The 144,179-nt window shown below is 42.0% G+C and overlaps 1 protein-coding gene across 1 annotated transcript; it reads left to right on the top strand.

The window, feature by feature from the left end:
- Positions 1-13,964: 13,964 nt before the first annotated feature.
- Positions 13,965-114,250, top strand: FHL5 (four and a half LIM domains 5). The gene is made up of 6 exons (XM_082251971.1): positions 13,965-14,227; positions 76,641-76,812; positions 82,921-83,095; positions 90,831-91,000; positions 108,138-108,324; positions 113,798-114,250. Exons 2-6 carry the CDS (start codon positions 76,654-76,656, stop codon positions 113,947-113,949), a joined length of 843 nt encoding a protein of 280 aa, XP_082108097.1. The 5' UTR covers positions 13,965-14,227; positions 76,641-76,653; the 3' UTR covers positions 113,950-114,250.
- Positions 114,251-144,179: the final 29,929 nt, after the last annotated feature.

Raw genomic sequence — 144,179 nt, forward strand, 5'->3', positions numbered from 1 at the left:
GAGGAGGAGATGGAACCATGTTCACAGCAGGGTGGCACCCAGGCCAGCTCATGGCCATCACTGGTGCGTGGCTGGGGGGATACAGAGGACACGGACGATACACCTCCCACAGAGGACAGCCTTTCGTCGCCTCTGGGCAGCCTGGCACACATGAGCGATTACATGCTGCAGTGTCTCCACAACGACCGCCGAGTTGCCCACGTTCTAACTTGTGCTGATTACTGGGTGGCCACGCTGCTGGATCCCCGTTACAAGGACAACGTACCGTCCTTAATTCACTCACTGGAGCGCGATCGCAAGATGCGCGAGTACAAGCGCACGCTGGTAGACGCCATGCTGCTGGCATTCCCATCTGACAGCGGGGCCACAGTGGAAGCACAAGGCAGAGGAGGAGGAGGAGGAGGTCGCCAACGCAACCAGGGCACCGCCAGCACCTCAGAAGGCAGGGTTAGCATGGCCGAAATGTGGAAAAGCTTTGTCAGCACGCCACAACAAACAGCAGCACCAGCAGCTCAGATGGAACGTCTTAGCAGGAGGCAGCATTTTACCAACATGGTGGAGCAGTATGTGTGCACACGCCTACATGTAGTGAATGACGGGTCTGCCCCCTTCAACTTCTGGGTCTCCAAATTGGGCACATGGCCTGAGCTTGCCCTTTACGCCTTGGAGGTGCTGGCGTGCCCTGCAGCCAGTGTATTATCTGAACGGGTATTTAGCACGGCTGGGGGCGTTATAACAGACAAGCGCAGCCGCCTGTCCAGAGACAATGTGGACAAGCTCACGTTCATTAAAATGAACCAGGCATGGATCCCACGGGACTTTTCTGTACCTTATGCAGAATAGCAATGGATACCGACCTTACCCACCCATTGTTCCATTTTTGCTCTTTCTCACTCTTTTGGGGTGTACCCTCATTTAAAATTTTTGAAAAGAAGCAGTGTTGGCTACCTCGTCCTCCTCCTCAGGGCCAGATTAATGTAGGGGCTATTGGAGCTGCAGCTCCAGGCCCCTACCTTTTATATAGGCCCCGGGTTGGCCATATTCACTGTTACCGCTCTTCTGTCACTTGTAAACACAGAAGTCTGGCTTCTATGCTCGCTTCCCCAGGCAGCACCCTCAGAACCTCCCCACACAGCGTGAAGGCCGGACAAGGAGGGACAGTTGGCGATGCATGGATGTGTTTATGGGCTTCAGAGACAGCATCCCATGTTGAATTAGGCATGCATGGCTGCACCCTTCCTCCTCTGGGTGCATGGCAAGGCACGGCCCTTAAGGCCCTTCAAAATCCTCAGCACCAAGCCCATGATGCTGTTAATCCGGCCCTGGTCCTCCTCCACCGCCGCTTCCACCTACACCGCCCATAGGTGTGCGCAGCCTATTGCATTAAGGTGTGCACCCCAAAGTTGAAATACACATGCATGTGTTTGCCAGCAGGGAGAGTAATGTATCGGGGCCATGTACCTGTAGGCAAGGAGAAATAGAGCAGAGCAGGTCCCAGGGAGATCTTTCCCATCTCCTCACTGGCAATGCTATGTGCCCTAGGTGATTAGGGTGTGCCCAGGCACACCCAGCACACCCTGTGCGCACGCCTATGTCACCGCCACATCCACCACCACCTCAACCTCCCTCCTACTCCATATGGGCCTCGTCCTTCAGAGATGAAGAAGAACATTGTTTTATTTTTCTGTTTTTTTTTGTTGTTTTAAGTTATTTCCCTATCCACATTTGTTTGCAGAGCACTTGCCATGCTCTTAATTATGTTTTGCTGCCATTTGCAGCACTCTAGCCCTTTCCTTTGGTGTTTTAGAGCCATTTTAGTGCCTTAAAGTTCGGGTCCCCATTGACTTCAATGGGGTTCGGTGTCCGGGAAAAGTTCGGTAAAAGTCCGGGACACGGACCCGGACTTTTTTTTAAAGTTCGGCCGAACCCGTCGAACACGGACATCTAGGTGTCCGCTCAACCCTAGTCGCTAGCTTTAATGGCTTGGGTGTTGAAAGCCAGCTGCTGAAGGATAAACGTCTGAATCAGTGATTCCTACACTCTTAATGGCTAGAAAATCTACCTCTAGGAATATTTACCATCGCAATTGGAAGGCATACATTGTGTGGTGTGAGTCTCTTTGGGTTCACCCTCGCTCCATATTGGTGGATCTCGGCTTTCCTCCAACAGGGGGTTGAGCAGCGCCTGGCATTGAGTACCATCAAGGGCCAGGTTTCAGCCATGCCAGTTCTCTTTCAACGTCCATTGGCCACTCATTCCTTGGTGCGTACCTTTATCCAGGAAGTTCGACACTTGTCCCCTCCAGTGTGGTCTCCATTGCCGCCGTGGGATCTCAATTTGGTGTTGTCAGTTCTCCAGAAGCCGCCTTTTGAAAATATTCGGAGGTTCCCCTGCTTACATTGTCCCAGAAAGTGGCCTATTTGGTGGCTATTACTTCTGCGAGCAGGATGCCGGAGCTGACAGTGCTGTCTTGTTGTTCGCCTTACCTGGTGGTTCACAGGGATGAGGTGGTTCTTCGTCCATGTCTGTCGTTCCTTCCAAAGGTCATCTCTGACTTTCATTTGAATAAAGACATTGCGTTGCCTTCTCTGTGTCCCAGGCCTCAGCATCCTTTGAAAATTGCCTTGCATTCCCTGGATGTGGTTCAGGCAATCAGGGTTTACCTGGCAGCTACGGTGTCTTTTAGGAAGTCAGACTCATGAATTTTTCCTCAAGGATGGACCTCGCAAAGGGTTGGCTCTTTCTGTTGCGCCCATTTCCAGATGGATCAGACAGACAATGATTCAGGCTTATTCCATTAAGGGTCAGGTTTCTCCTTTCCCTGTTAAGGCGCACTCTCCTCGGGCTCTTAGTGCCTCCTGGGCCTTCCGTCAACAGGCACCAGTGAAACAGATTTGCAAGGCAGCTACCTAGTTGTCTGTGCACACGTTCACAAAGTTTTATAAGGTAGATATGTTGGCATATGGGGATGCTTTGGCTGCAAAGTTTTGCAGGCTGCTACTTTGAGGATTTGGTCCTCTTTGAGAGTGTTTTTAATTTTTTCAGCTGAAATCCAGTTGTTTTATGGTTGAGCGCCATGCTACCTAGTTGGCTGTATTTAGCCTTAGGAAGTATTTCTTCTTGCTGTTCCCATCCCTAATGTTTGACACTGCTTTGGGACGTCCCATGTAGTCAAGATGATGAGAAACTGTGTCCCTCAATGAACAAAAGGGAAAATTGGATTTTTGACTTAAAATCCATTTCTCTGATGTTCATTGATGGACACAGCACCCACCCCTCTATGGAGTTGGGTTTTTTCTTCTGACACTGCTTGTAACAAAACTGAGTACCTATAGCAGAGGGTGGGAGTATACCCCCCTGGGACTGCCCCGTAGGCATAGTCAAGTTCTTTTCTGCCTAGTGTTCTACTTCTGTAGGGGGCAATATAACCCACATAGTCAAGAAGATAAGGACCTGTGTCCGTCAATGAACATCAAGATTTTACGGAAAGTCAAACATCCCATTTTTCCTCTTTGTTTTCTTTACATTTTAAGTAAATCTATGCAATATTATTCTTAAAAAGACTAATCAGCACGAGGAATCTGACCTGCTTCTGTCCCATCTGCTTCTGGCTCTGGTGCTTGGAAAACTGTGTTGCTCTGCAAATTTTATCTTCTCCCTCCTCACTGGATGGCATTGTAGCAGGCACATTTCCTGTCTGCAGACACCTAGTCCCCACAAGACCCCCACTGTCTTTGACCATTTTTGACATGTCTTTAGGGCTTAAGAGGATTTTAATCACAGCTGCTGTGTTCTATGTGGTGCACACAACTTCTATATAGCCAGTTTCATCTGAGTGAGAAAGAGTTACTGCAGACCCTGTACCCTCTGCACACCATGAATCCTACCTAGTACTTAGGAATTGCAGCTAACGCTGTATGTTGTGTTACTTTCCATTTGTGAATGTAGTGTTGAAGATTCGTATGTAGAACAGGCTTGCTGTGTTCCTTTTTGTATTGGGTGATAATGTGCACCATAATATACAGTACAAACAAAGGTGTTGCGTTACTCAAAATTGAATAAATAATGCAAAAAAAAAAAAAAAAAAGTTGTTGCGTAATAATGTCAAAACAAATACCAAAATCGTCACAATAATAAGGCCACTTTCACACTTGTGCGACCTAAAAGACATGTGATTTTGACTGGACTTGAAGCAATGCCTGTGTAATATTGGGGTCTATGGACCTCAAAATGCATTAAAGTCAGACGAAAGTAGTGCAGGGACTACTTTGCAGTCCTAAGTCGCAGGACAAGTTGCACAAGTGTGAAAGGGGCCTTAGTCCCAAAAAACATATAATCCAAGTGATGAGTCAATAAATAGTTCCAAAGATATCATCCATCCCATGAAACTTATTTCAAATCTGTACTCCACCACCAGAAGAAATGTCCGCTCACCTAATATGCAGGTCTTCAAAGCATTATAATTGGACATAGATCACTCCAGCCATCGGATTTCCCCAAGTAAATCTTAGGACCAGACTGTAAGGTGGCAGGTTCACTTTAAATCCTCCTATATGGTGACAGCAGGTTCCCTTTAAATCCGTGGCAATTGACTCACTAACTAATCCATATAGGTGGCAGGTTCACTTAAAATTCTCCTATATGGTGACAGCAGGTTCCCTTTAAATCATTGGCAACGGACTCACCAACTACTCCATACAGCAGTAAAAAAACTCATTCACAATTAGAAATTGAATAACCAGCATTGATGTAAACGCACTTCAGGGTTTTTGCCCCGGACCGGAAGTGATGTCACTTGGCTCCACCCTACGTTTTACACCACCAACCCACGTCACTTTCAGTCCGGGGCCGAACATCAATGTTTACATCAATGCTGTTGATTCAGTTTCTAAATGTGAGTGAGTTTTTGTACTGCTATATGGATTGTTTTTTATCAAAAAATGTTACACGATTGGAAGCTTACTCTTGGTTCCCTTAGGTGAGTCCATTGCCGTGGATTTAAAGGGAACCTGCTGTCACCATATAGGAGGATTTAAAGAAACCCTGCCATCTTACAGTCTGGTCCTAAGTTTATCTTGGGGGAATCCAGTGGATGGAGTTATCTATGTCCAATTATAACGCTTTTAAGACCTGTATTTCAGGTGAGCAGCCATTTCTTCTTTCATTTGAGGTGGAGCATGGATTTAAAATAAGTTTCTAGGGATGGATGATCATTTTTGTGACATCACTTTGTTTATAGTTTATTGGTCTTATTATTGTGATGATTTCTTTTGACTTTTATTATTACACAATTTTTTTTTTGCATTTATTACTCAATATTGAGTAGCACAATACTATTTTTTGTACTGCAATTTGGTTGTAAAGTGGAAGCACATGTAGGTGTTATGCACCAACTCTTACAGCTATTCATCGTTTTTGTATGCACAAATTTGTTAGCGCACAGAGAATTTATATAAATATTTTCATATTTTGACCGGAATGTTCTGGTGGAGGGGTAATACATAGTTAGAACAGTGGCTCCTCCTTAGCTGTCAGTTTTTTTCGTTCAGCCCTGCTGGGTTGGAGGAAGAGAAACTTAAACTAGCATGTACTAGGCTTTATGCTAGGGTCTGTGCAGTGTGACCTGAGCAGAAACACACTGTCTTGTACTGTTCACATTTGGGTAAAACTGTGTGCATCAGTTTAGATAAGCATCATATCTGCTGATTTTCAATTGTTGAGTGGGTCTTTCTGTAGTGATAGTCTGGCCCCACCTGACTCCTCCTAAAGGCCAGTGTAGAGCATGATGACAAGACCAAGGATAGTCATGTGAATTTTTTTTTTCTTTTCCATTTTAAGGTAGTAAATGTTAAGACAAAGAGAAAAAGCTGCACAGCAGGCTAAAAGGAATAGTACAAAGCTATAGATTGCTGCAGACTTGGGTTTTGGTTTAAGGCTGTGTTGTGCTGTAGTTTTAGACCAGGGGTCTCCAAAATTTCTAAACAAAGGGCCAGACTTTTAGGAGGGGGGGGGCGGCAAATGTGGCCAGCAGAGTAGACATTTTCCTGGCATCAGTAGGAGTAAACATTACCACACTTGGTATTAGGGGGAGGAATAGTGCCCTATCCTTGATATCATTGGGAGGAATAGTGCTCAACTGTTGGTATCATTGGGAGGAATAGTGCCCCATTGTTGGTATCATTGGGAGGAATAGTGCCCTATCATTAGTATCATTGGGAAGAATAGTGCCCAATTGTTGGCATCATTGGGAGGAATAGTGCCCCATTGTTGGTGTCAGTTGGCAGAATGGTGTTTTCATATCAGTGGGAGGACTAGTGCCCCAAAGGCTGGATAAAGGCAAGCAAAGGGCTGCAGTTTGGAGACTACTGTTGTAGACCAATTTTCAGATGGTGAACTTCTGTGCCACATTATCAAATCCTGTGAAGACTACATTTCAAACTTTGGAAACATATTCTATAAAACTTACATGCATGTTGTTTAGGAAACCAGGGTGGTTCCCACAGTCATTTTGGGGTTCTTCAGATAACCGAATGTATACTATTTGATTTATTAGGCTATAGTCAGAGCCAAGTCTTTTGGGGGTTCCTTATTAAAATAACACCAGACATATGTCAATGGTCTAAACCCATATTCTTGGAGAGTTGGATATTTTCCTTTCGCTCTAATTTACCCATGTGGTGTTCTGGAATTTAGGCAGACCTTTAAATAAAATACCCCCACCCCCTTACAAAATGGATACAAAAAATAAAGCTTTCATAAAAAAGAAAAAAAACACGGCCCTGGTTCCCATGTCATTTCTGGAGGCATGGTTGACATCACTATGCCTCATCATTCCTGTAACGAGGTTCTCCAGCACATAAGAGGCTACCAGCAAAGTAGGACCTGTTAAAAAAACAGCCTAAGTCTATTTAATACATTACACCAGCGTTTCTCAACCTTTTCAATACAGAGGAATCCTTGAAATAAATTACCTCCTTATAGATAGCTAAAAGGAACAATGGTGTCAGTGGGAACTTATCTGAGAGGCAGAAATTGCCCATTTCTCAAGGAACTACTGACAACCTCAGGAGGAACCCTAGGGTTTCTTGGAACCTTGGTTGAGAAACCCTTCATTAGACCAATAGCAAAGGCTTCTCGTCCCAATTGATTAAAGATGACTGGAAATTGACACCTCAACTCTATACAGCATTACCACAGACAAATGTTCTGTATCGCAAAAGTCCTTGTAGATAATCTGGATCTAGCTGCTGACATTATAACATTCTTACCCATGCATTCGCCAGTGACAACCCACAACCTCCCATATTTCCATCATAAATAAATATTTTCCATAAATGAACAATACTGTTTTCTTTTCCAAACTTACTATGCATTTTTATGTTTACAACCTTGGAAAAACAAAAGCATTTTTGATGTCTTAAAGATTTCAATGAAATTTATGAAGAAAAGCTTTGTAGTTAAAAATGATTATATACGTGTTGTTTTGGGCAGGCTGTTAGATGGAAATAATTTTACCGTATAAATAACAAAGTCATTCTAAATAAAAATATTTTTATTAATAAAATTGGCCTCCTAAAATAGATATCAAACTGATGACTTTATTTTCTTCTGAGCGACTTTTGTGTCCTTTCACCCTCTAGTGGCCTTAAGAATTCTCCAATGTTCATGAACTAATTAGAGCTCTTCACTTGATCTTTATTTATCTTGAAAGCATTCATGGGAAATTATACATACTGCAGACAGTCATAGTAATCTTAGAAGAAAATGTATTGTACGCCTGGTCTTGTGGAGTTCAGCTTCTTTCTTGGGGCAATGACTGCGCTCTAGCTGCTTCCTCTTTGTTGATGTTCATGTCTGCCAACATGGCAACAAGAATGACATTCTGTTCCTACCATTCTGTTTATAAGCTCCGTAACAGGTGCAGAGTGCCGACCTTCCATCCCACACAAGACACCAGGGTATAATGGCACTGCATAATTATCCATATACACTGTACAATTATAGGCTTATTTTTCTCATATCAGTGGGAGGGTGTTAGAGTTATTCAAAAACAGAATAAACACATCATGTAGAAAGTGAGATGTAGAACTAAGAAAAAGGAGAAAGAAAAATGACAGTAACTCATAGCAACCAGCAGTTATCCTGTACTGTTCTAATGCTATTAACTGACAGGTGGTAACTGTGGATTGCTGCATACCACTCTTGTTTCTGCTTATGTTTTAAATAATCCTGGTAGATTAAAGATATTCAACAACATTTGGGGCCTGCAGAATAAACCTTATAATGTACCTAAACTCTCTGGTATCTGAAGGTTAGGTACATTATAAGGTCAAACACATGAACTCTTACTTGCCTATTTTAAATGGATGAGCAACAGAATGCCACATTAACTACATTCTACTTCTAAGGCTCCATGCACACTGGGCATAAAAAATGCCAGTTCCTTTGGCAGAATAAAACGTGTTTTTGTACATAGTTTAGATAAGATTAGGAGAGTTTAGCATTTTTTCTGCCAGAAAGCTCCAATAAGAAACGCAAACCAGAGGGGTTTTTTTCCTGCCTCTAAACGTTGGGCTCAAATAATGCCTCTAATCATCCCAATGTGTATGGACACATAGGATAACATTGAGCTGCTTCTACAGGCAAAACACAAAACTCCTGTAGTAGTAGCGATTTTAAACCCAGTGTACATGGAGCCTAAGGATTCATGTGGACAGGTATTGCAGGCATCAGCATTTGACATGAAAATGCTGGGATTTGATCTTTGCCTGCAGTTCAAACTCAGCTGTAGACATGCATGAATAGAAATGCAACACAACGCAGGTCAAGCAGAGCCTCTAAACTGCTGTGTGTACTGCTTTATAAAAGTCAATATGATTTTACAGACCTGTGCTTGACATTCATTCCATAACAACATCCATTGGCATGAGCTCCAATGCTCACATAACTGGTGAGGGTAGGTATGTGGTTTCTTGCAGTTGCCAGAGCCCTCTGATCACCTGGACATGCATATGTAGCTACTCAGATGCTGTAAATAACGTCTGATGCACAGTCTGCAATAGGAAAAGTGTCAATACTGATACTTTCATGCACTGGAATTGACCTAAGTAGTTAGTGCACAGCAGTTGAGTCTCTATGTACAAGCCACTGGAGGCTTACAAAGGAATAAAAGCTGGCAAACAATAGTGTCTGATTATTTTGTGCAACACCTCCAGTTTTGTTTTCTCCTTCTCCAAGTTTTTAGAATTAGTTGCCATTTAGTGTGTACTGTATTGTATTATACTTGTGTGGGGAGCTAAAACATTTTATACAAAAGAATACTTTACATCAAAGGTGTCAAACTCAATTTTATCACGAGCCGCATCAGCATTATGGTTGCCCTTAAAAGGCCAGTTGTATCTGTGTAACAGATGATGCACATGTGTGGAAGAGACATCATCATGCTGGCCAATCAAGATGGCTGAAGACCAGCACCCATAAGAAGCAGGGGGGAAGATGCTGTGGCCAAGCGAGGGACCCCTCAAATGTCAGACTGTTGAAAATAACTGTAGCACCCTCCTAGACAGGTGCTAGGTAAAAGCATCTATTTTGCTCCTGCTGCTTATCAGGGGAGCTGATCTGTTAGTTTTGCCTGTCACATGTTTCCAGGTGTGATTCACTGGGTCTGAGGGAGTGTCCCCACTGTGGCCAATGAGGGAGTTTGTTGGACAGTGGAGGAAACCCAGACAATGACACATCCTGTTTCATGGCAGTCCCAGTGGGATGGCATGTGACAATGCATCCTGGGATTGGCCATAAATAGGGCGGGAGCATGTGACAAGGCATCTTTTGGCAGGAGCAAAGTCCCAGGAGGAGGTGGACGGCTGTCTCTCCTCCTGCAGAGTGAGGAAGGTGGTCCAGGCAGTCGGCCTAGGGACCAGGAGTGGAGCTGAGCTGCAGAGGATCCAGTGTGCTGACCAGTGGAGCAGTTGGGCAGAGGACTTTGGGAAAAACGGTATCATGAGTACCAAGGGATCTGCCTAGGGGTCTGCCTAAGAGAGGGGACCACTCAAGAGAAGCCAGGAGATCAAGGAGCCAGCTGACTCAGAGTGATACAGAAAGGGGGTGCCGTGTATTGAACCCTGAAAATTAGGAACAAAGGGGGTGCTAGGAAGGGCCCTGAAGTTGTTCAGCAGTACAGATTACTTCAGCAATACAGTTGAGCTGCTTCAGAGTACAGATTACTTCAGAGTACAGATTACCTAGTTAGTGACAGACTGAAACCAGCGGCCTAGCCGTGACTAGCTCAATTTCAGTGTTACCCAGCGTTACTCAAGTCGTCCCTGCCTATTGTGCATAGTTCTGTTCAGTTGGAGTATCCCACTCATCCCTTCTCCTATCCAAGTTCCTAATAAAACACTTGGAAAATGCCAGATTGTTCTACTGTTGCTAATAGTAACCCAGGGGGATCCGTAACCAGCAGCTCCCTTTGGGAATAGTGCTACATAACATAAGAGTTGGCAAAGGAGAAGTGCTCACTAACACAGATTTAGCCAGATTTGTGAACAATATTTGAGAGAAATAGGCCTTTTGTATACATAGAAAAAGTCTTAGATCTTTGAGTTCAGCTCATGAAAAATGGGAGCAAAAATAAAAGTATTGCGTTTATCATTTTGTTCAGTGTTTATATACAGTATCTCACAAAAGTGATTACACCGCTCACATTTTTGTAAATATTTTATTATATCTTTTCATGTGGCAACACAGAAGAAACTATCATGTCCTGTGGTTTGATGAGATCAAGATAAACTTATTTGATTCAGATGGTGTCAAGCATGTATGGCGGCAACCAGGTGAGGAATACAAAGACAAGTGTGTCTTGCTTACAGTCAAGCATGGTGGTGGGAGTGTCATGGTCTGGGGCTGGATGAGTGCTGCCAGCACTGGGGAGCTACAATTCATTGAGGGAACCATGAATGCCAACATGTACTGTGATATACTGAAGCAGAGCATGATCCCCTCCTTTCAGAGACTGGGGCGCAGGCCAGTATTCTAACATAATAATGACCCCAAACACACCTCCAAGACAACCACTGCTTTGCTAAAGAAGTTGAGGGTAAAGATAATGGACTGGCCAAGCATGTCTCCAGACCTAAACCCTATTGAGCATCTGTGGGGGCATCCTCAAATGGAAGGTGGAGGAGCGCAAGGTCTCTAAAATCCACCAGCTCCTTGATATCATCATGGAGGAGTGGAAGGGGACTCCAGTGGCAACCTGTGGAGCTTTGGTAAACTCCATACCTAAGAGGGTTAAGGCAGTGCTGGAAAAAGAAATGGTGGCCACACAAAATATTGACACTTTGGGCCCAGTTTAGACAATTTCACTTAGGGGTGTACTCACTTTTGTTGCCAGTGGTTTAGACATTAATGGCTGTGTGTTGAGTGATTTTGAGGGGACAGCAAATTTACACTGTTATACAAGCTGTACACTCACTACTTTACATTGTAGCAAAGTGTCATTTCTACAGTGTTGTCACATGAAAAGATATAATAAAATATTTACAAAAATGTGAGGGTGTACTCACTTTTGTGAGATACTGTGTGTGTATATATATATATATATATATATATATATAAATCATTTTTTTTGTGATTTTCTCACACTTACATATGCAATCTGTTGTTTTAGCAGTAAACATATCAGGTTTGTTTGACTGGACATTTCCTAAACAAATGCCATTGGAAATGTTTACACATGCTGTCCTCTAATACAGGGTTCCCCAACCTCTGGGCCCCAGACCAGTGACGGTCCATGGCCTGTTGATAGGAGGGCCACAGCAAGAGGTGAGTGGCGACTGGACTGTCAGGGACCGCGGCCATGACATTTAGCAGCCTCTCTCTATTCTCCCAGGTCCCAGGTCTAGGATGATATTGGTGGCTGGGCAGGAGATCTGGGAGAATAGGCACAGGCTGCTAACAACCTTTGCCCTGCCGAAGGTACGACTGCAGGGGAGGCAGAGATTGGAAGGGGCAATGTTTTGTTAAAGAGGAAAGAGGGGACCATGACTGCAAGGAGGACTGTGATGGGGGGAGGACCTGACTGCAAGGAGGACCGTGATGGGGACCACGAAACCCTACCCCCTCCCATCCCTGGAAAAATTGGCAACACCAAAAGCTGTCCCTGGTGCCAAAAAAGCTGCTCTAATACTACAGGAAATAGGTACTATTGCTGTATTGAATCAATCAGCATTGTATATATTTTTAGCTGTTTCCATTGTTTTAGGGGAGTTCATGTCAAACAAAGCCAAAGGCAATCAACAATAGCCTGACCTTTTGACATATTTGACCTATAGCATGTATGATACAATAGTGCCATCTAGAGTTTAAATTGGGGAATGCTTTCCCTCAAATATGGTACAGTAGGTAGATAGAAAGAGCCCCACCAATATAGAAATGGTTAAACGTTCTAAACAAAAGGCCATCAGAATAAGCTGAAAGTAGGGCTCCACAGCAACAAGCAAGGTCTGTGCAGGAGGGCATCATAACCACAAGGCGACCAAAGGGGGAACTTCATTGGGGGATAACAGTCACCCAATAAAAGAGACTGATTTCTGCAATCGCTCAAATAGCCCGGTGCCCTGGTTGCCTACAGAGATTGGGAAGCTGCTTAACCCTAAGCTAAGTGACTTTTAGCGTATTTCTGTTGTACACAGACCATTGGTCATGCTCATACATCGGGAAGTTAGGTAACGTGTACATGTGTTGTATGTACATCTGTAATATCTCGTAAGTCTTGTATTGTTTTCCATAAATGTATGTAGTTTGTATGTACAGCATGCTTATTTAGGAAAAACACATAATACACTTTGGTTTTACAGCAAAGTAACCTTAAAACACACAAAGCAAAACAGGGCTTCACTGATTATATCCTTTATTTAAAGCGCAACTCCACTTTTGTTGAGAAAAAAACATTCCCCTCTGGGTCATGTCTGTACATTGCAGGGATTTTAACAAACTTTGTAGCAGATTTCTACCTTTTGTTACTCTGAAGAAATCATTGTTTGCTCCTCTGTGCCTCTGTGCTGAGTGGGTCAAATGGGAGTGGTTTCATAATTACCTATCAGCTGTGGCAGCTGCAGAGCTCTAATGAGGAAAGCTGCTGGGCCTGCATCCCTTTAGATGTGTTCTATTGGGAGTATCTCACCAAAAATGAAATTTTTGTTGCAGGGGATGCCAGAAATCTGACTTGTATCTTAGTGCAGGCTTTTGGGAAACTTGGTGAGCCAATCACACAAGCAGGAAATGATGTTTCTGGGGTGTGGTCAGTACACATTCTGTGTACAGTACAGCTCCAGGTAACCATATTGCATTGCATTTTCAGAAAATTACAACAGCTGCAGATTAAAAAGGAAAGGTCATTTTTAATAACATTCAATTACAATATGATTTGTGTCCCAATTGTACACGCTATATTGTTTTTTCTTTATTTGCTATTTTTTTCCCCCACGAAAGTGGAGTTACCCATTAAGTGTTTTTACAAGATCTGCATAAGCCAAACTTTTTTTTTTTTTTTTTTTGGTTTTAAAAATACTATGTATCTGAGTGCACAAAACACAATTTAAATTTTTAGTATAGGTATTTGAGTTTTAGTTCTGCTCAGAATTTTAAAGTACCCTTACATCTGAAAGTTACCGCATGTCATATTTTGATTTGTGGTTGCATTCGTATGCATCAGGGAATAGCAATTTGCTTGACAACTTCTTATTTGTTTCATTTCATTCATGTTTCATTAAGCTGTAAAGTATAAGAACATTTAAAATAAAGCATTTCTATTTAAATGTACTAAAAGCTAAGAGTGTAAGGATAGCGGCCCTGAGTCATATGTGTGTTTTGCTTTGCATCCATTGCACCATCAGATACACATTCCAGTGGTTACTATGACCACTGACATTCCATCAAGTTAGCCCTTTGGGTCCTGGCCGTGGTTAAAAGGAAATGGGCTGAACTTTACATTCTTCATTAAATCTATGTTACTTTCTATCATTTGCAAGTTTAGGAGCTCTACATAAACATCCTTTATTGCTGTGTGAAAAGACAGACATTTGGAGAAGCTTTAAGAAACCAAGTCTGCGCAAGAGCCAAAATCTGACAAGAATTGAATTACAGAACCTCTGCTCACAGACTTCAGTATGTGTCTGGGAAACGTCCCTACAAGCTTTCAGCAGCTCAGCTGAGAGGAAGGACAGATGTGAGTATCTATCTTTAAAAGGCTACTTGTTTATATGGAAAGAATGGATTGGGATACTGTACCTCTAGACTGGTTTCCAATATCTAAATACATTCAGTGTTCTTTGACAGCGTAATCTTCTAAAATATCATCCTGTGAATTAGGGGTATGAAAATTGGTGGAGTTTGCTGTATACTTGTTTAATGATCATACCTATGGGGTTGTCCGAAAACTTTTTTTTTTTTTTATGGTTAATATCATAGTATTTCTTTTGTAATGTAAAAACGTATATTAGTAAAAATTAGTAGTTATTAAATGAATATTATTTTTATAGACTTATAGACCACAAACACGTTCTTTTTTATGACTTCTTTTTACTTTTTTATTACATGTTTTTATATCACTTCCTTCTCTATTTAAAATGCATCTAGCTATGACTTTCAGAACTTGTTCAGACCAGCAAACCTGCTGACTGCATGGGACTGACTGTTGGGAGGAAGAGTGTCAATGCACCAATCCTGGTGCATCACGCGCCAAGATTGTTTTTCTTTTTAGCTTTTTTATTTATTTATGTATTTTGTTTGTTAGGACTTTATGCGATGCGGGAAGGCTGCGAATCCGCAGCCTGTTCCCGCATCGCAAACGCACCCCCGGCAGTTCACACTGCCATATGCGATACGCTGGGGGTGTCAATGTAATCTTAACGACACCCCCAGTTTGATCGCATATCGCAGTGCGATCTTGCAGTTCGCACAGGATCGGATCGGCTGCAAAAAAGGGCCCTGTGCGTGTTTGCTGCGCGTGCGGTGCGAATTTAGCCATACAAAGTGTATGGCTAAACTCGCACCGCACAGCCGATCGCATGTAATGAAGGAGCAGTGCGCTCCGACATTACATGCGAACGCCGCAGCCGCATGAGTGTGAACCGGCTCTAATTCAGTTTTATCTGGGATGAAAAGACCCCTGAGACCATGGTATCAGTGGAGAAGAGGAATGGGGAATCAGTTAGGAGGGAGAGAAGTGTAGAAGAGGAAAGAAGTATAGTATGAGAGGAGATTTTCTTGTGGCGTGATATGTTAGAACAGCCTTTTTCAACTAGGGTGCCTTGAGGTTTCTTCAGGGGTGCCCTGGCAAAATGCCCAGAAAATGCCCAAAAATTGTATACAGGCTGGCGTGTGGATGAAGGCTGCCTTTTTAATTACACTAAGTCATATGTTTTCATTGTGCACTATTACAACATTTTAGCTGCCGGCATCCTAACGGCCAGTGATGTCATCAGTTGATAAGAGGATGTTAGTCGCCTGCATAGCATTCTTGTCTGACCCTACCCTGCCCCTCTCCATCAGCACTGGTGTCACATTAGCTGAGATATGGAGAAAAACTGAGGGAGAAGAGAAACATTGGAATACTAGTCAGAACCAGTTTGAAAAAGTGTATTTGCTTTAGAAGAATAAATCACCTCTAACGTTGAGTGTCCTACTTGGACTTGGGGATGTTGCTGCATTATGTAAAACAATTAGAATCGTTTTTACATTTTAGAATTGGGTGCCTCCAGACTATCCATAATTTTAAAGAGTGCTTTCAGACTGTCCATAATTTTAAAGGGTGCTTTCAGACTCTTCATATTTTAAAGGGTGCCTCGAGATTTTCCATCATGTTTAACCACTTAAGCCCCGGAGGATTTTCCTGCTAAACGACCAGGGGGTATTTTGCGATTCGGCACTGCGTGACTTTAACAGACAATTGCGCGGTCGTGCGACACTGTATCTAAACGAATTTGGCGTCCTTTTTTTCCCACAAACAGAGCTTTCTTTTGGTGGTATTTGATCACCCGTGCGATTTTTCCTTTTTGCGCTATAAACAAAAAAAGAGCGTACATTTTGCAAAAATAACAATATTTTTCACATTTTTTTATATGAAATTCCCCCAAAAAAAATGTAAAAATCAAAATTTCTTAAAATTTTCGGCCAATTTGTTTTATGCTACCTATGTTTGGTAAAAAAAATCGCAAAAAGCGTATTTTGATTGGTTTGCGCAAAAGTTATCGCGTTTACTAACAAAGGGAAAGATTTCTGTCATTTTTGGTGTTTTTTTTTTTAACGTGTAATGGCGGCGATCTGCGTTTTTTTTTGCGGTACTGCGACATTGCGGCGGACAGATTGGACCCTTGACTGACATTTTTGACACTTTTGGGGTTACCAGTGACATTTCTACAGTAATCAGTGCTATATATATGCACTGTTACTGTAAAAATACACTGGCAGGGAAGGGGTTAACTTTATTTGGGAGGGAGGGGCTGTGTGTGTCCCTAGGGGCGTGCTTTCTACTGTGATTGGCTGTGGCTTGAGCTGTAAGGACACTGATCAACAGATCTACATAGTAGATCCATGTGATCAGTGTTTTTACAGCGAGGAGAATGACAGGTCGCTTGTTTACACAAGCTGCCTGACATTCTCCCTCTCCCCCGCCGATCGCCGAGTGACCGGCGGACATCGGGTCCGCTGGTCACACGCGCGGGGGGGCCCGTGACCGCGCGGGAGCGGGAGCGCGCCTCCGCGGGCGCGCGCTCGCTCCCCAGAGCCTCACAGGCGAGCGACGTAGACCTACGTCACTCTGCCTGTGAGGGGCTGACTGCCGCAGTAAATATACTGTGAGCAGTCGGCAAGCGGTTAAAGGGTGCCTTGACTGAAAAAAGGTTGAGAAACACTGTGTTAGAAGCATAGAGCCATCAGGATCTATCCCCTTCTTTGTTCTGTTTTACTTTATGTGTCATGTTGGAATGAGAGAATATAAAGAATTGATGTTGAAATGAGGATTTGAATGTGATTTTAGATTTATATGTGGAAAAACACTGAACTTTTGTAAAATTTCAGTTCTTTTCACTGGGCGTTGGAAAGAAGTAATGCATGCAGTACTTTTTTCAACACAGTGGTGTGATATGGCTGCACAGAAAACAATGTAAATTGCCTTGTCTTGGTTGTGGGACTGCACTGGGCAAAGTTGCCCAGCACAGACCATAGAAAATGGCACGAACAGGAGCTTAAACTTACATACAAGATCCTATTTGGTCTTAGGTTTTTCATTTCTTTCTTTTGATCAAGACTGTGGTTAAAGATTTAAACTGCTGTGGCTTTCAGCTTAGAGTTATCAGCACAATGGTTTTCTTTATTAGATTCATTAAAGTGGAACTTTAGTCAGAAAATGAAGTCCTGTTAGATCACTTCAGGCTGTCCCCTTTTGCAGGTATTACTATGTAAAATATTAAACTTAAGTGCCCATACTGTGGAAAATCCAGTAATACACGGTATCACCCTGCTCTGCACATGCTCAGTGGCTCTCAATTTAGGCATTTTTAGGCACAGCTGAGTTTATAGAGGCGATCTGCTGACAGCCCTAAAGCAAATTAAACCCTCCTATCCTTTACAGCCAAAGAAGCTGCTTCTGATTGATCTTCAACTGCCATGGTGCTGCACATGTGATCTGTGCACACCAGCCGTTTGATGGTTTGACAGTTTGGTTGAGAACACAAGCAAATGTGACAGTTAGCAATCCCTGCGTAACAGTTTTTTTGAAACCGTTAAATCAATGAGTTTAGTTCCTCTTTATGATTTACTGCTGTTCAGGGGCTCTGGGTTTCAGCAACATGGCAGCCTCCAGCAAGTAAAAACAGGAGCAATGCTGGAGGTAATTTAAAGCACACACCAATTTTGGTAGCATAATTATTAATGTGGAATGTATGTTCCTTGCTAAAGAGCATTATTTTTTTATCAAATTGTTGTCAGTAAAGTTCCACTTTAAATTATGATTTTATTTATCTAGATAATATTTATCTGTATTTATTTCTAGTATTAATACAGTACTTAGGTCATTGACATTGCTCTGTAGATACACAGATCATGAGAAAACTCATATTCTGACCTGCCTACCATACTCATTTGCACACTAGGGGCAATTTGGGGAAAAGCCAAGTACCCTAAAAGTATGTTTTTGGGTTGAAGAATGAAAACCAAAATGCCAAGTAGGCAGGGGGACATACAAGTCCATGCAGATTTTTTTCCCAGGTGGGATTCGGAGACTAAGTTTAGGTGTTGCATTGTAACAAGAAAGGTTAACTGTAAGGATATGTTAAGTTTAGGAGACAGGTTAAGGTTTAAAGTTAGGATAAGTGGTAAGTTTAAAGCATCCTTGTCAGCAACAATTTATTTAAGTGACCAGAGATATAATGTGCAAGCACATAAAGACTGATAGGAAGGAGGAAGGTGCCCTCAAATATACCAAGAACTTGCACATTACAATAGTGTGATTTTCAGAGGTTCCCAGATTCCTACCTATTTATGGAAATACATCACTGAACTTTAAAGCTCCAGCCATTTTTTTTAACAAAGGGGGAGAAGGTTACGTTTTGTCACTAGTTGGTTTTAAAGTTTAGAACTGGTTTATCCTTGAGCTAAAGGTTTTAAGAGGCTGAACTTGTTTGGTGCAATTACACTTTTTGTAGCCCCCTTCCCCTGCCAGTCTTATGCTTACCCACCCCCAGTCCAGCAAGATATCACAGCCTCTTTTTACATAACACTGGTGGTTCTGCACATGCGCTCAGTACTCCTATTAGAGAATCTTTGCAACAGCAACTGGAAAATCTGTCAGATCATAGCCATTCTTATGTGCAAAAGTGACTATGCTGTTAGGTGACAGGGTCAGTTTTTCTTTTTATCACTTTATGAACAACAATAACTTATTTTAAAAGAACAGTCATGTTTTATATAATTATGTGGACAGTCAGGTTAGCACTGTTTAGAAATAATAGACACTCTATACTACATTTCCTGGTAAAGCAAGGTAAGCTATGTACTGTAGAGGGTGAAGCATTACTGAAAGAGTAACAACTTTCGTGCAAAACAAATATTGCAAGCCATATTGGGGTCAATTCACAAAGAGTTAAATAACAGCCAATAAAAAATGTGGTAAAATAACGATTGGGTAAATCAGTTTTGAAAATTCAAATCACTAAGAATTTTTCGTTAAATCTGCCCCCACCCCACAAGGGCCTCATCCCCACAACCCTGGCTGGTGGTTGTGGGGGTCTGCGGGCAGTGGGCTTATTGGAATCTGGAAGCCCCCCGCTCGCTTGTCCCCCCATTCCTGCATGCTCGGATAAGGCTTTGGTTTAAATGGGGGGGGGGGGGATACCACACTGTTTTTTTGTTTTTTTTTTTAATTTGGCATAGCTTTTCTCTTACAATCCATACCAGACCCGATTGGAAGGGGACGGGGGACGGGGGGGGGGGGGCCTCACGCTGTTTTTTTTTTTCATAATTTTTAATTGTCGGCATGTTTTTTTTACATTCAGCTGTCAGCGGGAAACCCACTGCCAGCTGATGAGTCATCTGTTGTTAAGGATGTGGCAGCCAGCTTCCAGGCCCACTATTTAGCAACCAGCTATTTGTCAAAATAAAGTGCGGGGGTCCCCCTGACCCCTACACTGTTTTTTGACAAATACTGCATGTGATACCGCCAGCAAAATCCTGGTGGTAAAATCACGTTATTTTACTCTCTAGTCCATTTATGACTTGGACTTAAGAGCTTTTTAAACGATATTTACTAGCACATTTTTCATTTTGTGGTAAATAATGCATAATCGTTTTTTTTTTGATGAATTGGACTTAATATACAGCATGCAATAATTTATGCAAATTAGTCACGTGACCACGTTATCATATGCGGTAAAGGATAGTGAATTGACCCCATTGTAATTTATTGTAATAAAAAATTACCTATTCTTTTCAATCAGCAGTCACTGTAATTTTCTGTAAAATGCAATTTGATGTGGCAACCTGAAGACGGTCTGTACACAGTTGGTATACGACACAACCCCAGAGATGTAATTTCCTGCTTGTGTGATTGGCTTACTGATTTTCCCAGAAGTCTGCATTAAGATACAAGTCAGATTTTAGGCATCCCCTGTAAAAAGGAATTTCAGTTGTAGTGAGATGCTCCTAGAAGGTTAATCACTTCTAAAGGATTGCCAACCCTACTACTCTCCTCGTTAGAGCCCTGCATGTGGATCAGTTGATCAAAAATGAAAAAGTCACTCCCATTTAGATTCAGTCCTGCACAAGACATGATCTAACAAAGAGCTTTTCCTTTAGAGCAGAAACAAGTAGAAATCCTAGGTCACTCTATTGACAGCCTGTATACTATACAGTACATAATTGCATAGTTACATAGTTTGTGAGGTTGAAAAAAGACACCAGTCCATCCAGTTCAACCTATGATGTGTGTGTGTGTTTGCTGTTAACCATACATTGTATACCCCTGTATGTTGTGGTCTTTAAGGTGCCCATCTAATAGTTTTTTGAACATATCAATGCTCCCTGCTTATACGACTGCTTGTGGAAGCAAATTCCACATCCTTACTGCTCTGACAGTGAAGAACCCCTTACGTATTTTAAGGATAAACCGTTTTTCCTCTAGTTTTAGTGAGTGGCCACGTGTCTTATTGTATTTCCTTTCTCTAAAAAGTTTGTTCCTTATGCTAGGGTCGCCAGTAAAGTATTTGTACATTGATATCATATTCTCCCCCCCCCCACCCAGAGAGAATAAGTTCAGTGCTTGTAGTCTTTCCTCATAGCCGATGCCCTCCATTCCCCTAATTATTTTTGTTGCCCTTCTCTGAACTCTCTCCAGTTCCAGCACATCCTTCCTGAGGACCGGTGCCCAGAACTGGACAGCATACTTTAGATGTGGCCGGACCAGAGTCTTGTAGAGAGGGAGAATAATCTCTTTATTTCTGGAGTGAATCCCCTTTTTTATACATGCCAGTATTCTGTTGGCTTTGCTTGCAGCGGCTTGGCACTGCATGCCACTGCCAAGCCTGTTGTCCACTAGTACTCCCAGGTCTTTTTCCATCTTAGATTCACCCAGAGGTTTCCCCCCTAGTGAGTAGCTTGCTTTTGTGTTTCTGACACCCAAATGCATTACTTTACATTTTTCAACATTAAACCTCATCTGCCATGTAGTTGCCCACCCCATTATTTTGTTCAGGTCCGCTTGTAAGGTTTCCACATCCTGTATAAAAGATATTGGCATGCTTAGTTTAGTATCATCCACAAATACTGAGATTGTGCTAGTTATCCCCTCCTCTAGATCATTTATGAATAAATTAAACAGGATTGGTCCCAGGACAGAACCTTGGGGGACCCCACTTTCCACACCTGCCCAATCCGAGTACTCCCTATTAATCACCACCCTCTGGACTCTCCCCTGGAGCCAGTTCTCTATCCAGGTACTCACGCTATGGTCCATACCTACATTCCTTAGTTTGTATAGTTTGTACAGTAAGCGTTTGTGGGGAACGGTGTCAAAGGCCTTTGCAAAGTCCAGATACACCACATCCACAGGCTTACCTTTATCTAGGTGGCAGCTCACTTCATTGTAGAAGGTTAATAGATTGGTTTGGCAAGAATGATTTTTCATGAATCCATGCTGATTACTACTAATAATACCGTTTTCATTACTAAAGTCTGGTATGTGGTCCCTTAACATCCCCTCCAAAATCTTGCAGACTACTGATGTTAGGCTGACTGGCCTATAGTTACCCAGGATATTTAAATATTGGTACCACGTTGGCTTTTTTCCAATCAGCTGGCAACATACCCATCTGTAGGCTATCCTTAAAGATCAGGAATAATGGTCTGGCAATCACCTGGCTGAGCTCTTTAAGAACCCTCGGGTGCAAGCCATCCGGTCCCGGTGATTTATTTATGTTAAGTTTCTCTAGTTAAGTTCTAAGTCTATCTTCTGTTAGCCATGGCGGTATTTCCTGAGGTGTGTTGTTTAGTTTAGCATTACAAGCTGGGTTAGTGTAGCCCCCCGATTCTTTTGTGAAGACTGAAGAGAAGAAATTATTTAACACTTTCGCCTTCTCTCTGTCCTCTGTGGCCAGATTTCCTTTGTCGTCTTTTATGGGGCCAATGTGTTCTGGCCTCGCTTTCTTACTGTTTATATACTTAAATAATTTCTTGGGGTTCTTTTTACTAACTTCCGTTATATGTAAAGGGAAAAGAAATAGGGCTCAAAGATTGAGGGGGACTTTGCAATAAGGGTGCTGGTAGAACAAATATAATGGTACAATTAGAATATCAAAAAATATTAATTTTATTAGGGAAAACAAATCATTAAAAATTAGCGTACTGTATTCAAACAGATACACAGCATCAATAAAAAACATATACCATTTCAGACCATGTTCTTATATACAGTTTAAATACCATAAAGTGTACAACAATTTCTACAAAAGGGTAAACCGTGTAGGGATTTATCCTGTACCGCAGAATATTGATGTTTTGTGCGGAGATGTGGAGATATCCACACGTTCAACCCGACATGTTTCACGGCCAGTAGCCGCTTCCTCAGGGGTATTATTTTACGCACATAGAGAGGGAAATATTTGTTACACACAAATTTTATGGTAAGAACACTGAAGTGGAAAAAAGAGAAAAAACAACATTGGGTAAGTATAAATATTCAAAGAATTTCTCATAATGTTAATGGTGTAGATATTAATACATTACACTGCAACATAACATTTAATGTTTTACAAGTATGTCCTGCTGAGATAAATTGATCAAATATGGAAAAAAAATAGTGTATATCACACCTGTCTAGTATATGGTCAGTCACCAGAGTGGTATCATGTCAGGACCGCAAGGTAGAGGGGAGGACCCCCCCGGGGCGGATACGGGAGCGTAGCCAAAGAGGAGGGCAACACTGCTGGGGTAAGGACTTATATGTCTAGAATTGAAGAAAAATGTGTAAAGAAACAGATATTGATCCTATATGGTATATAAGGTTCCATATATTAATTTGTACAAATATCTAAATATGGAACTTTAATCATAATCTTACCCAAACTGCTCCCAAGAAATTGAATATGGGCAGGGGCGGGCAAAGATATGGTAACAACCATACGTATAGAGGGTAAAACAGGCAGGTTCTTATATTTTGCCACCTGGAAATAAATAGGACGGGTAATGTCACATAGTAAAATAGTTCTATAAAATAGAACACACACCATGTGCTCCACCCATCATGCAGTGGTTGTAAACATAGTGAAAAAGTAGTCCAGACTAAGTGCTTGGTGGAACCCTTAATATGATATGTAATCACATGAAATATCAATATGGAATCATCTAGTAACGTATATAAAAAAAATTGTGATGAAGTATTCGAAAGTAGGGATCCATCAAGCACATAGTATGAAAAAGAGGGGAAAAAATGTGACCGTGAAGGTATCCAAGAAAGTATGAAAGAGCAAGGAAACAAGTAGACCTGGTAAGATGAATAAGTAGACCAAACATCACAGAGAGTGGTGTCTTGGTCCAAATGGTTTGAAATCAATCGTAGGATTACCTGCAATGATGTGTCGACGAGGCGTCCCGACCCTGCAATGCAAGGAGAGACGCCCGCGTCGCCGCCTAAATGGGGAAAGCTCCACCCAGATGACGTATAATGCGAGCGTGTCGCCGAGTCACCTGGGCTGGCGCCGGGAAGTGCGTGCGTGCGCGTCAATCGCGCCTGCGCACTGGCCAGCGGTCCAAACGTCATTGCCGCGCGACTGCAGGATACATGGAAACAACAACGCCATGTCAGCAAGTCGGGGCGTGACGGAGACAGCCGGCGCATCACTCCAAAAACATAGGGATGATGCCCGACGTCACGTACCCGCCATAGGGGGAGGCACCCAAAGCGATCCTAAAGACATGAATAGCTAGCTTCTGGTGACAGGGACCAAAAACAAAGAAAAAATTCCCAAGACGATCCAATATCTCAGGGGACAATAATGTGTACAAATCAATATTATTCACATTAAGTAAAATTCCGGATGTCAGACACAACACATTTTTGAATATATACATACATAGTATACAAGAATAATTGCATGTACCACTGTATACAGAAATAAATTAATAAGCAATGAGGAATACATCTCACTGAAAAAGAACCAAAAGTTTTATCCAGGCATAATATACCTTGGAAAATAAAACCCTAGGTATAAAGTTTTATGGATCTTTATAACATGGCTGTTTTTGGTCCCTGTCACCAGAAGCTAGCTATTCATGTCTTTAGGATCGCTTTGGGTGCCTCCCCCTATGGCGGGTACGTGACGTCGGGCATCATCCCTATGTTTTTGGAGTGATGCGCCGGCTGTCTCCGTCACGCCCCGACTTGCTGACATGGCGTTGTTGTTTCCATGTATCCTGCAGTCGCGCGGCAATGACGTTTGGACCGCTGGCCAGTGCGCAGGTGCGATTGACGCGCACGCACGCACTTCCCGGCGCCAGCCCAGGTGACTCGGCGACACGCTCGCATTATACGTCATCTGGGTGGAGCTTTCCCCATTTAGGCGGCGACGCGGGCGTCTCTCCTTGCATTGCAGGGTCGGGACGCCTCGTTGACACATCATTGCAGGTAATCCTACGATTGATTTCAAACCATTTGGACCAAGACACCACTCTCTGTGATGTTTGGTCTACTTATTCATCTTACCAGGTCTACTTGTTTCCTTGCTCTTTCATACTTTCTTGGATACCTTCACGGTCACATTTTTTCCCCTCTTTTTCATACTATGTGCTTGATGGATCCCTACTTTCGAATACTTCATCACAATTTTTTTTTATATACGTTACTAGATGATTCCATATTGATATTTCATGTGATTACATATCATATTAAGGGTTCCACCAAGCACTTAGTCTGGACTACTTTTTCACTATGTTTACAACCACTGCATGATGGGTGGAGCACATGGTGTGTGTTCTATTTTATAGAACTATTTTACTATGTGACATTACCCGTCCTATTTATTTCCAGGTGGCAAAATATAAGAACCTGCCTGTTTTACCCTCTATACGTATGGTTGTTACCATATCTTTGCCCGCCCCTGCCCATATTCAATTTCTTGGGAGCAGTTTGGGTAAGATTATGATTAAAGTTCCATATTTAGATATTTGTACAAATTAATATATGGAACCTTATATACCATATAGGATCCATACCAATATCTGTTTCTTTACACATTTTTCTTCAATTCTAGACATATAAGTCCTTACCCCAGCAGTGTTGCCCTCCTCTTTGGCTACGCTCCCGTATCCGCCCCGGGGGGGTCCTCCCCTCTACCTTGCGGTCCTGACATGATACCACTCTGGTGACTGACCATATACTAGACAGGTGTGATATACACTATTTTTTTTCCATATTTGATCAATTTATCTCAGCAGGACATACTTGTAAAACATTAAATGTTATGTTACAGTGTAATGTATTAATATTTACACCATTAACATTATGAGAAATTCTTTGAATATTTATACTTACCCAATGTTGTTTTTTCTCTTTTTTCCACTTCAGTGTTCTTACCATAAAATTTGTGTGTAACAAATATTTCCCTCTCTATGTGCGTAAAATAATACCCCTGAGGAAGCGGCTACTGGCCGTGAAACATGTCGGGTTGAACGTGTGGATATCTCCACATCTCCGCACAAAACATCAATATTCTGCGGTACAGGATAAATCCCTACACGGTTTACCCTTTTGTAGAAATTGTTGTACACTTTATGGTATTTAAACTGTATATAAGAACATGGTCTGAAATGGTATATGTTTTTTATTGATGCTGTGTATCTGTTTGAATACAGTACGCTAATTTTTAATGATTTGTTTTCCCTAATAAAATTAATATTTTTTGATATTCTAATTGTACCATTATATTTGTTCTACCAGCACCCTTATTGCAAAGTCCCCCTCAATCTTTGAGCCCTATTTCTTTTCCCTTTACATATTCAACCGGGACGTGGTGCTTTGACTATTTATACAATCTATGAGTCTGTCTCCCTTTGCTTGTAACTTCCGTTATATGTATCTCGTGTTCTATTTTAGCTGCCTTGATTTCGCCTTTACATTTCTTATTACACTCTTTATAAAGCTTGAATGCTGCCAATGACCCCTCAGCCTTTTTTTGAAGACCTTTTCTTTAGTATTAATATGCATTTTTATGTTGGAGTTTAGCCTCCCTGGGTTTAATTTTGCTCTTTTAAATTTATTTCCCTTTAGAATGCACTGGCCAATCCCTTTGTTTAGTATGCTCTTGAGGCACTCCCATTTTTCCTCCGTGTTCTTTGTTCCCAGGGTTCTATCCCATTTGATATTTTCTAGCAAAGAGCGCAGTTTTGGGAAATTGGCTCTTTTGAAATTCAGTGCCCTTATATTAACCTTGTGTTTCCTATTACTATAATTAATACTGAAACTAATTGACCTATGGTCACTGTTTCCTAAGTTGCCCCATATTTCTATATCCGTGAGCAGGTCTGTATTGTTGGTAATCAGTAGGTCTAGTACCGCATTATTTCTTGTCGGTGCGTTCACCATCTGACCCATAAAATTGTCCTGCAAAACATTTAGGAACTGCTGAGCCTTGGCTGAATGCCCGGTTCCTTCTGCCCAGTCTATATCTGGATAATTAAAGTCCCCCATTATAATGACATTTTCCATCCTTGCTGCCAATCCTATCTGTAAAAGGAGGTCCGCCTCCCCCTCCTCCCTCCGGTTGGGGGGCCTATAGCATACGCCCAATATTACCTTCCTTATAGTGCCTTCCCTATGATATAGATATATGATATAGATGCCTACATCATCTTAGTTGGTCGATGTTTATGTAACACACCAAAAAATGTTTTATATTTCTTTTGTTTTATTACTTTTTGCACCTTTCTACTTCTAATATATAATTGTAAAATGACAATAAAAATATTGAAAACAAAAATCCATGCAATGTACATAGGTCACCCAACAAAGACATTTTTTTTTTTTTCCCCCAACAAGAGTGAAGTTACTCTTTAAATTTTGAAAACGGACAAATATGAAATAAAAACCTTTAATATGGTATTCCTTTAGGCTGGGTTCACACCTATGCGTTGTTTTATTATGTGGTAAAAAGCATTTTTTACTGTGTGTTACCACAATGCAAGTGCTGTACATGGTGGTTCTCTGCATTACAAAAATGGGGAATTGACTTTTTTCTTGTTGCATTGGCATCCTACTCAAAATGGGCTGTCCTTATGCAATGCATATTATTATGCAAAATAAGATGAGTTTATGGTGCAAACACTGCCAGTAGCCTCAAAAGTGGTAAGAGCTAAACACAGTTCATATCCAAGTCCATATGATAACAACTTGCTTGGCCCCAGAGCAGCTCCTCAGCAGATTGAAGGTTATCTGTAATAGAATAAAATCAACACCAGAGGGTGCTTCTAAGTGTAGCAAGTGTTTATTATAAAAAAAACAGTAGTATATGCACTCACATTTAGTAAGATGAAAGAAGGAATATCTTAAAACTGCTAGAAAATATCAAATGGGATAGAACCCTGGGAACAAAGAACACGGAGGAAAAATGGGAGTGCTTCAAGAGCATACTTAACAAGGGGGTGGGCCAGTGCATTCCACAGGGAAATAAATTTAAAAGAGCAAAACTAAACCCTGGGTGGCTAAACTCCAACATAAAAATGTATATTAGAGCTAAAGAAAAGGCCTTCAAAAAATACAAGACTGAGGGGTCATTGGCAGCATTTAAGCACTACAAAGAGTGTAATAAGAAATGTAAAGACGAAATCAGGGCGGCTAAAATAGAACACGAGAGACATATAGCGGAGGAGAGTAAAAAGAACCCCAAGAAGTTCTTTAAGTATATAAACAGTAGGAAAGCGAGGCCAGAGCACATTGGCCCCATAAAAGATGATAAAGGAAAAATAAAAAAGGGGGGGTTATATACCAGCGCTATGGAGTTTCAGTACAAAATCAATTTTTTGTGGTGTAAGCTGCCTCCAACCTACCTCTGAGGTAGTAGAGTTAGAAAAATGCAAGAAATGTTGGACCCGGCGCTACCACTTTAAATAGTATTGTGCAAATATGTGCTGTAAAAGTGCATGTGTTGCGATCAACAAAGTGAAAAGTGCTACGTGCCGTTTAAAACCAACAATAGGTATTAACCTGGGCTGTGCTCATTGTGCCATATTTAAAATGTCATATACCATACATTTATACAAAGTGCCAAGTGCTGATAAAACCAAGTGCCACGTGTTGTGATCCGTGCTAAAACAATATGTGGCGCCGGCGGATGTTCCACCAAGAAAAGCACCGCTGCTTACCGCACTCTTAAGCCTTTGACTCGACACTTCTTGGTCACTACAACAAAGAATAAACCTCCATTGTGTAGCATTTGTTTGTATAAAGCGAAAATATTTAGCATCCACTCACAGTTTGGGGAGTTCACGATCAGCTTGAATGGTGTTCGCCGGGTCGCTTCCGCGTTCCACTGGCTCAAACACCATTTGACACCATTCAAGCTGATCGTGAACTCCCCAAACTGTGAGTGGATGCTAAATATTTTCGCTTTATACAAACAAATGCTACGCAATGGAGGTTTATTCTTTGTTGTAGTGACCAAGAAGTGTCGAGTCAAAGGCTTAAGAGTGCGGTAAGCAGCGGTGCTTTTCTTGGTGGAACATCCGCCGGCGCCACATATTGTTTTAGCACGGATCACAACACGTGGCACTTGGTTTTATCAGCACTTGGCACTTTGTATAAATGTATGGTATATGACATTTTAAATATGGCACAATGAGCACAGCCCAGGTTAATACCTATTGTTGGTTTTAAACGGCACGTAGCACTTTTCACTTTGTTGATCGCAACACATGCACTGTTACAGCACATATTTGCACAATACTATTTAAAGTGGTAGCGCCGGGTCCAACATAAAGGAAAAATGGCCACAGAGGACAGAGAAAAGGCGGAAGTGTTAAATAATTTCTTTTCTTCAGTCTTCACAAAGGAATCGGGGGGCTACACGAACCCCGCTTGTGAGGCCGAACTAAATAATACACCTCAGGAAGTGCCACCATGGCTAACAGAGGATAGACTTAGAGCTAAACTAGAGAAACTTAACATAAATAAATCCCCGGGACCGGATGGCTTGCACCCAAGGGTTCTTAATGAGCTCAGCCAGGTGATTGCCAGACCATTATTCTTGATCTTTAAGGATAGTTTACAGACGGGTATGGTGCCAGTTGATTGGAAAAAAGCCAACGTGGTACCAATATTTAAAAAGGGGCCGAGATATATCCCGGGTAACTATAGGCCGGTCAGCCTAACATCAGTAGTCTGCAAAATTTTGGAGGGGATGATAAGGGACCACATACAAGACTTTAGTAATGAAAACGGTATTATAAGTAGTAATCAGCATGGATTCATGAAAAGTCGTTCATGCCAAACCAATCTATTAACCTTCTATGATGAAGTGAGCTGCCACTTAGATAAAGGTAAGCCTGTGGATGTGCTGTATCTGGGCTTTGCAAAGGCCTTTGACACCGTTCCCCACAAACGCTTACTGTACAAACTAAGGAAGATAGGTATGGACCATAAGGTGAGTACCTGGATAGAGAACTGGCTCCAGGGGAGAGTACAGAGGGTGGTGATTAATGGGGAGTACTCGGATTGGGTGGGTGTGGAAAGTGGGGTCCCCCAGGGTTCTGTCCTGGGACCAATCCTGTTTAATTTATTCATAAATGATCTAGAGGAGGGGATATCTAGTACAATCTCAGTATTTGCAGATGATACTAAATTAGGCATGCCAATATCTTCTATGCAGGATGTGGAAATCTTGCAAGCAGACCTGAACAAAATAACGGGGTGGGCAACTACATGGCAGATGAGATTTAATGTAGAAAAATGTAAAGTAATGCACTTGGGGGCCAGAAACCAGAAAGCAAGCTACTCACTAGGGGGGGAACCTCTGGGGGAGTCTAGGATGGAAAAAGACTTGGGGATACTGGTAGACAACAGGCTTGGCAGTGGCATGCAATGCCAAGCCGCCGCAAGCAAAGCCAACAGAATACTGGGTTGTATAAAAAAGGGGATTCACTCCAGAAATAAAGAGATTATTCTTCCACTCTACAAGACTCTGGTCCGGCCACATCTGGAGTATGCTGTCCAGTTCTGGGCACCGGTCCTCAGGAAGGATGTGCTGGAACTGGAGAAAGTCCAGAGAAGGGCAACAAAAATAATTAGGGGAATGGAGGACATCAGCTATGAGGAAAGACTACAAGCACTGAACCTATTCTCTCTGGAGAAGAGACGATTGAGGGGGGATATGATATCAATGTACAAATACTGTACTGGCGACCCTAGCATAAGGAACAAACTATTCAGAGAAAGGAGATACAATAAGACACGTGGCCACTCACTAAAACTTGAGGAAAGGCGGTTTATCCTTAAAGTGCGTAAGGGGTTCTTCACTGTAAGAGCGGTAAGGATGTGGAATTATCTTCCACAAGCAGTCGTATCAGCGGGGAGCATTGATAGTTTCAAAAAACTATTGGATGGACACCTTAAAGACCACAACATACAGGGGTATACAATGTACAGGTAAAAGCAAACACACACACACATCATAGGTTGAACTGGATGGACTTGTGTCTTTTTTCAGCCTCACTAACTATGTAACTATGTAACTATGTAAAACTAAAGGAAGTCATCTCAGGGACCCAGGCCAAACTGCAGCTATCCAGGGAGATATAGAGAGAAGCTGCCTGCAGCATATAAAGCTACAACAACACCAGAGCCAGTTTGACAGCATTTGGAATATTCCAGGATGACATCAGATGCTAGGAGCGTGGCTACGGATTTCAAGGCAGTAATTTCTCTTTCTCTTCCCTGTATTGCTGTGGTAGGGCCTGGCTCCCTCAAATGACTTTCCTTGGTTTTTAGATTTCCTTTATTTCATCTTACTATATGTGAGTGTATTTTTCACTGTTTTTAATAATAAACACTAACTTGCTACACTTGGAAGTGCTCTCTGGTGCATATTAATACGCAAAATGCCAACATAGCAGAAGCTTGTGGAAAAAAAACACTAAATACAGTTTAAAAAAATACCAAAATCAATTTTTTTATAGTTCATTTCAATAATCTGCTACAGAGCAACATTAAGAGTGGGAGAGGGAATCAAGCAATGAAGACAGTCAGCCTAGCTTTGAAAATATATTTACAGGCTGGAAAAGCACAGTGATGAGCTTGTCAGGGTGCTGCTGCTCCTTCATTATGCAATTGGCAGGTTGAAGGACGCCATTACTTAGACTAAAGGAGGAAGCTATTTTCTCCCATAATCACTCTTTACATTGATGATCACTATCACCAACATTTCCATGAAATAAGGTTATTGAACTATTTACATGGATGATGTAGGACAGATCCTTTGGATGCAATTTATTATCAAATGGCTAAATGCTCATGTGTTTTGGCCGGAAATCACAGCTATGATTAAGATCTCATTGGCCGAAAAATGTCAACTTCTTTGTTATTTCTGTATTTTTTCCCTGTTTGGTAATACATTGCATCCAAAGGATCTGCATCCGAGTGCCAACTTTTTCTATGGTATTTGCATCCATGATGGCCTGCAGGAGCCAAATCTGTGCACCTGTGCTCTCATCTAAATTGGGTGGAGGGGGTTGAACACTTCCATTTGGTTTGTTGCCTATATTAGAGGCCCTGAGGTTATATGATTTCTACTTGGAGTTCTGCAAGTTATTATATCTTAGTTTACTTTAGCTTCAACTGTCTTTTTTTTTCCTGCCAAAGAGATAATCCAATTATGTAAACTGCAACCTGGTCTTATTCCTGTTGTTTTATAGCATTCCTGGAGTGAGATTGTGTTCCAGGGGAAAACATGGTAGGAGATTAGCAGGTATTTAGACCTGTTTACTTGCCATAAAACAGATTTTCAATCAAACACAATTCTGCTATGTTACAGTGATCTTTGTAGGATGCACATATTATATAAAATAGGTTTTCATCCTTTGGATGATAGTGTGGTTTTATGTAGGACCCCTTCTGCTGCTGCTATTTTGATGCTGCATGTTCTTCATATGATCTTGTCATCCTCCTCATACACAGAGGCAAATTTAATTCTTAAGCATGTAACAGTAGTAGTTAATAACATGCAAGATACATTTCATTACTTCTCAATTGGAGTTTGCTAGGATCACACTGTAAAAACATCTACTTATAGCTTAGCATTTGGCTCTGAAAGCAGAGAGATGATCTGTGTCAATTTCATTTACTTGTGATGTGTCACAGTCTATTTTATACCTAGGAGTTCCTTTATGTACTGCAGTGACTGAACAGGAAAATATGACAGGGAATGATGCACTGAGCTCCGCAGTTCTGCACATCCTACCTGTGATAACAGCTGCACTACAGATGTGTCAAGCTTGCCACTGAATATTTGCCATGGCTTACGGGGAAGCATATTCATAGACTGAACCAGGCATACTTTCCCAGCAGTTTCTTATATGTCTTGCTACAGTAGGTCTCAGAATGCATGGAATGTTCCCACCATATTTATTTTTCAGTGAGCAGTCTATGACTGATGCCAACATTTTAACATATTGTCAGGGGAGCAGGTTTAGAGTATAGCAGCTTATGCGGTACTGTGCAGTGGAAACATGCCGCGCTATAGTTACCATAAAAAGATCAGAAAATACTGCATGCATTAAAAAAAAATATGATTTTAAGAATACTTTAGGATATTTGTAGGTAGATTTTTCCCATATCATTTTTTTTCTGCTAGAAATCTAATTAGCAATTACACCATCCCAAACGAGTCATAATCTGGTATTTTCTGCCATAGTTCGTTTTTTTGCCACGGTGTTTGGTGTGTGGCTTGCAATGCCGAGAAAGGTTTTATAATAATAAACATTCCCTAAACCCTAACCTGAAAAAATAAAAATAATAATTAACAAGTAACATTAATTTTCCCCACAACTCTTAACCAAACCCTAAAACCTAAAGCACTACTTGGTTGGTTTAAAAAAGAAATATAAATAATTTTTGTCAAGTTTATACATAGGACAGTGAGGCAGAGACTGAAATAAAGACCCGATAGATCAGGGGTCTTCAAACTATGGCCCTCCAGTTGTTCAGGAACTACAATTCCCATCATGCCTAGTCATGTCTGTGAATGTCAGAGTTTTCCAATGCCTCATGGGATGTGTATTTCTGCAACAGCTGGAGCGCCATAGTTTGAGGATCCCTGTGATGAAGGTTCCAACCCTTCCCCAATTTCCTGAAAAATGAAGAGATTTTTCTAGGTAGAAAGTGAGTGGAATTCCTCCCATTAGGAGTGAATGGAGGTTCTAAACTCTTCCCATTTTTTTCTAAATTTGGGCTTGTGTTGGGTTTTAACTCTTGACCTGATATTTAGACTTAAACCTCATCACAACTTGTTTCTTTAGAATCTATTATATTTTTTAGTATTTTATAGTATATTTTTTTTATTAATATTATTATTATAATTAGTATTAGTAGCAATCATTTTGTATTATTTTTCCTATGAGTAGGGGTACACCATGAAGTGAGGTCCTTGTGAGGACATGTACTTTAAAGTGCAATAGACCTAATGCATGCTGGAAGACAGAGTGTGGCTGCATGCTATGCACTGTTTGGTCATGGAAGGTAGGAGTTGGAGTGAGTCCATTGGCAGCCTAAAATAGCACCTGGAGCCATGTTTACAAGTATGCTTTAGCAATAGTGATGGCCGCCTGCTTGAAGTTAAAAAAACAAACCAAGTACTAAAAAAAAATAATAATCTATAGCAGTGATGGCGAACCTTGGCACCCCAGATGTTTTGGAACTACATTGCCCATGATGCTCATGCACTCTGCAGTGTGGTTGATCATCATGAGATATGTAGTTCCAAAACATCTGGGGCGCCAAGGTTTGCCATCATTGATTTATAGTAACAGTATACAGTATATTCTACTGTATCTATATATTTAGTAACCATGACTCTCACACTTTTAAAGATAATTGTTTCTACTCTAGCCAAACTTTCTACTTTTGACATTATAGAGCCAAACTTAATGCTCAACCCTCTAACCCAGCGCTCAAAGGTCCCCTTACTGTATTTTTTTAATTTACTCTCATTGCTTACTGTATTTTATTCAATTTACTCTCATCACTTTTTCCCTAAGTCATCAGAACATTCATGTGACACGCATGGTCCTTTTGCATTTTGGATCTTCTCCTGGTGGTGGGTATTATTCAACTAAAAATAAATCTAGTGGGGGGACAGCCCAGAAAGGAGGTGAGAATTATAGCCAAATCTGCTGTAAAAAAAAACCAAAAAAAAACACTCGCTGGGGCTCTTTTTCAAGAGTTGGGGTTTTAGGGATGTCCACCTGAATGTTAACATGATGTGTTATATCCTACCTTTATTTTACTGCTAACTGGTTTATTTAGGACAACAAGCAACCAATCTGAAATCTAGTTGGTTACTACACTTTGCACAATCTCCAGGTTTTTTGTACTGCCTTGCTGAATAAATCTAGTATATGTATGAAGAGTTTTACAATCTGTGCTTTATAACAGCAACATTCCACCTACAGATATTAAGCCAACATTTGGCAACAGAACAAAGTAAAAGCATGAATAACCCAACAGGCTTAGATTTTTTTCTTTCTGATTTTTAACAAAAAGGTTAATATCTCAAACGTTGCGCATGTTGTTAACTCTGTGTCTCTGGCTGAGTTCATATTTGCTCTATCACGTTAGGTTAATTTTGATAGAAACGGGAGTTTGTGCCCTCTGAGCACCACCAAGTTATACATGTTCTTTATAGAGCCTTTAGCACCAGAGGTTTCCGTATTTTCAGCAGAAGGAAGAACATCATAATTACTTACCACCACTGTGCATTTCATATTACTGAACCTATAAAAATAGTGTTCTCTTGTATTAGCAGAGGTGCTTTAAAAATTTGCTGATAACAGTCTCATCTTGTTTAGTAAAAAGAAAAAAAAAGAAAAATCTAACCTTTAGTATTCTGTTCCTAAAAGCTGTTCAGGCATGCAACAGAAGGGAAATATAAAATAAAGGGTGCAGCGCCAACTAAATGAGCAAAGTCCTGATACGGCAATATACATAAAGTCCACACATTGAAGATGGCAAAGCTGTTAAAGGAGATCCCTGCACCAACTGTTGTGAAAAAGTGCACACGTCACCACTGTGGAAAGAGGGGCAATCCTGCTTACCAAATGATGTTGACCCTCAAGTTATAGAGAGGTCAATAACTGCATATATGAAGATGTGAGTATATAACGAAGCGCATAAAGCGATACCAGACGACATGACGTAAGCATGCCACACGCCATGGCCATCTTTAATCTATGTTGACATGCTTGTATTGTTTTTTATCAAATGTGAGTGCAATTTCGATATAAATAAATTAGCTATCTTAGCCTTTTTAGGCCTACTACTAGCATTTTATATCCTTGAGGTAAAAGGCTTATGGTCCCATACATCGCTTCCGGAGTGGAAGCTTACATTGTTATTAGTGCAGAGTGTACCTGGTCCTGGGAACTGCAGTGGAGGACTTAGTGTGTGCCCGGCTTAACTGCTGATCCATCGAGTCCTGGTTTCATGTATGCATTTATTGACCTCTCTATAATTTGAGGGTCAACATAATTTGGTAAGCAGGATTGCCCATCTTTCCACAGTAGTGACCTGCGTACAGTTAGTGCAGAGATCTCCTTTAACATCTTTGCCATCTTCAATGTTTGGACTTTATGTATATTGCAGTATCAGGCTCATTTAGTTGGCACTGCACCCTTTGTTTTATATTTGTATTGTGGGTGTACGATCAAGCATGTTGGTGATGGCTGCCAACTCTATTCTTCAACCAAGCGCAGATATATTTTGTTTTTTATTTTGTTAATAGAATGGAAATACAAGGATGGGTATAGACAAAAACCTAGTTTTAGGATCAGCATTGCTGTTTTACCAAACTCAGTGCAAAACACCTGAGGCATGTCCTATTTTGATGATTTACGCTATTCTCAGGCAGGCCAAGTGCAGGTATACACTGTCATAGCACTGTTGGTAGGGTACAGTGAATGCTACAAATGGGGTGAGGGCTGTTCTGGTCCTGTTTATGCTACACACATACAGGCAAGTGGTGCTTCCTTTGAACATTGCTTGTAAATACTGGCCTATGATTGGGCTGTGTGGGATTTTTCTAAGAGATAACGAGTTCTTTTATGCTGAAAGTGCTCATTATAATGTAGAACAATTTTCCTATTTGTTTGAACAGAGAAAGGTGGAATTTATATTTCGATGTATTAGTGCAGCCAACATCCATTGCTGTGTTGGCAGCAGGTACTGGCAGCATTGTGGCTAATAAGCAGATATAACACCACCCATGATCTTCTATGAAACATCTGCCCACCTACAGCCATTTTTTGTTTTGAATCCTTTTAAGCTGCACAGTAAATTTTAGTGTGGACATTTGTAACACTGATATGACCAAAATATTGCAGTATTTATAAAAAGTGGTGAGTTTAGGCTGTGTTCAGTAGCACCAAATTACAAATAAATAATAAGAATAAAAAAGTTCAGTCCAAAAACATGAATATCACACAAGTAATAAGCTGGAGAGTATTTTATTTTTTTTAAACTGAAGTTAGAGGAAATACCAAATATTGCATATAAATATTACCGTATGTACTCTTCTCTTTAACCTCCCTGGCGGTATGATTCTGTCAGGAATTCTGTTCCAAAAGCGGTACAATTCTTTTCATGGAAATTTGGCGTTATGTATTATAGGCCTACAATTCTTAGTAATTACTGACTTAAACCTGACCAAAACAAGACTCTAGTAGACATCCCAGATGTGATAAATTTGAAACACAAACAAGTGAATTATAATTGAATCAATAATATTATTTTATTATTTAATATATAATATATATAATAAAATTGTATTATTGATTAGATTATAATTCATGCGCTATATATTATATATATATGTGTGTATATAGATATATATATATATATATATATATATATATACGTGTGTGTTATAATCGAATCAATAATATATGTGTGTGTGTGTGTATATATAGGTATATATATATATATATATATATATATATATATATATATATATATATGCATATATATATATATGCATATATATAATATAAAATGTGTTATGTGTTTTGTGCAACGTTTTTTTTTTTTTTTTTTTTTTTTTTTTTTGAATTTCCCTCCCTAGTTCCGCTCCCATGCAGCATTGCTGCTGCAGGGAACGGAACTAGGAAGTCCTCCTACCGACAGACGAGCGGCGGAGATCTCGCTGGCGGTCACAGCAATGAGAGCTCATCGCTGGATCGCCAGGATAAGTAAGAGAAGCTCCGCTGCGCTGTCTGCAAAGCTCTGCCCATTGACCCCGAGCGTGACTCGGGGATACCGCTAATAGCAGAAAATTCCTACCCCGAGTCACGCTCGGGTTTACCGCTAAGGCGGTTAACCAGCAGGAAAATCTTTAAGCCCACAATGCACCGCTCAAATTTTTATTAATGCCTACCAAATCAGCTAAAATTCAAGTCATAGGTGGCCCTGTTGGCACACCCCCAGCTGGATTCTTCACTTAACTTTTGTTGAAGAAGCCAGGGGGAAAATTGTGGGCTGAACAGTGACTGTCTCTAATCAGATGCGGGTCCATGTTTGGGTATTCTGACAGTCTCAGGTGTCGTGTATCAGAACACAATGTAAATCTATAAAGTGATGTAGCACTACCCAGTCATAAATAATACTATTTAAAATAACCATGAATCTAATATTAAAAAGATGTTATACAGTGCATAATAATGCAAACGCGTATATATATATATATATATATATATAGTAAAACCTTGGATTGGGAGCATAATTCGTTCCGGAAACATGTTTGTAATCCAAAGCACTCTTATATCAAAGCAAATTTCCCCATAAGAAATAATGGAAACTCAGATGATTCGTTCCACCACCATTTATTCATAAGTCCTTCAATTTATAGTCCATATAAAAAGATTATAGCAATGTGATGGTTTTGTAACCTAAACATGGCCATCCATAAATAGCAGCCTCCACATAGAAGCAAAATCCAGCAGGAGCTACAGAGTATAAAAGAGAAGAGAGGCACCTCTAAGTGTAGCAATATGGTTACATTTAATGAAGGTTCAACATTTAGCAACTCAGATAGTTGATGATTAAAAGAGGCACATCTAAGTATGCAGGCATCCGGGGTAAAGCTGCCCACATAGACCATCCTCTGCATCACTTGCTCTCACCGTTGTCAGCCTGGAATCATGACCGGGAAGACTACCCTGCAGTAGAGCGATCTGAAAGCGAGGCTTGAAGCGCTTGTGGAGCGCAGTGTGGAAGGGATGATGTCAATAGTGGTGCAGAGGATGGTCTATGTGGAGAGCCTTACCCCGGATGCCTGCATACTTACATTTGCCTGTTTTAATCATCAACCATGTGAGTTGTTAAATGTTGTACCTTCATTAAATGTAACCATATTGCTACACTTAGAGGCGCCTCTCTACTCTTTTATAGTCAGTTGTGACATGACGCTACTTGTATATCAAGACATCGCTTGTTTATCAAGTCAAAATTTATTATAAAATTTTGCTTGTCTTGCAAAACTCTCCCAAACCAAGTTACTATCAATCCAAGGTTTTACTGTGTATATACCCAAAGTATCTCACAAAAGTGAGTATATGAGTGTATGACAGTATGAGAGATACAATCAGTGCTACCCTTCACTATCCAAAACAGTTTTTTTTTTAACTGCTTGCCTACTGGGCACTGTTACCCCCTTTCTGCCCAAGCCAATTTTCAGCTTTTAGCAATGTTGCACTGTTGTCATGCAACACTGTACCCAAACATAATTTTTACTATTTTTTTCACACAAATAGAACTTTCTTTTTGTGGCATTTATTCACCATTGGGTTTTTTTTTATTTTTTGCTGAATAAATAAATAAAGATCGAAAAAAAACAAAAAACTTTTTTATATTTTTTTTATAAAATAAAATTCTACAAACAGGTACTTTTTCTCCTTCACTGATGTGCGCTGATGGGGCTGCACTGATAGGCAGCACTGACGAGCACTGATGGGCACTAATGAGGCGGTACTGATGAGATGGCACTGGTGGGCATTTATGGGCACTGATAGGCTGCACTGATGGGTACTGATGAGGCGGCACTGGGGGCACTGATGAGGAGGCACTGATAGACACTAATAGGTAGCACCGATGGGCATTGGTAGGTGGCACTAATGGGTGACTCCGATGAGGAGGCACTATTGGGCAGCACTGATGGGCACAGATTGACAGCAATGGTGGGCACTCTTGGGACTGCACTGATAATCAGGACACTGATAATCAGTGCCCTGATTATCAGTGTACATGTCCCTTTTAGAGAAGCCGGTTATCGGCTCTCTTCTCTTCTCCTCATGCTGTCAGCATGATGAAAGGAGTGCCAATAACCGACTTCTATTTACATCCATGATCAACTGTCATTGGACACTGCTGATAAAGAGCCTCTGATTGGCTGTTTCCCTCAATCTGTAATCAGCAGTGTCACACAGCAGTGTCAGCAGTGACACTGTGATCACAGAGCACGGCGAGGGCATTGTAGGCACGATCATGGGAGGCCGTCAAATGACTGCCTCCCAGAACTAGCCGGCCGCGCTGTAGCTGTCATTCGGCTATAGCATGGTCCGCAAGTGGTTAAACAAGATGGCACTTGTATAGTGTATAAAATAACTGACATAAAACACCAGTTTAAAAGCTTTAAAAAAATAAAACCATTATAGATTCCCTCTAAAATTATTTTCTAGGATACAGATACTTATTTTTTTTGTGAGCTAGGGATAGGTAGCAGGTACAAAGTCCCTGGGTTGAGCACACTTTCAGGCACATATACCAGTCCAGTGATGTAGTGACAAACAGTGCTGTGTTTATTGGTGCCATTTACAATTCTATTTACAGGTGCTGGACAGTGTTCCACAAGATTAACAGGACAAACAAACTCCAAAACAAAATCCTTGCCATGTCCCAGCACTAACTACACAAATACACATCCTAACTAACAGGCTGAGCAAGCTGAATGCTTGTCAGTCTCCACATTTGCAGTTTTACAACTTTCACAAACCTTTTGGCTCTCACAGACACAGAGATGTATAGTAACTAAGTAGAACTACTTCACTACTGTACTTAAGTACCGAAAGGCGGTATCTGTACTTTCCTGGAGTAGAATTTTTTTCTCCTACTTCCACTTTTACTTCACTACATTTTTTCAATGATTTCAATACTTCTACTCCGATATTTTTTTTTTGTGCTGCATAGTTACTCGTTACACTTGTACTTTTACTCAAGTATGGGTTTCGAGTACTTTATACAACTCTGCACAGACACGACTAGTGTTCAGCGAACACGGACTGTATTATTCGTGTTCGTACCGAATAATTGGATTTTTGTTACCCGAACATGGACCCGAAAACTTTACTGTATGTTCGGGTTTAAAATCCGTGTTCGGTCATTTTATTTCCGGGTTTGTATGTATTGGCGCGCTTTTAATGGCAGGCTTTCAACAGCCAATCAACAAGCGTTTAACTGGTGTGCCTTAAGCCATCCCAGCCATGCCTACAAATGTATTAGTAGCTGTGATTGGCCATCTGAAGCATGTGACCAAGTCTTTATAAGTTTGAGACCGAGCGCCGCTGCGTCATTCTGCTGTAGTACAGGGACAGAGCACACATCATACGTGCTGGCTGCTGATTAGGGACAGACAGGCAAAAATCATATTGTGTCCGAAAAGAATTCAGGGACAGGTCGGAGTGCAGTAGGCAGGGCGAGATATTAGGGCATTTTAGGGTGAGGCTGGAGATAGGCAGGGTCAGTGTTCTACAATCGATTTTGCTGTGTGGGTGGGGTTTGCAGTGCCGGCAGTGACCAAACTTATCGATCCTTTTAGGGCCAGGCTGGAGATAGGCAGGGTCAGTGTTCTACAATCGATTTTGCTGTGTGGGGGGTTTGCAGTGCCGGCAGTGACCGATCTTATCGATCATTTTAGGGAGAGGCTGGAGATAGGCAGGGTCAGTGGTCCACATCGATTTTGCTGTGTGTGGGGTGGTGTGAACACAATCTTTTTGCCCGCTGAGGAGGAGGGAGAAAAAAGTATTTTTTATCAGTCAGTTGTGTGCAGCGTTTTTCCTTCAGTGCTGCTGTGCTGACTGTGATAATACACTGCTGTGTTCACATGTGCTATTATTGAGTGATTTCAAAAGTTATACACTTTTTTCTATTCCACTATTCAATATACACCCTTGGGTTAAAAAAATTAAATTGTGGCATAGTCTGTACTAATCTATTTAAAAATTACAAACTTAAAAGGGGAATTTTCTTTTTTTTTTCCCTCCATAGCCTGCAGCAGAGCTGACTGATATTAGACACTGCTGTTCACATGTGCTATTGATAAATCACCAATTTTATATCATATTTTCTATTCCGCTATTCAATCTACACCCTTGGGGTAAAAACAATTAAATTGCGGGATAGTCTGTATCGGTACGTGTGAGATACACCTTTCCAATTTTTGGGGCGCATCTCATACCGCCGAGGATTGCAGGGTGCTTCAGTGTGCCTCCTGCCTGTTCCAAACTCCTCCTACTCCTCATCCTGCCTTTGGGGGTACAAAAAATAGTAATTTGGGCCTAGTCTGGGTCTCTACGTGTGAGATACATACACCTTTTGATATCATATTTTCTATTCCGCTATTCAATCTACACCTTTAGGGTAAAAACAATTAAATTGCGGGATAGTCTATATCGGTACGTGTGAGATACACCTTTCCAATTTTTGGGGTGCATCTCATACCGCCGAGGATTGCAGGGTGCTTCAGTGTGCCTCCTGCCTGTTCCGAACTCCTCCTACTCCTCATCCTGCCTTTGGGGGTACAAAAAATAGTAATTTGGGCCTAGTCTGGGTCTCTACGTGTGAGATACATACACCTTTTGATATCATATTTTCTATTCCGCTATTCAATCTACACCTTTAGGGTAAAAACAATTAAATTGCGGGATAGTCTGTATCGGTACGTGTGAGATACACCTTTCCAATTTTTGGGGCGCATCTCATACCGCCGAGGATTGCAGGGTGCTTCAGTGTGCCTCCTGCCTGTTCCAAACTCCTCCTACTCCTCATCCTGCCTTTGGGGGTACAAAAAATAGTAATTTGGGCCTAGTCTGGGTCTCTACGTGTGAGATACATACACCTTTTGATATCATATTTTCTATTCCGCTATTCAATCTACACCTTTAGGGTAAAAACAATTAAATTGCGGGATAGTCTATATCGGTACGTGTGAGATACACCTTTCCAATTTTTGGGGTGCATCTCATACCGCCGAGGATTGCAGGGTGCTTCAGTGTGCCTCCTGCCTGTTCCGAACTCCTCCTACTCCTCATCCTGCCTTTGGGGGTACAAAAAATAGTAATTTGGGCCTAGTCTGGGTCTCTACGTGTGAGATACATACACCTTTTGATATCATATTTTCTATTCCGCTATTCAATCTACACCCTTGGGGTAAAAAAAATTAAATTGCGGGATAGTCTGTATCGGTACGTGTGAGATACACCTTTTCAATTTTTGGGGTGCATCTCATACTGCCGAGAATTGCAGGCTGCTTCAGTGTGCCTCCTGCCTGTTCCGAACTCCTCCTACTCCTCATCCTGCCTTTGGGGGTACAAAAATAGTAATTTGGGCCTAGTCTGGTTCTGTACGTATGAGATACATAAACCTTTTGATATCATATTTTCTATTCCGCTATTCAATCTACACCTTTGGGGTAAAAACAATTAAATTGCGGGATAGTCTGTATCAGTACGTGTGAGATACACCTTTCCAATTTTTGGGGCGCATCTCATACCGCCGAGGATTGCAGGGTGCTTCAGTGTGCCTCCTGCCTGTTCCTAACTCCACCTACTACTCAACCTGCCTTTGGGGGTACAAAAAATAGTAATTTGGGCCTAGTCTGGGTCTCTACGTGTGAGATACATACACCTTTTGATATCATATTTTCTATTCCGCTATTCAATCTACACCTTTGGGGTAAAAACAATTAAATTGCGGGATAGTCTGTATCGGTACGTGTGAGATACACCTTTTCAATTTTTGGGGCGCATCTCATACTGCCGAGGATTGCAGGGTGCTTCAGTGTGCCTCCTGCCTGTTCCGAACTCTCCTACTCCTCATCCTGCCTTTGGGGGTACAAAAAATAGTAATCGGGGCCTAGTCTGTGTTTGTACGTGTCAGATACACCACCGTTTTGTAAAATGTTTCCTATTCCGCTATTCAATATACACCCTGTTTGAGTGTAAAAAATTAAGTTACGGCATAGTCTGTATCGGTACATGTGAGATGCACCTTTTTAAATTTGTTTGGCGCATCTCCTTCCATCGCCGAGGATTGCAGTGCGCTTCAGTTTGCCTCCTGTTCCGAACTCCTCCTACTCCTCTTCCTCATCCTGCCTTTAGGGTACAAAAAATAGTAATCAGGGCCTAGTCTGTGTTTGTACGTGTGAGATACACCGGTTTATAAAAATTTTCCTATTCCGCTATTCAATATACACCCTGTTTGAGTGTAAAAAATTAAATTACGGCATAGTCTGTATCGGTACATGTGAGATACACCTTTTTAAATTTGTTTGGCGCATCTCCTTCCACTGCCGAGGATTGCAGGGCGCTTCAGTTTGCCTCCTGTTCCCAACTCCTCCTACTCCTCTTCCTCATCCTGCCTTTAGGGTACAAAAAATTGTAATTGGGGCCTAGTCCGTGTTTGTACGTGTGAGATACACCGTATTATAAAATTTTTCCTATTCCGCTATTCAATATACACCCTTTTGGAGTGTAAAAAATTAAATTACGGCATAGTCTGTATCGGTACGTGTGAGATACACCTTTTAAATTTGTTTGGCGCATCTCCTTCCACCGCCAAGGATTGCAAGGCGCTTCAGTTTGCCTCCTGTTCCGAACTCCTCCTACTCCTCTTCCTCATCCTCCCTTTAGGGTACAAAAAATTTTAATCAGGGCCTAGTCTGTGTTTGTACGTGTGAGATACACCGTTTTTTATCCTTTTTTCTATTCCGCTATTCAATATACACCCTTTTGGGGTAAAAAAAAATAAATTGCGGCATAGTTTGCATATTTGACTGTGAGATACACCCGTGCGATACTGTTGTTGTTTTTTTCCGCTATTCAATAAACACCTTTCTAGGGCAAGATCATAAATTACAGAAATATGAGGAGACCGTCAAATAGGGGCCGTGGTGCTGCTTGTAGAGCTCCTGTTGAAAGGAGAGGACGTGGTCGATCTGTGCCAGCTACACGCACAAGTGAAACACCTTCCTCAAGTGTGAGTAGGCGACAGAACCTGCAGCAGTATTTGGTAGGGCATAATGCACCTCTAGACGTGATGAGGCCAGAAGAAGTACAGGCGATAGTAGATTGGGTTGCTGACAGTGCCTCCAGTTCCTTCACATTGTCTCCCACCCAGTCTACTGCAGAAAGGTCAGAGTTGGCACCTGCAGCCAATGTCCAACCGTCTTTCACCTCACCCCCTTGCAAATCAGGCAAGCAGTCTGAGCCCCAAATCATACAGCAGTCTCTTCTTCTTTTTGAGGACTCTGTCAGCAGGGTTTCCCAGGGCCATCCACCTAGCCCTGCCCCAGAAGTGGAAGAGATTGAGTGCAGCGATGCCCAACCACTTATTTCTCAAGATGAGTACATGGAAGGACCATCGCAACACGTCTCCGATGATGACGAAACGCAGGTGCCAACTGCTGCGGCATTCAGAATTGTGGAGACCGACAAGGAGGGCAGGGGTGAAGACTGGGTGGAAGATGATGTGGAGGACGATGAGGTCCTCGACCCCACATGGAATGAAGGTCATGCAGGTGACCTGAGTAGTTTGGAGGAAGAGGCGGTGGTCGCACAGAGCCACCAGCACAGCAGAAGAGGGAGCAGGGTGCAGAAGCGGAGTGGCCGTGCCCTAGACACATTACGCCTGCTACTGCCCAACGCAGCAAGGGAACGAGCACACCAAAGCCAGCTCAAAGGAGTTTTCTAGCGTGGAAGTTCTTCAGAAAATGTGCTGATGACAGGACACGAGTGGTTTGCACCCTGTGCATTTAGAGCCTGAAGCGAGGCATAAACCTTCTCAACCTGAGCACAACCTGCATGATCAGGCATCTAAGTGCAAAGCACGAGCTGCAGTGGAGTAGACACCTTCAAAACCAAGAAAGGTCTCTGGCTCCTCCTGCTTCCTCTTCTGCTGCAGTCTCGGCCTCTCCATCCACATCTGTAGTGATACCGGCACCTGCCACCCCGCAAACAGACGATCTGTCAGCAACACCACCACCTGGGTCACCAACCATCTCCACATTGTCCCGTGGAAGCGTTCAGCTTTCCATCTCCCAAACACTTGAGAGGAAGAGGAAGTACCCCCCTACCCACCCGCGATCCCTGGCCCTGAATGCCAGCATTTCAAAATTCTTGGCCTTTGAAATGCTGTCATTCCATCTGGTGGAGACGCACAGTTTTAAAAACCTTATGTCGGTGGCTGTCCCACAGTATGTCGTGCCCAGCTGCCACTACTTTTCCAGGCAAGCCATCCCTTCCCTGCACAACCAAGTGGGGGAAAAAATCAGGTGTGCACTGCGCAACGCCATCTGTGCCAAGGTCCACCTAACTACCGATACGTGGACCAGTAAGCATGGTCAGGGGCGTTATATCTCCCTAACGGCACACTGGGTAAATGCAGTGGCGGCTGGGCCTGAGGCGGATAGCAATTTGGCGCATGTCCTTCCACCACCGAGGATTGCAGGGCGCTTCAGTTTGCCTCCTGTTCCTAACTCCTCCTACTCCGCTTCCTCATCCTCTACCGCCTCTTCATCCGGTCAGCGTAACACCTTCACCACCAACTTCAGCACGGCCAGGGGTAAACGACAGCAGGCAGTTTTAAAACTTGCCTGTTTGGGGGAAAAAACCACACACCGCGCAGGAGTTTTGGAGGAGCATGGAACAGCAGACAAATAAGTGGTTGCTGCCAGCGAGCCTCAAGCCCGGCCTGGTGGTGTGCGATAACGGGTGAAATCTCATAGCAGCTCTGGGCCTAGCCGGTTTGACGCACATCCCTTGCCTGGCGCATGTGCTGAATTTGGTGGTGCAGAGGTTCCTTAAAAATTACCCCGATATGTCAGAGCTGCTGCAGAAAGTGCGGGCCGTCTGTGCGCACTTTCGGCGTTCTCACCCTGCTGCTGCTCGCCTGTCAGCGCTGCAGCGTAACTTCGGCCTTCCCGCTCACCGCCTCATATGTGACGTGCCCACAAGATGGAACACCACCTTGCACATGCTGGAAAGACTGTGCGAGCAGCAGCAGTCCACAGTGGAGTTTCAGCTGCAGCACGCACGCGTGAGTCGCTCTGCCGAACACCACCACTTCACCACCAATAACTGGGCCTCCATGCGACAGCCTGTGTGCCTTGTTGCGCTGTTTTGAGTACTCCACCAACATGGCCAGTCCCGATGACGCCGTTGTCAGCTTAACTATCCCACTTCTATGCCTCCTTCAAAAAACGATTCGGGCGATGATGGAAGAGGATGTGGCACAGGATGTGGAGGAGGAGGATGAAGAGGTAACATTTCCAAGGCTTTCAGGGCAGTCATTCGCAAGGGGCTCCGAGGGCGGGTTCCTGCACACACAAATGCCAGGGACACAATTGTCCATCAGGGGCACAGTTCTGGAGGAGGAGGAGATGGAGGAGGAGATGGAACCATGTTCACAGCAGGGTGGCACCCAGGCCAGCTCATGGCCATCACTGGTGCGTGGCTGGGGGGATACAGAGGACACAGACGATACACCTCCCACAGAGGACAGCCTTTCGTTGCCTCTGGGCAGCCTGGCACACATGAGCGATTACATGCTGCAGTGTCTCCACAACGACCGCCGAGTTGCCCACATTCTAACTTGTGCTGATTACTGGGTGGCCACGCTGCTGGATCCCCGTTACAAGGACAACGTACCGTCCTTAATTCACTCACTGGAGCGCGATCGCAAGATGCGCGAGTACAAGCGCGCGCTGGTAGACGCGATGCTGCTGGCATTCCCACCTGACAGCGGGGCCACAGTGGAAGCACAAGGCCAAGGCAGAGGAGGAGGAGGAGGAGGAGGAAGAGGTCGCCAACGCAACCAGGGCACCGCCAGCACCTCAGAAGGCAGGGTTAGCATGGCCGAAATGTGGAAAAGCTTTGTCAGCACGCCACAACAAACAGCAGCACCAGCAGCTCATATGGAACGTCTTAGCAGGAGGCAGCATTTCACCAACATGGTGGAGCAGTATGTGTGCACACACCTACATGTAGTGAATGACGGGTCTGCCCCCTTCAACTTCTGGGTCTCCAAATTGGGCACATGGCCTGAGCTTGCCCTTTACGCCTTGGAGGTGCTGGCGTGCCCTGCAGCCAGTGTATTATCTGAACGTGTATTTAGCACGGCTGGGGGCGTTATCACAGACAAGTGCAGCCGCCTGTCCAGAGACAATGTGGACAAGCTCATGTTCATTAAAATGAACCAGGCATGGATCCCACAGGACTTTTCCGTACCTTTTGCAGAATAGAGATGGATACCGACCTTACCCAGCCATTGTTCTATTTTTGCTCTTTCTCACTCTTTTGGGGTGTACCCTCATTTAAAATGACTGAAGAAAAGCAGTGTTGGCTACCTCATCCTCCTCCACCGCCGCTTCCACCTACACCGCCCATAGGTGTGCGCAGCCTATTGCATTAGGGTGTGCACCCCAAAGTTTAAATACACATGCATGTGTTTGCCTACATGTACATGGCCCCGGTACATTACTCTCCCTGCTGGCAAAGTGAAATAGAAGTGTGTGGCACTTCTCTTATGGCAGAGCAGGTCTGAGGGAGATCTTTCCCATCTCCTCACTGGCAAACAGAGCGATAATGCTAATGTGCCCTAGGTGATTAGGGTGTGCTCAGGCACACCCGGCACACCCTGTGCGCACGCCTATGACACCGCCACATCCACCACCACCTCAACCTCCCTCCTACTCCATATGGGCCTCGTCCTTCACAGATGAAGAACATTGTTTTATTTTTATTTTTTTTTTTGTTGTTTTAAGTTATTTCCCTATCATTTGTTTGCAGAGCACTCGCCATGCTCTTAACTACGTTTTGCTGTCATTTGCAGCACTCTAGCCCTTTCCATTGGTGTTTTAGAGCCATTTTAGTGCCTGAAAGTTCGGGTCCCCATTGACTTCAATGGGGTTCGGTGTCTGGGTAAAGTTCGGAAAAAGTCCGGGACACGGACCCGGACTTTTTTTTCAAGTTCGGCCGAACCCGCCGAACACGGACATCCAGGTGTCCGCTCAACTCTAGACACGACTTGTCTGTTCTACAGGCTCAAGAGCACTGACTGTGTGACACAGGTGAGTCTAAACTGACATAAGGAAGAGATGCTAAACCTGAACTGGACACAGAATCAGAGTGTACGAGAAGAGCCTGGGAGATGTGCAAACCCTGATATATATATATATATATATATATATATATATATATATATATATATATATATGCACACACACACACACACACATTCTCGCACACTGTATATACTGTATATCTTCTATTAGATAACAGATTCAGTTTCACATAAAGTAAGTTGTTGCTGGTCCTTCAAGACTGATCATTTTTCTTAGCACTGCAGGAAGTCTGGTGAAAAGTTTTGCATGTTCATTTTGCTGGCTTATCTAAAAATAGACTTTAGAAAACATGACAAAGCTGGAAAAAGAAAAGGGAATGCAAAGGATAAGTAGTCCCTGGGGGTTTGTGGTTTCTGTAGCCAATTTTTTTTTTTTTTACTTTACTGATTTATACAATAAAATGTAACTGTGCCTTAACTTTTTATAAAATATAATTGTATAATTTTTATATATACTGTCTTAAAGGGTGTCATTATGTGACATTTGGCAATATGTACAAAAGCTGAAATCATGATAAGGAAAAACTTTAGTATGCAGTAAGATTACATTCACTCTTTAGAACATTATCATTCATTTTGTTGACTTCCTAAATGCTATTGCTAAAATAGTGCTGGAGCACTTGTTTTCCCATTGCACTTTTCCATACACTGCAGGAATTTGAACATCTTCATCATTCTTTTTTTTTTTTTTTTGATTGTAGCCTTGCATTTGAGTTTTAATTTTTTATATTATAATTTAAATCAGATATACCGGTATATGTTTTTAGACGGAAGTTTGTCAACTCTGTTATCTACCTATAATGCGATCCATACTTTTTCCATTAAATAATTATGGGTGGGTACATATTGCAATATCTAACTTTTTATTTCTGCCAGTGACTCCATTGAAGAACTCCCTCCTCACATTTTATTCCAGTGACACCTGGACAAGATATGTGGGAAGTGTTACCAGCACAGAAAAGTACAGAGGGCAGAAAAGACCTGACAGAAGTTGTAAATTTACCTACTAAAAGAAAGTGTTATTATTGCTTTGCCCATACCATGGAGAAGATATCCCATAATTTATTTTTGGTTTGTCCTATTGTCAGGAGACAGTAAGGTCTCGTTCACACTTGCTCAAAATACTGATGCTTATCAAAAGCTCCTATAGTGTACGTTAATAGGTGAGGTTGATAACGGTTTAATGAGCATTAAAAACACTCCCCTAAATGCCCTATGCATGCTTGCAGCGCGGTTTGACAAGCACTTTTAGCTTGTAAAAACCGCACCACAAATGCCTACAATAGCTGGTTGCTAAGGTGTAGGCTGGGAAGACAACCACTGTGTCCTTAACAACTGATGAGTCATCAGCTGTCAGTGGGCTTCTCCACTGACAGCTAAATGTAAAAACAAGCACTGCCAGAAATATAAAAAATTGGTGAAAAAAACGGCATGCGGTCCTCCCCTCCCAATCCATACCAGGCCTTTCAGGTATGGATTTTTAATTGTTTTTTGTGGGAAATGTTTGAGAATGAACTACTGTTCTCTTATTTGTAATTTCTCACACGTACAATAAACCATCTTCAAGACACTAAACAACTTTCCACCATGCCCATGTTTCATTACAGAGTAAATGAGAAGCACCCTTGTTTGCAATGCTTCCAGTACATTGTCCTTTGGCTTTTTATTTTCTAACTTTTTTCTTTTTTTTTATAGAATACTAAGGTTTTATTGAGGGATATGGTACATTGACAGAAATAGAAACATTTGGCTTCAGTTACATAGGCAGAATATATCCAGTAATAATTAGAAATGTCAATTAGCAGTCTTATTGATCAGCGACAACATCGCTCGAGGAAAAACTATTGTACATTAGCAAAACATTGGTTACCATTAAAATAAAAAAATATAAGCTAATGAGCAAGAAAGAATGTAACAACTGTACATTACAAACGTGTTTATTGTCAACACGTTTTCCAATAATTAGCAGGAAACAAAAGAAAAAAAAGAAAGAAGGCGTCTGAGGTAGGAGGGGTTGATCAACATGGTATCTAAAATTTCTTTCTAAATTACTTGTTTTCAGAAAAATAGTATACAACTTGTAACACTTTAAGCGCCCATTCAGACTGGCGTGACACGACTTGCTGGGGTGACCTGTGAAGTCGCGGTGCACAATGTGCACCACGACCTCAACGCGACTTGCAGGGACTTCATATAATTGAAGTCAATGCAAGTCGCCTCCAAGTCGCCCCAAAGTAGTACAGGACCCTTTTTCTAAGTCAGAGCGACTTTTGTCGCTCCTATTAGAACGGGTCCTGTACTATGGCGAGCGACCGACCGCGACTTGTCAGGCGACCAAGTCGCCTGACAAGTCGCGCTAGTGTGAATGGTCTCTAATACATTTTATGTTTACATTGTATATTTATTCTTGTGTATAACACGGTTCATCATCAAGGTTATTAGCTTTATTGAGATATATATGTGGTAGACTTTGGTTTACAGGTTATAGAGTATTCATGGCAAGTTAAACGGTCTTTTGGATAGAAAGGGGAAGGCTTAGAACCCCCATTGGGTTTTACCACTATCCAGAACTCTGTAAAAGAGGTTTAAGATCACTTCTCTTCTGTCACAGGGATGAGAGGGAAAATCTGAAACAAGACAAGGGTAGCTGACAAAGGCTCCAGCCTTACCCTACTCTAATGAACAATAAATCATTTCTTTAATTGTTGCTGTTGGGAAATGTGAGGAAGAATCTCTGTAATGGAGCGATAGATAAGCACTAAAACCTGGACAGATTCTAATCCCCCACTCAATTCAAAACTAAAAAAAAATAGCTCTGGTTGGACAAATACTTTAGGAAGTCCTCTAGTGTTAAACCCCACCCCTTTTTAAACATAACTGCAGTGCCGCTGTGAGTTAGTCACTGCTCTATGGCATATATCCAACGTGCTGTATTATGCTTTGGAAATAAGATACAAGAAAGTGGAGTCCTCTATCAGCTGTTCTGACTGCCAGTATAATACAGAAAATATTGGAGACTGGAAAGCATAAGGGAAAGAAGATCCATGTACAGGTCTGCACTTTTATATCTCATATCCTGTATGTATTATTATTACTTACAGGGGACCAATGTATTTTTAAGTACTTATTACTAGATGGGATTCTGTATTCTTTTGTAGAGTGTTTGCATTCATTAACCAGTAACAGAAATGGAACCTTCTAAATACAGTGCTGTCTTTATATAGAAACACTTCTGTTTCTCACGTAGTAACATTGATTGCCAAATGTTCTTATCAGTGAACAGAGCAAGTTGTTCTTTTATTCAAGAGAACAGAATGTATAATAGCACTAAAATTAAGATTTATTTACTACGCTGTGTTATTCTGGTAATTAGAATTTTGGTTTTAAAGTAAGAAAGTCTGTGTGCGTGCATATGTATTTTCTTTATAATGTCTGCTAATTTATAATTTTTAGTCCCCCAAGGCTAGATTTACGCATCCTTCCCTACTAGGCCAACTGTCTTGTGTTTCTTCTGTCCTACCACAATTCACTGGCTAGCCTTTGTATCACACCAGCTAGATCACGCAAGGCTTAGAAATATAGTTTTCTCACTTTACATCAATAGGTCTAGAATCGTTGACTGGAACTCAACTGTCACCCTGCTAAGCTAATGGTTTGGTTCCTGGTGTGCACACTCAGAGTAATTTGTAAACCCACAGTCCCTCTTTTCTCAAACTCTGCAGGGACAAAAGCAACAAGGGTCCAGACAAATTGCAGTAGCAAGCAAAGCAGTTTTCTAGAGACTCTTATTGCATAGAAAAATGTGATATTGTCATCCAAATATTTGGTGTGTGAGTACCCGCCTGCCCTTAGCTATCCAGATATTTGTTCCTGATCAGGAGCAAGCCTGACTGTATATATAAATATTCATATATATATATTGTATATATACACTATATTGTCAAAAGTATTTGGGCGCCTGCCTTTACACGCACATGAACTTTAATGGCATCCCAGGGTTCAATATTGAGCTGGCACACCCTTTGCAGCTATAACAGCTTTAACTCTTCTGGGAAGGCTGTCCACAAGGTTTAGGAGTGTGTCTATGGGAATGTTTGACCATTCTTCCAGAAGCGCATTTGTGAGGTCAGGCACTGATGTTATAGAAGAAGGAATGGCTCGCAGTCTCTGCTCTAATTCATCCCAAAGGTGTTCTATCGGATTGAGCTCAGGACTCTGTGGAGGCCAGTCAAGTTCCTCCACTCAAACTCAATCATGCATATCTTTGGGTGGGCCAACTGAATATTGAACGTTATGAACTAAGACCGGGATGCCAATAAAGTTCATGTGCATGTAAAGGCAGACGTCCCAATACTTTTGGCAATATAATATAATATAATATTATATATATACATATATATACACATACATATATATAGACAAATATGTATGATTTCTGTTAGGGTCTGGGAAGATAATAGAAGAATTTTTAAAGTTCTCATTAGATAAAAAGATCAGAAAGGACAGTGGGTTGCCCATAGCAATCATATAAGGTCTGCTATTTTTTTTCTATAGTGCGGTGGATGAATAGCACCTGGAGACTCCGTCGCTGCTATCCACAACACAAACACTGTCTGACTTATTTCTTATGTAAGGAGGACCCATGTTCTATTTAATACAGCGTTCTGACAATACAACCATAATAAAAATAAAAAACACGTGTCACAATTTCCCTCTAGCTGAAAACAGCACGGATCCTATCACTGAGAAAGGACAAGGCATGTATATTTTATAAGTCAGCTAACTAAAGAAAGTATGTCATAGCTTTCACAAGGCTTGAAGTTAGATTGCAGTAGTCAGGGCTGAATGTAGCATTAGGCTTAAAAGGGAACAAAGCTTATACGAAACCTGTATTCCTGCATAACATGCATGGTACATCAGCTTTTTTCCTTTTAAAGTATCAGAAAATAATGATTGTCATTATATATTTTGTAAAATTGCTGTACAATACTTTTGTGAGAGTTGAAACTTTAGGAATCTGGTGCATGCCGCTGCAGTTGTACTGCTCTCTTTACTGTGTCTGGCAGAGAACTGTAAGCACACCAGTCCTAATTAACAAAGTTGCTGCTAGTTTAGAAGAGTGGTGAATATGTCTGCGTCACTCTATTTTAATTACCACTCAGAGTGTACATTTTTTATGTTTTTTTTTTTTTTTTTTTTTTTGTTTTTTTTTATTTGAAAAGGCTATTTGTATGATATGTGAAAGTGTGTAAGTCAGCGCTGCTCAAAGTGCCAAAAGATCATTCAATGCATATTATAATAAATAGACATTCTAATAAATAACATATAAGTGATAAAAAGGTATCAAAAGTGCTAAGTGCAAACTGTGCTCAAACCTATGGTGCAAAATATAAATAAATATATGTCCTCCAATGTCAGTGTATACAGTTCAAATAGCAATAATAAATGTCCTCCAATTTCAGTGTATACAGTTCATAAGGTAATAGTGCTACAAGGTGCTCCAGTGCTCCACTCCATACAAAGTGCTGGTGCTCCCCCTAAGTGTCCCTACTCACCGGAACGCTGTGTATATCAGGCCTTGTACACTGTTGCTGTGCCCTTCAAATGTGTCCTCCAAGTCTGGTAATCCAAATGCTGGTCCTATGCCTATGCCTGTAGGAGGCTGCTGGAATATGCTGTTGGCCATATATCCCCTAGGTGATAAAAGGAAATAAGGCTTGCCATGGTGAAATACCTTACAAAAGTTTATTAGGTCAAAAAGAAATACACTTACAGTATAAATGAGTGAATAGCGCTTTACGGTCCGGTGATTGCTGCTCCTACAACGTGCGTTCCACCGACCAGAAATTACAGGAAGCGACGCCATACGCTCTCTGCCTCGCTAGACGCGTTTCACCCTTCCCCTGGACGTTATCAATAGCTGGTATCTAGAGCGTACCATTGACTTAAATACCACAATACTCCTCCCACTACACCCTCCACTCTTACCGGAAGTGCATGGATATTTACTATATTGTATGGGCCCTTATCTAACCAATCTACAACCTTTATTTTATCATATATTTAGTCTCTTACTATTAGAATTACTGAGCCATTTAAAACACCTTTGTATACAGTAGTTATATGCTTTCCTCATACAATATAGATAATTAAAAACCAGTGACCCCTAGTGGGCATATGCTAAATCTCAACCTCCTATAAGATTGCATATTATACTAAAAAATATATATAGTAAAAAAAATAATAATAAAGGAATATATATATATAGTAATACCAAATTTCTTCATATTCCTTAGAAAATCATAAACTATTAGTATTTTAAATCTGCCCCAATATATATATATATATATATATATATATATATAAATATTTGAAAACATACATCCATATATTTTAAGCACTTGCAGACTGCCGCACGGCTATTTACTGCGGCAGTCAGCCCCCTAAAGGCAAAGTGACAACCACGAGCCTGTAGGGGGCGAGCGCGCCACCGGCAGTGCGCTCCCACCCCCGCTTGTTTCCTGCCTAGCCAGCGCGTGTGACCGGCGGCTAGATGTTATGGTTCATTTGTTGGATAAAATCCTCTAGTGTATTAACAGGCCCTTCCCATACTATAAAAATGTCATCAATATAGCGTTTTAAATCTTTTAGATGTGGATGCTAAAAATGAACTCTGACTCTAATTTGTTCATAAAGATGTAAAGGGAGAGCTGCGCTAAATTGATGGAAAACCAGAGTCACCCAGTATGAACAAAATAAGGTAAACCCACAATAACAGATGGTACTATGTCAAATAAATTCTCCTGCAACACAGACACATGTATGTCACAAATTGTCAGCAGGCATAAATACAGATGTGAGAAATAGTCCATCAAAAAAGTCCATAAGGTTGAATAGGTGTCCAGTGAAAAGGATGAAACCACACACCGCTTTCAACGTGTCTAATTCCACAGGTGCCACATGCAAAGAGCTCAAGATCTGCTTACCAGAGCTCATAGGATTATGAGCATAACACACATGTCCACAATTGGGCCAACCAAAATCGACCGTGTGTAGCGTAATACCACTATTCTTGGGCGGATGACCCCGAGCTGAAATAGGAGCCTCTCGGTGTTCCACGTTCCAAAAAAAGAAGGGTACGATAGCGTAGTACGTCCACACAAGTTTATTAAACATAGGTTAAAAGAAACACTTACATTGTATATAAGAACAAGCGCTTGTAATAGTCTAATGCCGCCCGACTTCCGGGTCGCGTCGTGGTGACGTCAGCACGCCTTCCCTACGCCGTTTCGTGACACCTCACGTCTTCCAGGGGATGCGGGCGGCGCGCTGACGCACCACTTAAATAACAAACAACAGACCACCTCCTCCGCTGTCACACGGGACGGAAGCCGCCATCTTAACTAATGGAATGCCACTACCTAAGAGGTTTAACACCAAGGCAGGCAAAAGAAAAAACACATAATCTCAAAAACAAAGCCACCGGAAGGAGCTAGGTCCGTATCAATATGCCATTTTAGACAGAAAGCTACATTGCAAAACAAACATCGTGTTGGTCCAAAAGCCCCCATGATGCTGTAATCAATTATACTGACAAACGATATGCAATTAGCCTCAATATCACAAAAACTTCACAAATGGGCAAACGCCCAATCTGCCATACTAAATGCTGGCAAAGTGGAAAAGGGAACCTGATCCATATAGCATAATCACAATAATATGAATAGACACTAGTATTTAAATAAGTCTACCGGGGCAGACAAAAAAGTAATTTGGGCAAAAGTAAGGATAGATTAGATCGTAATCTCTATATTACTAGATACTGTCCAAGCCCTTCTAAAATAAATAAACAATGATAAAAGTTCACCTATGTGACATTACATGAAATGTCCACATAATGGAAATGTTAAAAAAGGGGGCCAATCCTTGTCCCAAATCCATACAGCATAAACGCAGCATCATGAAAACCCATGGACACTACCCGATGCTTGTTGGTAAATACATGTAAATTACATAAATACATATAACAGCATTTTAAATATGTCAAGCATAGCCAAATAAATACACACTTTACGTGCGAACAAATGAAGGCAACCCCAAGCAAAAGGATCTGGAAGATTTTTAAATAAATAAGAAGATCCAAGCAGCAAAAAATAAAAGGTGAATAAATAAAAATTTAAATAAATAAAAAATTCCTTTTACAAGGAAGCATAATCCAAGGGACAAAAGGGATTGAGAAGGATCAGATGAGTACATAGACCTCAAGAATTATCTATGAATGCGTTCACATCCGTATCAATATTCAAACCAAACGGAGTGAACGTCTTCATCTTGTAGATCCAGGTCATCTCAAGTTTGGACAATCCCCTGACGAAGGGTTCCCCTCTCCAATGTGGAGAAAATTTATCGATCCCGAGAAAGATAGTACCTCGAGGGTCCTTGTTATGCTTGATCCTATAATGATTGGAAACAGAGTGTTTCCTGAAGCCCTTCTTGATGTTAGCAATGTGCTCGTTGCAGCGCACTTGAAAGGCACGTTTGGTCCTGCCAATATATTGCAGGCCACACGGGCACTGCAACAAGTACACAATCCCTGTTGAAGTACAAGAAATACAGGGCTTGATAGGGAAGCTGACACCCAAGCTAGTAGAGCGAATATCCCTGGTATTTCTCTGTTTGCATGCATTATAATAGCAAGTTTGACAACGGTTACACTTATAGTAACCCTTGAGTTGATCAAAGAAAGTAGGCTTAGGCCCGGGTACATCAAGAACGTTCGGTGCCAATTTGTCACGCAAAGTAGTGGCACCCCTAAAGATGACCCTGGGTTTCGTGGGTAAAACCTCTCTCAAGGTCCGGTCATTTTTTAGGATGTGCCAGTGTCGTTCTATGATGTTTTTTATCTTTCTATATTGAGTGGAGTAGGTGGTCACAAAGGGAGCAGTGTAGGCAGGCTGTGTGATAGCTGATCTAGTAGAGCCAGTTAACATGGCAGATCTATCCATAGCCTCCACTGTATTGAGGGTCCCAGTGAGAAAAGATTCCTCATAACCCTTGTCCAAAAAACGGTCAGTAAGGACCTGTGCTTGACATACAAAGTCCTCGTGACGGGTACAATTGCGTTTGAGCCGCATATACTGCCCCTTCGGCACAGCTTGCAACCAGGGGGAGTAATGACAGCTGTCTGTCGGAATGTAGGCATTCCTGTCGGTTGCTTTGAAGTATGTTCTTGTAATAAACTTGACCTCATCACGAGAGATGGTCAAGTCCAAAAAGTTAATGGACTCCTGGCTGGCTTCAAAACTGAGCTTAATACCTCTGTTATTGTTGTTCAGTTCTTCCATGAACACATCCAGCTCAGATCTAGGCCCATCCCATAGGAGGAGGACGTCATCAATGTACCTAGCCCAGAGCAAGATCTGGGGTTTAGCACTATTATAGATGACGTCCTCCTCCCACTGGGCCATAAAGAGGTTGGCGAGTGAGGGGGCATACTTCGCCCCCATCGCCACTCCTCTATCCTGGCGATAGTATTGCCCCCCAAACCAGAAATAGTTAGATCTGGTGGCAAATTTAAGTAGATCCATAATCAGCTGGGTCTGAAGTACAGGAATATCAGAGTCCCGGATAAGAGAATCCTCCACAGCCTTCAGTCCCAATTCATGCGGGATTATAGAATACAGGGAAGCCACATCTGCTGTGACGAGCCACAGGCCATCTACTGGGGCAATGGTTTCCAGCATGTTAATAACATGCCGAGTGTCCTTTATGTAAGATGGAATAAGCCGTACCAAAGGCTGAAGATACGAGTCTATATACCTCCCCACCCGGGACGTCACAGAGTCTATGCCACTGACAATGGGACGGCCCGGGGGGGAGGTTAGACTCTTATGTATCTTTGGTAAGTAGTAAATGATAGGCGTTCTTGGGGCCTTAGGTACCAAATAGGTCTTCTCTTTCTTATTCAAAATACCCAGAGAATGACCTTTGGACACAATATTTTCCAATTCTCTCTTATAACGGGTACCAGGGTCTTTTGGGAGGGGGGTATAGGTGTCGGAATCGCTGAGAATCCGCCTCATTTCAGACAGATAATCATCCCTATCCAACACTACTATACCACCCCCCTTGTCCGCTGGGCGGATCACCAGATCTTTATTCTGGCATAAGGTGTCCAGACCCAGGGTAAGTTTCTGGCTCAACCTGTTCTTGCGAACCTGGACATCGTTTAGATCCCGGATCACTACATCCCTAAACACCTTAAGGGAGGGTGCCAGGGCTCCAGGAGGATTAAATAAGGAGGCGTTGGACAAATTGGAATGCTGGAAATGTATGGGGACGGACTTCTTATCAGTTATAGGATTCCCCAACACATATTTTTGAATGTTGACCTTTCGGACAAATTTGTGAATGTCCATATAAGTTTGGAACTTATTTAATGGCCTAGGTGGAGCAAACTTAAGCCCTTTGTCAAGAATACTCATTTCAGAGTCAGACAAGGTCTGACGACTCAGGTTAAAAATACCAGCCCCACCTAGGTTCTTTTCTTTGCCCTTAAGTTGTAGCCTCCTCCCTCCTCTGGTGCCCCTTGGTTTTCTAACGGCCTTAGTGGGCCTTGTTTGACCCCTTGAAAACCCCAACCAGGGTAGCTCTGTTGGACTGGTTCATCCTGGGAGGGGAATTGTTTGTTCAATGAGGTACAAGTACTTGTGCCCTCCCCAGGGTCTTCAATGGCCTGTGACCTAGGTTCAATCTGTCTCTCCATTGGGGCTTGATTGTCCCTTAATGGGTAGAACTGATTTTGAACCGGCACATTGGGCCTATATTCAAGACCGTCGTCTCCATCCCGATCCCTAGAGGGCATGCGTTGACCCTGCTGCTCATATGATCTATAGTCGGGTCTAGGCCTCCACTGCTGGGATTGGCCATTACTCTGTCCATAATACTGACCATAGGGCCCCCTATTATCAGGAACAAAGTCGGGTCTAGGTCTCCACTGTTGGTATTGATTGTTACCATAATGCTGGTCATGGGTTCCTCTATTATTAGGACCCTGAGGACGGTAGGGGGAATTGTTCTCCTTATAATGAGGTGACCAATTCCTATTATATTGATTACCCTGTTTAATACCACGAAAATTACCTCTACCACGCCCTCTGGCTCTACCCCTAGAGGGGGACTTAAAAGACTGGTAGTATTCCCTCTGTGGTAGGCTTAGTTGGGGCGGGTTGGTTCCATTAACAGGATTCATGGGTTCAGCTCCCGTCCGGATGAGTGGTACTGTGGTTGTCTCAACCGAAACGGCAGGTACCAGTTTTTTTTGCCACTCAAAAACCGTGCTGGTCTTATAATCACCCAGGTCCCTATTATATTTTTTCCGCTTTTTGATTTTTTGGTCCCTTTCTTCCTTTTCAAGAACCTTGAGGAGGTTGCCAGAGCAGGCAATATATTCCTCATTGTCCTTGAGTGGGACCAACTTATCCTTAACCAACTTAATTTCTGTATCCAATTTGGCTAGTTTAGCTGTTTTACGCTTAATCAAAAACCTCAACAAGTCCAAACCAGCCTCATTGAAATATTTGTGCCATTGCTCAAGCTCCTCCTCCCCATTTTGGGGACTCACCTCCCAACGGAGGCTGCGGGGAACCATAGAATTTTTAATGTACACCTCAAGGAAGGCCAAATCCCATTGGGTATGGACTTCAGAGACCATCAGGTTTTTCAATCTTACGAACAGGCCATTAATATCATTGCTTTTCTCAGAGAAGGCTTCGAAGACTCCCTCTGTATTTACAATCCTTGAGGCCCGATACTCAAAAATATCCATAAAGGCTTGTGAGCAGCAGTTAGCGTTCCAAAGATCAAAAATATAAAGTAAATAACCGCGCTAAGCCAAAGAAAAAGCAGCAGCTGTAGTGGGAGTCACTAAGTAGAAGATGTAAAGGGAGAGCTGCGCTAAATTGATGGAAAACCAGAGTCACCCAGTATGAACAAAATAAGGTAAACCCACAATAACAGATGGTACTATGTCAAATAAATTCTCCTGCAACACAGACACATGTATGTCACAAATTGTCAGCAGGCATAAATACAGATGTGAGAAATAGTCCATCAAAAAAGTCCATAAGGTTGAATAGGTGTCCAGTGAAAAGGATGAAACCACACACCGCTTTCAACGTGTCTAATTCCACAGGTGCCACATGCAAAGAGCTCAAGATCTGCTTACCAGAGCTCATAGGATTATGAGCATAACACACATGTCCACAATTGGGCCAACCAAAATCGACCGTGTGTAGCGTAATACCACTATTCTTGGGCGGATGACCCCGAGCTGAAATAGGAGCCTCTCGGTGTTCCACGTTCCAAAAAAAGAAGGGTACGATAGCGTAGTACGTCCACACAAGTTTATTAAACATAGGTTAAAAGAAACACTTACATTGTTTACAGCTGCTGCTTTTTCTTTGGCTTAGCGCGGTTATTTACTTTATATTTTTGATCTTTGGAACGCTAACTGCTGCTCACAAGCCTTTATGGATATTTTTGAGTATCGGGCCTCAAGGATTGTAAATACAGAGGGAGTCTTCGAAGCCTTCTCTGAGAAAAGCAATGATATTAATGGCCTGTTCGTAAGATTGAAAAACCTGATGGTCTCTGAAGTCCATACCCAATGGGATTTGGCCTTCCTTGAGGTGTACATTAAAAATTCTATGGTTCCCCGCAGCCTCCGTTGGGAGGTGAGTCCCCAAAATGGGGAGGAGGAGCTTGAGCAATGGCACAAATATTTCAATGAGGCTGGTTTGGACTTGTTGAGGTTTTTGATTAAGCGTAAAACAGCTAAACTAGCCAAATTGGATACAGAAATTAAGTTGGTTAAGGATAAGTTGGTCCCACTCAAGGACAATGAGGAATATATTGCCTGCTCTGGCAACCTCCTCAAGGTTCTTGAAAAGGAAGAAAGGGACCAAAAAATCAAAAAGCGGAAAAAATATAATAGGGACCTGGGTGATTATAAGACCAGCACGGTTTTTGAGTGGCAAAAAAAACTGGTACCTGCCGTTTCGGTTGAGACAACCACAGTACCACTCATCCGGACGGGAGCTGAACCCATGAATCCTGTTAATGGAACCAACCCGCCCCAACTAAGCCTACCACAGAGGGAATACTACCAGTCTTTTAAGTCCCCCTCTAGGGGTAGAGCCAGAGGGCGTGGTAGAGGTAATTTTCGTGGTATTAAACAGGGTAATCAATATAATAGGAATTGGTCACCTCATTATAAGGAGAACAATTCCCCCTACCGTCCTCAGGGTCCTAATAATAGAGGAACCCATGACCAGCATTATGGTAACAATCAATACCAACAGTGGAGACCTAGACCCGACTTTGTTCCTGATAATAGGGGGCCCTATGGTCAGTATTATGGACAGAGTAATGGCCAATCCCAGCAGTGGAGGCCTAGACCCGACTATAGATCATATGAGCAGCAGGGTCAACGCATGCCCTCTAGGGATCGGGATGGAGACGACGGTCTTGAATATAGGCCCAATGTGCCGGTTCAAAATCAGTTCTACCCATTAAGGGACAATCAAGCCCCAATGGAGAGACAGATTGAACCTAGGTCACAGGCCATTGAAGACCCTGGGTAGGGCACAAGTACTTGTACCTCATTGAACAAACAATTCCCCTCCCAGGATGAACCAGTCCAACAGAGCTACCCTGGTTGGGGTTTTCAAGGGGTCAAACAAGGCCCACTAAGGCCGTTAGAAAACCAAGGGGCACCAGAGGAGGGAGGAGGCTACAACTTAAGGGCAAAGAAAAGAACCTAGGTGGGGCTGGTATTTTTAACCTGAGTCGTCAGACCTTGTCTGACTCTGAAATGAGTATTCTTGACAAAGGGCTTAAGTTTGCTCCACCTAGGCCATTAAATAAGTTCCAAACTTATATGGACATTCACAAATTTGTCCGAAAGGTCAACATTCAAAAATATGTGTTGGGGAATCCTATAACTGATAAGAAGTCCGTCCCCATACATTTCCAGCATTCCAATTTGTCCAACGCCTCCTTATTTAATCCTCCTGGAGCCCTGGCACCCTCCCTTAAGGTGTTTAGGGATGTAGTGATCCGGGATCTAAACGATGTCCAGGTTCGCAAGAACAGGTTGAGCCAGAAACTTACCCTGGGTCTGGACACCTTATGCCAGAATAAAGATCTGGTGATCCGCCCAGCGGACAAGGGGGGTGGTATAGTAGTGTTGGATAGGGATGATTATCTGTCTGAAATGAGGCGGATTCTCAGCGATTCCGACACCTATACCCCCCTCCCAAAAGACCCTGGTACCCGTTATAAGAGAGAATTGGAAAATATTGTGTCCAAAGGTCATTCTCTGGGTATTTTGAATAAGAAAGAGAAGACCTATTTGGTACCTAAGGCCCCAAGAACGCCTATCATTTACTACTTACCAAAGATACATAAGAGTCTAACCTCCCCCCCGGGCCGTCCCATTGTCAGTGGCATAGACTCTGTGACGTCCCGGGTGGGGAGGTATATAGACTCGTATCTTCAGCCTTTGGTACGGCTTATTCCATCTTACATAAAGGACACTCGGCATGTTATTAACATGCTGGAAACCATTGCCCCAGTAGATGGCCTGTGGCTCGTCACAGCAGATGTGGCTTCCCTGTATTCTATAATCCCGCATGAATTGGGACTGAAGGCTGTGGAGGATTCTCTTATCCGGGACTCTGATATTCCTGTACTTCAGACCCAGCTGATTATGGATCTACTTAAATTTGCCACCAGATCTAACTATTTCTGGTTTGGGGGGCAATACTATCGCCAGGATAGAGGAGTGGCGATGGGGGCGAAGTATGCCCCCTCACTCGCCAACCTCTTTATGGCCCAGTGGGAGGAGGACGTCATCTATAATAGTGCTAAACCCCAGATCTTGCTCTGGGCTAGGTACATTGATGACGTCCTCCTCCTATGGGATGGGCCTAGATCTGAGCTGGATGTGTTCATGGAAGAACTGAACAACAATAACAGAGGTATTAAGCTCAGTTTTGAAGCCAGCCAGGAGTCCATTAACTTTTTGGACTTGACCATCTCTCGTGATGAGGTCAAGTTTATTACAAGAACATACTTCAAAGCAACCGACAGGAATGCCTACATTCCGACAGACAGCTGTCATTACTCCCCCTGGTTGCAAGCTGTGCCGAAGGGGCAGTATATGCGGCTCAAACGCAATTGTACCCGTCACGAGGACTTTGTATGTCAAGCACAGGTCCTTACTGACCGTTTTTTGGACAAGGGTTATGAGGAATCTTTTCTCACTGGGACCCTCAATACAGTGGAGGCTATGGATAGATCTGCCATGTTAACTGGCTCTACTAGATCAGCTATCACACAGCCTGCCTACACTGCTCCCTTTGTGACCACCTACTCCACTCAATATAGAAAGATAAAAAACATCATAGAACGACACTGGCACATCCTAAAAAATGACCGGACCTTGAGAGAGGTTTTACCCACGAAACCCAGGGTCATCTTTAGGGGTGCCACTACTTTGCGTGACAAATTGGCACCGAACGTTCTTGATGTACCCGGGCCTAAGCCTACTTTCTTTGATCAACTCAAGGGTTACTATAAGTGTAACCGTTGTCAAACTTGCTATTATAATGCATGCAAACAGAGAAATACCAGGGATATTCGCTCTACTAGCTTGGGTGTCAGCTTCCCTATCAAGCCCTGTATTTCTTGTACTTCAACAGGGATTGTGTACTTGTTGCAGTGCCCGTGTGGCCTGCAATATATTGGCAGGACCAAACGTGCCTTTCAAGTGCGCTGCAACGAGCACATTGCTAACATCAAGAAGGGCTTCAGGAAACACTCTGTTTCCAATCATTATAGGATCAAGCATAACAAGGACCCTCGAGGTACTATCTTTCTCGGGATCGATAAATTTTCTCCACATTGGAGAGGGGAACCCTTCGTCAGGGGATTGTCCAAACTTGAGATGACCTGGATCTACAAGATGAAGACGTTCACTCCGTTTGGTTTGAATATTGATACGGATGTGAACGCATTCATAGATAATTCTTGAGGTCTATGTACTCATCTGATCCTTCTCAATCCCTTTTGTCCCTTGGATTATGCTTCCTTGTAAAAGGAATTTTTTATTTATTTAAATTTTTATTTATTCACCTTTTATTTTTTGCTGCTTGGATCTTCTTATTTATTTAAAAATCTTCCAGATCCTTTTGCTTGGGGTTGCCTTCATTTGTTCGCACGTAAAGTGTGTATTTATTTGGCTATGCTTGACATATTTAAAATGCTGTTATATGTATTTATGTAATTTACATGTATTTACCAACAAGCATCGGGTAGTGTCCATGGGTTTTCATGATGCTGCGTTTATGCTGTATGGATTTGGGACAAGGATTGGCCCCCTTTTTTAACATTTCCATTATGTGGACATTTCATGTAATGTCACATAGGTGAACTTTTATCATTGTTTATTTATTTTAGAAGGGCTTGGACAGTATCTAGTAATATAGAGATTACGATCTAATCTATCCTTACTTTTGCCCAAATTACTTTTTTGTCTGCCCCGGTAGACTTATTTAAATACTAGTGTCTATTCATATTATTGTGATTATGCTATATGGATCAGGTTCCCTTTTCCACTTTGCCAGCATTTAGTATGGCAGATTGGGCGTTTGCCCATTTGTGAAGTTTTTGTGATATTGAGGCTAATTGCATATCGTTTGTCAGTATAATTGATTACAGCATCATGGGGGCTTTTGGACCAACACGATGTTTGTTTTGCAATGTAGCTTTCTGTCTAAAATGGCATATTGATACGGACCTAGCTCCTTCCGGTGGCTTTGTTTTTGAGATTATGTGTTTTTTCTTTTGCCTGCCTTGGTGTTAAACCTCTTAGGTAGTGGCATTCCATTAGTTAAGATGGCGGCTTCCGTCCCGTGTGACAGCGGAGGAGGTGGTCTGTTGTTTGTTATTTAAGTGGTGCGTCAGCGCGCCGCCCGCATCCCCTGGAAGACGTGAGGTGTCACGAAACGGCGTAGGGAAGGCGTGCTGACGTCACCACGACGCGACCCGGAAGTCGGGCGGCATTAGACTATTACAAGCGCTTGTTCTTATATACAATGTAAGTGTTTCTTTTAACCTATGTTTAATAAACTTGTGTGGACGTACTACGCTATCGTACCCTTCTTTTTTTGGAACGTGGAACACCGAGAGGCTCCTATTTCAGCTCGGGGTCATCCGCCCAAGAATAGTGGTATTACGCTACACACGGTCGATTTTGGTTGGCCCAATTGTGGACATGTGTGTTATGCTCATAATCCTATGAGCTCTGGTAAGCAGATCTTGAGCTCTTTGCATGTGGCACCTGTGGAATTAGACACGTTGAAAGCGGTGTGTGGTTTCATCCTTTTCACTGGACACCTATTCAACCTTATGGACTTTTTTGATGGACTATTTCTCACATCTGTATTTATGCCTGCTGACAATTTGTGACATACATGTGTCTGTGTTGCAGGAGAATTTATTTGACATAGTACCATCTGTTATTGTGGGTTTACCTTATTTTGTTCATACTGGGTGACTCTGGTTTTCCATCAATTTAGCGCAGCTCTCCCTTTACATCTTCTACTTAGTGACTCCCACTACAGCTGCTGCTTTTTCTTTGGCTTAGCGCGGTTATTTACTTTATATTGTTCATAAAGATATTGGCTACCGTGGGAGCATACTTCGCTCCCATGGCTACTCCTCTTATCTGTCTATAAAAATGATTATTGTGCCAGAAATAATTGTTGCCCATAGCCATTTCTAGTATATCCAACATAAATTTTATCTGTGGGGGAGGTCATTTATTATCCTCTTCCTATTCCCATTTAACTGCTGCTAGGGCATCTCTCTGATTAATATTTGTGTAAAGTGAATCGACATCCACACTAGCTAAAATAGTATGTTCTGTGACAGTAAGTCCATCAATAAAATTCAACACATCTTTGCTGTCTTTCAAGTAGGAAATAGACTTTTGAACTAGGGGCTGGAGAAAATGATCCAAATATTCTCCAGTCCTGGAATATAAAGACTCTACCCCATTGATGATGGTTCTCCCTGGTGGTTTCGTGGGATTTTTATGGACCTGATAAATGATAGGCATTTTTGGGGCATCCGTAACTAAGTATCTAATTTCTTTCTTATCCAATATGTTATCTTTATATGCTTTTTTTATTTTCCTAGTTAGCATGGCTTTAAGTTTGTTCAGTGGGTCCCCTTTCAATTTTTCATAAGTATCCCGATCATTCACTATGCGATTAAGTTAAGTCATATAATCTGTTTTGTTTAAAATCACAATCCCCCCGCCCCCCCTTGTCTGCAGGTCTGATCACTACGTCTCTCTTTTTTTCAAGGGCCCTAATGCCTTGTTGTATATGTCTACTACCTTTAACTGGATGTATGCTAATATGTTCAATGTCCTGTTCGACCATCATTTTGAATACTATGATATGATATGAGTATTGTATATATACCAGGTTATAACCACCAAATATGGAACATATTTTCAGTGGTATTAACCATAAAGGCACTGGTGGGCAGCTTCTAGGGTAGCAAGTGTACAGGGAAAAAGCACCAAGCCTCAATATTTACAAATTGGGATTAAAGTTTCCTCTTCTAATCCCCTCTGGACATTTGGGGCTAATGCTGGCCATATACTATACAAAAGATTAATCAAACCCATTTTTGAAAAAAACGAACATTTAGCCGTGAGAGCAAACGATTGTGCCATCATGTAATGACCGATAAATCGTTCAATGGACAAAAATGTATCTGTTTTTTGTTTTTTGTTTTTTACATATACCTAGTGCAAACAGTGTGGACGAGAAACACATTAACCTTTCAATTTATTGTTTGTTCGGCAGAAAATTTCAAAAGGAAACATGACATTTTTTCTTCCCTTTCACTTGTTAAATGGTTTTCACTGTTAAAAGTAGTTCTGAATGTAAAGCAGGCTATAAGCTTTCTCCAATAGCACATTCTGTCTTTATTTTTTTTTACAAAAACTACTATAACACAAGGGGCATTTTTGGTACAAAATGGCTGATGCCTAGGGCAACATGAAGTATACATAGGGCTCTGCCTACCTTTTACTTTTTGCCAACTGTCCAATATCTGTCCTTTTAAACTCAAAACATTGCAATGATATCGCTATAACAATTTGCTAAAACTTATAAATGTATTCATGGAATCATATTATTAACTAAATGTTTTTTATCATTTGACTGTATATGTATGCATTTAGTAGAAGCATGTGTTTCTAGGTCAGTGCTGCCTGCATACTATTGTTTTTGTGACTTTTTTTTTTTTTTTTGTATTTAAAAAAAACATACATTTGCAATTTTTACAAAAACTAGAACATTTTGTAAAAAAAAAAAAATATATATATATATATATATATATATATATATATATATATAAAATAAAGAATTATAAGATCACCCCATCAGCATCTGCTTTATATCAGAAATGTCCCTGTTCAATTTTGTCTCTAGGGAAAGTTGCAAGTTGACCTCTAGAGGAGGAATTGCTAGCACAAGAGAAAAACTAATGAAAATGTACTCCAAAGGGGTGATTTAATGGAGAACACCAGGATATGTTCTACCTAATTTATGGAGCAGAAAGCCTTTCTTATGTACTTTACTGCAAATTGAGATATAACAAATAACACCTTTTAAAAAGTTTTACTTTTTGATCTATAGCATCCATACTATTTGGCAATTGTTTGCTTATTGTCAGTAGTGGGAGTTGCATTACATATTATTGTAATGGTGATAGATGGATGTTATTAATATATGTTCATTTCTCACACTGGATGCTATGTGATTTGCTGAAACTCTGCAAACCACACAATAAAAAGATGTCAAAGGTACCATGATAATAGAGCATTAAAGTACAATTTAACGTCAAGTAAAAATCACTTAAAACACATTCCAGGTGTATCAAAATATATTGGCGTACAACGTCTTACAGTTATTTTCTGAAGAAAGCAGCCTTAGCCTGAGTAGAAAAGCCTGGCCACCATGCTGCAGAAAAGAACCCTTGCACCTTGCATGAAAGCAGTGGTGATCCTGCAGAGGTCTGAGAGCTACAGAGCAATCAGCAAAGCTCACACTCCCTGCTGATCATAAAGCTCTAGTTTAGGGGGTGGTGTATTGAACTTCTGCAGGGAGATCACTTACACTCAGACGGCAAGAGTCCTTCTTTTCAGCATGCTGGCAGGAAGCAGGCTTTTCTACTCAGGATCTAGCAGCTTTGTAAAGAAAACAACTATAGAAAGCAGTCATTAACCTTTACTTTTAGTAATCATATTTGGTGTCCAAGCACCTTGAACCTGTAGTGCAAAAATACCTGTACTGGGGAAGAATCAAATACTGGCACAAGGCTTTGACAAGTTGAGGACACAGCCAGTAGCTAGGCTTTGTAGATGGACAGGGCAGGAGGTGACATGGGCTGCTAGACTGGTGGAACCTGGTACAGGCCTCAAAACGCTGCATGTCTGGGAGTGGTGTCCTCTATGCAAACGGAGTGTACAGTGCCATCAGTGTAACAGAGTCAGCGGAGAGAGCAAGGAGTTAAGTGTCATTGCAGCTCGCTTCTAAGTCTGTGAGATGTGCCTTAATGTTGACTGTCACATGTCCGGAGATCCCAGCCTGAAGTTCAGGCATTAGGGAATGCAGTTCCACTTGTCCCCACTCACCTAAGCCCCACCTAAAGACCAAGAAGGAGTAAAAAGAGGGGGGGGGGTTTACCTATCCCAAATTTTGGGTGTTTTACATGGCTGAGATTAGGTTGTTGAGTACAGTGTTGTCCTCAAGAATACTGAGGATTCTCTGCATCTTATGCTCAAATGCATCAGCAAGGAGCCCATGATTTGGATCATAAAAGACAGGAACCACAAATGGCCACCCTCTTAGATCCCTAATACTAGATTAAAATGGCCAGTCTGAGCTCAAAATGCAGCATTTTAAGGAAATTTGGCATAACAAGGAAAGATCCCCCTTATGACTATGTATCCTTAACCCTTTGATCCCTTAAAGGTGGAGCAGCTGTGGCAGCAGTTGCCTCAGTGCCGTTTTTCTAATTTTTCTTAAACCACAGCTGCTAGACCTGGATGCAATCACAGGCTGTAAACCACGATGACTGACTACACTGGGTCCTGAGCTAATGCAGAGACTCTTAGCAGCAAGGACCCCATGGACATTTTTTGGTGTCCAGGCTGAACCATTGGCAGGAGTTTGCACAGTATGTGATAGAGCTTCTGGCTTGCCTTACAGCCAGTGTGCTGTTTGAGAAGGCCTTCAGTGCAGCAGGAGGTTTTGTTATAGAGAGGTTAATCCATCTGTCACCCGCCGCCGCCAGTGTGGACTAGGACAATTTCAATAAAATGAACCAGTCTTGGATTACCAGTGACTACGAACCACTGCAGCTGACACTAAACTTTAAAGTGTCAAAAAAAAGAAAAACAGAAAAAAAAAAAACGCCAGAAACCACTATCAGCTTTTGACACCTCTCCTGGCCTATTCCAGTGCTACAGGACTTTAACCACTTTACCACTAGAGGATTTTGCTGTCTTACGTCTGGGCCACTTTTTGTGATTCGGCACTGTGCGACTTTAACGGACAATTGCGCGGTTGTGCGATGCCATACCCAAACTAAATTTACGTCCTTTTTTTCCCACAAACAGAGCTTTCTTTTGGTGGTATTTGATCACCTGTGCGATTTTTACTTTTTGCGCTATAAACAAAAAAAGAGCGTTTATTTTGAAAAAATAACAATATTTTTCACATTTTTTTATATGAAATTCCCCCCAAAAAAATGTAAAAATCAATTTTTTTTTACATTTTTGGCCAATTTGTTTTATGCTACCTATGTTTGGTAAAAAAAATCACAATAAGCGGATTTTGATTGGTTTGCGCAAAAGGTATTGCGTTTACTAACAAAGGGAAAGATTTTTGTCATTTTTGGTGGGTTTTTTTTACAGGTAATGGCGGCGATCTGCGATTTTTTTTGCGGGACTGCGACATTGCGGCAGACAGATCGGACCCTTGACTGACATTTTTGACACTTTTGGGGGTACCAGTGATATTACTGCAGTAATCAGTGCTATATATATGCACTGTTACTGTAAAAATGACACTGGCAGGGAAGGGGTTAAATTTATTGGAGAGGGAGGGGTTAATGTATGCCTGGTGCTTACTGACGTGTGGGGGGGGGGAGGTGACTGTGTGACACAAGGACAGATCGAGGGTTCAACTATGCTGAACCCTGCAATCTGACCCTGCCTGTCACTTCAGAGATCCGCCCGCTTGTGTTTACACAGGCGGGCGGATCTCCACACTTGATTCCCCGACGATCGGGGAAGAGCAGCGGCGATCGCCGCTGCTCCTCCCCTGGCCCGACTCCCGCTGTGACTGAACACAGCGGGAGCGAGCCTCCGGTGGCGCGCACGCGCCGCCGAGAAAGGAGAGTGTCTGACGACGTAGGTCTACGTCGTCAGACGATAACGAACCACTTTGCCGCAGTAGGCTCAACGTGAGCAGATGGCAAGTGGTTAAAGGTGCAAGACAATTTTTCAGCAGCTTGACCTCTATTGTTTGCTGAAGGATACATCCTGCACTGTGCCTCACTGTTTGTGGCCTATTCTGGTGCTTTGGTACTGTAAGAGTATCACTCAATGTTTCCACAGCTTAATGTCAGCTGCAAAATTTCTAATGTTTGCTACAGGGTAAATCCTGCATTGCCCCTCGGAATTTTATGATTAAACCTAAAACCTGTATAGTCTCTTTATCTTATTTTGTGGCCTAAAGCAGGCCATAGAGTATGCGGTTTTCTTTCCTGCTAATAATCTAACATGCTGGTTGCACTTAAGTTGATCAATAGATCAACTTGGGTACAATCTGCCTGCCCGTATATGGATCAAATCTCGGCCGATCCCTGGTAAACCGGCTGAGATTCGATGCATCTATGGCCGGCTTAACCAAGTTGCTTAAATACTGTACAATAATACACTCTTGATTTCTAGACAAAAAACCCGTCTTTTCTCACTCTCTCAAATTGCGGCTTAGTCAACCTTCTCACATTCTATCCAGCCACTCTAAAATATTTGTGGCTATTGTCTCCAGATACTAATTTTTATTGCAAGATAAAGCGTGCCATGTCTCACTTTATTTGTTGCCTTTATTTTGGGTCCATGTACTGTCCTGATGCTAGCCAGTTTCTACCAAACACATGCCTGAGGCCTATATTTTGATTATTTTTGGAAGAATCTGGGGAATAGGAATGGTAGGGATTTTGTAGAAAGGGGGGTTTTGGCTTTGAAGCCTTTTTTGTAAATTCTACATTGACTTGAAATTATTTTGAATGCAGTGTGGTACTGTAAAAAAAAAAAAAGTCTTTGACTTTACTTTCTTTAAGCCAAAATTCCCCTTTTTATTGTGGCTGCTATGCTTAAAGGTCAATGCAGGTCTATTACCCAAAAATCTGGTTCGTTGCCAAAACTACTTTAAAAAAAAGCCTTTTTCAAGTTGAAATTATTAAGATTGCGGTGCTGCGCATGTATTTAGGCCATGTTAAATGTAAAAGTTAAATAAAACAATGACACCTCCAAAATGTGTGATGCCAAATTAAGAAGTCACTGACAGTGTCCCATAAAACTGTACTGTTCTGTAACACCATATACAGCTTAGAGGCATCTCCCAAGCATGTATTTGAAAGCATTGGTATTTTTTTCCATATTGTACTTAAAGCCGCATTAAAAAGGTCCAGTTCCCACCTTACAATGTTCTGAAAAACCTATTTTGCTCTCTTAATTGTTGTCTATGGCAGTGCCCAGATCCCCATACAATCTATTTTTACAACAGTTTGCCTACTAGCCCGAAAAGGGGATTCATTTAACAGCAGGATTCACTCTAAAAGACTTCTGTGGGATTCGCCACAAAGTTTGGGTTCGCTGAACTTCGAACCAGATTTGCCAAATCCTCAGTAAATTGACTTGCTCATCCCTTGTCCTAATTGTCCTGTTTTTACAAATGAATGTACTAGTATTTCCAGAAAGCATGAAGAATATTGCCTCTAAACACTTAATCTAGATGTCAGACAGTATGAACTGTCTGCCCTAGATATGCCTATGAAGTCAGTCAGTATAATTATCAGTTAACTGAATCAGCCAGACTTGTAATCAGTATATGTCAGCATCACTTAGTGTAATAAGTGGAGAAATTAAGAAAACTAATGAATTTCTCTATAAGAGAGGAAGCAGATTAACTGAGAAAAATCTACACTAAATTTTAAAGGAACTTTTTTTTCTGAAGAAATAAATGTAAAAGCTTAACCTTTTAACATATGTTGCAGTTTAGCATTATACTCATATAAATAGTACTAAAATACACCAATCAGTCATAACTTTATGATCACCAACCCAATATCTTAGGTCCCCTTTTTGCCACCAAAACAGCCCTCATCACGGCATGAACCCCACTTGACCTCCAAAGGTACGCTGTGGTATCTGCCACCAAGCTGTCAGTAACATTCTTTAAAGGATAAATTCACCTTTCATACCAAGTTATATGTTACACCCATATTCGGGGTGTAACATGTAACATGTTATGGATGGACCAGCCCCTGCACCTCCCTGATCCCAGCTGTGACAGCTAGCGGGGTTCTTTTCCCTCCCTGCTAGCTTTCACAGTTTAAAAAACCTGGCCTAGCGGGGCTTTACCCCTGCTTGGCTGCGTCAATGATTGACAGGGCTCTGTGCATGGAAAACTACAAGGTCCGGCAGTCTTTGCAGCTGTCAGCTTGTAATTTTCAATGAACTACCTTGGCGCTGTGGAGCGTTGTGGTAGTTCATTTATGCTTCCTGTCAGATTGTATCTGTTTGCCTGTACAGGATGTACGGTGAAGGAGATACGTTGGCAAATCTGCTGGAGACCTGCATGGCTGATTGCGGGTGCAGTGCTTTATAGGCTCCAAAAAAATGAAACGTATCCTTTAAGCCCTGTACGTTGCGAGGTGGGGCCTCCATGAATCAGACTTGTTTTCCCAGCACATCCCACAGATGCTCAATTGGATTGAGATCTTTAAGTATTGGGAGGCCAAGTCAACAACAAGTCAATAACTTGAACTTGTTGTTGTGTTCCTCAAACCATTCTTGAACCATTTTTTTTGCAGTGTGACAGGGCGCTTTATCCTACTGAAAGAAGCCAAAGCCATCAGGGAATACAGTTTCCTTGAAGGGGTTTACTTGGTCAGCAAAAATGTTTAGATAGGTGGTACATGTCAAGTAGCATCCACGTGAATGGCAGGACCAACATTTCCCAACAGAACTCTGCCCAAAGCATCCCTCTGCCCTGCTGGCTTGCCTTTTTTCCATAGTGCAGCCTGGTGCCATCTCTTTCCCAGGTAAGTGACGCACATGATGTAAAAGAAAATGTGATTCATTAGACCAGGCCACCTTCAGGCTCACATGCCCATTGTAGGCGCTTTTGGCTGTGGACAGGGGTCAGCATGGGCACTCGGACCAGTCTGTGGCTATGCAGCCCCATAAGGAACGAACTGCAATAACTTTTTTCCTGCTCTCAACACACCAACTTCAAGGACAACATGTTCACTTTCTGCCTATTATATCCCACACACTTTTAGAGGCTATTGTAATAATATATTATTCACCTAACCTGTCAGTGGTCCTGACTGATGCATGTATAGTATTTTACTGCAGCCTTTTTCAACCAGAGTGCCCGGGCACCCTGGGATACCTTGAGTTTTCTTCAGGGGTGCCTTGGTAAAATTCCTAAAAATTGCCCAAAAATTGTATATAAGCTGATGTGTGGTTGAAGGCTGCCTTTTTGTTACACTAAGTCACAGGTTTTCATTGTGCACCATTACAACCTTCTAGCTGCCAGCATCTTAACAACCAATGGTGTTATCAATCGATGAGGAGGATGTCAATGGCCTGCATAGCATCCTTGTTTGACCCTCCCCTGACCGTTGGGGTCACATTAGCTGAGTGATGTAGAAAAACTGAGGCAGAAGAAACATTGTAATACTAGTCAGTACCAGTTTGCAAACGTGTACAGTATTTGCTTTGGAATAATAAATCACCTCCAACGTTGGGTGTCCTACTTGAACTTGTGGATGTTGCTGCATTATGTAAAACTGTTAGAATAGTTTTTACATTTTAGAATGGTGTGCCTCGAGACTGTCCATAATTTTTAAAGGGTGCTTCGAGACTGTCCATAATTTTTAAAGGGTGCTTCGAGACTGTCCATAATTTTTAAAGGGTGCTTCGAGACTGTCCATAATTTTTAAAGGGTGCTTCGAGACTGTCCATAATTTTTAAAGGGTGCTTCGAGATTGGCCATAATTTTTAAAGGGTGCCTCGAGACTGTCCATAATTTTTAAAGGGTGCTTCGAGATTGGCCATAATTTTTAAAGGGTGCCTCGAGACTGTCCATAATTTTTAAAGGGTGCCTCGAGATTGGCCATCATTTTTAAAGGGTGCCTCGAGATTGGCCATCATTTTTAAAGGGTGCCTGGAGATTGACCATCATTTTTAAAGGGTGCCTCGAGATTAGCCATCATTTTTAAAGGGTGCCTTGACTGAAAAAAGGTTGAGAAACACTGATTTACAGTATGTGAACAGTACAAGCAAACCTCAAATCAATAAGGTATCTGATAACTAGTGAAACAAAGCAAAGCATTTAATGAGACATCCATTGGCACTATTATATTATCCCTGTATATAAATAATGAACACATACAGTTGAAATGTATTCTTAAACACAGTAACAGCCCTGCTGCTGAGCATTGTTAGCTCATGACTGTCCTAAACTGTGCCAGGTACAAAAAAAAAAAAAAACACTGAAACAGTTCCAATCTGCAAGCTGAACGGAAAATTTTGTTCTAAATATGAATAGTTGTACTTTTTGTTTCTGGGTGCTCACACTGGAAGTAAATGACCTTTTACAAGGTGTCTTGTACTTGAGCAAAAAAACTGAAGGTCATCTCCAATGAAGTCCTGATTCTGTGGGCAGAACACACAGCAGCCATTACATGAAATGTAGACTGATCCGATACTGAACCATCTTCTTTATCCACAGAAATATGCACCTCATGGGAACTACCTTCCAATCTTCCAAAGAGGCATATCTACAACTTAGAATTACAAAATAAGTATCTGGATATTCTCTCTTAGGGCTTGTTTATACACGCCGCAAGCTATGCTATGCTTCTGAAAAGTGAACTGAACGTGGCATTTGACAGGCAGTGAATGGGCAATATGTCACCTTCTCACTGCCTGTTTTAACATCCAAAATGCCACGTCATCATGCAGCAACTGCATGCATTGCACACAGTTGCAGGGCAGTTGCAGCGTAGTCCCATTCCTTTGAATGGGTCATGTTTAGTAGGTGGTATTGCCTGCTGAATTTGACAAGGGGTTTAATTTCTGCTTCTATCATGAAGAAATCCATGGCGACCATGACGTGTACAGCTCTGGCCGCTGCCTTTTCAGCTTAAGGGGGAGCAGATGATGGGGTGTGGCAAAGATGCAGCTCAACCATGTAGGCCAACAAGCCCTTATATAAGCGATAGAAAAGATTAGGTGCACCAGGTTTGTAAACCTGTAGGCTTCTGTTATACTTCAATGCGACCCCATGATACTGTCTGTTTGGGAACTAGCTGTGTATTGTCCATATCTGAATACTTTTCTACATCATTGACTGTATCTAAAATCTTTAATAAAAACGTATTGAAAAATGAAACAATTAAGTGCACCGAATACATTTTCTGTAATATTTCATATTCTATTAAAGCAGTTTCATAGCTTTCCGGTAATCTATACAATAACTGAATATTTCCTTGTATTTAGCTGCCATTCTGTTATGGATAACGAAGCCTTTGACTGCCAGAGCTGTAAGGAATCTCTCTATGGAAAGAAATACACCGTAAAGGATGACAACCCCTACTGCATCAAATGCTTTGAAAACCTTTTTGCAAATATATGTGAAGGATGTAAAAAACCCATTGAATGTGACTCCAAGGTAATACTGACATTTATGTATGGACCTCATTTTGAATACTCTGTTTGCCTTATATATCGGAGCATAAGTGAGATAAGATTAAATATTGTAGAACAGACTAAGACAATGCAAAACCTTTTTTTACTTTGAGTGCCGGTTCACACTACTGCGGGTGCGCTGATAGCATGTAATTCGGAGCACACTGCTCCTTCATTACATGCGATTGGATGTGCGGATGCAAATTCAGCCATACACTTTGTATGGCTAAATTCGCACTGCACCCGCACAAAAGACGCACAGGACCCTTTTTTTCAGCCGCATCAGAATCGGATCGCACAGTGGTTCACACTTGTGCGATCCGATCCTGTGCGAACTGTCAGATGGCACTGCGATATGCGATCAAACTGGGTGTGTCGTTAACATTTAATTGACACCCCCTGCGTATCGCATATGGCAGTGTGAACTGCCTCTTGTGCTGATGCGATGCGGGAACAGGCTGCGAATTCGCAGCCTTCCCGCATTGCACAAGTGTGAACCGGCACTAATATTTATGCGGCCGTTGCTGACTACCCAGATAGAAAGGATAACTTGCCACAAGTGTGTGACAGTGTTGAATTGTAAGTCTTGTTAACTTGCTGCACATTTTCCATGAAAAGTTGTACACTTGCAGAACACTTGAAGCACAAGTTCTAGTTGACATTTTTCTACTTTGTAGCAAATTTGCGCGGCAAGTCTCTAGCAAGAGCAAAGTTGCAGTGGTGAGTTTACAGTAAGAGCTCTGCGAGTCTACAGCATGAAAATTCTGCCACAGTGACCCCTGTGGTGGGAAGACTATTGCACAACATAACTGAACCACAACTTGCAGAATGTTTGCAAAGAAAGTAGATCTGGAGTCATGTAATGCGGACTTGCTGCAATTGTGCAACAACCTTGTGAAGCCTGGCAAGTCTAGCAATAGCTTACCAAGTCTGTGTCAAACTTGCGACACAATTGCTTGCTAACTGGGTAATGAGCGTAGACAACCATTAGTTTGGTGTCTTTCATTTAGCTATCCCAAACATTTGCCCAGAGCAGCATTGACTTAAACTTCAAGAATCTGTTCTGTGTCTGTATAGCCCATAGAATAATTTGGGAAGGATTTTTCTAGATTGATTTTATTCACATTGTAACAATAAACTGTACACTGCCACATTTTGTCAGAAACAAGTTCTGTTATCCAATTAATGAATTACTGAAAGTGCAAACATCTTGTAGTAGGTGACAGATTCTTTCTAAATGGAATCTAACTTTTACTCTACATATCCATTTAAATTAATAGTTTCTATATATATTTATGCACATGGGAATATCTGTATTTGCAAATTTGATATAAAGGCTGTACTTTCTGAAGCTGAACAGTAATTGCGTTAATTGTCCTCTTCCTTCAGTTAAGGTCTGTCATTCTGCTTGGTCTTATGACAAACAGTTGCCTTTATGTAGTGGTATGGCTATATCTTGGCTTATGTACAGTCGGTATAGAAAAGAATCACCCCCTTTAAAATAATCACAGTTTGTTGCTTTGCAGCATGAAATGAAAACAGACACGGATTTCGTTTTACCCAGCTGTTTTTACTCAGTGCAACTTATAACATCCAAGTGAAAGATATAACACCAACATGTCAGACAAAAAAAAAAAATGTAAAAACAGAATCACTGAGTTGGAAAAAGGTTTTCCCCCACTTATTTCTGTATTTTGTTTAACCACCTCAAAACTATCTAATTTGAGAGCAGCTCTCACTACAATGTGCTTCACCCATCAAAAGAAATAAAAATATATAAATAAGTGCAGCGCTTTGCCAAATATAAAATTCTTGCCAGAAAATATCACAATAACATAAAATATCTTCCTAGAAATGTATATATACACTTTATTACCAAAAGTATTGGGACGCCTCCCTTTACACACACATGAACTTTAATGGTATCCCAGTCTTATGCCCCGTACACACATGCAGATTGTCGGCCGAAAAGATTCGGCCGACGACTGATCGGCCGATTGTAGGCTTGTTAGTATGATGCTTCCGACAGCCGACAGCGCACTTTCGGCCGAACAGAATCTGTCGTGCAAGCATTAAAATTTTTGTAGGCCAACACCAGAACGGCCGATTGTTCCTCAGTCAGTACAGAATTCGGCCGACAGACAGCAGATTTGCAAGACTGGGCATGCTCAGAAAAGAAAAAACACACGGAAAGTTAACCATCACATGACATCACTTCTGCAGTCAGCGGACAAAATTCGTGTGCAGTCTTTTGCACTTTTCAGCGGACACGACAGCCCGGGGACAAAAGACGGCCGATCGGTCGGCCGACAATCGGTACATGTGTACGAGGCATTAGTCCGTAAGGTTCAATATGGATTTGGCCCACCCTTTGCAGCTCTAACAGCTTCAACTCTTCTGAGAAGGCTGTCCACAAGGTTTAGGAGTGTGTCTATGGGAATGTTTTACCATTCTTCCAGAAGTGCATTTGTGAGGTCAGTCACTGATGTTGGACGAGAAGCCATGGCTCACAGTCTTATCCCAAAGGTGTTCTATCGGGTTGAGGTCAGGACTCTACACAGACCAGTTAAGTTCCTCCACTCCTAACATGTCTTTATGGACCTTGCTTTGTGCACTGATCCAAATCATTTGGTGGAGGGGGGATTTTGGTGTGCGGTTGTTTTTCAGGGGTTTTGCTTGGTCTCTTAGTTCCAGTGAAGGGAACTCTTAAGGCGTCAGCATACCAAGACATTTTGGACAATTTCATGCTCCCAACTTTGTGGGAATAATTTGAGGATGGCCCCTTCCTGTTCCAACATGACTGTGCATCCGTGCCCAAAGCAAGGTCCATAAAGAAATGGATGAGTGAGTTTGGGGTGGAGGAACTTGACTGGCCTGCACAGAGTCCTGACCTCAACCCGATAGAACATCTTTGGCATGAATTCAAGTGGAGACTGTGAGCCAGGCCTTCTCGTCCAACATAGTGCCTGACCTCACAAACACGCTTCTGGAAGAATGGTCAAACATTCTCATAAACACACTTCTAAACTTTGTGGACAGCTTTCCCAGAAGAGTTGAAGCTGTTATAGCCGCAAAGGGTGGGGCAACTCAATACTGAACCCTACGGACTAAGATTGGGATGCCATTAAAGTTCATGTGTGTGTAAAGGCAAATGTCCCAATAATTATATACACCTCACATTCTTCAACACCCTCCTCCAGATCCACCTCATGCTCTTGGCAATGCTCTCACCTGATGAAATGGACCTCTATTATCATAGAAGGTCAATAGAGCATAAACCACCTGTTAGCAGCTACTTCACCTCCTCTTTACTCCAAACAGCCTCCACTCATTCAAAAACAATAAGGCAGACCATAGTACTCTCTATACATATATGTATTGTATAAAAAAAAAAAGGTTAAAATCACTCACATTCGATAAAACATCAAGTGCAGTATACAAATATGTGTGCGCTGGTCTGACAGCTCACTCTGTACAGTCTATGCTATCCAGCATCAGCTCTCCGCCCAGATATTTTAAGTTATAGTGAAGTTCTCTGGTGGGAATTTTATATTGAAGAGAGTGCTGCACTTATTTATATATTTTGATATAGATGAATAAACACTGACCATTGTAAGCACTCTAGTCAGTGATAAATAATTTGTATTAACACCAGAGATGAGCTCCAGCATGTTTGGATCCTAGTTATAGCCCGCCTGAGCTATCCTGTCAGGAAGCTGTCACTGTAAACCACCAATCATAAATGGCCAAAGCATTCCCCGGCAAGGGGTGTGTATACGTGCAGCTGCAGGGCGGGAAGTGCCTTGGTGGGGTTGCCACCTCATCCCTTTAAACCGAACACATGAATTACACAGGTTCTATGGCTAATTAAGGTGGTAATTAAACTCGCTTGGTGCCTTATCTGCATTCAATTAGCCTCAGAACCTGTGTAATTCATAATCATATGTGCTTGGGTTTAAAGGGATGGGATGGCAACCTTATGCTTCTGTGGTTTATGATTGGCAGTGTGCAGTGACGGCATCCTGGTGGGATAGCTCTGGGAGGTTCAGACTAGGATCTAAACATGTCTGAACTCATCCTTACTCAGCACTACACTCACGGTAACAGACGCACTGGCCAGATCACTAGTGAAATTAAAGGAAAATGGCCAAAAAAAACTGAAAAGCAATGACGCTAACATATCCAAGGATTGGTAAGCTGTAATATATTACATTTTGTTTAGAGGTTTAAACTGATTTTAAAGTGGGACTCCAGCCAAAAGGTTTCTTTCAGATTTGGAAAGGGTTTAGACCTTTGTCAAACTTACATTGCTCTCCATTACCTTTGGAATGAATTTCCCTTTACTTTCTGCAGTATAGAAACTGAGAAATCTTCCAAAGAGGGCCAGTAATGAAGTGATAATTCCTAGTGACTCAGTAAGAAATAAGGTACATTTTCCCAACCAGGTAAAACATTATAACTGTTGTTAAGTTTTTATAGCTGTCCATGACCCGAAAAGAAGGTTCCTCCCTACTCCCTGTTCCAGTGACACAACAGGAGGTAAGGAAATCTCCTTATTGGGGACACAGACAGCAACCAAAACCAGATAGATGGTTTAGCTCTTCCATACACCACCAATGAAAACGCTTTTGTTTCTATCTCTGTTCCTACTGGAGATATTCTTACAACTTCCTGTTTGAGTGGCATCTTTAAAACTTTAAAACAGGGAAATAGACAGCAATATAAACCATCAAATGTTCTAACACAAGACGTTACTGACCTCCTTTGGAAAACCTGGCTGTAGCACTAGTCTCAACAAATAAAATACAAATAACTAGGTCAGTGATGGCGAACCTTGGCACCCCAGATGCTTCGGAACTACATTTCCCATGATGCTCATGAACTCTGCAGTGTAGTTGAGCATCATGGGAAATTTAGTTCCAAAACATCTGGTGTGCCAAGGTTCACCATCACTGAACTAGGTAGTCTTGGGACACTTTTCCTTTAGGAAATATGCCATGAAAGAAATTTAAGGGCTGCCATTGCAGAACTCCTTTTATAACTTCTAATTTAATGAGTCCAACCATGCAGCGAGTGAAATTAGAATCTGAATACTTATTTCATATCAGTGACTCAGAAGCATTAAGGCCACTGGATCGTCAAAAGTGTTAGGTTACAAACAGGTTCCCTTCAAAGTATGATGGCTCACAGGCCATAGATCAACCTCGTGTTATTGGGATTTATGGTTACTAGACTAGAGGATAGCATGTAAAGCACCTATATGCCACCACAGAGTATAATGGCACCAGTACAATTTATCCTTATACTAAGCTTTTGATGAAGCAGCTCAAATGTACTCAGTGGGTGGTCCTGTTGGCCCCCTACCACCCATCATCCCTCAATTAAAAAACTGAAGTTGCCAAGCAGAAAATTGCGGGCATCCAATCAGATACAGGCACTCTTTAGGTATTATAGGGGGGGTTGCCAAAATACAATAGCTGTGGCGGGAGATTTTTCCATGTACGCTATATACTGTAGATGGAAGGCACTGGTCGATCTTTTTCCACCCAGTCTGCAAAAAAATCTATGTATGGCCAACTTAACTCTGTTCATAAGTAACATATCTAACACTGCACCCATGAAAGATGAAAAACATAGTGGTCATTTTTCTTTTTCTATAGCGATATTGACTTGAATGACCCTGCTGTCATCCTCCCTGCCAGTTCAAGTTATGATGTCTGCCCCCGAAGCTGCTATTATTGCTGTTCTCTTATTGGCTTTGTATTTGTGGTATTGTACATGATGACATAGGAGTGCCCACCCACATTCTGGTGCTGGCGAGGCGAGGAATGGACTGCTTGATCCAATAGGATTACCCCTAGAAAAATTAGCATTATATTCTGTATTCACTGGAGGAACAAGAACAATTGTATTGGTTAATAATTTCCAAAGTTCCACTTTATAGAAGGGATCTAGCATTATAAATAGTAATACAATTATCAATCAACCGCCACATCAAAAGTAATAACCACTGTGGATCTTATGTCACATTTTAAGCTACAAAGATTTATTTTATTTGTCCATCAATGTTTTTTATGTATTTATCTTCAAGGATCTTTCCTACAAAGACAGCCACTGGCATGAAGTTTGTTTCAAGTGTGCCAAATGCACCTGCTCTTTGGTAGAGAAACCTTTTGCTGCCAAGGATGAGCTGCTGCTGTGCATCGATTGCTACTCCAATGAGTATTCCTCCAAGTGCTTCAACTGCAAAGCCACCATAATGCCTGGTAAGAATTCTCCATTACAAATGATTCATTTCTGGGACTGGAAACATGGGCAATATGAAGTAATACCTAGCCCTGTAAATCTAGGTTTATCACCTTTACAAAGTTTGTGTTCTATTAAAGAATATATTATAGAGTTTTTACTTTGTGAGTGAATGTTCACTTAGCACAGTGACTAAAGGAAAATTATACTGACTTTTTTGGGTAATACAAGTGAAAATAACTTCACCATATTAATAAAAGTATATGTCAGAGCAAATAAAATAATTGCACATTTCCCAATGTTTTATCCCTTGAAAAAAAAAAACTGTAAGTACAGAAAAATACCTTTGGATCTGCCAAAAATGCAGTCAGTTACTAAGTCCTGATGTGGGCTGTCAACAGCATTTTCTGTGGACTGAGCGGTGCCAGTCCTGCCTAGTTTTCTGTTGTCTAACTGCTTTTAGACCCCCCACCCCCACCTCTACAACATAAAAGATCATCATTCTGTAGTCCTTGAGATGAATTGGTTCAAGAAGAGGTTCAGATGCTGAACCCTATTAAAATCATTGGGAGCTAATAGACATAGGGTTGTCAAAAAAAAATAGCATGTGGGAAAAGAAGAGAAAAGGGGGAGGGGTCATTGCCCTGAGGAACATGTACCAATGAAAATAAGTGTTTTTAAAAAATTATATTCAGCAGGGATTTTGACAATAAGGACAATGTAAAATTAACATAAATCTCTGTATAAACATATTTTTAGAAATAAAATAGTCATTAGATTTTCTTTTTTTTTTTTTACTTTTTTGATTTTTTTTAAACTATAAATAAGGTCAACTTTGCAAAATAAGTAGTATAGAAAAAGGGGCGAGAGGAATGAAAGAAGAGAAAAATAAATAAAAAAATACATAAAGATACAGTACATGTATTTATATACAAATATACACTGCTCAAAAAAGGACACTTGGAAAACACATCAGATCTTAGTAGGGAAAAACCTCATGCTGGATATCTATACTGAAATGGACTGGGTAATGTGTTAGGAACAAAAGGATGCCACATTGTTTTAAGGAAATGAAAAGTGTCAATCTACAGAGGGCTGAATTCAAAGACACCCCAAAAATGAAGTGAAAAAATCATGCAGAAGGCTACTCCACTGTGCTGAAATTTCATTGCAGCAACTCAAAATGGTACTCAGTAGTTGGTATGGCCCCCACGTGCTTGTATGCATGCCTGACAATGTCGGGGCATGCTCCTAATGAGACAACAGATGGTGTTCTGGGGTATTTCCTCCCAGATCTGGACCAGGGCATCACTGAGCTCCTGAACAGACCGAGGTGCAACCTAGCAGCGTCGGATGGACCGAAGCATAATGTCCCAGAGGTGTTCTATTGGATTTAGGTCACACGGGCATGGGGGCCATTCAATGGTATCAATTCCTTCATTCTCCTGGAGCTGGCGGCATACTCTCACCACATGAGGCCGGGCATTGTCGTGCACCAGGAGGAATCCAGGACCCACTGCACCAGCGTAGGGTCTGACAATGGGTCCAAGGATTTCATCCTGATACCTAATGGCAGTCAGGATGCCATTGTCTAGCCTGTAGAGGCAGAGATGTATAGTAACGAAGTAGAACTACTTAAGTACTGTACTTAAGTACTGAAATGCGGTATCTGTACTTTCCTAGAGTAGAATTTTTTTCTCCTACTTCTACTTTTACTTCACTACATTTTTTCGATGATTTCGATACTTCTACTCAAGTATTTTTTTTTTGTGCTGCATAGTTACTCGTTACTTTTGAAAAAATTACCACTGCCAGAACAGTAGATGGCAGGTTGCATAACGCTCAAAAAAATGTGTATAATGTCATTTGTAAATCAGCGCATACGAAAATAAAGGCTGTGTATAATAAAAGCTGCTATACCAAATCTTTCCAATAAAAAGAAAATATGAAACAAACAAATAAATGGTGCTACAGCGCTTAAAGTGCATCAAGAAACTACTAACAAACACAGGTTAATCATTTGAATAAATCATTTGAAATAATAAAAACAATATGATGTTCAAACTTTTGACTTATTTCTTTAATAACTACATAACACAGTACTTGTACTTCTACTTTCAGTACTTGAGTAGAATTTTTTTTTCAAAACTACTGGTACTTTTTACTTTTAGTACTTAAGTAGCAAATTTTTTGAAAAAACTACTTGCAATACTTAAGTAAAAAAAATGTTGAATACTTTAGTACTTCTACTTAAGTAACTTTTTCTGTGAGCACTTCCACTTCTACTCAAGTAATTTTTTGATCGAGCACTTGTACTTTTACTCAAGTAGAAATTTTGAGTACTTTATACAAGTCTGTGTAGAGGTCAGTGCATTACTCCATGGATATGCCTAACGATGTTACAGGCAGCATAACCTTCTCCACGGCTTCTCCAGACCCTTTCATATCTGTCACATGTGCTCAGGGTAAACCTGCTCTCATCTGTAAAAGCACAGGGCCAGTGGTGTACCTGCCAGTGCTGGTGTTCAATGGCAAATGCCAATCGAGCTTCACAGTGCCAGGCAGTGACCACAGGGCCCACTAGAGGATGTCGGGCCCTCAGGCCATCCTCATGATGTCTGTTTCTGATTGTTTGGTCAGAGACATTCACACCAATAGCCTGCTGGAGTTCATTTTGTAGGGCTCTGGCAGTTCTCATCCAGTTCCTCGTTGCACAAAGAAGCAGATACCGGTCCTGCTAAGGGGTCGGCAAGGTATCCGTGAGTGGTCCTTGCAGGGTCCGCGGCGGCGCATTCAGTTACAGTCACAGCACTTCCCACCTCCCCTGCTGCTGCCTGCTGATTGGTAGGACCGCGCCAGCATCCTAACCAATCACCTGATTGGTAGGACCGCGCCAGCATCCTAACCAATCGGGTGCACTACTGCTTAAGATGCGCCTTGTAAATTGGTTTCCCCACCCCCAGGCCTTAACCTTTAGAGCGGAGGACACAGGGAAGGTGAACAGAAGGAACTTCTAAGTTCCTCCTCTAACCTGCTGCCCATGCCGCCCGTGCTGTGCCCCCCGTCAGTCTCAGTAGTGTGCAGTGTGCAGCGTGCCCTGGCCCGCCCGTTTCCTAGCTTGTCGTATGAGACAAGAGTCAGTCAACTTGTCATTTATTCTGCACTGTGTGAGTGTGCCTCCTCCTAGAACAGCTCCAGAATTTGAAATCAGATCATTAAAGAAGATCTATGGGGGACCCTGCCTGGCCTGCTCTAAAGGGGATCTATGGGGGACCCTGCCTGGCCTGCTCTAAATGGGGATCTATGGAGGACCTTGCCTGGCCTGCTCTAAAGGGGGATCTATGGGGGGCCCTGCCTGGGCTGTTCTAAACTTTAGAGAAGGCCAGGCAGAGTCCCCCATAGATCCCCCCTTTAGAGCAAGCCAGGCAGGGTCGCCCATAGATCCCCTTTAGAGTCTTAAAAGGGATCTATAGGGTAGGTCCCCCCCATAGAACCTCCTTTAGAGCAGGGTCCCCATAGATCCCCCTTTAGAGCAGGGTCCCCATAGACCCCCCTTTAGAGCAGGCCAGGGTCCCCATAGATCTCAGTTTGGAGCAGTGTCCCCTAAGATTCTTTGAGGACCCTGTTCTAAAGGGGGATCTATGGGAATCCTTCTCTAAAGGGGAATCTATGGGGGAGCCTTCTCTAAAGGGGATCTATGGGGGACCATTCTCTAAAGGGGGATCTTTGGGGGACCCTGCTCTAAAGGGGGATCTATGGGGACCTTGGCCTGCTCTAAAGGGGTTTTTATGGGGGACCCTGCTCTAAAGGGGGGATCTATGGGGACCCTGGCCTGCTCTAAAGAAAGGAATCTATGGGGACCCTGCTCTAAAGGGGGATATATGGATCTATACATTTTATGGCCTTGGTTGCTTTAGAAAAAAAAATAAATAAATAAAGGGGGATCTATGGGGACCCTGCTCCAAAAGGGTATCTATGGAGACCCTGCTCTAAAGGGGGATTTATGCCATAAATCCCCCTTTAGACCAGGGTCCTCATAGATCCCCCTTTAGAATAGGATCCCCAAAGATCCCCCTTTAGAGCAGGGTCCCCATAGATCCCCCTTTAGAGAAGGGTCCGCCTGGATCCCACTTTAGAGAAGGGCCTTAACCCTGGTAGAGAGTAGTGTTTTTTTATGGTTTTAATTTGAAATGTACATTGGTTTTCTTAACTAAGATCTGTACTTTGGAAAATGTCTGCCACAGCCTTGGTCCATGCCTATCCCTGGTCCTGCTGATGGGTTAAGGACCTTCTACGGCCCTGTCCAGCTCTCCTAGAGTAACTGCCTGTCTCCTGGAATCACCTCTATGCTCTTAAGACTGTGCTGGGAGACACAACAAATCTTCTGGCAATGGCATATGTTGATGTGCCATCCTGGAGGAATTGGACTGCCTGTACAACCTCTATAGGGTCCAGGTATATGCTATCAGTAGTGACAATGACCCTAGCCAAATGCAAAACTAGTGAAAAACAGTCAGAAAAGATGAGTAGGGAAAAAAATGTCAGTGGCCTTCACCTGTAAAACCATTCCTGTTTTGGATGTTGCCTCATTGTTGCTGATCTAGTGCACCTGTTGCTGATTTCATGAACACCAAAGCAACTGAAACTGATTAACATGCCCCTCTTCTACTTAAATGACCAAATCAATATCCCAGGAGTTTAATTGACTTGATGCTGTACTTTAAGCATTATTAAAATTGGTGCTTTGGTACATGTTCTCCAGGGCAGTGCCCAGCCCCAAGGCCATTTGTTTGACAACCCTATGGCTATTCACCTTGAAACTGACCATTACTGTTTTGATTATTCGGTTCCTATAGATAGGGTTCAGATTTAGCACCTGAACTTTCCTTAAGTGTGCGAACTTACCCTACATTTGAACCCCAGGCATTTTAACTCATCACTTATCCATGGGTGGTCTTTACATTTATACCCCAAAGGGTCTCATAAGCAGTACACCTACTTTGCCTTTCAATTCTCAAATATTTACCAATCCACAGGGGAGTAGCCAAAAATTCCCTTGTATGAGACCACTGTATGAGACCACTAGTCAGTTGACAACTTTGTGCACTGGTTGTCTACAGGACCATCACAGGCATTGTAAACATCAAGTTTCAAAGATTATGTCTTCCAATCACCTAGCATTATGTGCAGAGCATGCCAGGATATTTTGTGTCACAGCCCTAGTGACCTATACCTCCCCCCCCCCTGTATTTTACTTTTTTATTTATTTTTATATCTCTTTTTCCTTATGCATTCATGCGTCTCGTGTGATGCTCAAGGTCTTCTCTGGTGGTGGGTAATCCTATAAAGAGAAGTATGGACAAACCTTTTTTTGGCTATATTTCTCTTTGGGTCACGGAAGTATATTTACCAATATACTCCTGAGACCTAAAGTCAGCTGATAGTGTGCTGTCATTTGCTATCAACTGATGGACAGAGCTGTACCTCATTGGGTAAGATACCGACAATCTTTTTTGGATCTACCCAGCTGCCTAATTGACAGCTAGCTCTGCCTTTTAGCTTATGGCTGAGAGCCGGAGCCAGTTGCACCCACCCCTCTCCTAGCCTGTTGCTCCAGTGAGTGCTGGAGAGTAAGAGTCACTGTCCTCCATTGCCAACTGACGGAGAGCGGTCATGCATTCTGTCAGCTCTCGATTTTGGAACCCTCATGGACCAGCTGAAGTGTCAAACAGAAGCTGCAGCATGGAGGTGAGTATACAGTATATATTTGTCTTTTTAATTACCCTCTAATTCTAATTTAATGTTGCAGAGAAAGGAGCCGGGATAAAGACATCAGTGCCACTCTTTGAATCTTTACCCTGTGTGTGCAAGCTGCTATGGTGATACATCCACAGTACATACTTACAATATATGTTCTCCCATTATGTCCTCAACCTTGGGGTTGAGTGATGCAGGGCGCTGCGGGGACACACCCACAGGTCATACTTTTTGCATACATATTCGCAGTATGTCCTAAATCTAGAGGAAGATCAATGTTGGGCATCATTCAACCCAGAAGACTGAAGATGACTTGTAGTATAAAAGGGGCACTGACCTGAGAGGGGGTGAGTACTGTCTCAGTCTTCAACAATTAATCTGGAAGACTGAAGACCAGAGGAGTAACTAGAACCTTCAGCGCCCCGGTGCAAGAAACCATGAAGGGCCCCCCGGATCCCTGGCCGGGCCCTTCTCTTCAAGCCTGGGGCTCTTCCCACTGATCCTGGGGCCCTTTACTCTCATTGCGGGACCCTTTCACAAGTTCTGCAGTGGGTCCCCTTCCTGCCATCTTGGGGCCTCCCCACGGTGGTGGAATGCCAGGTCCCAATCACAAGTGTGACCTTTGCGATCCTGGAAGTTCACCCACTGGTGTCAGTAGTTTTTATTTTTTGGTATTTTAATTGCATTATTATTTTATCATTTTATTTTATTTTATTACAATGTCACTGACTATGACTCTGTCCATTCAGAAAAGGAAGGAGCTGGTAAATTACATATTTACCGACCCCTTCCTGGTTCTCTATTGTGACACATCCCCTGCAGTAGTTGGCAGGAGAGGGGCCAGCAGCACAGTTGGGGACCAGGGGAGCACACAGGGGCCCAGAGACAGCAGGACACAAGTGAACTGGATAGGAGGAGTGGCGGGGGCAGCATACAGAGGAACCAATCTCCTCCATTTTCCTCCTGCAGCTACAGGAGGAAAAAGGGGGACAGTGATTTCTCTACATGTTGCCCCCTTCGCCCCTCCTATCCAGTTGTACAGGGGAGCTGCACAGGCCCCCTGGAGCATGGGGCCCGGGTGCAATTGCAACCCCTGCAACCCCTGTAGTTACGCCCCTGCTGAAGACATTTAGTGATGAAAAAGGATTTCTATGGGGGAACAGATTGAAGGTGATATTGCAGCAAAAACTGCTTTTTTATTTTGACTGCTGATAGAAGAAAAATAACCCAGAGTTGGATTTTAATCGGGAGCTTTGTAAGAGTGCAGTTGATAATGTAATGAAGACCTACCATTGGACTCCAGTACATTTTAAATGGTTGTGTAGCTGTTATCCCGCGAAACATGTCGGGTAGTGGGTAATCATTCCGAGGAAGTCCTCCCAGATCTACCAGGTTGTTCTGGTCTTCTGGTACATCCCTATGGTCTGCTACAATTATCATTATGTTATAGCTGGACTGTTCTATGTCCCCAATGTTTAATGTATGGTGCTTGCTTTTGTTTTCCCTTTTTTGTTTAATTTGTTAATAAAATTGTATGCTTTTATAGAAAAACTATGATGGTTATTTCTAGAACTCTGGTTAATATTGGTCATAGACGGCACCTTTAAAATCCCACCCCATGCCCCATACCTCTTTTTGTCTGTTTATATGCTATTATTGGGATGTGGTACCTTTAATTGATAAATCTTTCTCTGAGCCAATCTGCATCTGCGTTGTGTAGCTGTTGATGACTGATTGCTTTCAACCATTTCCCTGTTGCTGAGTCTATTAGCACCATAAGGCAAATCCCAAGTAAGCAATAAAGTGAAACTAATACTCTTCTTTACTCCCTTAATTGCTAAATAAAATTTGAACTACTATATTGGATTATAGGAAATAATTGCTCAAAACCATGCTATGCTACAATGGTTGTTATAAGAACATGTGACTTTTCAGAGTGAACAAAATCTTTTATTGTGTACACTACTTTACACATGCCTTATATATTTTCTCCTGCAGGTTCTCGTAAAATGGACTACAAGGGGTGTAGCTGGCATGAAACATGCTTTGCCTGCGAGAGCTGTCATCAGCCCTTAGGAAGCAAGCCGTTTATTCCAAAACAATCCAGTTTATACTGTGTGCAGTGTTTTGAGAACCAATTTGCGAGTCACTGCACATTTTGCAAAAAGGTAAAATGTTCAGGTACAATTTAATTATGATCATTATTCAATGATGTCATACATTTTTCTTTTCTGTAAATGCTCAAATTTTACTGAAAGAAGTTGTGTTGAGATAAGACCATGAGCTTTAGGGAGAATGTATTATCCCACAGCAACCAATTGGCAACCAATTTGCAGTCTCTAAATGAATCTTAGTGAGATATTATTGGCTGCTATGTCTGTGTCATTGGCACGCATCGTTGGTACTTTTGGCACTGCTTTCAGAGGGTTGAATTAAGAAAAAAAAGTCCCAGAAACTTATTAGAATGTTGATTTTTGGATAAAAGCTTCCCATAAAATCTGTAAAACGTCTCTTCTAGTTACACTTGAAAATCAGGACTGATAAAGACAAGATTACTTTTTAGCAAAAAATTCTAACTTTGTATCTAGGTTATATGACACACTTCCTGTTGTGTCACTTCCGGGCGTCAGCTTATTTAAATGCGTGCTCACACCGCTACACCATGCCTCTGAAGATGTCATAGATATTTGACGATACGCGTAAGGCGGACTTATCGGAGCTGAGCACGCTACATACCGCGGTTTTATCCATTGATGCTGTTATATGATGTCTACTATGTAAGTGCATTACTTTTTAATAAATTTATGTGCCTCGATGTACTTCACGATTGGTTGCCCCTTTGTCTTTTTTCTGAGCCTGCAAGTGAAAGACACTTCTGTGGGGTCCTGTGAAGGCATTGTACATCTGTGAATTGTGAAGTTCTCTCTCCCTGCTAAAGAATGTGAGGAATGTGACTAGGAACCATCATTTACGCCGAGCACTGTTTGCTCTTATGCCTGTTTGACCACTCTGTGACAGGAGGGTCAAAAGTTCCGGTAAGAGGCTACGGGTGTCAGCACAGGGTGTAACTCATCTCTCTCACTATTCACTGGTGATTGGCTGATTGGATCAGGTCCTTTCTTCCTACCTGCAGTTCTACTCCATTAGATTGTTCATGGACTGTATTACTGTGATAGATTGTTTAATATATGTCTGGCGCAGCTCCTAATATACATCTACTACTTTATATGGACTGTGATCTTCCTATTGAGCTAGCAGCCTTGTATACATATATTTTATATTGTCTTAGTATTTTTCTGTCTTAAGTGCAAATATCATTCCCTTTTTTATTTGTATCTAGGTTATATTGCCTTTCATTTTAGATTATTCATTATGCAGTTATTTAACCACTTGCCGACCTGGTACTGTTTTTTAGAGCCAGCGGTCGGATCCCTTGTAAAAGCAATTCTAGCAGCTAATTAGCCACTGGATTACTTATACAAGCAGCAGGAGGGGACACCCCCCTCCTGCCACCTTCCACGGCTTGCTCTTACTCTCCTGTCCCACCAGGAGCCCCAAGCAACCAGCCGTCATGTCTGTGGGCAGGTCAGACAGACCAACAAAGCTGGGATCAGCATTGATAGGCTCTCCGTTATAGTAACCCAGAAACAATGACATGACATCACTTCCGGTTTACCTGGATGTCAATGGCACCATTTTAAAAAATCGAAATCATTCAAAAACACTGATGTTTCTAATCTGTAAAAAAAAAAAAAAACACCCATCTTGGTGTTTTGAATGCTTTTAAGGGCAGAGGAGGAGTTTGGGGTCTTTTAGACCCCAGATCTCTCCATAAAGAGTTCAAGTCACATGCCTTTTGCTGTCACAAGGATGTTTACATACCTTGTGACAGCAATCAAAAAATTTTTTAAGCAACAGTGTAAAAATAAAAAAAATGAATAATTATAATAAAAATGTAAAGTGTCCCCGTTCTTTGTGCGCAACGGTGAATGTGTGCGTCAGTCCTGCATGCAAGCAAACAGCGATTGCCCCACACATGTGAGGTGTCCCAGGAAACGTCAGAACATGGGAAGTAATTCTAGTACTAGACATCCTCTAAATATAAAGTGGTAACCTGTAAAGACTTTTAAAGCATTGTCTACGGAAAGTAAAATTGCGCTCTGAGGTCTTATGACATCATGATCCTGCCAAAATTAATATCACAAATTTGATTGGTGCGCTACAATGTGATCTAGTGTTCATATAAATAATACAAACATATATATATATATAAACAAATTTCAATAAATTTCCACCAAGTGATGACAATTAAAACGAGAATTGGTGAGTGTTCATACACGTGCTAAGTCAACAACTTGACCACACATAAATGTCCAAAGTAAATGTCCAAAAATCAATAAATTATCCACCAGGTGAATACAATAAAACGAGAATAGGTGAGTGTTCATACACGTGCTAAGTCAACAGCTTAATGACACATAAATGTCCAAAGTGGCTGTTGGACAGACTCGATCTCTTTCCAATGAAAAGATAGTGATGTAAAAATGTGATGAAAATAAACTGGTGATGAAGTGATCTCGACAAGGTGTGACAGTTTCCCACCACCTTCTGGTAAGGAGCTGTCTGAACATTTGGTGAAGGCAATATTGATTCACCCCGAGTTTCTGAGGTGTCATCAGGTGTTTCTCGATAACGATCATTTATATGCCCTTTTTTATTTTCAATCTGGTAAGAAGCACATTTAAAAGGTGGTGGGAATAGGTGAGTGTTCATACACGTGCTGAGTCAACAGCTTAATGACACATAAATGTCCAAAGTGGCTGTTGGACAGACTCAATCTCTTTCCAACGAAAAGATAGTGATGTAAAAATGTGATGAAAATAAACTGGTGATGAAGTGATCTCGACAAGGTGTGACAGTTTCCCACCACCTTTTAAATGTGCTTCTTACCAGATTGAAAATAAAAAAGGGCATATAAATGATCGTTATCGAGAAACACCTGATGACACCTCAGAAACTCGGGGTGAATCAATATTCCCTTCACCAAATGTTCAGACAGCTCCTTACCAGAAGGTGGTGGGAAACTGTCACACCTTGTCGAGATCACTTCATCACCAGTTTATTTTCATCACATTTTTACATCACTATCTTTTCATTGGAAAGAGATCGAGTCTGTCCAACAGCCACTTTGGACATTTATGTGTCATTAAGCTGTTGACTTAGCACGTGTATGAACACTCACCTATTCTCGTTTTATTGTATTCACCTGGTGGATAATTTATTGATTTTTGGACATTTACTTTGGACATTTATGTGTGGTCAAGTTGTTGACTTAGCACGTGTATGAACACTCACCAATTCTCGTTTTAATTGTCATCACTTGGTGGAATATTTATTGAAATTTGTTTATATATATATATATATATATATATATATATATATATATATATATATATATGTTTGTATTATTTATATGAACACTAGATCACATTGTAGCGCACCAATCAACTTTCACAAACTTTCAACTTTCACATTTATTTCCACACATTGGATCTTGGTAGCAGCACAACACTATTATCAGCACAAATTATTCTGTTACACTGGAATCTTTTTTCTGCCCCAGCCTGTGGTGTGTTTACATCTGATGCAGCCTGATGTCTTGGGTTGACATGGCATTGGTAGACCCGCTGCCTGGTGTCCTCCCACTGCTTCATTACTGTTGGCTGCACATGCATGGCCAGAATGGCTCTCTACAATTGGACAGCAGCAGCGTTTCCTAGCAATGGCAACGCTTTGACCCGCTGGCCATAGTGTTTGATCAGGAGCATCTAGCAAAGATGCCCGATTGCTCTTGGAATAACATGATAGGGACATACTTTGTTACATGTGAGACAGGCGTCCATATCCCCTATCATGCTCATTATGCTGTTTACCCAAGCTTACTGCTTTGGTTGTTTAATACAGATTCAATGTTAAATGTTTTGTGATGTTACTTTTGCCAGGATCATGATGTCATAAGACATCCGAGGGCGGGGGTGTTGCCATTTACTGTGTTTTGATTGGTGGACAGCACTTTAAGTATTGAACTAGCACTGTATCCACTTTATCACATGCCTAACAAAGGGGTTTTGCCTGGCTCTGAAACTTTGCACTTGATGTGATCATCCTGCAATAAAAGTTTTGAGTGCCATTTGATGATCCACAGTGTGCTGGCAAATATATGCATTGATCTGTGATGAGTCCAGTTTCCAGCTGGTGATCGCTTCAGCACACACTACTGACGAGCCCATGTCCAGGAACTTGTGTGATGGAAATATTGAGATTATCCAGTGGTCACAGCTGTGACGTTATGATATACAATGCAGGACTATTAGCCCTGCATGCATCTGAGAGAAGATTTGATGTGAAGGTTGCATATAAGGCTTCATGCACATAGGTGGTTTGAGTGCGCTGTATCAAATCTCAGCATTTTTGGGTGGCCAGGAAGCATAGGTGCAGTCAGCAGCTTGTCAAAATATATTACAGAATGAAATATGCAGCCGCTGGATGTTGTGCCAAACAATAATTGTTATTAGGGCCGTATAGTTTCAGGAACCTGTGCCCCGAATACAAGAATTCTGCACTCGGGGCATACGTAGCTGAACATATACACTCACTGGCCACTTTATTAGGTACGCCTTGCTAGTCCCAGCTTGGACCCCCTTTTGCCTTCAGAACTGCCCTAATTCTTTGTGGCATAGATTTAACAAAAACAGATTATACTGCGCTTGATCTAATAAAGAAATGGATTACAATATCAGCTGCTAGCATAAAAAAGTTGTAGTACCTCAACCCAGAAAACTGACGAAACCGGTAGGGGACCGGTCACGTCCGCCCTATGAACACCTTCTAGCGTCCATCACCTAACAAGGTGTTGGAAACATTCTTCAGAGATTTTAGTCCCTAGTGGCATAATAGCATCATGCAGTTGCTGCAGATTTGTTGGCTGCACATCTATGATTCGAATCTCCTGTTCCACCACATCCCAAAGGTGCTCTATTGGATTGAGATCTGGTGACTGTGGAGGTCATTGGAGTACAGTGACCTCATTGTCATGTTCAAGAAACCAGTGGTGAGATGATTTGAGCTTTGTGACAGGCTGTATTATTCTGCTGGAAGTAGCCATCAGAAGATGGGTACACTGTTGTCATAACATAGCCCGTAACAATGCTTAGGTAGGCCATGGTGTTTAAATGATGCTTAATTGATGCTTAATTGGACAAGGTCAGCAACAATACTCAGGTAGGCCATGGTGTTTAAATGATGCTCCATTGGTACTAAGGGGCCCAAAGTGTGCCAATAAAATGTTTAGGGCCGTATAGTTTCAGGGAATTGTGCCCCGAATGCAGGAATTCTGCACTCAGGGCATACGTAGCTGAACATATACACTCACTGGCCAATTTATTAGGTACGCCTTGCTAGTCCTGGGTTGGACCCCCTTTTGTCTTCAGAACTGCCCTAATTCTTTGTGGCATAGATTTAACAAGGTGTTGGAAACATTCTTCAGAAATGTTAGACCATATCGACATGATAGCATCACGCAGTTGCTGCAGATTTGTCGGCTGCACATCTATGATGCAAATCTCCTATTCCACCACTTCCCAAAGGTGCTCTATTCGATTGAGATCTGGTGACTGTGGATGTCATTGGAGTACAGTGACCGCATTGTTGTGTTCAAGAAACCAGTGGTGAGATGATTTGAGTTTTGTGACATGGTGTATTATCCTGCTGGAAGGAGCCATCAGAAGATGGGTACACTGTAGTCATAACATGGCCCGTAACAATGCTTAGGTAGGCCATGGTGTTTAAATGATGCTTAATTGATGCTTAATTGGTACTAAGGGGCCCAAAGTGTGCCAATAAAATATCCCCCACTCCATTACACTACATATTAGTTACATAGTTAGTGAGGCTGAAAAAAGACACAAGTCCATCCAGTTCAACCTATGTGTGTGTGTTTGCTTTTAACCGTACATTGTATACCCCTGTATGTTGTGGTCTTTAAGGTGTCCATCCAATAGTTTTTTGAAACTATCAATGCTCCCCGCTGATACGACTGCTTGCGGAAGAGAATTCCACATCCTTACCGCTCTTACAGTGAAGAACCCCTTACGCACTTTAAGGTTAAACCGCCTTTCCTCTAGTTTTAGTGAGTGGCCACGTGTCTTATTGTATTCCCTTACTCTAAATAGTTTGTTCCTTATGCTCGGGTCGCCAGTACAGTATTTGTACATTGATATCATATCCCCCCTACCACCACCACCAGCATGTGCCCTTAATTCAAGGCAGTATGGATCCATGCTTTCATGTTGTTTATGACAAATTCTGACCCCGACATCTAAATGTCACAGCCAAATCAAGACTCATCAAACCAGACAACATTTTTCCAATCTTCCATTTTGCTGAGCCAGTGCAAATTGTAGCCTCAGTTTCCTGTTCTTAGCTGACTGGAGTGGCACCTGGTGTGGTCTTCTGCTGCCTGAGCCCATCTGCTTCAAGGCTCGCTGTGTTATGCATTCAGAGATTGTATTCTGCATACCTTGGTTGTAACAAGTGGGTATTTGAGTTAATGTTGCCGTTCTATCATCTCGAACCAGTGTGCCCATTCTCCTCTGACCTCTAACATTAACATGGCATTTTCGTCTACACAACCGACGCTCACCAGATATTTTCTCTTTTTTGGACCATTCTCTGTAAACCCTAGAGATGGTTGTACGTGAATATCACAGTAGATCAGCAGTATTTGAAATACTCAGACCAGCCGGTCTGGCATCAACAACCATGCCACTTTCAAAGTCACTTAAATCCCCTTTCTTCCCCATTCTGATGCTTGGTTTGCACTTCAGCAAGTTGTTTCACAATGTTTAAATGCTTAAATGCATTGAGTTACTGCCATGTGATTGGCTGATTAGCAATCTGTGTTACCAAGCAATTGAACAGGTGTACCTTATAAATTGGCCAGTGAGTGTATGTCCCTAAATACAAGTACTGCTTGGTACAGTATTGGTACGCATATTTCAGTCTGTCATAGATTTCGACAAGGTGCGGGCAGTGGGCTGGATGCTGCACCTGTGCATCACAGGCACTATGAACTGATTTGACTCTGACAGGTCACAGCACCTGTGTGCATAAAGCCTAAGTATGTCTATTGCCAAGACCTTTGTATGTATGTTCCATCGGGGACATTTCCTATTACTTTCTGTCCCACTAACAGTAGTCACCAGGACAAAGAAAAAACTTATGAATCTCCACAGACAGCAATAAAGTAAAGCAACCTTTCCCACTACACAGCAATTATCTGCTCTGATTAATCAAAGCCAATTGCTATGTACACAAAAAAAAAAAAAACACTGTTTATACAGAAATAGAAAGATACCATGTAAAATTGTTATTTTGGATCTCTTCTGTTCATTCATCTGCAGATCAAAGGGATTAACTTCATCTGCAGACGATGCCTGTTTAAGCAACTTGAGAAGTAAAAACATTTTTTTTTTTTTTTAAGTTCTATTGTTTAACCTTTAATTTGCTCTACTCAGCCCTAATTAACTCCTTATTCCCCTTCTGCTGGCTTTTTGGTTTGTTTGTTTCTATTTTATTAACCATTAGTATTTAAACTCTTTTTATTTTATTTTTTTGCTTTGTTTGGTCATATTTTTACTAACATTTTTAAAAAAGTGGAACATTGAAAAAAAAAAATGTATTTCATTTGTAATTTGCAATGCTTTGTAACATATTTTAGTGTATTGTTAAATAGTACAAATTACAGAATAAAATGTACACTCTGTTCGGTTTTCCAACATTTTATTGTCAAGGATTGCAAAAAAAATTAATTGTTGCAAAATAATATCATGAAAGAAAGCCGTGTTTGTCCTTAAAAAAGATATTTAAAAAAAACCACTATATGTATTATATCTTAAGTAATAACAAAGTTATTGTTGAATAAACAGGTCCATAGTAAAATTGTAAAAATTGCTCTGGTCCATAGACAGTGTATAGGTATAAGAGTGGAAATGGTTAAAGATGACTGTCATACAGATATAAACAACATAATTGAATACAGCTCTGTAATTCTTATTACGCAATTTTAACCACTTCCCACCCAAGGCCGTCATATGACATCCTGGACTTTGAATGGAGATATCTGAATGATGGGACTCTCATAATTTTTACCAGATTTATCCTCCCAAACCATGAAATAGGTTTCAATGTCATCCTCTTTATCTCTTGTTTAATTTCATTCAGTAGTGGGAGTAATTTACTTGAAAGAGATCCCGTGCATTTGCTGTTTAATTTATTTCCAGATATTTAAGTACATTTTCCCCCCATGTAAATGGAAATTCTGATTTCAAGTTTAACTCTTCTTTTTTACTTATACTCACGTTTAATATTTCAGATTTGGTTGGGTTTATTTTGAGATTTGACAAAGCTCCATATTTTTTAATTTCTTTCTTCAGGTTTGGTAATGTTATTCTTGGATTGGCTACATAGAATAATATATAATCCGCGTATGCGCCCACTTTATGATCAACCTCCCCAATTTTTATTCCCTCTATATCTACATTTTTCTTAATCCTCAACAAAAGTGGTTCTAGTGATAACACAAACAGAATAGGGGACAATGGACATCCTGAGTGACAGAGAGTTGAGCCCATCACTGTACAGCAACTCTATTCACTGACTAGTTACAGCCTGTGGGTGAATGGGATGACCTGGGTGCAGAGGAAGTGGGTTAAATGATGCTGCCCTTCAGACTGAGGACATCTAATGGCAGAAAAAAGTACTGAGAGGAACATATCTAGGTTGGAGTTGAATAATAAAGAAAAAGCAAAGGACTGGGGGCGTGGCTTGGATGTAGAGCGGAGCGGACGTCTGCCTCGAGAGCTCCCGCCATCCTGATCTCAATCTTTACCATCCTGAAGACATTATCGCCTCTAACTACCCAGGCCTCCATCTTACCTGCTGTGCAACAGACCCCTGCCATTTATGCCATCCAATGGGAAGAAATCCACGGCTCCGCGCGCATCTGCTCAGCGCCAGGCCCTGCCCACCGCATGTCCGGACGCCATCTTGACGGAACGGCTCCAGGCCTTGCTGAAGGACATGGAGGAGGCGCAGGTTTCAAGTCCCCCTCCGGCTGCCCCAGGGGTGTTGGGGCTGATACGGCGGTGATCCTACAGGCTATTGAGCAGAGCAAAACCTCCCTCCTTGTCGGCATTGACCACCTCGCGGAGGAATGCAATCTCATCCGCAACGATCTGGACAAGATCCGCGGTCGCCTCACAGAGGTGGAAGGCAGAGTCTCCACGACTGAGGACACGGCGGCTCGCCACTCCGGATTGCTGGATGCCCTCCAGCACAAGGTGGACTCTCTCATGGCAAAGGCTGACGACGCGGAGAACAGAATGCGGCGGAACAACGTTCAGGTGCTTGGCCTGCCTGAGGGATCGGAGGGTGACTCCCCAGCTGTATTTGCGGAGGGCTTTTTCAAACACCTCTTGGACCTTGGGGATGTATCGCCCACGTATGTTGTAGAACGGGCCCATCAGGTCCCCTCCGGCAGGATGATCCCAGGCGCCCCCCCCGAGGCCCTTCCTGGTTTGCATCTTGAACTACAGAGACCGGGATCAAATCTTGGGCGAGGCATGCAAGCACCCGGAATTACGCTTTGAGAATACCTCTGTTCAGCTCTATGCGGATTTTTCAGCAGATCTTCAATGAAAGAGGAAATCCTTCACTGACGTCAGGCGCCGGCTGCGCGAGAAGGGGGTTCAGTATGGCATGCTGTACCCCAGTCGTCTCCGGATCACTCATGGAGGATCAGTGCGGTTCTTTAACACTCCAGACGAGGCTGATGCCTGACTGCTGACCCTGACCTGAGATGTGTGAGTACTAGCCCCTGGGGACTGCCTGCCTGTGAGGATATCCCTGCCCTCTCCTGTTCAGATCCATGATGCTGCTTCTCATTGTCCTTTCTCCTCTCCCTAGGGGCTGGTTGCTTCCCTTTATTATAGTACTTTGCATCCTCTGTCATTTTTTATTTTTGACTTATTTATCCCCTTTTGTTTTTCTTCCACACCCCTTTTTTTGGAACCTGGATGGGTTTTTTATATCCTTCGCTATTTGATCATAATCCTCTTGAGTTCCTGAGTAGGGATGATCGAACGGTTCAGGTCGACCATCGGTTCGGCCCTAACATTGGGTGTTCGAGGTTCGGCCGAATTTAGAACTTTTTGCCCAAAAAGTTCGGAATTCGGCAACCAGAACCGACCAAAATGCAATGCTTCAGGAAATGGGCTTTAAAAGCCCGTGATTGGACCAGAACCATTAGCAAAAGCCAATTGAGGGGGCAGGAGAATGCTAAGAATGTGATTGGAGTGACTAGGGGGTCCCTAGACCAATCATTAGTGAATACGCCCCCCAGTATATAAGATCGCCCCCGCCATATTCCTAGCATTGTTATACTGGACATGGAAGAGAGTGGAAGCAGTTCTGTTAATTTTACTTTAAAAGTGTCATTTAGCATTTATTAGTGTGAGGAAAGGGATATCTAGTGTAGTTAGAGTGCTCCTTTACACTTAAGTTAGCTTCAAAAATTTAGTTTCTGTAGGGAAAGTGTTAAGTGTAAGGGGACCGTAGTGTAGTGTAGGGTTAACTGGCAGTGACTGCTATGGCAGGGTGACAAAACCCTTCCATAGCAGGGTGACCGCTATAGAGAAATGATCATTTCTCTGAGTTGCTTTGGAACTGGAATATGGCTTCTCACCAGCCAAGCATTTTTTATGCTGCAGGGGCTGCCACTGCCAGTGCTTTTTTGAGGACATGTTTGATGTCAGACATGACATCTGAACATGTGTATAGGGGGTATATATACACATATATGTCTGTATATATACCCCTAGACATATATAGGTGTGATAGTAGCAGAAATAAATGCTTGCGCTAATGAAATCATTTACAGTAATATATTTCTGCTACTATCACACCTATATATGGCTAGGTGTCTATATACATATAATTATGTGTGTATATATACCACTATACACAAGTTCAGATGTTTTGCCTGCCTCAAAAGAACCCAAAAAAATGCCAAAAAAAACGCTAGCGTCAAAAAAAATGCCCAGGTGTGTTTTTGCTGGCATTTTTTGGGGGGTTTTGGAGGCAGGCAAAACATCTGAACTTGTGTATAGTGGTGTATATACACACATCCATATATTTATATACACACCTAGACATATATAGGTGTGACAGTAGCAGAAATATATGCTTGCGCTAATGAAATCATTTACAGTAATATATTTCTGCTACTATCACACCTATATATGGCTAGGTGTCTATATACATATAATTATGTGTGTGTATATACCACTATACACAAGTTCAGATGTTTTGCCTGCCTCAAAAGAACCCAAAAAAATGCCAAAAAAACGCTAGCGTCAAAAAAAAATGCCCAGGTGTGTTTTTGCTGGCATTTTTTGGGGGGTTTTGGAGGCAGGCAAAACATCTGAACTTGTGCACAGTACCAGTATACACAAGTTCAGATGTTTTTCCTGACTGCAAAGAACCCAAAAAAATGCCTGCTATTAAACCGGCAAGGTGTTACAGCAGAGAAGCCATACTCCTGTGCTGAAAGTTTTCTAATACAAATTTTAATGGTTCTGGACATGCTACAGAGCTGAAACTTCACAGGTACACCTTTTAGACCTCCAGACACAAAATCACACAAAAAAAGTTCTTAAAAATTGTCATTTTTGATAAAAAAGCCAATTATTGAAAAAATTAAAAAAAAAAAGAGAGATTTTTTGATTTTTATTTTGGATTTCGTATCTGGGGGGTCTAAAAAGTGTACATGTGAAGTTTCAGTTCTGTAGCATGTCCAGAACCATAAAAAAAAAAGATTGTTTGTATTAGAAAACTTTCAGATCACCAATATGGCTTCTCGGTTTCCACACCTTGCCGGTTTAATAGCAGGCATTTTTTTGGGTTCTTTGCAGTCAGGAAAAACATCTGAACTTGTGTATAGTGGTACTGTGCACAAGTTCTGATGTTTTGCCTGCCTCCAAAAACTCCCAAAAAATGCCAGCAAAAACACACCTGGGCATTTTCTTTTTGACGCTAGCTTTTTTTTTGGCATTTTTTGGGGTTCTTTTGAGGCAGGCAAAACATCTGAACTTGTGTATAGTGGTATATATACACACATAATTATATGTATATAGACACCTAGCCATATATAGGTGTGATAGTAGCAGAAATATAATACTGTAAATGATTTCATTAGCGCAAGCATATATTTCTGCTACTATCACACCTATATATGTCTAGGTGTGTATATAAATATATGTATGTGTGTATATACACCACTATACACAAGTTCAGATGTGTTGCCTGCCTCAAAAGAACCCCAAAAAATGCCAAAAAAACGCTAGCGTCAAAAAAAAATGCCCAGGTGTGTTTTTGCTGGCATTTTTTGGGGGTTTTTGGAGGCAGGCAAAACATCAGAACTTGTGCACAGTACCACTATACACAAGTTCAGATGTTTTTCCTGACTGCAAAGAACCCAAAAAATGCCTTCTATTAAACCGGCAAGGTGTTACAGCAGCGAAGCCATACTCCTGTGCTGAAAGTTTTCTAATACAAACAATCTTTTTTTATGGTTCTGGACATGCTACAGAGCTGAAACTTCACATGTACACTTTTTAGACCCCCAGATCTGAAATCCAAAGTAAAAATTAAAAAATCTCTTTTTTTTTTTTTTCCAATAATTGGCTTTTTTATCAAAAATTACAATTTTTAAGAACTTTTTTTGTGTGATTTTGTGTCTGGGGGGTCTAAAAGGTGTACCTGTGAAGTTTCAGCTCTGTAGCATGTCCAGAACCAGAAAAAAAAAGGTTGTATGTATTAGAAAACTTTCAGCTCAGGGGGTTAGCTTCTCTCCTCGGTTTTCACACCTTGCCGGTTTCAAAGCAGGCATTTTTTTGGGTTCTTTGCAGTCAGGAAAAACATCTGAACTTGTGTATAGTGGTACTGTGCACAAGTTCTGATATTTTGCCTGCCTCCAAAAACTCCCAAAGAATGCCAGCAAAAACACACCTGGGCATTTTTTTTATATGACGCTAGGTTTTTTTTTGGCATTTTTTGGGGTTCTTTTGAGGCAGGCAAAACATCTGAACTTGTGTATAGTGGTATATATACACACATAATTATATGTATATAGACACCTAGCCATATATAGGTGTGATAGTAGCAGAAATACTTTACTGTAAATGATTTCATTAGCGCAAGCATATATTTCTGCTACTATCACACCTATATATGTCTAGGTGTGTATATAAATATATGTATGTGTGTATATACACCACTATACACAAGTTCAGATGTTTTTCCTGACTGCAAAGAACCCAAAAAAATGCCTGCTATTAAACCGGCAAGGTGTTACAGCAGCGAAGCCAACCTCCTGTGCTGAAAGTTTTCTAATACAAACAATATTTTTTTTATGGTTCTGGACATGCTACAGCGCTGAAACTTCACATGTACACTTTTTAGACCCCCAGATACTAAATCCAAAGTCAAAATCAAAAAATCTCTCTTTTTTTTTTTTTTCATTAATTGGCTTTTTTATCAAAAAATGACAATTTTTAAGAACTTTTTTTTGTGTGATTAATAGTTAATGGGGCATGACCCAGAACCCTAGGCACTTTTTAGGGGCATTTATTGGGTTTTAGGGCTTCAAAATGGTGTTTTTTGATTCCAGAAGTTCGGGTCCCATTGATTTCAATGGGGTTCTGGAATCCGAACCGAACTTTCCTGAAATTCGGGTTTTCTGGTCGAACCGAACTTTTCAAAAGTTCGATCATCCCTATTCCTGAGTCCACTTGCCTTTGGGAGCTCTCGGGGCTCTCCTGAACTGATATCTCCGTTTGTGATTTTTCTCCTGCCTGCACTGTTGACTTTGGTCGCTCCATTCCCTCTTCATCGGACATTGACTGAGTGGGGGGGTCATCCCCTCCCCCCCTGTTGCCGGGTGGAGTTCCCCCCGGGCCCTATGTTCGCGGTCTAAGGTGACTGTTCCCTCTTCCACCGCCGCGAACGTTGTTAATTTTGGTTCAGGGATGAAGCTGCACCAGGGTATTGTTGTTCCCCTGGTCGGCAGGGATTTGGTTCTTGGGGACAGTTTGGTTTTTTCATTTTTGATTTTTTTTTTTCTGCTCTTTTTTTTACTATTCTCGCTTGGCTGGTGGTTCGCTGCAACATATTTTGTACCCAGGTTTAATAGTATATGCTATGTATTTGTACCGATTCACAATTTCTCTCTGGTCCAGTGTGGTCATTTTGGGTGGCGGGGAGTGTGTGGTGTGGAGGTTCCCCTGCCCTCTCACTGTTCTCCTGTGTTCTAATTTGGTCGAATGGTGGGGCGCATTAAGTTGCTCTCGTGGAATGTGCGGGGCCTCAACAATAAATTTAAGCGGGCTTTGCTGTTTAAGTATCTTCAATCGCACAAACCGCACATTTTATTTCTACAGGAGATGCATTTGCTTGGCAGCTCTGTCCTGGCGCTGCGTCGGCGCTGGGTGGGGCACTCCTTCCATGCCACATACTCCTCTTACGCTAGGGGGGTTTCTATACTCATCAATAAATCCCTGCCCTGTCATATTGAACAGGTTATCACGGACCCGAAGGGTCAATATATTATCCTGGCATTACGCATTGACGCTAAGCTGTATGTTTTTGTTAATGTATATGTGCCTCCTCCCTTCTCTAGCTCTGTGTTGTACCAAATTTATGATCGCCTGGCTGGGTTCTCTACTCCGGGGATTTTTCTAGCTGGTGACTTCAATGGGGCGCTGGACACATCTAACCCGAACAGGTACGTTTGCCCAGACCTTGTCAACTGGGCTTCCGCCCTGCAGCTCACTGAGCTGTGGCGGTGGAAGAATCCACAGTTTCGCCATTTTTTGCATGTGTCGGCGCCTCATCCCTCGGGATCGCGTATAGATCTTGCGTTCTGCCCTCCTCTGGCGCTCCCATTTGTGGTGTCTGCTGTGTACCTGCCTTCCGGCCTCTCGGACCACTCCCCACTGGAGTTGGGGCTGGAACTGGGGGGCCGGAGGGGGGGGCGAATGCTGGAGGTTGGGCACCAGGTGGCTGCGGGACCCTGGAGTGGAGGAGGCAGTGCAGGGCAAAATTTCTCAATATTGGGAACACAATGCTGATACTGCTACACCTTTGATTTGTTGGGACGCGTTTAAGGCCACTATACGTGGTGACTATATTAGTGCTATTAAAACGGCCAGGGTTGAGGGCGCTGCGGAGTTGCTGGCGTTGGAGGAGGGTGTGTCGCTGGCTGAGTCTGAGTTTGCCTTGGACCCGTCTCCTGAGGCGCACTCCTCCCTGGCCCAGGCTCAGAGGGCACTGCACTCACACGTGTCCTCGGCAGCCTTGACTGAGATGGGCAGGCTTAAGGCCAAGATTTTTGAAAGTGGGGACAAGAACGGGAGGCTCCTGGCTAACCTGGTGGCGGATTCTAGAATGCAGACTGTTGTTCCCCTTGTCCAGTTGGAGGCGGGTGGCAACTCCTCGGATCCGGCTGTTATTTTAGATGAATTTCAATAGTATTATCACAGCTTGTACTCGGTACCCCCTCTCTGCGGCCTGAGGTGGACCTTGGGTACTTGGGAGAATTCTCCCTGCCGACACTGTCGGACGAAGAAGCTGCTGCTCTGGAGGCAGACTTCTCCCTGGAGGAGGTGGAGGCGGCTATTCGCTCTCTCTCCCCCAACAAAACACGGGTCCGGATGGCCTACCGGGGGACTGGTACAAGATGTACATTGCTGATTTGGCCCCCAGGCTGCGCAGTCTCTTCCAGGCTTGCCTGGAGCATGGGGCGCTGCCGGATTCCTTACTTCAAGCCCACGTAGTCCTGATTTTGAAGCCCGGTAAGGATCCCACACTCTGCTCGGCATATCGGCCGATCTCTCTCCTTAATTACGATCTTAAGATCCTTACGAAAATCCTTGCCACCAGGTTGATGAAGGTGCTCCCGTTCTTGGTTGAGATAGATTAAAACTGGCTTCATGCCGGGTAAATCCACCGATATTAATATCCGATGGGTGTACATTTGCAGGTCCCGGCAGAGGGACAGGGTCAGAGAGTCCTGGTCTCCTTAGACCTTGAGAAGGCCTTTGACTCCGTCGCCTGGCCTTACCTTGGCGAGGTGCTGCGGACATTTGGTTTTGGCCCTGTCTTCCGTAAATGGATAACTAATTTTTATAGCCAGCCTCGGTTCAAGATTCTACATAAGTTTCACCTCATACCTTTCAGATTGCATCGAGTGTCTCCCGACTTCCCGGATGTATGCTGGAGGTGTGGTTCAGCTGCCGCCTCTTATGCCCATATGATCTGGCACTGTCCGTCTCTGCAAAGCTTTTGGTCCAAGGTCTTGGGTTTCATTACCCATCTGAATACTATCACTATCCCTGCCGGAGTCGAGACTTGTATCCTGGGACTTGTGAATGCGCTAGCACATTCTGCTGCCACTCGCACCCTGTTGGGGCTACTACTCTTTTATGTTAGGAAGCTGGTGGTGATGCGTTGGAGAGACTCGGGGGCTCCGGCTCTACCACAGTGAAAGGCCTTAGTGAATTCGATGATACCAATGTATAAAGCTGTCTACAAGTTTAGGGGGTGCCCCGATAAGTTCCACAAAGTCTGGGACCTGTGGTTGGAAGCTACTGATACTGCTGATGAGCCCTCCGTTCCGACTCCCGGAGTGTCTTTGGCTGACTAATAGGTGGTTACTATCTAGGTAGGCTGCTGTGATCTGCTTGAGCCTCCCTGACCGCCCTGGGCCATATTGTGTTCTTTACCTGCCTGTTGGACTGTCGGTACTCGGTTCTGTTAAGCTCAGGAAATTTTTGGAGCTGCAGCCTTGCTAGGGGGTGGGGGTTTATGGGTGGTTTTTTTTTATGTATGATTTTTCTTTTTTTTTTTTGTTTATTTGTATGCTGGTTTTGTTATTGTGGTTCTATGTTGTTGAGCCTGGGTATGCCCACACGGCTCTGTTTTTGTATGTTGTTTTTCAAAAATTTCAATAAACAGGATTTAAAAAAAAAAGAAAAACCAAATGGTTTTCCTATTTTATCTTTTAGTGTGCAATTCATTTTTATCATGTTACTTTTAGCTGAAGTTCTGCTTTATGTATATTTATATTTCTCATTTAATCATCTAAAAGGGTAGCAAAACACTGACATGTACCTTACATTTTAAAAACAGGCAATCATCACATCAGGAATATCTTTTCAAGATCAGCCATGGCACAGTGAATGCTTTCTATGTACAAACTGTAAGAAAAAGCTGGTGGGACAAGAGTTCACGGCAAACGATGAGGATCCATACTGTTTAGATTGCTTTGGTAATCTGTATGCCAAAAAGTGCACTGCATGTGCTAAACCTATTACTGGTAAGTTCCATATTGTTTTAGTAAGCAGAGACAGAGTTTGTGTGCATGTTATTTAATTCATAAAAATATATGCATTTCAAATAAACACAAATGTTAACTATCATAGTTCCACTATTGTCTTACAGTAATTGTTGATATGACTTTAACTTTTTTTAAATTTTATTTTTTTATCTTTTTGTATTGTATTAAATATAGAGATTTGTAGATCAGCAGAACAATTTAGAGGATAGAGCCACTATAATATCAATTCAGTAATGCACCAACATCCCTATGTATTAAAGAAAAACAACCAAAAAGTATCATGGGATACCAAATTACATATATATTCATGCATATTGAACAACCCCATCCCATAGACACCCAAAATGGGGAAAGTTGATCCAAACCTGTGATAGGAGCAGTTATGGAGGGGAATTGTAGTGTGTGGGCCCTGAGTTCTGAGAACACAAATGTCCAGGGGCAAAGCAGGTGTGGCCACTAATGGTCTCCCGCAGAGGAGGGTAATCCAGAAGCAAAGGTATACAGTCAGGTTCCTAATAAAGCACAATGTACTTAGTTAGTCAATAACATGGCTATGGGTACATGCCTTTACCTAAATTATCATTTCATCAACAAATGAGCACATATATATGTGCTAAAAAGTTACTTACAAGGTCAAAGATATGACCAATAATAGGGCAAGAGGCTTTAATCTAAATGCTTGTTGGTCAGTGAGCAGGCTTATATATTCTTGATTGGTACAAGGCTTTGGACTTTGCAGAAGCCTTGTACCAATCAAAAAAACAGCACCAGCACCAACCTTTCATGACCTCCATTTTTATTATTTACAAACTGGAGGTAATCAGTTTTGAATTTGGTGCATTAAAAGTGCCACTTTATAAAAGAACTAACTGCATCTGCCGCATGTCTTGATAAAGGTACCAAAACAGGGGTTAGGAATTATTGAACCTGGCACAGGCCATTTTAACTCGTTCCCGTCCGCGCTAAAGCCAAAAAACGGCTACAGCGTGGGCTTAATTTGCCGGGAGGGCGTTCATGTACATGGGATGTCCCTCTGTGATTGCGCTGTCCGTGCACCTCTTGCAGCGCACGGTTGGCACGCTCTGTTATCGGTAAGTCCTTCGGACTCAACTGATAACAGATCAGGGCCAATCACAGCGACCTTTTACCATGTGACTAGCTGTGTCCAATGACAGCTAATCACAAGCAGGTTATTAGCTTTTCTTTCCTCACACTGACAGCATGAGGAAAGAAAAAGAGAGCCGATAACCAGCTTGTGTTAAAGGGACATCGGCACTGATAATCAGGGCAATGATCATTAGTGATCATTAATTAATGATAACTAGTGTCCTGATTATCAGTGCAGTCCCAACAGTGCCCACCAGTTCTGCCAATCATTGCTGTCAATCAGTGCCCATCAGTGCCTCCTCATCAGTGTCACCTTTCAGTGCCACCTACCAATGCCTATCAGTGCCAACTATCAGTGGCACCTATCAGTGCCCTTTAGTGCTGCCTATCAGAGACCATCAGTGCAACATATCAGTGCCCATCAGTGCTGCCTATCAGTAGCCATCAATGCAGCTTCATCAGTGCCCACCAGTGCCACCTCATCGGTGCCCATTAGTGCAGCCTCATCGGCGCACATTAGTGAAGGAGGAAAAACTACATGTTGGCTAAATTTTAAACCAACTATGGAAATGTTTTTTATATCCTATTTAAACCAAAACATCAGAACATTAAAGTGAATCTTTACACTTTAAATGTACTTGGCTCCCCCCCCCCCTTTCTGCTGCAAGTACATTGTGTTTTTTTTGTTTTTTTTATTTGTTTACTTTTTTTGTTAAGAATTTTTTTTCGGCTCATTCCTCATCCTTTGTTATTTGAGTGATGTCAGTGCCTCCTGGTATATGTGACATTCATATCCCAGGGGGCATCAGGAGCCCTGCACGTCATCGGAAGGCTGTGCGAAAACCTGGAAGAGTCATCGTAGCCTTCTGATGACATCACAGAGAAACATGGATATAAGCAGGACAACACTGGATCCATTGTGTATGTGAGTATTTGAAATGTGCACAGCTCAGCATCAGATAAGTGGTGGAGAAAAAAAGTAATAGAGTAATGGGGGGGGGGTGACATTTTCCTTAAAAAAAAAAGAATAATACATTAAATCAACTGGTTTTCCACAGGTGATTACTGTTCTCTGACTGTGAAAGCCAGATAAGAGTGTGTTGTTAAAACCCAACTTCAGGAAACCTAACATTTCTCCTTTGCAATGGGGGAGGACAGTAAAAGTAGTTACCCAATCTTCCACTCCCCTGGTAGGCAGCACTCTCCCACACTTCAGCAATAGACTGTTCCTTGGCTTCCTCATGTCCAAGGAAGAGCTATGGACCCTGCATGGGTCTTGATGATGTTAGAGAACCTTAAACCGCTAAACCATTGCGAAAGGAGAGTGCAGCGGCCGGTCTAGAAGTGTAGAGGAGTCTGCAGGAATGGAGGATCAGGTGAGTAAATATGATTTTCCAAATCCCCTAGACAAAAATGACTTAACCCTTGAAGTGGGTGTGCAGCCCTACTGCAAGGGAGAATTTTAGGTTTTCTGGAGTTCAGCATTAAAGTGTTACTAAACCCAGGACCCTGCATTCACTATATCTGGTCTCCCACTGTACACAAAACGTGGAAATGCACATATTTTAGTAAATATAAACTGCTAAATACCTTTTTTCATCAGCAATATTTAGCAGTCTTGTGACTTGTAGCAGTGCTTGGTTAACGCTTGTAGGAGGAGTTTTCATACTGCACTGAGATGTCCTATCAGGATGCAGGGCCCCTGATCCTCTGTCTGGACAGTGCTGATTGGCCCTGTGCTGATCACATGCATTCTCCCAAGAAAAAAAAAAATCTCTCTAGGAATACACGCCAAACTGAGCATGTGCAGCCTGACTCCAGTAACTGTCTTATCTGGACATGTTTTGGGGTCAATGCAAGAAGGGGAGGATCTTTGCATACAGGATCAAACGGCCTTTTTACACAATGCAGAGGATTAATCCCTTAGGTTCCACAGTGAGTATAACAAGCATGATTTCTGCATATACACACTGATTTTACTGTTGTGGGTTTAGTAACACTTCAAGGTAACACACTACCCCTTATTGTCAAGAGGCAGTGAGTGATTGATTGCCACACTGCTATATTGTTCTTTATTACTTTGTGCTTCTGCTGCTGATAATAATAATAGTGGTTGTGACTTTCTAGACGTAATTTTGTGCACAGAAGAAAGTCAGTAAATGTATAGGTTTGAGTCCAAATCCAATGCATAACTACTACTGTTCTTGCCTGAAAAATGCAGTGTACCAACCTTCATCTTTAAACTACTAACTACAAAAAATTTAAATTTTATAAACCACACATGGTTTTCTGGTTCAATAGGTGTATTCATTTTGATAAGAGTAACACGTTGACAAATCCACAAACAGGTTCTATAAAACAACACATTCTGATGCAGCAGTGAGGTGGTTAATAGGTAGCTAGGGAGGTAATGAACTAGATCAGTGGTCCTTTGCTTGCTTTTGTCCAGCCCTTAGGGCAATATTCCACCCATTGTCAGCAATAGTGCAGCATAGTTCCTGCCACTGACACTGACAATGGGGAACTAGTCCTCTCACTGACACCGACTATGGCACACTGCTCCTCCCATTGATATCAATGATCGGGCACTAATTAATCCATTATTCTCAGCAATAGGGCACTATTTATTCCACTGAAACTGATGATAGGGCACTATTCCTCCCACTAACACCGACGATGAGGCACTATTCCCCCACTGACACCAACGATGGGGCACTATTCCTCCCTCTTCCACCAATGATGGGGCACTATTCCTCCCTCTTCCACCAATGATGGGGCACTATTCCTCCCTCTGCCACCAATGATGGGGCGCTATTCGTTCCGCGAATACCAATGATGAGTCACCATTCCATCCAATAATATCAATGATGGGGCACTATTCCTTCCACTAATAACAATGACTGGGCGCTATTCCTCCCACTAATACCAATGACAGGACACGATTCCTCCCACTGACACCATTGATAGGGCTCTATTCCTCTCAATAATACCAATCATGGGGCACTACGCCTCCCACTGACATCATTGATGGGGAAATATTCCTCCCATTGATACCAATGGTAGGGCAGTATTAATCCCCCCTAATGCCAATCATGGGTACTATTTTTTCCTTTGGTACCAATGATGGGGCATTAATTATCCCACTGACACCAGGCCATTTTCTTCTCTCACTGGCCACAGTTTGGCCCCCTAAAGTTTCAAGGACAGTAAACTGGCCATTTTTTTTTTAAAGTTTAGAGCCCCCTAAACTAGATAATACAGCCAAATATTAAGATGGAAATTCCATCAGGTTTTATCTACCCTATGCCTGCTAATTGTAAATACTAGCACGGTAATAAACCTGTATATGACAATAGTAATATTTCAATCTGCTGCTTGCAAGGTTATACATTCAGTTGTTAAGTATAGAAGACTAGTGTTTGAGGTTTGGATTAATAACAGAGGGGGAAGAAGTCATGTGAAGTTCAGTAAAGTGTGAACAATGCTAACGGTTGAGAGAGCACAGCAGTGGTTATCTCCTTTTATTGGATGATGCCTCTCAATATACTGTAAGGCTGACCATATGATATACAATTTTCTTGTACAATTTTTCCTTTAGATTTACCAAAACCATATAATATGAGGTCAAACCTAAAACAAATACATTTGCATGCAATCAGGCAAACCTTTGCATGCAATCAGGCAGACCTTTACACTACATAGTTGAATGGAAATATAAACTGAACTGAAACTGAACAAGAAAATTGTATAAATTTTAGCTGCTGGCTGGTTATAAGAATATGTAATATTCACATGCAATATATAAAATTGATCTGAAAAAAGCTGTACAAAACCATAATGCATTCCTTTGTAATCACAAGCAAGATATATTTAAATGTAGACATGGTACACTATTTAACTTACATCTTTTTTGGTACTGTGCTCTTGGAGGTTAACAGATTCAGACTTAAAAATCTTCCAGTTGGTATAATGGGACCTGTGATTACCATTTCATTTTTTTTCTTTTAATACTAAAACACCTGAAGGACATTTCCAGCAGTGTTCATCATTGTGGAACTGAACAGAATTAGTTCAATGTTGTCAACTTGACAATTACTATTAGGCACAGGACACCTCCAAATCAGTTCTCATATGTCTACCCGTTGTCAGATGCATCATGACTCACTGTTCATACTAAAATAAGTACTGAGCAAAATATTGTGGTGGTTGCTACGTGACAGTTAATTCTGGACACATATTGAGATAATGACTTCTTGACAACATTATATGGACCATGTACTTCCCTAACACTAATGTATCACCTCTCACATTTGCCACAGTAATCTCATATTTCTTTTCATTGTAGGTCAAGGAGGTGCCAAATACATCTCATTTGAGGATAATCACTGGCACCCAGACTGCTTCAATTGTTCAAAATGCACTCATTCACTCATTGGTAAAAAATTTCTCCAAAGGGATAATGGTATACTGTGCCTCGAGTGTGGTCATGACTTATAAATTCATAGATATTTGATGTGTAGTTGTAAGCTTCTGTTAAGCAAATCGCACATAAGCATGCATGTCTACCATGTGGGTTATACCATGTGGGCTCTTAGTTTTATCACTGGTTGTCTTAAATTATCCACTTAGATATTACAGCATTCCACACTTTTGCAAATTTATTGAAAAGTTCAAAACAGTATAAAAAAAACAACAATTTTGAAAATTGTAAAACCGTGTGCATGATTACAAGGTTGTAAGGTGCTTGAGAAAGCAGAGGTCTATATAAATGGTATAATAATGTATTAAGTGTAAAAGAAAAAAAAGAAATTCTTCTGCTTGCCAGTTTTCAGACAAGTAACAGCTACTTGTTAACCTCTTCAGCTCCGGAAAGGTTTTACCGCCCCCCCCCCCTTCTTGACCAGGCCATTTTTTGTGATACGGTACTGGCAATGCTTTAACTGACAATTGCGTGGTCATGCTGCTCTGTCGCAGAATATATGCGATGGGCAGTCCAGAACTGGTTAATTTACAACCAAATCGCTAATGAATCTATGCTAGCCAATGCAGAGTAAAGCAATAATTTCACTTTAATGGCAAGCCCTGCAGCAGCTTATACAAAGAAGATTTTCCTAGCCTTCATTATGCTGCTGGAAGTGGGGGGAAATACCCAATACCCAGTACTTTTAACTATGGAGAAATTGTGACTGTCCCCTCCCTCCCACATAATTGGCCATTTAGACGCCTAATGTTGTCACATAGGCCTAGGGGAGTCCTCAGCACTGTGTAAGCTCCAAGCTGTGACTCTCTTCCCTGCCTTTTGATGAATGAAGCAGTAGGAACAACATGCATAGGCTTCTGGTGGGACCGACATTAACCTGAACATATTGTTTTGCTCTACATAAGCAAAGCACAGGTTTTTTTTTTAATCCATTTGTAGAATTTACTCCAGTCATGTGCACCTCTCTAGATAACTGACAATCCAAAGAAGATCAAAGTAATGATGAACTCTACCTCCAATGGAAGATGCTGAAATTATGGTTGTTGCCATTTGCAAATTGTAGGCCCTCATAAAGCTTTTTAGTCTTCTCTAGATAATTGTAGCGTAATCCTCGTAGCAATAAAAAAAAGCTTGTACCAATAGACACAAAATGTACTTGAGGAAAATATAGGGGCTGCCAACGTTGATCCCCTTACAGGAAAGGATAGTATTGCAATCAGATGGTAAGCACTTTCAGAAGGAGAGGTCAACAATGGCAGTTTTAATACTTTTCTTATGAGGAGTTTCCTCTAAAAGTGTGTACTGCCTCAACCAAATGCAATATGTAATAAATCCTATGTACCTTACAAGACAAAATGTATCAACAGACAAAAGAGTTACACATTGAAAGTGTTGTCATGGACTTATGCAACAAAAGCAGTGCGCACATTTGCAATTATTGGGGCTTGATAGATATGGGTGTTCAGAGCTTATGTGAACCAGCGGTTATGTCATAGACTCTACTTTACTATGTTATGTTATGTGTTTGTGTTATGTGTTATGTGACCTACTGTCATGGGAAACCATGACAGTAGGTGATGAGAAGGAGATTGGGAAGAGGAAGTGAAAAAGTTGGGCTAGAAGAGCTATCATGAAACGGGAACTAATAGCTCAAAAGCGATGGAGCGAGGACTACATTATATTGGAATTGTTTGAAATGTATGTGTGTTTGTTAACTGCACAGTATTATTTTATGTACTTCTATATTAAATATCAATAAAACATGCTATAACAGTAAATCATGCACATGAATTTTATTTTATACTATTCCACACCTAAACCTTATTTTTACAACTCATTGAGGTGGATTTACAAACACTGGGGAGTGCAAAATCTGGTGCAGCTGTGCAAGGTAGCCAATCAGCTTCTAATTTCTGCTAGTTCAAATAAGCTTTGACAATAAAACCTGAAAGCTGATTGCATAGTTACATAGTTATTCAGGTTGAAAAAAGACACAAATCCATCTAGTTTAACCAATAAAAAAAAAAAAACATGCAATTCCATATACTGTATACCAGGGATCCTCAAACTACGGCCCTCCAGCTGTTGCGGAACTACACATCTCATGAGGCATTGTAAAACTCTAATATTCACAGACATGACTAGGCATGATGGGAATTGTAGTTCCTGAACAACTGGAGGGCCATAGTTTGAAGACCCTGCTGTCCACAATCTTATACCCACAGTTGATCCAGAGGAAGACAAAAAACCCCAGCAAAGCGCCAGCAGGGGAAAAAGTAAAGTAAAAAGTAATCTCCAGTTTTACTAAATCAACCCCCTTGTGAATAGAAAAAAGTGTATGTAAAGCCAAACCTTTTTTTGTACTCCTTCTAAAGTAGGAATGGACTAACGCCTATCTTTTTCTCTCTGTGTCCGGTTGTGATATTTCTCTTCACTTTATTTCCTGGATACGCAGTAGGAAATGAGAAGAAATCTCGTCTAATTTAGTAGAATTCCCATTTTGGAGAGTTGTCATAGAAATATGTCCAATTATGAGAAATTCCCCTTTGTTCCACTGACAACTTTAAAATTTTGGATTTCCTATCACTTCCTGTCTTTGCGACAAAGGTCACCAGGGCAAATAGAGGGATAAATCTCCATAGCGAGGACACAGACAGCACTAAAAACGTGACAGAGTTCCTAATCATTCTCTGTCCAAAATTTCAAAACTTTGCCTTCACATAACCATTTTAAGATATTATACGTACGCACCAAGGACTGTCAAATGTCCATTCTATACTGTGTACTAAGGAAATTTCTGGCTATGCTTCATATTATATCATTCTGAAATAAAAACATATTCCAGTATCCCCCTTGAAATCCACTTTAATAGCTGGAGTAGCTGCTTAGCTTTTAGTTGACATCTCATGCACACTTTTGATGCTGTACCTGACAATCATAATTCCATGCTATACCTGACTAATATATATTTATATACTGAATATACACTCACCGACCAGTTTAGTTAGGTACACCTTGCTAGTACTGTGTTGGACCCCCTTTTGCCTTCAGAACTGCCCTAATTCTTTGTGGCATAAATTCAACAAGATGTTGAAAACATTCTTCAGAGAGTTTTGGCCCATATTGACATGATAGCATCGCTCAGTTGCTGCAGATTTGTTGGTTGCACATCCATGATGTAAATCTCTCATTCCACCGCATCCCAAAGGTGCTCTATTGGATTGAGATCTGGTGACTGTGGAGGCCATTGGAGTACAGTGACCTCATTGCAATGTTCAAAAAAACAGTGGTGAGATGATTTGAGCTAAGTTATATGGTGCATTATCCTGCTGGAAGAAGCCTTCAGAAGATGGGCACACAGTAGTCATAAAGGGATGGACATGGTCAGCAACAATACACAGGTAGGCCATGGCATTTATACAATGCTCAATTGGTACTAAGGAGCCAAAAGCATGTCAAGAAAATATCCCCCACACCATTAAACCACCACCACCAGCCTGAACCATTGATACAAAGCAGGATGGATCCATTATTTGATGTTGTTTACGCCAAATTATGACCCTACCATCTGAATGTCGCAGCTGAAATGCAGACTCATCAGACCAGGCAACATTTTTCCACTCTTCTATTGTCCAATTTTGGTGAGCCTGTGCGAATCATAGCCTCAGTTTTCTTCCACTGCTCCATGATGACATCACAGAGCTGGTGGATGTTAGAGAACTTGCGCTCCTCCACCTTCCGTTTGAGGATGATCCACAGATGCTCAATAGGGTTTAGGTCCGGAGACATGCTTGGACAGTCCATCACCTTTACCCTCAGCTTCTTTAGCAAGGCAGTTGTGGTCCTGGAAGTGTGTGTGGGGTCCTTATCATGTTGGAATACTGCCCTGCGGCCCAGTCTCTGAAGGGAGGGGATCGTGCTCTGGTTCAGTATGTCACAGTACACATTGGCATTCATGGTTCCCTCAATGAACTTTAGCTCCTCACTCCTGGCTGCCCTCATGCAGCCCCAGACCATGTCACTCCCACCACCATGCTTGACTGTAGGCAAGATACACTTGTCTTTGTACTCCTCACCTGGCTGCCGCCGCACACGCTTGACACCATCTGAGCAACATACGTTTATCTTGGTCTCATCAGACCACAGGACATGGCTCCAGTAATTCATGTCCTTAGTCTGCTTGTCTTCAGCAAACTGTTTGCTGGTTTTCTTGTGCATCATCTTTAGAAGAGGCTTCCTTCTGAGACAACAGCCATGCAGACCAATTTGATGCAGTGTGCAGTGTATGGTCTGAGCACTGACAGGTTGACACCCCACCCCTTCGACCTCTGCAGCAATACTGGCAGCACTCATACGTCTATTTCCCAAAGACAACCTCTGGATATGACGCTGAGCACGTGCACTCAACATCTTTGGTCGACCATGGCGAGGTCTGTTCTGAGTGGAACCTGTCCTGTTAAACCACTGTATGGTCTTGGCCACCATGCTGCAGCTCAGTTTCAGGGTCTTATAGCCTAGGCCAGTGTTTCTCAACCTTTTTTCAGTTGTGGCACCCTTAACAATTCTGCACAATCTCGAGGCAACCCATTCTAAAATGTAAAAAAACCCCCCTAAACTAATACTTTTACATAAGACCGCAACATCCATACACATGGGCCATCCAACATTAGAAGTGATTTATTCCTCCACTATTGCAAACTGGTACGGACTAGTATTCTAGGGTTTCTCTTCTCCCTTAGTTTCTTTTCTTCTATTTGCTAATGTGAACCCAGTGCTGATGGAGAAGGAATGAGGAGGAGTAAATAGGGATGCTGTGCAAACATTCTCCTTATCAACCAGTGATGTCACTGGTTGTCAGGGTGCCAGTGGCTTGACCCGCACAGTGCCCAGAGTTGTACAAAGTTCCACAGTTCTACAAAGTAAAAACATGTGGCAATTTGTTGCCATTTTGCCAAGGCACCACTGAAGAACCCAGGAGGCACACCAGGGTGCCACGGCTCCCTGGTTGAAAAAGGCTGGCCTAGGCCATCTTTATGTTGAGCAACAATTCTCTTTTTCAGATCCTCAGAGAGTTCTTTGCCATGAGGTGCCATGTTGAACTTCCAGTGACCAGTATGAGAGAGTGAGAGTGATAACACCAAATTTAACACAGCTGCTCCCCATTCACACCTGAGACCTTGTAACACTAATGAGTGACATGACACCGGGAAGGGAAAATGGCTAATTAGGACAAATTTGGACATTTTCACTTAGGGGTGTACTCACTATTGTTGCCAGCGGTTTAGACATTAATGGCTGTGTTGAGTTATTTTGAGGGGACAGCAAATTTACACTGTTATACAAGCTGTACATTCATTACTTTACACTGTAGCAAAGTGTAATTTCTTCAGTGTTGTCATATGAAAAGATATAATAAAATGTTTACAAAAATGTGAGGGGTGTACTTACTTTTGTGAGATACTGTAGATATAGCGTCATATCCAGAGGTTGTCTTTGGGAAATAAACATATGAGTGCTGCCAGCATTGCTGCAGAGGTTGAAGGGGTGGGGGGTCAGCCTGTCAGTGCTCAGCCATATGCTGCACACTGCATCAAATTGGTCTGCATAGCTGTCATCCCAGAAGGAAGCCTCTTCTAAAGATGATGCACAAGAAAGCCCTCAGTTTGATGAAGACAAGCAGACTAAGGACATGGTTTACTGGAATCATGTCCTGTGGTCTGATGAGACCAAGATAAACGTATTTGTCTTCGATGATGTCAAGTGTGTGTGGTGGCAACCAGGTGAGGAGTATAAAGAGAAATGTTTCTTGCCTACAGTCAAGCATGGTGGTGGGAGTGTCATGGTCTGGGGCTGGATGAGTGCTGCTGGCACTGGGGAGCTACAGTTCATTGAGGGAACCATGAATGCCAACACATACTGTGACATACTGAAGCAGAGCATGATCCCCTCCCTTCGGAGACTGGAGCGCAGGGCAGTATTCCAACATGATAACGACCCCAAACACCTCCAAGCTGACCATTGCCTTACTAAAGAAGCTGAGGGTAAACGTGATGGACTGTCCAAGCATGTCTTCAGGCCTAAACCCTATTGAGCATATGCAGGGCATCCTCAAATGGAAGGTGGAGGAGCGCAAGGTCTCTAACATCCACCAACTCCGTGATGTCGCCATGGAGGAGTGGAAGAGGACTCCAGTGGCAACCTGTGAAGCTCTGGTAAACTCCATGCCCAGAAGGGTTAAGGCAGTGCTGGAAAATAATGGTGGCCACACAAAATATTGAAACTTTGGGCCCAATTTGGACATTTTGACTTAGAGGTGTACTCGCTTTTGTTGCCAGTGGTTTAGACATTAATGGCTGTGTGTTGAGTTATTGTGAGGGGACAGAAAATTTACACTGTTATACAAGCTGTACACTCACTACTTTACATTGTAACAAAGTGTCATTTCTTCAGTGTTGTCACATAAAAAGGTATAATAAAATATTTACAAAAATGTGAGATACTGTACAGTATATATATATATATATATATATATATACATATATATATATATACGTATATGTATATAGTATGAAAGTAGAGCCTTACTTTAAGGTGATTAATGATTGCTATTGCCTAGAGCTCGGATAAAAGCAATGAAAAAATATTTGAAAATTTGGTATCCTCCATCTTCAGAACATTACAATAGACTGATTGTTTTCACTATCCCTTTTCATTTTAAGGAACATTTTCTGCTAAATTTACTTACATTTGCTTAAAGCGTACCCAGTAATTTTGTATTACAAATTCAGTTCTTGAAACCTTAATAATAACATGCCAATAATATATTTAATTTTATTCCATATTCTTTCTAAATGATTTCATGGACTATAAGAAGAATATGTTATTAAAAAGGTTTTCATGTTAAAAAAGAAAATCTGTTTTATTATTCGGCTTATAATAACAGATTTTCACATTACATTGTTTAATATTTGAATAAAATATTTGACTGTTGTATTTATTTTGAAACACTGCTCAACAGTGCACCCTGCTGATAACAATGGGATGTGTAGTCTTTAATTCCGTAGTCTAGGAGAATAGGAACTGCTTATAAGTCAAATGTGATGTCAGCAACAGGTGTGACCAGAAATGTGTGGACTGACACAGAGAACATTAGACATAATTAAGGTGTAAAGAATATAATTTATTTAAAAATAAGTGAATAACACAAATGTAAACGCACCTCCAGAAAACTATAACTGTGTAAATCCAATCAGATACCCAAACAATAGTGACACACAGCAAACAACTGCTCAAACCAAATATATACAAAACAGGATAAATGAATAGTAATAGTAACAGAGCCGGGGTCATACATGGGAGATCAAGCAGAGGGAGCTGGGAGCAAGACAGAACAGAGAGAGGGTTGCAGGAGACGGAGTAAGCAAACAGGAAGGAAGGAATCAGGCTGCAGGGTCAGGATCAGAGTCCAGGATCAGGATACAGGGACACAGGCATGCAGGTCAGGCGCACATGGAGACAATACCAAGGCAGTGAGAAGAAGCATACACAGGGTTTAAATATACTTCCTGCAACCAGCATCAGGTGATGACTGATTGCATAAGATGTTCGCTATGACTACTGAGAGACACCCGCTGGTGGACACTGGAACTGCAGCTTATGGATCTGGGAGCTACAGTGCCACCAGCAGGTGAGCTCTTTCCTGACAGTACCCCCCCTCTAAGGAGCGGCCTCAGGACGCTCCAAAAAACCCTAGCTAAACCAGTCCATAAAAGACAGTCATTTGCTGCACAAATCCAGAGCAAAAGTTCCTTGTAGGCTGAAGAAGTGCCGGGTTCCAAGCGAGATGCCCCATTGCCAAGATCCAACAATAGGCAAAGTGTCCCACCGCCTGGGTCAGGTGACTGACTGGGTATCCCACCGCTGAGGTCAAGCAACTGGCTGGGTGTCCTGCTGGCCAGATCCTCTGACATGTACAGAATTTGATACTTCAAGTCCCTCAGAACAGCAGGTACCCCATTGCTGGGGTCCCACGAGTTGCCTGCAGACTTAGCCATGGGGTCATGTGACAATACCAGAACTCTGACACAGAAGTGTCTCGCCATAACCAAGTAGCTTGCCTGGTTTCCAGGACTTACTCTGCACTTCAAAAGCCACCTAGGTATCTCTGAGGCACTGGTTACCTGACCCGGGTCCCCTAGTGCACCCAAAGCTGGGGCAAGCGCATCCGGATCATGGAGAGGCACAGATAGTACCCCTCCATTCCCCAGGAGCTTACCATGACCAGGGCCATGAAGGCAAATGCAGCTACTAGTTACCATGGGCATGTCCGGACCACCAGGCTTTGGAGCCATAGGAACAACACTCTGCCAGAGGGACTCAACCGAGGCAACCGACAAACGAATCTCAGGCCAAACAGGTAACCCATATAAAGCATGCGAGGACTCAGAGCTTTCAAACCCATTAGCAGGTGAACACTTTGTTTTTGCATGACAGTCCAACTGAGCAGCTGGTATTGAGTCAGTAGAACCCGGCTGGGTGGTAAGTAGAAGAGAAGTAAGATCAGGCTGGTCAATGGTAAAAGGATCATCAGACGCATGCTGGACATCAAGCATGGGATCATCAGGCTGGACATCTGTCACCGGATCAGAGGCAGAAGAAGGCAGGTTGTCAGACAGCAGATCCCTAGGGGTAGACGTGTCATCGAGCAGCAGACCATCAGAGGCAGGCAGGTTGTTAGGGACAGGATGTCCAGAGACAGGCTGGGCATTGGGCACCTGCCCCTTTGGCTGGGCAACAGGGACCGAAACTTCAAGCTGGGCAACAGGGACCGGAACTTCAAGCTGGGCAACAGGGACCGGAACTTCAAGCTGGGCAACAGGGACCGGAACTTCAAGCTGGGCAACAGGGACCGGAACTTCAAGCTGGGCAACAGGGACCGGAACTTCAAGCTGGGCAACAGGGACCGGAACTTCAAGCTGGGCAACAGGGACCAGAACTTCAAGCTGGGCAACAGGGACCAGAACTTCAAGCTGGGCAGCAGGGACCAGAACTTCAAGCTGGGCAGCAGGGACCAGAACTTCAAGCTGGGCAGCAGGGACCAGAACTTCAAGCTGGGCAGCAGGGACCGGAACTTCAAGCTGGGCAGCAGGGACCGGAACTTCAAGCTGGGCAGCAGGGACCGAAACTTCAAGCTGGGCAGCAGGGACCGGAACTTCAAGCTGGGCAGCAGGGACCGGAACTTCAAGCTGGGCAGCAGGGACCGGAACTTCAAGCTGGGCAGCAGGGACCGGAACTTCAAGCTGGGCAGCAGGGACCGGAACTTCATGCTGGGCAGCAGGGACCGGAACTTCAAGCTGGGCAGCAGGGACCGGAACTTCAAGCTGGGCAGCAGGGACCGGAACTTCAGGCTGGGCAAAAGGGACCGGAACTTCAGGCTGGGCAAAAGGGACCGGAACTTCAGGCTGGGCAAAAGGGACCAGAACTTCAGGCTGGGCAAAAGGGACCAGAACTTCAGGCTGGACAAAAGGGACCAGAACTTCAGGCTGGAGCAGATCGGCTGGCGTGGAAGCAAGCTGGAGCAGATCAGCTGGCATGGAAGCAAGCTGGAGCAGATCGGCTGGCGTGGAAGCAGGCTGGAGCAGATCGGCTGGCGTGGAAGCAGGCTGGAGCAGATCGGCTGGCGTGGAAGCAGGCTGGAGCAGATCCGCTGGCGTGGAAGCAGGCATGGATGCAGGCTGGAGCAGATCCGCTGGTGTGGATGCACAATTGGATAGTGGCAAGATTTTGCAAGTTGGGAAAAACTTTCGTTTCTTTTTGGGTTTTGCCACTGAGGTTCTGCATGTGAACACAGGGCTGTGAGTAGGGGGAGCAGCTGGTAGCAAAGAAAAGCTGGGGGATTTTGAAAAAGAGGGAGCAGTAACTAAGGAGGATTTCTGAAGGATTGGTGCAGACAGTGGAGAAGAGGTAAGCTTCAAGGAGTTAAAGGCAGGGTAAGTGCAGCAAGTGGGAACAGGGTACTGACATATGGTTGGTAGAAGGGTAAACTGGGCTGCAACTGTGGTTGCTGTGGGTGATGGAGAGAGAGATGTTTGAGCAGGCAGGTGTCTAGCAGTAGGAAGGGGTTGTTGCAAACTGACTGAAGCTGAGTGCAATATATCTGACCATGCTTGTAGTAACGGTTGAACAAGATTCAGTTTACACTCTGCCTGTCTGACAAGAGACTGCACTGCATTAATACACTCTACTAGCACCTGTTGGGAACATGCTGAATAGTGCTCAAAGAAATAAGAGGAGTCATCCTCCAATAACCATACCAGTGATTCTACCTGAGCCATACTAAAGGGGGGAGAAAAGTCATCACTTTCTTTAGGAATACTGGACAAAGCCAACTCTGCACAAACTTGAATCAATGGCTGAACATCATCAAACAGCATCCTGTCCTGATCAACTAGGGAATGAGCAAGACGAATGCATTCTAACAGCTGGTCCCTGGCCCACTCCTTTAATATCTGGCAGCAGTATTCCTTTTCCTCTGTCACCAGCAAAGAAAAGTAAATTACCTCCTCAAGATGCATCTTGCCACAAACAACAGAGCTAAGATGGCTTCTCTGTGCAGCCACTTCTGGTCAGGACTGGCCTTGGTATTCTGTCAGCAACAGGTGTGACCAGAAATGTGTGGACTGACACAGAGAACATTAGACATAATTAAGGTGTAAAGAATATAATTTATTTAAAAATAAGTGAATAACACAAATGTAAACGCACCTCCAGAAAACTATAACTGTGTAAATCCAATCAGATACCCAAACAATAGTGACACACAGCAAACAACTGCTCAAACCAAATATATACAAAAACAGGATAAATGAATAGTAATAGTAACAGAGCCGGGGTCATACACGGGAGATCAAGCAGAGGGAGCTGGGAGCAAGACAGAACAGAGAGAGGGTTGCAGGAGACGGAGTAAGCAAACAGGAAGGAAGGAATCAGGCTGCAGGGTCAGGATCAGAGTCCAGGATCAGGATCAGGATACAGGGACACAGGCATGCAGGTCAGGCGCACATGGAGACAATACCAAGGCAGTGAGAAGAAGCATACACAGGGTTTAAATATACTTCCTGCAACCAGCATCAGGTGATGACTGATTGCATAAGATGTTCGCTTCTGACTACTGAGAGACACCCGCTGGTGGACACTGGAACTGCAGCTTATGGATCTGGGAGCTACAGTGCCACCAGCAGGTGAGCTCTTTCCTGACATGTGAGTTACTGTATTTAGGGTTGTATAAGGCGTGATACTTAAAATATACAGGATTACTGTTAAACCATTTTATTTTGCTCATAAAGAAAGTACAAAGGTGGGTGCAAATTTGTGACCTGTCTTTATAGAGAATTTACAGGATTCACCCCAGGCCAGCAGAGGCACGTGTTGCCCTACCAGGTGTGCTCAGAAAAGATTGCAGAATTTTGGCTAGATTACCTTTTTTTATGTATTTCTCTACTATGTATCTATAATCTCCACAGAGTTACTATCATCTTCCTGGGATTATATGTTTTTCTTAGCTTCTTCCCAAAATATTTATGAAATAATAGGAGTTTAGTGTCTTTTGGCATAGAAAAGGTTGGTCACGTGTGAGACACAAATAAAGGAAGATTGGGCTCAGGCCGGGAGGCTTGTGCAACACATTGTAACTGGATCTGGTACTGGTTTAGACTATCATTTGGAAATATAAAGGTAAGAGTACTGCAGTCAGTGAATCTAAGTAATGTGTGCTCTCATGGGTAATGTAAAGCATGAAGTTGGCTGCTTCTGGACTTTGGAGATATCTGCTCTAGTCATTCAGAGTTTGACCATATTACTGTCAATACCACTTTTTGCACTGCTATCATCCTGAAGTTATTGGGCACACACATGCCATAGTAATATGAGTTCCTAAAGGTGTAACTAAAGTTGTCACAGTTCACATACATACAAAAATCCAGGAGTATGCCTATTGCGATTATCCCATTTACTATTGGTTCTGTTTCAAGTGCTGCTTTATGCATTGACATACCCCCTTAGACCGAGTCTGTCCAGACAGTATGGTCACCTGCTGACTTGAATTCATCCACAGGCAGCTTAACTCTTCCATAAGACACACAAAGTGAATTCAACACCATTTTATTTTATCTAAATGCCGTACAGAAGATGTTTTTACAGTCTTTTGAAGTGTAAGAAGACAGTTACTTTCCTAAGCCCTGTCTGTGCAAAGTACTAACACTGACAGAACATGGAAGATATAGGGCAGGAACGGGGACAGAAGAAGAAACCAAAATCACATAGTAAACAAGTTGTAGTGGCCCAAAACTGCCACTAGATGTAAGCATACTACAGAACAATAATAACCTGATGTAGGTCAATGCAACACAGAAAAATACAACTATTTGGGGCAGAACAGCTTTAATATCACTGGTCCCATATTAACGCACATCATTTTAGGTGAGAATTATTTTATCTTCTCAGTTGCTTAAATAAAGGCATACTTACCAACTGTCCTGTATTTGCTGGGTTAGTCCCGCTTTTCAGTCAATTGTCTCATGGCAGCTTTGTCCAGTGATCTGGGCCCTATCATTATATATATATATATATATATATATATATATATATATATATATATATAGATATATATAGATATCTATATATATCTATATATATCTATATATATATATATTGCACACATTGCGTTATGCTCGATTTGGTGTTTTATTGTCCCGAGCAGCCCAGACTTTTCCCTTGATAACTCTATCAGCTTTACACAAAGGTCCCCCCTCACCCAGTTACCTTGTCCTACCCTGAGGAAGTACTAATTCTTGCTCCAAATGGAATGATCCCAGTAAGCAAAGCAACAGCAGTCCTCTGTTTTTTCTGGAGAAGACTCAGACCTGAAATCCCTGTGCACCTGGTAAGCTATTGCATATAAATCATACAATGGTTTATACTAAGTGCACGATCTTACAGTTCTACAGTTTGTAAGCAATAGTTATGTGAACTCTGCAAATTAAAAATAAAAGGATGCACAATGGCAATTGGACTTCATTGGCTTTGCTTTTGATGGCAATTTACATGGCTGACTTAATGTTGAACACAACATACAGTGTTTGGATGCATTAAGGAGAAGCAGGGTGGATAGAAATCAATGATTTAAAAAGATTATACTTTTTTTCAATCAGATTGTTTGGGTTTTTTTTTTATCAAACTTATTTTAATAAAATGCTTTTGGAGTAAAAATCTACCCAAAGTTAGTTTTATATTTCAGATTGATGAATAATTCAGTTTATTCAGCATGAAATGGAGCTTAGTTATGTAGCATGCGGCAGTATATTCTGCAATATTTACATTATTAGTAAATACATTCAATGAATCCAAGCTCTGCAAGCTGAAATAGCATGCACTCCTTTGATGCATTCACACAATTTCACAGGACCCAGAGATAAAACAAAAGTTCAGGAATATTCCTTTATCCCATTGTTTTGTAAATCTATGTACACTACAAACTGTATGATTGAATCGGTTCTTATATCAATGTTTTACTAACCTGACAGCTTATTATTCTAAATAGGAAACCTTCATTTTGTTTGCAAATAATGAAGATTCTAACTACCAGCAAGGATAAGTCCTTACATTTAAAGAGTACCTGTCATTTCGGATCCATCATGGCAGCGCCTGTTAGTGGGCATCCACTCACCTGCTGCTGTCACCTTGTTGTGTCACTGCCGCATCACCAGCCATCCCATTAAAGTGAATAGGACTGTCAGTGAGAAAACAGCAGGTCAGAGGACAAAATTATGATTTACATTGAGTTGATTTGAATCAAGCCTTTTTACTTGTGATTTAAATCATAATTTAAAGTGTGATTTAAATCAAATCCACTCTGAGGAGAAGTAAGGAGTGGCAGTGTATAATGTTAACAATAGAGACTTACAGAGTTATCTCTAAGGTAGCACACAGTAAGACAGCACAATTACAGCACAAATGGCACTGTGTCCTCGTACTCCATACTATCTCAATAGTTTGGAATTCCTCTTTTTGTAGGACTTTTTTACAGCAGCCAACCATATACTAAATTTGGTATATAAAAGTGTAAATGTTATTAATCTTAACAGTTTAAAAGAAAAGAGACCTCCATGAAGCTCCAACATGTTAAAATCATCAAATATAGCACAAGAATTTTTTCCAATGGTGGTGACACCCAATACCATATAATACTGTAAACCACGTGTGATTCAATAACAGTTTTGACATGGAAAGGGACAACCAACGCATTTCAAAAATATCTTCATTAGGGATATCTATCGCCACCCTGCAATGTAGAGAAAGCTACCAATAAAGTGTGTCTACGTAAACCATCATCTTCAGCATCAAATATAGGAAAGACAAAAAAAAATTCTGGAAAAGAATGGCAAAACATGTGCAAAGTATGCAAATTGGTAATCTTTATCTCCTTGTGGGGAGACATTTGGGTAGAGCTCATAACTACGTAATTCCAAGAGTGACATTCATGGCATTAGACAGAGTATACATTCCACAGATGGGAAATGACTGGAATAAAAATCTTTTACAGCTTGAAATGCGCTGGTCTGGATAAATCGTTTAAAGCAACAGTCCCTCCAGGCCTGAATGACTAGGAAAGCTATAGGCCTTTTTTAGAAGAATTTTGGTTCTGGAAAAACCGATTATTCAGATTGGAAAACGTTAAGATTGTTAAGTCGGAGATTATAAGGCTAAATGGGGGTTCTTAACTGCTGTTACCTGAAGCCTTCTTTCCTTCTTTTTTTTTCTCTCCCCTTGATTTGCTAGTGAAAGGTGACTGACCTTCTAATTCATATACACTGCTCAAAAAAATTAAAGGAACACTTTTTAATCAGAGTATGGCATCAAGTCAATTAAACTCCAGGGGTATTGATCTCGTCAGTAAAGTAGCAGAGGGGGTTGTTAATCAGTTTCAGCTGCTTTGGTGTTAATAAAATTAACAACAGGGGCACCAGATGGGCAACAATGAAACCACCTCCAAACAGAATTGTTTTACAGGCGGAGGCCACTGATTTTTTTTTCCCCTACTCCTCTTTTCTGACTGTTTTTCGCTAGTTTTGCATTTGGCTAGGGTCAGTGTCACTACTGGTAGCATGAAATTCCTGGACCCTACAGAGGCACAGTCATTCCAACTCCTCCAGAATGGCACATAAATACGTTCCATTGCCAGAAGGTTTGCTGTGTGTCCCACAACAATCTCAAGAGCATGGAGGAGATTCCAGGAGACAGGCAGTTTCTCTAGGAGAGCTGGACAGGGCCAAAGAAGATCCTTAACCAATCAGCAGGATCGGTATCTGCACCTTTGTGCAAGAAGGAACAGGATGAGCACTGCCAGAGCCCTACAAAATGACCTCCAGCAGGCCACTGATGTGACTGGTGTGTCTCTGACCAAACAACCAGAAACAGACTTCATGAGGGTGGCCTGAGGGCCCGACGTCCTCTAGTGGGCCCTGTGCTCACTGCCCAGCTTGATTTGTATTTGCCATTGAACACCAGAATGTGCAGGTCCGCCACTGGCGCCCGGTGCTTTTCACAGATGGGAGCAGGTTCACCCTGAGCACATGTGACAGACGTGAAAGGGTCTGGAGAAGCTGTGGAGAGCATTATGCTGCCTGTAACATTGTTCAGCATGACCAGTTTGGTGGTGGGTCAGTGATGGTCTGGGGAGGTATATCCGTGGAGGGACCCACAGACCTGTACAGGCTAGACAATGGCATACTTACTGCCATTAGGTATTAAAATTAAATCTTTGGACCCATTGTCAGACCCTACGCTGGTGCAGTGGGTACTGGGTTCCTCCTGGTGCACCACAATGCCCGGCCTCATGTGGCGAGAGTATGCAGCCAGTTCCTGGAGGATGAAGGAATTGATACCATTGAATTGCCCCCACACTTGTCTGACCTAAATCCAATAGAACACCTCTGGGACATTATGTTTTGGTCCATCCGACGCCACCAGGTTGCACCTCAGTCTTTTCAGGAGCTCAGTGATGCCCTGGTCCAGATCGGGGAGGAAATACCCAAGGACACCATCCGTCATCACAAAAGGAGGATGCCCCCGACGTTGTCAAGCATGCATACAAGAGCATGGAGCCATACAGAGTACCATTTTGAGTTGCTGCAATGAAATTTCAGCAAAATGGACTAGCCTGCTGTATCATTTTTTCACTTTTATTTCCCGGGTGTCTTTGAATTCAGCCCTCTGTAGGTTGATAATTTTCATTTCCATCAAACGATGTGGCATCCTTTCATTTCTAGCACATTCCCCAGTCTATATCAATAAAGATATCCAGCATTATATTTTTCCACATTGGGATCTGATGTGTTTTCAAAGTGTTCCTTAACTTTTTTTGAGCAGTATATAAGGGATAAGTCAGATACATGTACCAATACATAAGTAACATTTTTTGCTCTATTTTTTAATTCGATGAAACATAGATATTTGATTTTTTTCTTTTCCCCATTGATGATCGCCATTAACAGAAAGCTCTAGGGGAATATAGTTGGGTATATTTTTTTAACAGCTGGGTGCCTAATTTATGTCCTTTAAAATAAGATTGGTGAGATTTTCTAATTTGTATTTTTATTTTAATATGTAAGTTTTGTATTTTGCAAGACTGACAATGTAATGCCATCGCTTTTGAGTGAGCAAGGTGGCTGTCCTCGTCCCTGGAATAGACTCCCAATCCGCCACACGTAGGCCCATCCCACTGGGATAAATAGTTCACATACATGTATGCCTCCCCCCAGGCCCCATTGCATCAGTTGGGAGATTTACCTTAGACGAAAGATTCCGTCAGGGGTTTGTCTCCTGTCTATATGCATAGTTTTAATGTGGGAATCAGGGGCCCGCCCTACCTGGGCGGCCCTCAATGGACACTGTGTGTCAGAAGCATTTCTAAAATGTCGTCGTCACCATTTCTGGTTTCTTAGATCCGGAAGTGATGACGCTTTGGAGCGTCAACCACAGGGGTGTCAACCACATGGGCAAGCCATCAGGAAAGCTGAGGACCAGACAAAGCTTGTCAGCCTCATTGAATTGTATTGATTGTTCTTGCGGGGCCGCAGGAATTTATTTAAACAAGGGCCATATATAAGGGGAACCTTTTTAAAGGGCCAGAAGCCTCCAGAACACAGAGGGAGATAAAACACCAGTCTCCAAACCAGTCAGCATTCAGTTCAACCAATGGGGAAGGTCTTTTTACTGTGAATCAGTGAGTGGACTCTCTCTATGCCTTTTTTTTTTTTATTATTATTTATTTTTATTTTTTTTATTCATTTAGGTTATTCATTATATTTGAAGGTTCCCAGGGATACATGTGTTGTGTGCAGCAGCCTAATCTTTCTATCTATTTGTATGCGGTCCCATTTGGTGGGTATTTCATGGTCTCAAAGGGGGTAGGAGGTGCTTGGCACAGTCAAGTTGTATGTAATCATTTTTGATGCTGAAGATGATGATTTATGTAGGCACAATTTATTGATAGCTTTCTCTACATTGCAGGGTGGTGATAGATATCCCTGATGAAGATATTTTCAAAATGTCCCTTTCCATGTCAAAACTGTTATTGAATCACATGTGATTTACAGTATTATATGATATTGGGTAGGGATGCACCGATCCGATATTCAGATTGGATATCGGCCCCGATATGGGCAAAATAGCTGGATCGGGGATTCGGTAAAACTAACAGATCCACGGGCCGATCCGGTTTTGCTCTTTATAGCTTGTAAAGGAAGCAGAGAACAGCTGTCAAAGAAAAAAAAAGGAGCCTCCTGCAAATGCCTTTCAACTTTCCCAGTTAAGTAAACACAAAGATTACAATGTATCTTTTCGTTCAGTCTGCCGGAGGAGGGAAGTTTAACCTCTTAAAGACTAAACCCATGACATTTTAGATTTTGAATGTACAATGTTATAAGGTATCTGCCAATACCGATCCGGAAGTATTATTTTGTTATAAGCTCACAAAACAGTACTTCCGGATCGGACTCGGGATCGGCGATTTCACAAAGCAAAAGATCGGGATTGGGACCAAAAAAGTCAGATCGGTGCATCCCTAGTATTGGGTATCACCACCATTGGAAACAATTTTTGTGCTATAATGTTGTATGATCAAATTGATGTTTATAACACGTTGGAGCCTCATGGAGGTCTCTTTTCTTTTGAACTGTGAAGAATAATAAAATTTACACTTTTCTATGCCAAATTCAGTATAGGTTTGGTTGCCGTAAAAAAAAAAAAGTCCTACAAAAAAGAAGAATTCCAAACTATTGAGATTGAAATACCAGGATGATGGCAACTTTTGCCTAAAACTGAGTGAATGCATTCTTTCTGTTCATGCTCCATACTATGGTAAATGAAGGACCCATTTTGTATTATGCTGAATTTATGTAGCTCAGTAGGAGGTCTACATGATGGTCATCTGTTCATGAATGACGAAGGAGCCAAGTGATTTTTCTCAGCCAGAGAAAATCATTCCCTGCTCTGAACAGAAACATTTGTATTTGGCAATTATTTACTAATGACTGTAGACACCTTTAGGGGCAGAGAGCATCACTGTATAAAAGGATTCACAGCACTTACCACACTTTAAAGATGTATGAGTATGTGTGTAAAAGGCATCAAAATGTTGCTGAGCCCATATCATCTCCACCAATCCAGGGTAACTCTGCCACCTCAATTCCAGTGACACAATGGGATCCTGCCGAGCACGAATGCAAACCTAATGCATGATCATAAATAACTACTTCTCTCTTTCGTACCATATGGCTAGGCACATGAGGTCCCTGTACAGCGAGTTCGGTCCCAGATACTTTGGGGGAACTGAACGCTAGGGAGGGAGCCAGAACACTGACCCCCTCGCTACCAGGAGACCTGTCTCCTTTGCCAAATATCATTCTTTGTTGATCGACTGCTGTATCCCACCAGTTCATGGTTACTCCTGGCAACTATTTTCCTCTCCTGCTGAGTTAACCCTTTGTATTGGCCTTGCTTTCATACCCAGTGTTTTCTTTACAGGCCTTGTTCTTCTGATACGCCATGTACCACCATGCACCCCTTTCAATAACATCAGACCAGGTTTAGAACAGTTCAAGCACTTTACTTAAAATGCTTCAGGAACATTACAGCATTTAAGTGCATCTCAGTCTAATTCCTAGCTAACTACTTTGTGACTGCCCAGACATACCTGAAAAAGGTTCAATTCCATTTAGGTAGTGTCCATGACTGGTAGTGTACTTGTTGAGGCAGGTGAAGGCTACACTCTTCTGGCTGGCTCGAGCCCTCTTACTCCCATGCGGTCCCGCTCCAAAAAGTCCGTGTAGTCCGGCCTGCCCCCTGTATATATTTCAACCGTGAAGGAAGCCAGGACTCAAAAAGCCCAGGAAACTGGTGGCAAACACTTACCTTTTCCCTAACCTGGACAGACTAAACTTGCTTACTACACAGCTCATTTCTCGTGTAGGCACCTGCCTACAAGTGTAGCAAAGACTAATATATATTTTAACATTTGGCCTTCATTTAACAACTGCCTTATGTCTTATAACTTTTATTAAATGCAAAAACTCAAACATTAGTAGATCACACCATTTGCCAAGATTGATCCCTCTTTTAGGGATGTAGCATTTGATTAATCCCAACAGTGTTGCACTAACCTTTACCATCGTGGTAATGCAGTTGGAACCGGAATTCATTAAATTACCTGACTTTTTAAATGGGAGGGAAATGTTTTCCCTAATACATACTACTGAGAATGAAATAATAATATTTCAAACTTCATATATTATATTGACCTTGCATTCCATTCTAGGATTTTATAATTATATCCTGACTATGATCAGTTACCAGAAGGTGCATTCTATTATCATTATTCATCAGAAAAGCCTTGTCTGTGCTCCTCTGAGTCAGATTATTTTGTTACTGGGGTCTGAGTTTACTTGACTTCATTTATAAGCTCCACCAACTGTACATACCCTTTCCAATTAAAAATCAATTTACTGGTCACCAAGACAATCTACTTAGATAGTGGAATGGCAGTTGACAGGGCTTAAAGCGGAACTTCACTCTCTCAATCAACATTGATTATTTTTATTCTTCATGCTGCTAGCTTTAGTTATTAGATAGGAAAGTATATCATATTTACTTGTTTTAAACTTTTTTACGTTTCTTCAGTTACTTCCTGGTTTCCAGGCCTAGGCAAATTATGCCATACGTCCCAGGAGTTCTCAGCTAAGTACACCCTTCTGCCTGCATGCCTGAGCTAGGGGCAGATGGATTCCAGGAAGTAAATGCTATATTAATCATCTGCCCTTACTCAAGATGGCCACAGCCAGAAATGCTAGGGGGTGTTTTACAAAGTGATTTCTTAGCAAAATAAAGCATGGAGACACGGATGGATGGGAGAGTTTGCTTTGAATATTAAAAATTAATTAAATAGCATTTTTGGTTTGTGGTGATCAGATGCATTGTTTTTCCGCTTTAACCACAAAGTCAGGAAGGTCAAGCCTAGGAAACACAGCAAAACAAAATCAGAGAGCGGTACAGAAGATCATACGATTCAGAGAAGGCATATAGTACTGTCTTCCTTACTGCATGATCTTTTCATTTTAAAGTTTACAGGTTCAATTAAAAGCAGTTCAAAACTTTTTTCTTCCAATGCAACAAGCCGGTTGTAATTGAAGCTGCGGTGTGGTTACATTTTTTCATGAGATATACATGAATTGTATCCCATGTCCTGCTGACTGCTCCTTAGTGCCCTGTAGTGATGACAGGTCCTCTTTACATTTTTGAACTTCCAAGCACTTGACTAGAGGGGAGGTGGATGAATGACAGGATCCTCTCCCTCAACCACAGAACCTGTTGCATTCTTTGAAAGCAATACAAGAACTTTTCTGAATTAAAGGAGAGTACAGAAAGGGGTAGATGGCCATCAGGACTGGGAAGTTTACTCCCACAGTGCCAGATGTTTAGCGTTGTGATGAGAACTGTTATCACCACAGGGAACATGGGATTCATTTCACTAGAGGTACAGTGAGTAGTGTAATTAAACATATATCCTAGAAAATAAAGACTTAACTAAACCTCAGCTTTAATATATCACATACAGTAGGCATTCAGCAGCTGCTTTTTTACCTAGGTCTGCTTTGCCATCCAGTCCACGGAACTATGTGGTGTTGAATAGGCCACCATGCTACTGGAGACTCATGCAGAGTGGACACGGACACAGCCTGCTGTCCTCTATGGGCTGTTGGATAGAAATAGACCACCTGTCCATTTCCATCCAACTGACATCTGATGCGATCTGCCAGACGGGTGGGGAATGGATCATCCATTCGTCTGATTTTAGTGGATAGGATCAGATGTTGGTGGGTGTTAGAGGACACGTGTCCGTTGACATCCGCTGCTCCATAGAGAGCAATGGATGGTCTGATCTGGTCCGCCTGAAAAACAGACAGTCCTTCCGTGTGAAAGGGGCCCTAATTAGAGATGTCCCGAACATCGCTTGTTCGCGTCCGTCGCTGCGGGCGAACATATGCGATGTTCGGTCCGCCCCCTATACTTCATCATTGAGGCAAACTCTGACCCTGAACTTCACAGTCAGCAGACACATTCCAGCCAATCAGCATACCCTCCCTCCCACACCCTCCCACCTCCTATAAAAAAGCAAAGGCAGCATCTATCTTAGATCATTATGAAGCTGCAGTGTGTTAGTGAGAGCAGGGAGAGTGCTGCTGCTGCTGTTAATAGGGACAGTTGTTAGATAGTGTTCTTGGTCCACTCCTGCTGTAAGGACAGCATCCTGACAGCACCCCAAAAAGCCCTTTTTAGGGCTGGTATTTCAGTAAATTTTTATATATATATATATATATATATATATATCTATTGTGCAGTTGCCTGGCTGCCCGCCGTGTGTGAGAGGCCACAGACCCACCACAGACTGTACTGTGTGCACACCACACTCATATCGGGTGGCACAGTACCTTGCAGTTTAAAAAATAATTTTTTTTCCTCTGTCATAATTGCAGTTGCCTGCCGGCTGCCAGTGAGTGTCAGGTCCACAGAGTGTACTGTGCCCACTGCAGTGCCCACCACTGATTTATACGGTGGCACAGCACCTTGCAAATTAAAAAAAAATATATTTTTTATAATTGCAGTTGCCCGGCCTGCCAGTAAGTGTCAGGTCCACAGAGTGTACAGTGCCCACTGCAGTGCCCACCACTCATATATACGGTGGCACAGCACCTTGCAAATTAAAAAAATATATATTTTTTATAATTGCAGTTGCCTGGCCTGCCAGTGAGTGTCAGGTCCACAGAGTGTACTGTTCCCACTGCAGTGCCCACCACTGATTTATACGGTGGCACAGCACCTTGCAAATTAAAAAAATATATATTTTTTTATAATTGCAGTTGCCTGGCCTGCCAGTGAGTGTCAGGTCCATAGAGTGTACTGTGCCCAATGCAGTGCCCACCACTCATATATACGGTGGCACAGCACCTTGCAAATTAAAAAAATATATATTTTTTATAGTTGCCTGCCAGTGAGTGTCAGGTCCACAGACTGTACTGTACCCACTGCAAATGGACTGTTTGCGGTTGTTTGCGGTGCGTTAAACGGGGAGTTTGGTCTGTCAGAGTTTGGTCTGTCACTGTGAAGCGGGCGTAACCCTTACACTACCTGATTGATACAACACCATACCTGATCGTATACACACTGGATGTTTTAAACCACGTTATTCCAAACAATTTAGGAATGTTAGGTGATTTATGCCCTTTATGGATTAAAACCTGACTCTGCGTCAACTACGTAATTTTCCATGGGAGTTTTGCCATGGATCCCCCTCCGGCATGCCACAGTCCAGGTGTTATTCCCCTTGAAACAACTTTTCCATCACTATTGTGGCCAGAAAGAGTCCCTGTGGGTTTTAAAATTCGCCTGCCTATTGAAGTCCATGGCGGTTCGCCCGGTTTGCCCCTTCGCGAACATTTGCGGAGGTTCGCGTTCGCGAACAGCAAATTTTAGGTTCGCGACATCTCTAGCCCTAATGTCTTTAGATTTGCCACTGGTCACAAGTTGCAACAGTCAGACGTCTCAATATGAACATTACACATAAAGACAAGCAAAGCAGAGGTTAGTTTCAGAAAATAGCTTATAGTTTATCAGTATCATTAGTCTATAAAATCACTAGTAACAAATTTAAAGAGCTATAAAGTTATGTCAAAATATATAAAGGTAAATCCTGCTATTACAAGCCACTCCTTCCCATGACAAGGGGAACTGGTCATGCATCTGGGAGAATCCTGCAGGAGCTAGGAACAAGGTAATTAAAGTTGCTTTTTATGTTCCCCCTAGACAAAACTAGCATTTAAACCTGGCAGTACAGAAGACACATCACTGCAAGGGGCAGTTTTGCGTGGTGACGTCAGCACGCCGGTCACAACGCGTTTTGTCACAGCTGACGTCTTCCTTGGGGTACCACGCAAAACCCGGAAGGACGGACGACAGTGTAACTGGCCGGCTGTTTGAATTTAATGCTTTTTGTTCTACTAAATGTGAGTGCCTTTCTTTTTATTAATAAAGTGTTGAGTTTAACATACTACACTATGGAGCCTTTTTTATCCCTTATATAATAACCTCTGAACGGATGCTGCCTATGGCATACATGCTCTGAGTGTGATATATGGTGGAACCTCTACCCATTGACGGTCCCTGGTAAACTTATATCTACACCGATATCTCCATCTGGATCCATCAGGGATTGAGTTGATTGGTTTATTGATTACCAATATCTGGTAAGCGCACAGGCATGCCTTATTGACAGACGCACCGTGGAGGAGAATATTCATTATTTATATTGCTGTGGTGGAGGACTCTATACACTTTTGATACACCAATTGCTTTTGGGACTTTTCATACTCCACATTATCCTGTGTTATCGTTTGTTTATATTTATTTGGTTTTGTCACTTTACTGTTTATTATCAGTGTGCACATTTATACATCAGTTGAGCATACTTTTTGTATATTTATTTATATATCTGGTCACATACAGCGCAGCTGTATTCTGTTTATTTCTGTTTAGGTGTTATCCCACTTCAAGCTGCAGCTCTGTTTTTTGTTTATTAGTGCGGTTATTATTTATATACTATGTTCATTGTCTGAGCCAAGGATTTAAAGTGATAAGTTCCATAGACTGTTGCTACGGGTAACCCAGGGGAACCCAGAAAGTGCAATTCTCAGCAGCTCCCTAGAGGGGCAGTGCTACATTATATTGATTTAAAAAATCATAAAACCGTGTAAATTGAATGTTAATATATATATATACAAAAAGTGTAGCTTCTGACTTTTATAAAACAGCCATTCACCTGCCCCACGGTCTACTGGTGAACTCACCCCAGCCGTCCTCATCCTCCGTCTTCCCTCGGCGGTGCCGGCATCTTCACTATGGGCACCCAGCTGTGACAGCTTGCGGCTTCACAGCCGGGTGCCCACTGTGCATGCATGAGTTGCGCTGCGCATCCTGTATTGGTGGATGCAGTCTTCTGGGATCTGTCAGTGTCCCAGAAGACTGCAGGGGGAGGAGAACTTGAGAACTTCCATTTCCGAGTGCCGCAGAGCAGGTACCTGTCAAAATCGGGTACCTGCTCCCCCCCGCTCCACAAAAGTGACTATTGTGCAAGAGGAGCTGGGGATGAGAGTCCTTAAAGCGGAACTCCCCCTTTTGGATAGGGAAAATTATTGGGGGACCAGCTATTTTTTTTCTTTGCAAAACATTTATTATTAGATGTGTTACTAATAAAAAAAGTATTTGTGTTTTATTCCTTGGTATGCTGTATGCTGTACTGTGTTTAGTAAGGTAGTAAAGCAATTCCAAAAGCAGCCACTAGGAAGCAGCAAAAGTGAAGATATTCAATTATGTGCTACGAAGCAGGGAATTGCAAGTTCAATGTCCTGCGCTGGTTTAATCGCCATCCAACTGTGCTTTGTTGTTTCTGGGATAACTTGGATTTTCATATAATCTTTGATATATTGAAAATGATTATTTAGGGTATAAATAGGTCTTCAGACTGAAGATATTAATAAAAAACAAATGAACTTCCTCATAGCTTAATCCTGGAATCAATAAATACATAGAGTACACACAGATCACTGGCTTATAGTATAAACAGAGTTAGTGGAGATGGACACAGTGATAATGTTTGAAAGCAGCCAGGGGAGGTTTTATAAGGAAAAATGACTGGCATGGTGTTCAACTGCACAGCACATAATCTTCAAATTGTGAATTATGGACCAGGTTGAAAATATACAGGAATACTTATTCACCAGAGGAATCCTAAGAATCCAAAATCAGCCCAAACCTTGATTCAACCAAATAGTTTTTTTTTGGTCACGTCACATGTTGTTTTAGAGGGTCCAGCGATTTTCAACCAACACGTTAACAGCTGTTGGGAATAATCCTCTTTCTAGTATACATTATAGGATAATGAGCATAGCATTGATGGTGTGCAACCTCCAGGAAACTACAGAAATAATTCAAATCATATTTTAACTGACTTTTTTAACCACTTTTTCTTACCCCCTTAACCACTTAAGCCCTGGAAGATTTTACCCCCTTCCTGACCAGGGCCTATTTTGCGATTCGGCACTGCGTGACTTTAACGGACAATTGCGCGGTCGTGCGACGCTGTACCTAAACTAATTTGATGTCCTTTTTTTCCTACAAACAGAGCTTTCTTTTGGTGGTATTTGATCACCTGTGCGATTTTTTGATCATGCGCTATAAACAAAAAAAATAGCGTAAATTTTGCAAAAATAACAATATTTTTCACATTTTTTATATGAAATTCCCCCAAAAAAATGTAAAAATCAACATTTTTTTAACATTTTAGGCCAATTTGTTTTATGTTACATATGTTTGGTAAAAAAAAAAAATCGCAAAAAGCGTATTTTGATTGGTTTGCGCAAAAGTTATTGCGTTTACTAACTAAGGGAAAGATTTTTGTCATTTTTGTTGGTTTTTTTTTTAACTAGTAATGGCGGCGATCTGCAATTTTTTTTGCGGGACTGCAACACTGCGGCGGACAGATCGGACCCTTGACTGACATTTTTGACACTTTTGGGGTTACCAGTGACATTAGTACAGTAATCAGTGCTATACATATGCACTGTTACTGTAAAAGTGACACTGGCAGGGAAGGAGTTACCTTTATTTGAGAGGGAGGGGTTAAGTGTGTCCCTAGGGGCGTGATTCTTACTGTGATTGGATGTGGCTACTGGTGTAAGAACAGAGATCAACGGTCCTACATAGTAGAACCGTGTGATCTCCATTCTTACACAGGGGAGAATGACAGACGGCTGTGTTTACATTAACGGACGATCGTGAGTGCCCGGCGGACATCAGGTCCGCCGGGAACACGCGCGGGGGGCGCGCGCGCTCGCTCCCCAGAGCCTCACGGGCTAGCGACGTAGACCTACGTCGCTTTGCCTGTGAGGGGCTGACTGCTGACGTAAATCGTCGTTAGGCAGTCGGCAAGTGGTTTTTCGTTTTTGCGTTATAAATAAAAAAAGTGTCAATTTTGAATAAAACACCAATATTTTCTACTTTCTGTGCTATAAAACATACCCAATAAAAAATTTTTAACCACTTGACGACCGCCCACGGCAGATTTACTGCGGCAGGCGGCTGCTCCTGGGCAAACCGACGTAGTACTACGCCGCTTGCTCAGGAGAATTTAGGGGCGAGCGCGCACTCCCGCTCGTCTGCTGGGGAGCCAGTGTGTGTGACAGGCGGCTCCGATGGGCTCCGGCCACTTGCAATCTCTTCCCGCTGACAGAGAAGAACGGACAGCTTATGTAAACACAGCCATCTGTCATTCTCCCAGAAGTGATCACAGAGGCTATGCGATCCTGCTATATAGGATCACATGTCTCTGTGATGATCTCACAAGTCCAACCCCCCCACAGTTAGAATCACTCCCCTAGGCTTACATTTAACCCCTTGATCACTAATAGTATTAACCCCTTCCCTGCCAATGGCATTATTACAGTAACAGTGCATATTTTTAGCACTGATTACTGTAGTAATGTCACTGGTACCCCCCAAAAGTGTCAAAAATGTCAGTTAGGCGTCCATTCTGTCCGCCGCAATGTCGCAGTCCTGCAAAAAATCGCAGTTCGCTGCCATTAGTAGTAAAAAAAGTAAAAAAAAAACAACAAAAATGACATAAATCTTTCCCGTAGTTAGTAGACACAATAACTTTTGCGCAAACCAATCAAAATACGCTTATTACGATTTTTTTTACCAAAAATATGTAGCAGAAAACAAATTGGCCTAAAATGTTAAAAAATTTAGATTTTTAATTTTTTTTTTGGGAATGTTATATAGCAGAATGTGAAAAAATCTTGTTTTTTTTTTTCAAAATTGTCGCTCTTTTTTTGTTTATAGCACAAAAAATAAAAATCACACAGGTGATCAATACCACCAAAAGAAAGCTCTATTTGTGGGAAAAAAAAGGACGTAAATTTTATTTGGGTACAGCATCGCACGATCGCGCAATTGTCCATTAAAGTAACGCAGTGCCGAAACGCAAAATAGGGTCTGGTCATTAAGCAGCAAAATCCTCCGGGGCTAAAGTGGTTAAAAATCTAATTTTTTTTATCAGTTTAGGCCAAGCTGTATTCTGCTACATATTTTTGGTAAAAAAAAATAAATCCCAAAAAGTGTATAATAATTGGTTTGCGTAAAAGTTATAGCGTTTACAAACTACGGGATAGATTTATGGTCTCTTTACTTTTTTATTTTTTTATTAGTAATGGTGGCAATCAGCGATTTTTTTCGGGACTGCAACATTGCGGTGGACAAATCTGACACTAGGTGACGCTTTTTGAGGACCAGTGACATTAATACAGTGATCAGAGCTAAATATTAGGCACTGTTACTGTATAAATGACACTGGCAGGGAAGGGGTTAACACTGGGGGTGATCAAGGGGTTAAATGTGTTCCCTAGATGTGCTTACTAACTGTTTTGGGGATGGACTGAACAGAGGCAGAGAGAGATCGGTGATTCAGCTTACCTCAGCCCCGCCCTCTGCTCCTGCCTCACTGACTGTGATTGACAACAATGGCTCCTGCTGCTGCATCTCAGCCAATCAGGAGAGAGAGACCCAGGAGAGCCTCAGGTCTCATGCACATAGTTGGATCGAGATTGCTATTTACATCTATTTTAAATATTAAAGGAAACCATTCCTGGGCAAAGAAGAAGACTATTATTGGTTAATTCTCTGCCTGGCGGATGTTCTGACCCTTTGCCTTCAATACTTGCTCAAAACAAGGGTGTAGATACCATAGGTTCTGACTTTACACTGCCTGCCTTGATATCAATATCTGTTCCAGGCCAGTGCCTTCAACACTTTCTTGACCACTTTCAGAGTCAACTAGCATTTTCAGGTCAAGGACAACAAAGATAGCTTTCATGCCTCTTGGGAAAGGTTTACTTTGATTATTTCTATGGGGTTACTTGCTTTATAAGCTAAACTTATTTGAATTAGACAATATACAGATGTCTTGTCAATAAAAAAATCACTTTAAATCTATCAGTCTAAAACCCTATTTATAGTTGTTCCACAAATCATGGATATGTAATGGATTCTCTACTTTCCAGTACATTATACCAGGTAGGAGTGATTCAAAGAAAATGAAGAAAAAAAATTCGATGTTTGCAGCCGTCTACTTTACTTTCGTAATTTACACTAACTAAATAACATCCTATTTTCATTCTATTGGTTGAAATGGAGGGACTCGTGTCTTTTTTTTTCAGACTAACTATATAACATCCAGAATCGAATTCTGCGTACAGTGAACATACATTTTCTTTTCTTCATTTTTTAAATAAATCATCCGCGGACTGCTGGGCAGTTACATCACCATGGAAACCTCAAAAAAAGTTGCCAATCATCACCTAGGCAACAGGCAGATAAGAAGGATACTGCCAACTTCCACTTATACACCTGCTATGGCCCAAAATTGCTTATAACTTTGCAAAGTAGGCATAAGAGTAAATTTAAATAAATTTGACAGCATATACAGTATACTGTATATATATATATATATATATATATATATATATATATATATATATATATATATCAGCATATGTTTGGTACTTATAAAGCTTTAGTATATACAAATAACATAAAAACGATGAAATGGCAAATTCGTTCTTGCTGCTTGCTCTCTTATAATGGAATATTCATATGTACAATCTAGCTGCATACCATGTTGACAACTTGTAGAGGGGCTTTGACAGGTATGGTCTCTAGGCACTAAACTTATTTGGAGAATTGCTGATTGTTGTATTAGAAAATACTGGTTTATTATTAAAATATATATTTGTATACATGTTCTGTATGTACCTTTTCTAGCCCCAGGCAGCATTTGTGTTGAATGGGTTGGGAAGTAGGGCTGCATAGCTTGCAATTGTCCCTGAGTTGGAGGGACTGTCCCTCATTTGGAACAAATCACCTCTGTCCCTCTTTCGTCATTTGTCCCTCATTTTGGTGTAATCTATACAGTTGTATATAAAATGCACTATTTATCTATCCATCCAGAAGTGTTTTACATGGCTAAACCTTTCATTCTTGTTCTAAATTTCTGCATCTGTAAATACCAAAAGCCAATATGATAGAATAGTAGTGGTAAAAAAAAAAAACAGTTGTGGGTTTAACCAATCTTTTTTTTTTTTTTTTTTTTGTATAATTTTTATTTTTTAAGGGGGTGTGCCAGGGGTTGTATCCTATGCCTACAAACATTTGCTAATAGGTGTCCCTCATTCCCATCTCAGAATGTTGGGAGGTATGGGGCTATAAGTTCCTACATACAGGGGAAAAATGCAAACCACCTTTAAACTACAGCTGACCATTGAATAGCATTATCCAAGTGACTGGTGATCTTCAAAGAAGGAACATTGGGGTTGATTTATTAACCACTTTACCACCGGAGGATTTTCCTGCTTTACGTCCAGGCCACTTTTTGCAACTTGGCACTGTGCGACTTTAACTGACAATTACGCGGTTTTGCAACGCTGTACCCAAACGAAATTTACGTCCTTTTTTTCCCCACAAACAGAGCTTTCTTTTGGTGGTATTTAATCACCTCTGCACTTTTCATTTTTTGCGATATTAATAA

This window comes from Pelophylax lessonae, assembly GCF_965119305.1.
Source record: "Pelophylax lessonae genome assembly, chromosome: 3".
In the NCBI taxonomy this organism is placed as follows: domain Eukaryota; kingdom Metazoa; phylum Chordata; class Amphibia; order Anura; family Ranidae; genus Pelophylax; species Pelophylax lessonae.

Coding starts and splice junctions, on each gene's coding strand:
- FHL5 (XM_082251971.1), top strand. CDS start 76,654: ATGGATAACGAAGCCTTTGACTGCCAGAGCTGTAAGGAATCTCTCTAT. Junction 83,096..90,830: donor CAAAGCCACCATAATGCCTG/GTAAGAATTCTC, acceptor TTTCTCCTGCAG/GTTCTCGTAAAATGGACTAC. Junction 108,325..113,797: donor ATGTGCTAAACCTATTACTG/GTAAGTTCCATA, acceptor TTTTCATTGTAG/GTCAAGGAGGTGCCAAATAC.